Below are 144,179 nucleotides of genomic sequence, written 5' to 3' on the forward strand. Positions count from 1 at the left end.
GATTATCACCTTTGTTTGTTCCTCCTATTTATCTCATTTTTAGCCAAATTTTACCCTGCTAAGGATATAAACAAGAAAATTACTCTTGAAATAGCATTATTTAAGCTAAGTGATTATTAGTATCTTATCGGCATGGGAAGCCAATATGCAACAAGCTCGAGCCTTTGGCAGTCCATTTCACCTCAACTTAGTTTTAAATTACAACGTCCTTAACTTTTAGTGTTCGTAGGGGAGGCAAAACCAGAGCTCCATCTGGGTATGTACCCTGTGGTCAGCTCAAATTCATTCTTCTTCCTTGAGCGGTTTCCCAATGACCCAACCAAGTTATAAATATATCTGCTGTATGTGTCCTGTTCTGGGTATTTTTTTGAGGTTTCAGGGCTGTTCTCTCTATGCTGTTGGTTGAGCTGAAAACCATTACATGCTTTGTAATGCTTTTTTTTTTTTCCCAACTTAAAAATTGAGAAAGAGCAGATATCCAAAAACGCCAAGGCACTTACCTGAGCAAAAGAACACCAAGTCCATCGCAGATATGAACTCATGGAGCAACCAAAGGGAGACAGAGAGCAACTGGAGACTCCCATGAGAAGCAACAAAACCAGCACCGAGACAATCATCGCCATGCAAGCAGACGGCAGGGCAGGAGCAAGAGGAGCTCCAAGGCACGATCTAGCCCGTTTGCTTGTCCCATGCCAAGCCTGGGTATTGCGCAGACAAGAGAGTCAAGTGTTTCAATTGCATCAAGTTCCTAGGCAAAATAAAAAGTATTTACATTGCTTCCCATGCCCACACAGGTCAAGACATAATGGACTTAAATTGCAGCAAGAGAAGGGGAAGGGGAAAACCCTTCCTGCTGAGAGCAGTGAGACCGGGAATGAATCACCTGGGGATCTCTGAAATCTCAGTTTCTGCAGGTTTAGAGAATCAAAATAGCCAAACGCCTGTCAGGAGGGATTATAAACAGCTGAGGCTGCTGGGGACAGGGAATGGGTTAGGGGAACAGGGTGCTGGGGTTTTTTTAACCCTCAAATACTTCAAGTTTAATTTCCATAACTCTTTCAACAAAGCAGACCAGGATCTGATTTACTGAAATACAGTGGTGTTGAACAAATGCTATAGAATCAAAATCTTTTCATTTTGATAAAAGATCTTCTGGTCCTAAGAAATTCAATATGCTGAAAGTTTCACCAACACCAGCAGCTTCTTTCCAAGGTGTTTTAGCTCATTCTCGCTGCCCGCATTCCCAAACACGTGTTTAGATCTGTCCCTTGCTGCTGTGGCAGGCTTGGACTCTGCTGCTGGTTGCATTTCATTTTCTTGGTGCTTTCAAACATAGCAAAGGTTTTCTTCCTCTTACGACAAAGAAAGACTACACTTATTAAAAATCTTCTTGAAGATGCTGTTTTAGTTATTTTTCCCTCTTTTTCTCCTATAGAAACAGCAAATTCAAGGCTGTTACACAGTTTTATGAATGTTCATGGGATCAGGCTCGGTACTTACCTCCAGCTCAACAGCCGCGCGTAGCTGTGAAAGGCTGGGTGTTTAGTCTGAGTGTTTCTTCTCAAAAACCCCCCACGTGCGAGTTGGGGAACCCTTGGTACAGGCTCGGAGGTGATCAGGTTGTTGTAAATAGACCAGGGTCAGAAAAACCATGTTGGGTCGGGGAAGGGGAGGGAGCATCACCCCCGGCAGCCTCCCACCCCTGCGTCGGGGCAGTGCCCTGGGTACACGAGTCCCCCCCAGGTGATCCTGGCGAGGCAGGACTGAAGAGATGGATTTCACTTTTTAATGTGACAGGTATTGGGAAACAGGATTCCTGGAGAGCTGAAGATGAGCAAAATTTCTAACAAAATAATTCGAACAATCTGGTCACAATCCACCCAGAGTCCTATGCCCTTGAAACCACGCTAGAAAAAAATTCAATGGGTTACTCAAGTCAGGAATAATTAGATTTTCCTCTTGGTTACCCAGATAAAAGGAGGAGTGCCCTCATTTTAGAAGGTAAAAAGAGAGTCCTGAAAATTAACTCCTAACTCATGAAAATCAGTTTACTCTGATTTGTCCTTGCGGAGTTGTTCAGGTTTGGTAAACGTCATCTCCTGCTATGCTACCCCTGCCTAGCGTGATCGTGCAGAATAATGATCTCCCTTTCTGGACTTACCTGCACTGGCCAAAGTCTGAGCCTTTTAGGGTTTTTTTTAGTCTTCTCTTACATTAGCATCTCCTCTTCTCCTTGGTGTCCTCTAGTGATGGGGTCCGGCTGCCTCCGCATCACCTTGCACAGGTGAGCTCCACTCAAAACTATTTTCGATGAGGTCTTGCCAACGATGCAACGGCAGGCAGGCCTGCTTGTCTGGGTAAGGCACTCTGAAGCGCGCATCCCAGCATATGAAAATTTAGATATATTGCAGAAAAGAAATACCTAATTCTGGAAAAGTTGTATTTCCTGAGAAAAATAACCAACTCCGACCGTTTACTGGAGCCTAGCGCTTTTCAAAAGCAGCTTTTTTAAAAAAGCTTTTTTTTTTAAAAAGCTTTTTCAAAAGCAGCTTTCCTAAAGCAGCTCGGCGCCGCGTGTGCTCTGTAAGCGAGCTGTGCGGATGGGTGGTGCCTCCAGAGCTGCACCCAGCACCCAGGCAGTGCTCCGCAGTGGCACTGGGGTGTTATGTATGGCTCCATAGGTGGTCTCCCCTGGACTCACGTAGCTGTAACGTCCTGGCACCCGCTATATGCCACTCATGTATGATGGTCACAGGTTTGTGGCCGTCATTCTTGTGCGATTTCCGCATCAGCCGTGAGGTTATCCCCAGTGGACTGAAAGGGTGCAGAGGGCTCCCGCACCGCCCCGGTGGCACCACGCAGGCGTTCCCCGGGGAAACACAACCAAAGCAAGCATCAGGCCTCCTTGGTCTCCACGAGCTGCTGGATTTGGCATCAGGGATAGCCTCGTTTTTCAACGCCTGGAGGCCAGGCCAACCTCACCTCTAATCTCGACACAAACAGCCTTGCCCGACCGTCTGCAGGACAAATGGATGGACCTGGAGCCAAGCTTTTGGACCCATCAAAGGCACTTGCAACCTTCAAGGCCTTCCTGATTGTAGAGTAGTTATATTTTATTAAAGTAATATGATTATAAACAATAATAATTAGAATATTAAGGGCTATTATGTGCTATAGCACCTATATATAGCTCCTATATAGCACCTATATTCATCTTGGACTGTATTAAAAAGTTGTGATAGAAGGTTTTTCTTTGACATATTAGACATGAATGCTAATTCATTTACATTCACAATGCTCGTGCGTGTATTTTGACAATTCTTATACATGGTGAAAATGGTACATAAATAAAGGGGATGTAATGGTTCCCCTCAACCCTTTGGGAGTTTTCTGCATTAGACACAGGATACACAGAAGCTGTTTAATGTTCTGAGCCCTGGCTCTGAGCACAGGCGGTTCTCGGACCCTGCTTTCGGCAGAAGCGCGTCCCCGTGCGCACGGGGGTGTCTGGCTCGCGCCCCGGGACCGGCCGCGCTGCATCCGCCCTCCGTGCTCACGAGGCGGGTGACGAAGCAAACCCGGACGCGGAGCAGCATCTGCGCTACCACCTATAGCCAAAAGAATAACTGCGGCATCCCTAACGAGGTGCTCTGCGATCTACATTAAAATCTAAAACGGTTTTGATGTTTCTTATTGTTATCCAGGTTTCTCTTTCAGCTCAGCAAAACTCTTTCTATATAAGAATAGGAGAAGGTAACGGGGAGGACGGGCTCTGCCATCGTCTGAGGAGACTTCTGAGGAACAATGAAAAGCAGTCACTCCCAGCAAAGTAATTTTTCTTATGTATTAATAAAGAGAGGAGAATGGTTTAATTTGAGGTACCTGAAGTGAGATTAGGATTTGTTAAGGGCATGGAGAAATGAATGCACCATAAAAATATTATTTGGGATGAGATCACACGCTTCCACAAACTTGAAGTGCTTCTCTGAATGCATTTTACCTTGATGACTATCAGTATTTTGCACTATAATGTGCCTTAATATACACATTTCATTCTGTTGTATCATGGGGCTAGGTGCATTTATTTTAATATTCCTTCATTTTAAACATAAGAAAACAGAGCCAAACTTGGAGGCTTTCTAACAAATACGGATCACCACTGGCACTGATCACTTCTTGTGCTTCACAGAATTTCACAAGAAAATCAAACAGATTATCCATTCACTATCATACTTACATCGTGACGAGGATTTCTGACATTGTCAGGAAATGCTAAAATCAAGGAGAATCCCCAAAATACTAATACCCCATTTTATTCATATTTGAAATAAGGGATGGCAATATAGGCTCGAGATATGCACATACATTTAAAACAACACAAGGGGTACCAGCCACTGAAACAGAAGAGCTTTCAGTCATAAAAGCAAGATCTCATTGTTCTTCTGCACCTTACTTTAACAGGAAGATTTGCAAAACCTTCTGAAAACCCCTCTGAAGTCTGCCTTCACGTCTACTGAAAGACCTGCCCCTTTTTTCTGGGTCACTGCTGCCTGGTCCTACCGCACGTGCACGTGAACAGCATTTGTCCCTGCATAACTCATGCAGGGGTGGGAGCAAGCCAGGCTCTTCCAGTGATGTGAAAAGAATCGTTAAATAAAGTTGTGAGCGAGTGGCTACCACGAGTCTCACAAGCCATGTAAAATCCCATTGCATCCACGGGCTCGCACGCCAGCTCGCTGGCTCCCCGGGCATAACCCGCGCGTGCAGAGGGGAGGCAAACCCGGCAGCATCTGTTTCACCTGGCAGCTCCGAGACGGCAGCACGTTTCCTCGCTCGCACCAACAGCAACTTTGCGTCAGGTCTTGCTCTCACAGAAATAAATGACAATTTTTTTCACGTGGAAGTTTGAAACTCTACATACTTTCTCAAACACATCTTAGGTTAAGTACTCTTCTTTGAATTATTCCGAGTTCATTTTTCCAAAGCGTTAGAAAATACCCTTTATTTCCTCGATTATAAAAAATATCCAGCACACATCTAAAGAAAAATTACCATTAGTTGGGGAAAATGTCAAAATCACTCCTACCAAATAGAAATCTATACATCCAATGAGTACTAACTTAAAAATTAGGTCAGCTGAGAAAATGGTGATGAGCACGGACAGAGGAGAGTGTGCCTTTCCTTCAGCATAAAGGAAGGGATACACTGATATTCAGCGGAGCTGTGCTGGCTTTCCCTGGGCACGATATCCCACCTTCGTAGGCAGAGTGACTGTTTTGCTCTCAGTATGCTCGGAACCCCACCTGACATCAGCGGAACTTGCATACAAATCGCGAGCGGCTGGAGCTCTCTCTGGTTTTCTAGCTCTCCAGTAAAAACCACGAGACCTGCGCTATTTTACCCAATATTTCAAAAAGTTTAGAAACTTAAACCCCCCTGAAAATTGGCTTAAAATGTTTATTAATTAAAAAAGTTAAATATTTATTTATACAAATATGATGAGAAAAATCTCATGCAGACTTTTCACATACAGTAACATAACTGAATTCATACTGTGATGGTTTTACAAAAGAACGACGTTCTAGGAAGTCTGACGGAGAAGGGCTGCTGTCGCCTGGGTGCCTGAAAGCACCATTCACGGTAAGTGGAAAGCAATTTCTGAAACTTAGAGTTTTCCTATGGAACACACGCCAAGATTTTCACACTCTTCACTAAGATTAACAATTAATATCTTATTACGACTACTCAGAGAACTGGACAGAGACGTATGAACACCGGGTAATGAATTCCTGCATACCACCGTACCTCTAAACACTTTATGTTAATGCATAAAGTTGCCAAAAGATTGCTTTAGATAATTCCCCTAAATGATGAAAATATCTTGAGATTGTTATGGATGGCATCTGCTTCTGCTTAATTACAAATCTGCATTGGATTCATAATTTGTGTATATTACAAGTAATTTGCATAATTAAAACAATTAAGGGATTGACATATCATGGCAATTAGAAATGCATCAAACTCTGGATGTTGTACAAAAGAGAGCTTCAATATGAAACATTAATTTTTTGAGAACAAAATATCCTTCAGATTCCTGCAGAACAACCTTCACAAATTCAATATATGTTCAATAAACTCCGTTTAGAGAAAGTTTTTCTCAGGGATAGCCGCTTCCTCGTCAAGCTGTTGCAAGTTTAACCCCGACCACTTCAGCCTTCATTTGAATTTCTTACTGCAGTCACAGCATTGACTTGTGTATTTATTGCCAATTTCAGGAGTTTTTATCTCATCTTCCGTAGCCTTATCCTGTTTTCTTTGTCCCTCTTTTTAAGAATAAGTATGAACTGATTGAAAAAATGCTCTTGGTCCTTCTTCTTCTGAACAAGGCGAAACCGCTGATCTCTTCCGTATTTCTCCGCAAATTCTTTAAACGTTGTTCTGCAGAGAAGAGAGAGATTTTAAAGCTGCGACTTTGTCAATCCACACTCGGGCTCTGACCTGGATCTCACTTCACTTTTCACACAGACACTAACAACGGGTGTTCTGGGGAACGTCTGACAAGAACATGACGGTAACCCCCGGGACGAGGGAGGCAAGACATGCCAGAACTGCCCGGGCTTTGCACTCAGGGATCAGCTCGCAATAGCTAACTTCCATTTCTTTGTGTAGAAAAATGTGGGTGACAGCTGACAGGACAATTTTGAATCATTAACAGAGTATTTGCTGCAGCCCCGGTTACTGCAGCTTCCATCTATGCCTGCCGGTACTTATGGCCAATATGTCAATAATTAGCCTATATTAGAGCAGAAAAGCACACCCGTGGCTAACTGCAAACAAATGCACTTTGGCCGTCACTAGCACACGACACCCCCTGAACTACCACGCTACTTTGATCTTTTCTAAAAAGAGCAAAAAATTAACCGTAACTTTGAGCGATGGGCACAATGCAACTGAAATCCCAGGCAGCTCTGCCTGAGGACTTCATCGTCGGGTCCAGCATTTCCCAACGCAAACATGGCATTCGACGGCATATCACAGTCAAGCCGAGACTACTGCGGGGAGATGAGTTTCTTTGATGCTGTGGTCTCACAATCAGCTCAACAAAAACATTAACCGGTAAAATGTTCTCTGCCCTGCAGGCCAGCACCATTTTGCCCTTGCAGACTGAAAACATCACTGCTGGAACCAGCAATGGTTTAGCTGGTATATTAGCCCAGAATATTCTCGGTTTTGCTGTAAAAAACTTTGTAGAACTACTACTTCCATAGAGCCCAATGTGTTGTTTGTATCTGTGTGTCTCGGCAGGTAGTGCTGTACCACTACCTGCATATTTTAGTAGAGAAAACTGTAATTTCTTAGTTCCAACAATTTAACCAGACTTATAATACAGAAATCTCTTTATTTTCATATCATATACAAATGAGCAAGTGCTATCCTAAGCACTGCCTTCACCATCGTGCAGTTTTGGATCCATTACTGAAAAATCAATGTAGAAAAATAGATCATTGCATTGCATGCTTTATTTTAATTTAGTGATGTGGCATTAATACTAACTTTGTTAAATTATGTTTCTCTTCCATCAAAAACCAAACCTAAATACAGTTTTTTCACTAGTTACACCTGTACGCCTAATATAAATGAGATTTAACATTCAGGTACTGATTTTATATAGCTTATATATATGTGTGCGTGTGTGTTCTATGATTATACCATATGTATGTACATAAAACAAATGTGTTATGTAAAATATTACACATTCTTAATGACAGAGAGAGAGAGAGAAAGGAACAGAGAGAGAAACGGTACGTTCCCTTTCCCAGTGATATAACAAAATATTGTAAAATATTAGGGAAGAAATGTCAACACAGCATTGTAACCAGGGATGTACAAGCTTGCTATAAAGAGTACGTTCAGTGCTATGGTGTTCCGGGGCTGATAAGCACAGCCTAAATGAGAAAGCTTATCTTAACAAACCTTCATAAGGCAATGCCATACCTGGGTGATAACTTGGATTCTTCAAGGAGCTTTTTGAATTCCTCTTTGGCTAACAACAATTTATTCTTCTTTTCTTTGTACTCTTCTCTGATCCTGGTCTTGACAAACTGTTCAAATATCTTTCCAGGAAAGGGAAACAAGATACAGCATTTATTAACAAAGCGTTTATGGTATTTATGCTTGATCAAAGGGCTGTCAATCTCACAACCTACAGTTCTTATCTGCCCTCAGCGTGGGCTGACTCGCATGCAGCTGAATCTGCTTCATGCAGCACTGATCATGTTCTCACGTAGCTGGAAAAAGGTATAATTTGGACAGATAACATCTTCATTCAAACATCATTCCAACATTCAGCATTTCCTGACTTCAGTGTCTTGCTCGCATTTTCATGCCTATAGCATTATTTCTCTACATCTGCACAACGAACTGCATTTACGTAGTGTGGATCTCGCATCTTTCCCAACTTGCTGGAATTCCTGAAAATGTCTATAATGCTAAACATCAATATTCTGTAGGTTACCCCCAAAAATGCCTGAAGACCTTTCAGATCAGTTGTCATAAACACGAGCTTACGCATGATCCTCTGTACACATAAACCCGAAAGCATTAATGTGTTTGGAAGGGTGGGCAACCTTCCTCTAACAGTATTTGGCAGCTAAACATGCAGCAGGGTGCTCAGCATCAGGATTTTGGTGTCTTGAAAAGGAGATAAGGAGTTCACTTTGTCACTAAATTCTGCCAACTGCTCTAATCACATTTTTAATACCAAAAATCTGGCCCTGCTGGTTTCACGCTCTAAAAAGTGTGGCACACTAAGTTGTTGAATAAAAGGAGCTGCTCCTCAAAATGCTATTAGCTTTCCATATTCACCATCCTTTTCACCACAAATTACATGCATTAAATATGATTACTGCGGTTACTACCACAGTTGCTTTCTCATCAGCCATGAGGACGCACAGGTGCAGATCTACATGTCGTGAAAGCTAAAGTGACCAAATTACAACTGGTATTTAGCATGGCATGTGGAAAAGGGGAGAAATAGCACTGGAAAACTAAACATCAAAAAATGGCCTTGAAAGAAGTACTAGGAAAAATCTAGGAAATCTAAATATATTATACTGTATGCAATTGCATAAGTTGAGTGTAAGAGGAGACGGAAAAAATGGAACAAATAAAGTAGGTGACACTGTTATTGCTTGCCTTTCTGGTATCAGTGAAGCTATTATGAAGGTAATAAATCAAAATTAACAGATAGCTCATTATTTTAATACAGTTGCTCCTTTACCCTTCACTGTTCCTTGCTTAAACATAGCACCATCTTTCAACTGTTAATAACCCCTTGGAAAATATTGGTAAGTAAGCGGAGCAAACCGCAGATGTTCAATAACAGATCGTTACGTTCCTCGGGCGGTGTAAGGACACCCACCGACAGCAGAGCTTGCACTCCTGGAAGTCAAACCCACCTCAACACAAGTTCAAGTCAAGAGGAAGCTCCCTCAGATGCCTGCAGGCCAAAAACGCTTTCCCTGCCCTGTCCAACCTATCTGCCTGACCATGGAAAGAAGAAACCTGCAGTACAGCCAGCCACGCTCCGGCACTCAATTCATCCCTTCACTCACCGATTCTCTCCTTCATTCACTCCTTCACCCATTCATTCCTCACTTTCATTGTGAGCCGCTTTTCCCCTCTAACCCCCTCCAATATAAATTCATTTGCACAATTTAAGAAGTACTCAGACGCTCGCTATTCAGGTCACACAGTCAGTATCCGTGAAGGTAAACGTTTCCATAAACCTAAATAATGTCTTCTACGCATTTGAGTTGCACTTCAAGAAGTACTTTCATTAAATCAGGCATCTACTCTTGTCCGACTCTGACTTTCTTCTTAAACTCCTTCTTGGAGGAAAAGAGGGTCTAATTAAATGGAACTACTCATAAAGAACGTCTAGAAATCTTAACTTCAAGCTTAGTACCCAAAATATATCACACACCTGGCATGTGCTCCCAAGCTTACTGTTTTTTTAACCCTATTTTGCAGAAGAGCAACCGACCATCACCCTCTTCCACCTTAGCTCCCAGCCTGAATTACTCAGAGCCAACTGTCGCTCTCAGAGCCAACCTCTACGTGACTACGGGTTTCTACCTACAGGACTGCCAACTACGTGCTTTTCCTAACCCTTTCCTTGAGTATTAAGTATACCCCACAAGCGAGGTCCCCCTCAGCAGTGCTTCGAGCACGTTATATTATGTGTATTCATGATGTATTTTTATTATATCATCTCCAAGGCTGATAAAACAAAAGAAGTAATACATCTGGATTGACTCATCAAGGTCTAGGTTTTGTCCTTGCTGATTCCCTGAAATACATACAAGACTCCCTGCTTACTCTCTTGTCTAGCAGTATTTTCCATTCTAGCAGTTTCTCTTACCTTTTCCTTCCCATATTTCCTTATTATTTAACTTTTTTTCTTAGGAAAGAAAATATTGGAAAGGTAGTAAAAGAAGATGTATGTGCCCAGTCCCTCAGTAAATACCTACAGGAAGCTCTCTGGAGAATCACAAGGCAATACGGGCCTCAGTGCAACAGAATAGGAATAAGTACATTTTTCATCGTGTTTATTTAAAAAATGGACAATTCCATATTCAAAATTCTTCATTCTCCAGGATGACAAAAGACTGGTGAGGAACAGAAAGAACTACAGAATAGAAGCGTTCATCTTCTCTGCAACATCCTTGCATCTCTCCTAGATTTTTTAGAGTTATCTGCAGCCCTCGGGTCCTTTTAGATCCCTAGTGATAATTAATGCCCAAATAAACAAGGCAGCAGAAAGTCGACTTCCCTTTGCAGCCTGCCAGAAAATCTAAACCCATTCAAAGAGATACCAGCATAGCCACACTGCTCTTACCCATTTATGTCTAGCAAGTTTAGTTATTGCAAAAGATAGCAGTAAATACTGCCAAACTCCTAGAAAATAGTCTAAGTAATAAAAATGAAGTAGTCTCTCTACAATATTTAAATAATTCAGAGTGGAAACATCACCTTATGGCCATTTCCCCTTCTACAGCCCAGTTTCCCAGACTCAGTAGGAGTTGTTCCTACAACCCAAGAGACCGCGGCCCATCTCTATGTGCAAACTCACTTGTTACCACTTGCTTTTCAAAGGAGACAGCACTTTCTTATGAGCAGAGCCTAAATTACGAGTCTCACTGAAAAACTCAAAAAAGAAATTTTAATTTGATGCAATTCTTTTTATCCTACCAAGATAATTACTCTGCTATTACGGTTAATTTGGGAGGCGTTTGCTGCCCATCGGAAGCTACGCTGGAGGTAATGCTCACCTGTTTACGTTCTTCTGAATTTAGTAGAAGGTAGCGTGGATCAAATACTATTTTGTGTAACTCTTTTTCCCATGTAGAAAATGCTGAAACCTGTGAAGTACACAAACACAGTTGCATTAAGGAATTTTAATAAGGATGTGAAAGAAGAAAATGTTCCAAGGTGAAGCAAACGAGTAGTTCTGAAAGCTAATGAACCCTCTAAAGGATGCCTCAGAGCGGTTGGAAGTTGAATTTTAATCTGTTTCTGGCAATGCTCTGGTCGCCCCCACACCATTAGTATTGATTTGCTCTAGGACATGTCAGTGAGTATCTGGGAGATGCTCATTCCACATTTTTGACGGAAAGAATCTGTAGCAGAAAGGAAAATGCCATTTTATTATCCCCTTTGTACAACAGAAGCATCAATTTCCATTTAAGCAATTATCTCAGCTTTAACTCCCCTCCTCTCCAAAACTTGAATTATAACCCAAATGAGGCTGTCAGTGCATGCACACTCTGAAGAACTAATAGTGAACATCTTCAAAGCACCGTGTTTTTGCAGTCAACGTGCCGCTGCCCTCCGACAGCACGGCTGCCACATCTCCTCCTTCTCGAGGCTTCTCCCCTTTTCTGCTGAATCCAGCTCTCGGGAGTGGGACCCTGGACGTCCACCCAAGCCCCACGCATCGCTCACATTCCTGCAGCCACATGAAATGAGAATATCACGCTCCCACAGAGGTTCTTCCGTCTTCTCCGAAACCTCTTTACGGTGAGAGGGCTGTAAGGACCACCACGAATGGGAGCAGGTCCCTCACCTGCCCCGTCCCCTTTGCCCGGGGCTTTTACAAAACGACAGCCTGGGGCGCAGGACGGACACCCCCAGCCTGATTTCAGTACCTCGTACAGCATCACTGTTAATTAGTTTGTTACAGAATACTCTGGAGTAACATAAAATATGCTAATCACTCCACCTAATTACAAAGAAGAGTAAATTCACTAAAAAAATTAAGTATGTGAAGTATAATTAAAATAGAGTAATTAATGCTCAAACAGGAAAACTCAAACGGAAGGAAAGGAGGTTTAAATGGACTGGGTTTCCTTTCAGAGCGGTAGGCACTGGAAGCTCGGAAATGCCGAGGTCCAGGCTAACCTTCTGGATGCGCAGTGCTTCGGGGCTGCCTCCTCCAAACGTCCTCTTCTCGCAGCTTGCGGTTCGCCCTCCACGCCCACGCAGGTGGCCAAGTCCCGAGGTTTGGGGATTTTCCCCCTTCAGAAGGATCAGCAGCAGGAATCCTCCTTTTCAGGATGTCTTTTATACTCTCTCTTGGACATCAGCTTTGTTCCCAGCACAAAGGCCAGTTTGAACTCAAAGCTAGTTAAGCTTGGGCTAATTTATCATGTAATCACTCCTGTTCATGATTTTTGTTTAGTAATTACTACATTTCACACACTGCAGACGTACACCTAAAATAAATGTTGGCTACTAATATTTATAATTTAATTCTAGCTACACGTCATACTCATGACATGTCCAGGATACTCATTCTGTCCCTCTGCAAATGCATATAAAATATTAATATTCTGACTAATCTCCCAACGTGTATCGTATTGTGGCCTTCTTCCCTACTAGGGGACGTTCAGCCAGGGAACACATGCACTGGGATGGCGGGGAGGGCATCTCTTCCCAAAATAAATGATGACTTCTGTGGCCTAGTATCACCACAGACGACAAAGAGAAGAGAGGTCTGAGCTTGTCGTGGGTTTCCAGTTCTCAACTCCTGCTCTTAACCAGAGTGCAAAGTACAGGGGAAAAAACGCACAAAAATTCAGCGAACTGAGTTTGAGCAGTATGTTTAGAAGTGAAAGGACATCTATCTGAATAGCTGATTTTATTTTTAATTCCCTCAAGAAGCCCAGCAACGATGGTAGGGTGAGATTTCGGCTTTGACTGAAAGATTTATAAGAACAGAAAGGTGAAATGCCTGACAGTTTCAGCAGATGCATTTATCTTCATCGGCAAAGGATTCCCAGCTTTCCCAGACGTTGTTCTGGTGGGGAACGGCGTCCACCCCCGACACGCACAAACCGGCGCGAAGGCTGGAGCGGCAAAGGGCTGGGAGGAGGCACGGGGCCGGCAGCGGCGCGGACCCCCCGCGCCCTCTGGGCTGGGAGCCCCCCGCCCCATCGCCCGCTGCCGGCTCCGACACGCTCCCGGCGCCCCAAACCGACCGGCGACCGGTTAACGGATACTAAAAAGTGGGATTCAGTGGCTTGTCCTTCTAGAAAGGGGCTCTTTGGCTCTGTCTGAAAAACAGGCTGGGGGGAAAAAAAACCAAAAACCCCCTGTTTAGTTGGGGTTTTTAATTTATTCTTTAGGATAACGCTGAGGCTGCAAGAATTGTTTTGAGACGGGAAGGTGGGGGTTAGGACCCCCTGAACCCCCTTTTCTCTCCCCAGTATTAAGAAGGTAAAATCTTGAGAAAAAAATACCATTTGGAATCTTTTAAAAAAGCCTTGTTTCACTGACAGCAAAGAGAAGACTTTCCTAGAAACGCAGAGCGTAGAACGTGGGTATTTTGATGCCGTGGCTGTGAGGGAGCCAGGAAGAGGCTTGAATCTTCCCCGTCCCCTCAGCGTTCTGTGGAAACTTTTAAACTTCCAGGAGGCTATCAGAAATTACATTTTTACATAGGAAAACCTGCCACAGACTTAAGAACAGTGCCATTGTCTTGGAGCTACACTACAAATCACATGTACTTTTAAAATGTTACAATACATATTCTTCTGTTGATATAATTTAGGTAGGAAGATTCAGAACTACACTGAAGAACTCCACCTAGTTCAAGCTCTTTGGAATGCCATCAAGTTACTTCTTGAGAAATAACAAGATTACGAGAAAATGGCAGGAGAGGTTCATTAAATACTCAGTTCAAAATAACGCTAATGGCCTCGCTGCATTTCAAGCAACGCCAACCCGCTGATGCAAACCAGCAGCTTGTCTGGACGTTTAAAAAATGCTCAGGGCGAAAGCAAAGTAACCCATTATCTATACATTTTTAAATAATAGCAAAACCAAACAGTAAATTCCCTGAACTTCTCATTTTTATGAGCAAGTCTGACTCTTATACTGGAAACACTTGAGGAATCCTATTACAGAACATCCCTAATACTTTCAAATTTTGACTTGCTGCCCCCTGACTTAAAATATGCCAGCAGAAGTCTTCAACCAGTATTCATTTATGGCACTTCTGCATTATTTAAGCATAAATAACAAAATGTATTAATAAAGCAGGTCTGTTGTGGAGATAATTTACGGTTGAGTTTCTGAAGCTCTAATTATCTACCTTTAAAGTCTGCTGATTACTAGTCATAAATTTTATAGGCTTTACTGCCTAACAACAGACACCTTGGATTTTTTTTCTTTACAGAAATTACACGAACTTCTATAGAATACATATTTGCGGAGTGTTGGAAGGAGGTATAAAATCTGCAGACGCTGCTCCATTATACACCCATTTACATTTGCAGGCTTAGGGTCTAAACCTGGTACGCTTATTAATTCCATTCACGCTCAAAATCATCAGTTCTCTGGAAGAAGGGACACTGTGAGACGAACTTTTGTGGAGGTGATTTTATGTTTATAAATAACAGTATCCAAAATTCCTCATATTGACGTAATCTTTACGCAGCCAGTTCGAGGCGGCTTTGTAAGTGCTACCACAGAACACAAAAATCAGGCTGAAGCTCTTTACAAAATCAGCCACCGGCTGCTATTACACGATCTGCAATTCATATTTCCCCATTGGTCACGAGGCTCACAGCGCTGATGGGTTCCATCTGCAAATTGAATTTATGCTCCATCTAGCGACTCATAATCCCGATTAGGTCATGGTAAAACGGCCGCAATAGCTCCGAGCCCTCCCGTAACCTGTACCAGCTCCGCAGCCGCCGGGTCGGCGCTGGCCTGGGTGCGGGAGGGAACGATGCCCAGGGGCTCTCGCCCGCTGCCGCGGAGGGGCCACCTCTTCTTGTCCCCGCTCAGCCCCAAGCCCCGAGCATCCCACGCTCCTGCACCTCAGCCTCAGCTGGAGCCACCAGCTCTTCCCTAGGAAGTCCAAGGACAGGCAGGGAGGCCCAGGGAACAGGGCAGGTTTTCTTAACCCTCCTGAGACTCCAGTACCTCCTTTCCTAACAGACCGGGCAGATTTCGGATGGCCAGTAAGTGAACTTGGCTTCCCACTGCTGGGATGGTTGGAGTTTGCAGTGATGAAACCTCTCCCACGCCAAAAAAAAGCAAAGAGCTTGCCAGGAATGTTGCTGAGCCTGGTGCTGTCTTTCAGGTGACGCACACGACACGTCTTTTGTCCGTTGTTCATCATGTAATGAACGCTTTGGGTCCGTGCGGGACACCCGGGATGGCGTGTGGCTATGGTCCCCATCCCCTGCTGAGCCACCGGTCCGCGCTGGAGGAGCTGGATAACCGCCTCTGGTTATCTTTGGGTCTGTCTAAAGGAATTTATTTGGAACTGTACCTGCAAAGCGCTGTCAGTTCTGCACGGCCAGAAGAAAAGTCACAGTAAATGGTGACTACGTGGCTAATAGACAGAAAAAAACCCTCTCAATAATTCTTCCTTTGACTGCTAAGTCATAGTTATGAAATGATTCCCATAGCAGTCCTAGATGATGCCCTATTTTCATAAATGAGACACGTCAAAGAAAGCAAGCGCATTTCTTACCCCTCTCTCCAGAAGCATGTCTCGGAAATGAGTGATGCGCTCTTCGAGGGGAGGCGTGAGCTGAGACGCTGACGTTTCCTCATTCTTCTCCTCCGTTTCAGCCTTCCCCTGGTCAGCAGCTTGGGAATCTTCTGTTCTTTAACAAGGTAAGATAGAAAATAGTTCAGTAATTGTCAACTGGGGAGGGGATTTTTAACCCTCTCTAGAACACCCTCCGGGACGGCAGGACTTCTTCCCGGGCAGGAGCAGGCAGGGCGCGGACGCTGACAGCGAGAAGTGACCCAGCCCTGCGTTCGTCGTCAAACCGGGGGGCTCGAGGGCCCTGCCGAGGGCCCTCCGACAGCTCGTTAGGTGGAAGGATGGTCCGCCGGTGCGATCAGAGAGGGACTCAGCAGCGAAATACTACGCTACATTTTAAGCTACAGAAAAGTGACGGCTTTATATAAGATTTGTCAAGGAGTGGAGACTTTAAAGGAGTGACTGAAGAGACTCATCTCGTTTTATTTTTCTTTCCTGGTTTTGTGCCCCCACACTAGAAAGTCAACACTCATCTTTATTTTACGTTCCCGTGCACCCCGTACACCTTGGGAGCTCACTCCCAAGGCACGTAACCCGGCAATGCATCGCACGCAACGAAGCATCAGCGTGCAATGAAGCATCGCATCGGCAACGAAGCATCAGCGAAGAACCTGCCCTTCGTCAGGGCCAGAAGGTCTATATTTATCCCGACAGCCTTTGTCCAAGATTGCGTGTGATTAGAATAAATAGGTGTTTCTGAGAAAATCCTCACCAGGTATTGCCCCGGTCCCTCTGCCTACAAGACCCCTGGCTAAAGGCTCGTGCGTAGCACCGCTGTGCTCGTTTCACAAAGAGGGACAGCTTACGGCAAGCTGCAACCATACAGCGGCCGCAGCCCAAGAGTGATGCTCTCCTCGGCGCAATCCTACACAACCAGCGTCACCTGTTTCACACCAGATAAATATCTACACAATTTTATCAGAGTGAGAGACCATCAACCCCGCGCTCTCCCCGCGCTGGAAGCGAACACCGAGTTCCCCGCTGTTCGGAGGGCCGAAGCCTCTCCCCCGTGGGCCCTCGGCGTCTGCGGGGAGAGGGTGGTTAGATGGGACCCTCCCAGGCAGGAAGGCGTCGGCTCCAGGAGGGTGACGGGATTTGAGACGGGGATACGAAACCCCTGACTTCAGAGAAGTTGGCCAACTCCGACCCCGAAATCAGACTTCTGCTCTGGGCCCGTCCTGCTGTTTCTTGATGCTCTCAGCAATGAGGGAGTTCAGTACAAATTAAGGCTCTTTCTGGAAAGATCGGGAGTCTTAAAATGATCACAAGGTTCAAGTGAGGATAACGAAAGTAAGGCAATCTGATTTTTAGCCTCCTATTAGGCATGACTGCATTTTCTACTGATGCATTTTTCACCACTACAGAATAATACTTAGTCTGAAATTTCAACAGGAAAACACTTTTTTATTTCCAAGCAAATTAATTAGATCAGCATGTAATGTGAGCTCTAGCGTATTATCTTCCTTCTACAAATAATTACACTACACTTACATTTATCCTAAAATGATGCTGCATTACTAGTGATTTGAGAGATATCAAATTGGTGTTCTTCACAGAATGACGGTGACTTTTATATTGGAATAGCAAATTTTATTCTATGACATGATCCATGAAAGGCCCAATCCAATTTCTAGTACACACAAAGAGCTTTTTCAAGCCGAAACCGAGAGAAATACAGTATGCCACTCCACCAGCCGAGCACCAGCAGAGCCCCTCTTTCCTTCAGTCCTCCTTCCACAATTGAAAATGATGCCGCAAATCACACACTTTTTTCTCACGCCAAAAATGACAAGAGAGAATGCAATTTTCTTTAGCAAATGATACAATCGTCTGCACAACAAACTATGTGACTTCCTACTCAGATGGAGACATACGGGCAGCCGACCGGCACGATCCCGGACGCCTGCAAACCTCAGGATGGAGAGGGCGGTGAGACGTTTTGTGTAACCGTGGCACCCACTGAAAGGAGAAGAGGCAACGGGCACAAACTGAAACACAGGGAAATCCACCGACGCACAAGGAAAGGCGTTTGTACTGTGAGGACGGTCGGACGCTGGGGCAGGCTGCCCCGGGAGGCTGCGGGGCTCCATCCAGGGAGATGCTCAACCCCCGGACAGGTCCCTGAGGACCTGCTGGGAGCGGGGTGGGACAGAAACCCCCGAGCCCTCCTGCCATTCTGCGAAGAAAACCCAGAAAACCTAAGTTTCTCTGAAGATTGTTTTTCTTTTGTAGAGAGTACAGTCAGAGCATTGCCTGAGGAAGAATTTGACTTCAGTATTTTTAAGCGGTTTCATTATACCCTGACCAAATGTAAATAAAAGTGCAACAGCAGCTCGTGCAGCCCAGAGCTCCTACGCCTGCAGACGCAGGTTCTGGCTGGAAGCACTGGGCAGAGGTTGTGCAAAGGGCCACGGGAGGACGGAGGAGTCCTGCTGTCCCCTGCAGCCGGCCTTGGCCAGGCCCTCCGCTAGCTCCGTCACCAAAGGCAACAGCAGGAGAAGCGACGTAGCAGGTCTGCTCTTACCAATGTGAACTGGTGACCCGGTGTGAACCTCTGATGACCCTCTAGTTGAATTATAAAGAATTGTGCTGGAACTTTGATGCAATTAGATCTTATCATTAGCACAGCGCTTTCTGTATAGCAGGTGATTTACTGTATGCCAAAGGAGCGATATGATTTACTAAGTAACTTTACTTAGATTAAACAAAATAGAACAGGGAATACAGTATATTTAAAAACAAACCCTGAGAGCATGCCACACCACCTACTTTGGTTATACTTAACCAAGCAGAAATGTTGATATTGCAAAAATAAGAGGATAAGGGCTGTGCATGGGTAAACACGGGGTTCAATTTCCCGTTCTGCTACGATGGCAGGTGCGGGGCTGCGACGCCCAGCTACAGCCTTCCTCTTGCTTGTAGCCCTGCTCGGCGCGGGGAGGCAGCGGGCTGAGCCACCGTCCCCTGCCGGCAGCGCGGGGCTGGGCTCCGGGGGACTCCTGCCCCCACGCCCGCCCAGCCCCGTGGGACAGACGCCCAGAGCATCACGGCACGGCGGGATGACAGCGGGTGCTCCTATCTCCAACGGCGTTCCCTGTTACAGGCAGGAAAACATTCACTGTCTTCAGATGCAATTATTGACGTGGATATGACAGCAATATAAATAGTTTTTTGGTCCGTCCAGCACCAAAATGAAAATTTGTTTAGTTTCCTGTGAAGACAAATCTGTTTCCACCTCTGGATTCAGTCCGGAGGGAGCGGCACTTCGGCCATTGCCAAGTAAAACAAAGCAGAGGAAACAGCAAGTGAGATTTGGACCTGGTACGTGCAACTTGGAAGATGAAAAGCTGGTGATGCGCATCTTCTTATCCAAAACTCGGAACTTAACCAGCACTTTAGTAGACTCTACATCTTGAGAATTCCCCTTTTGCTGTTTATGGCACGGAGAAACTCGGCTGCTTTTCTTACACGGAATTACGGGCCCCAGTTTTTAAACCAGTTCTGCTTTTGGCTGACTAATTCAGACACAGGGAGATGTAGGCAACTGAGACCCACGGCACTTGGAAACAGTAACAGAACTCTGACGGCAGCAGGGATTTAACTGCTGTGCACTCAGCCATCGCTGGGTCTCTGCGCCAGGATGGGAGGATGCCCGCGGCAGGGGGTACCCAGCTGCGACGGCACCGCACAGTAATGTCTCAATCACATTAACGAAACCAATCGTAGGCTAGCAAAAGAGTTTACACATGATTTTCACCCTGAGGATAACTGAATTCTAGTTTGAAATGAAAATCCTACAATATTTCACTTTTTTGTATCACGAACTCTTAGCTATAGTCTAATATTAATACATTTAAACAAGCACTTAGACTGCATTTCTTTAGTAAAAGGTCAGTATTTTAAAGGTCCACCCACAAAGCTCCATATTCTGCCGTTGTTTCAGGGTACAAAGCAAAATGTCAGGAAATCTTCAAGTGTTACAAAAGAGAATTTAAAATTCAAAACGGCTGTAGAAATCATGTAGTAGTTTGGGGATGTATGTTCCGCTGACAGAAAAATAAACACTTTACGGCTTTTTGGTGACAGGTCAAACTTCTGGGGAATTGGGATCATCACAAGGAAGTGTGAGAAAATGCTATGCTGTCAAGCCAAATCCTACTTGTTTATTATGTGAATGTTGCCCTTGACTTTCAGAGGACTAATTGCCCAAATACAGCAAATAAGAATTGGCTCCTACTAATCTAAAGATTTATTTTTAAAGATAGAACTTACGATAGGGTTCTCAGAGCTTTAAATATCCTCTCAATTAGTATCTTGCCACAAATCTCAAGTATGGCAGAAGTTGTGTTATTTGTTATACCATACATAACTGTAGCATAACACAAAGACAAATGATGGCATAAACAGCAGTGATAGACACTCATTATCACGTGCCATCTAACTTTTGTGGCATAAAGTCACAGCTGAGAGTAGTTTTGCGTTGCCTATGACTCCAACGGCCTTTTCAAGACCCAGAAGATGCCTTCCCATCCCACGAATGCTCTTCTCCGTGCGAGATGCCTTTGCGGCGCCGGCGGGCACGGCAGCGCTGCTTTGCTGCCCGCGCCGCAGCAGACGTCGCTGGCAGTCGGAGGTGCTTGCCAGCGTGCTGCAGCATCTCTGACACGACTGCACTTTCAGCCAGACGGGCGCATGATTAATGCTTACGTATGTATATATACGTACCTATGTAGCTATAAATATATACCACAAGAAAGACGCTACAAGGCATTAAGGCAGGAGAGTCATGCAGCAACTCTGCGATGGGCTGAGATTGCCCAGCTTGAACTGTATTTACCTATTTGCTTTGGGGAAAAAATATGTATATGAAAATGTATTTCTGCAAGTAAATAAAAACAATAAAAGTCAAATTCTGCAAATTTATAAGAAGATGGTCCATATTTGGGTCTCATAATTTTGACAACGTCCTTTTGAGCGTAAAGAAAATAAGAGACTAAAAACCCCAAAGTTAGTCTTTCAAGTGAGTAAGTCATGGAAACCCAATGAAAATGAGACGATATTCCTTATTCACAAGCAGACAGCGAAAGAGGCACTGCCTGACCTTCCGACACACGGCACGGTAAGCCCAAGACTACTCTGATACGGTAATCTTTGAGTAAGTGCATTTTTCTGGAGTTGTACGAACAAGCTTCTGGAGTTTTAGAATTCCGTTTAGGTACAGTAACGGTAAGACGTTTTCACGTTTCTCGACCTCAACCTGCTGAAAGGAATCACCTTAACAGCACAGGTCATAACACTGGCCCGTTACTGTCAGACCCACTGACATCAATAAAAGTATTCTTAAATAGAATAATAATAACTAAATAAATAAAATAAAGAAAAAGCTTATATTTATAGTAAATACAAACTTTTATAAATACTAAATACTATGTAAATAGTAAAAGTACATATTTAGCATATATAAAGTATAAAAATACTCTTTTATACCAAGCATTAAATGCTTAAATAGTCCGAGTATTGAACTCGGAGTATCTGATTCTTCCTTCATAATAATACAAATCCACAGAAAGTCTTAACAAGGTCAAAAGAACCACCCCGTGTAGCAGGATAAGAATGGCAATATAAGAGAGAATAGAATTGTCTTCAATATATTCACTTGGAAAACACAGAAATTTGTTGTGCTTACTCGTCACAATGCCCTCGAAAATATAACACGCTATCTATGCAGATTTATTTTACAGATTTATTTTTTTAGTGGTCCGAACCAGTATCTTAACCATAGCCAGCCCGCATGAACAGCTAATGCTATACGCAGTTACTGGCCAAAGGTTAAATAGAACAAAATGTCTTTAAGGTACTTCTTAAACCAGAAGCGTTTACTTCATTTCCTTGCTGTTTCGGCAGAGGGTGAGGGAGTCGCTTACTGGGCACGTGGTTTTTTTGCCTGTTACTTCATGAGAATTTGAAACACACATGGTAATAAAGGCCAAATAAAAGCACAATAACACCAATACCTCTGGCTATTTCCGAGCCGGTAGCCTGGAAACCCTGACAGCAGTGAAAAAAAATCTGCTTCACATCAATGAAGATAAAGCTTGTATCCAATGTCTTTGACATAACTACTCATCCATACAGTCGTCTTTTAACCATTTCAAAGTACATAAGAGTTACTCAGACAAAAATTGATGCTGTTCATGGGAAACAGGTATTTTAGAGAATCATGGAGTTTGATGAAGACTGGATACCTTAGGAATGACTCTCATAATTTATTGGTGTAGTTATCCACACAGAAGCAAATAACTGCATTTCTCTTTGCACTTATATGCACCAGACGTTAGCTCCCCAACATTACATATAGGTAAGTAAACTTTAGAACTTACTTATTTCTCTTAGTTTTGATGCTAAGATCATCATTTTCATCCCCTGGACAAGAACTAACACATTTATCTGCTAAAAAGAAATAAATAGTTATTAGACTTGAACTAGATAAATGGGAATACAAATGCCTCAGATTAACCCTTCATTTCTTGTCTTTGCCCGCTGCTCAGGTATTTACTATTTTTCACTCTCCACAGTTTTTACAAATAACACATATTTCATCAGATCCTCAGAAACACCTTCATCCAAATGAAAGAGTTAGCAATAAACCCCACCACCGTCATTCTGCAAAACTGCTCATCGTTCACATTCTGAACAGAATTGTTCGTTGTTCATTTGTGACACGACTTTATTTAAATCTTGTTATTGTTTCACCTGATACTCCCTCCTCCCTTCCCTTAAAAATACCACTACAAAGACATTTCTGCAAATTTATTTCAGTCCTGGCAGCCTGAAGGATTCAATAGTGTCACCACGCACCAGAACGTCACCCCTGCTTTGGCCTGGACACTCGTCCTTGAAGGACTCCGTGGTTGCATTGCCAGTCATAGCAAACATGAAGCATAGGGAACAGGTCTTTACTTCTGGAATCTAAATTTTTTTTTTCTATGTACACAAACTGCAGTTTTCATCAGCAGTCCAATGGACAGACCCCCAGAAGTCACATCCATCCGGCGCTTGGTTTGTGTCGGGGACCCTTCAGTAGTTCACCATGAATTAGTTGAGAAATATAAAAACCGAACCGTATGCGGTCAGCTTGGGAACAGCAGACACACCAAACCTCACCTTTTGTGTATTAGACTGGTAATGAAGACGTCTTGCTATTCAGGAAACGATGAAAAAATAAATTAAAAATACACATAAAATTGAACTTAGGTTATGGAGATAAAAGGTTTGAGTAACTTGATATGGTGAGGACTGATGTCACTGAAATCAGATGAAACTCCAGGAGATCTGCTAGAAAATGACTGAACACAAATAGAGAGCAGTGGGTATTTTGAAATTTATAAACTAATTTCAAGTGCCTGTTACTTGTCCAGGTCCAACCTTCATATCATTGAAGCCAACAAAAATTTGGCCATTTATTTCAAGTTTCAATTTAAGAATGTTGTTCTCTAGCTCATTTTGTTTCCCTGTTTTAGGGAAATTACATGTTTATTAGTATGCTTTCAGTAATGTTACCTTTTATTTATTTGAAGTGCATGAACATGGCATACACGAAACCACTGCAAAAGGAACGATAAAAAACAAATGGCAGCTGCAACGTGACGGTGTGGGAAGACCAGGAGCAGAGACCACAAGAGGAGGAACCACACAGGAGGTGCGAATGGACGCTGTACTAACTACAACTTAAAACGCTAATAAGGAGAAATGAACGGCTTTCCAAAATAAGGAGAGTTTGATCTCAACATTCCTGACAATATACAAGCATTATGACTACATAAATGAATTTAATAATGCTTTACGTATACATAAATTCACTGGAACTATTACCTCTTCTTGCTAAATTCTTCTTTGGGATACTCAATCAAAAATACAAAGTAATAGGAAAAACAACCTGTAAGCTCAGAAGGTGGAACGTAATTCAACAGAGATATTATAAAGCTATTAAAAGGAGTCGAACAACCTGTGGAGGCAGCGGTGGTCTTCACTGTAATGAATTCTGAAGGTAATAATATGAAACGACAGAGGACTTGACGGTGCTGTCAGGTGAAGAGATGAAGAAGATGCCCCTCGGTTCAGTGCCGACCGGGCAAGCGCCGTCCTGTTCCTACCAACTTTCACCACCATTAAAGCAAAGAAAACGCCAGCCCTGCCCGCGGGCCACCTCACACGCCCCAGGCAGCCCCTCCAGCGCCGGCTGCAGGGCGTACGGTGTGGTACGCTCAGACGTGACGAACCCTGATGGGACGTGCTTTTAGTAAAGCAAGCAAGCGGTGAGCAGTCCGGCCCAGGCTGTGAGCCGTTCCAGGTCGACATTTCCACAGCACAAGAGAAAACTCGCTGGTGATGACCAACGATTACGTGAAGTTCTCCAGCTCCTTGAAGCTGAACTCACACCTGAAGTGACCTCACGACAAGATCTTTCATAGATTGCGGAAAAGGATATATCATTTCTAAGTTTTGCTGTGAAGAATATGTGAAGTGGGCGTTTACAAAACCGAATCTTCGTTACCGTACAGCTTTCAGATAAAAGAAAGGTGATACAGAACAGCCTGATTCCAGCGTCTACTTCCATCCGCCGGCTCCTGACGCAGCTCGGGCTCCCCCAGGGAGCGACGGCAGCCTCCCCGAGGGGGGACGCCGAATCCTTGCTGTGCCTGCGCGAGTGGCTGCTGTGGGTACACCCTCTTGGATAAACGGGACAAGATTAGAGTCAGCAGCAACGCTTAAAACTTCAGTGCAATGGAAAACTCAGCGAAACGTAACAAATGGTACCTCTACTCTCACTCAGGAACCTACGGAATCACATCGCACCGCTGGACCTCTGGTAAGATTATAAACTGACTTTGAAAGGGAAGAGAGGCAGCCGAGCACAAAATCTAATAATTGATTTAAAGCTTTGAGGAAGAATATTCCTTGACAGCAATCTTTCCATGAGATCATGAAGCGGAGCACTGCCCCAGTCCGATGGTCTATCAAGCTTAGTACTGATTAATTAAATCGTTCGGCTAATCCCAGCCATGTCATGAATTCTGGTCCATTTCCCAGAACAAAGAGGAAACGCCAGCATTTACCAGGTGAGATAAAGCGCTGTCAATCCATTGGCCACACGCACAAATCTGATTTGCAGTTTTGTAGAGAGACCTGGCACCCATGTATTGCACATAAGCCTGGGAGCGTCCCTATGCCGTTTCTAGGGACCGTGCTTCGTGTTTTTGTCTGAATGCTGAAGGGTCCAAAATATTTGTGGGAACACAGGAAACTAAATCAGAACTGATTTTGAATAGGGATCATAACAACTATGAATCAACATGCCATTTTCTGTAGTCAGAATGTCATTTTCTTTTAATTAGCTGAAAAAATAACGTCCTCAGCCTAAACTTTCAGATGAACCATTTGAGCAGGTGAAGATAAAAACAGAATCAAATAAAAACAGGAATAGATAAAAACAGGAATAGACAAAAACGTTCTTCTCCACTGCAATAAGACAGAAACATTTTAAGGAATCTTTGAGGGAAAATAGGGATATTATGGTCAGTCTGTGACCGTTTTGAGACAGAGGAGTAATGACAGTCAAGGACAAGAGGAGAGAGCCCTCACCAGAAGCGCTGCACTCTGCTGTCAGACAGCTCTGGCTTGGGAACGTGGAAGATCAAGGTACGAAAGTCCTGGAAACGCCGTCTCTGCCCGGCCCCGCGTCCGGTCGGCGGCGGGTCCCTCCGCCCGGGTGACGTCCCCGTTGGAGGGGCTGGGCCGGTGCTGGCCGGAGCTGCTGTGCTGCGGCTCGGGAGGTGCGGGAGGAGCTGCGCCTCCTGCCCGGTTCCTCGGGCTGGCCTGGCGGGAACCCATGAGTAAAGAGCCCTGACACCTTCATAAATCTCCCTCAGAACTAATACTTCGTGGGGGCGGAGTAATTGATAAATGAGTAATTTTTCATTTATGCCTACGTTATAAATGCACTTGATCTTTCAGCGGAGCGATGCGCAGATAACCTATAGCACCCCATGAATAACTATGCTTGCCAACTTTTTTTGTGCCTTTGATTTAAAAATTCTAATTAAAACTCAGCAGCAGCAACTAAGCTAAATAAATTTGGCAACCATTGTTGCAAACACGGAGCTCATTTGTGTTATTTATTTACTCGAGATTACAAGCTGAGAGAAATGGTAACAAATAATTCCTTTACCTCAGCAGCTAATATATACTAATTATAACCTGACTGTCTCAAATACTGAGCAACCGCAAGTCCCAATTATATCAAGGAAGATGAAGACTATTAGCAACAATGAAAACCATGGTCATAAAGAAACTGGTGCATGAATCAAATCTTGGTGGTACTTACAGATAATAAATAAAAAGGATGGAACACAGAGCAAAAACCAGATTTTTGAAGTGGCACATATCAACAAATACTTTAGGCTCTTCTCATTAATTAATTATAGATCGTGAACAATGACCCTCAGTTTTGTCTTTGGCCATCATTCCCCCTTGTCAGTAGTTAACTGATCTTTCAATATATCCTGCAATAAAAAACGTATGCTGTATTTTTCTCCTGAAGAATGAACTTCAGCAGATACATTTTGGAATTATTAGATGTACAGCTAAAGTTACTCAAGCCATATACAAAAATGATATATATACAAGCATCTGATGACTGAAATTTATATTGAAAAATGTAATGACAGATGTTGATAAAGACTACACTAATAGAAAACCACTCTCTGTAGCTTTTCTTCAGTAACCTTCTGCTAATACTGATAACACAAATCCTGATTATCGCTCACTTTTATCTACCTGCAGGCAGTGTTTCAAGTCCACGAATGCACACTCGCAGCCCCTGTTTTGCGGTGAATCGGGAGCTCTGCCCACGGATCAAAGCGTAGGTTACAGCCCCCTGAGCGCAAAAGGCAGGGCACTCCCCGAGACTGGCAGTGCCACCTTATTTTCAGTTATAAAAGACTACACTTTCAAAGGATGACAAAAGTCTCATTTCCCCCCCCCTCACCTTTTTCTAGACCTCACCACTAAAGAGCAGGCATCGGCTGAAGGAGCCTCTCCAGTGACACTGATGTAAAGCAGAATATTCAAGAATTACAAGCAGCTAATGAAGGCAAGCAGCATTTCAAACGACTGCCGTGCACCGAGATGTCCTCCCAGTAATGGCAGGTCGTACTGACACAGCTCCCACGTGAAAGCCAATGTAAAGCATCAGGAAATAAAAGGAGCACTGACACGGCACGGTAACAGGGAGTCCACAAAAACTGGTGAAACATAATCTTTGGAGGGAAATGTGGCGGAACAAACCACGGAGCCACTACTGCACCGGCAGGCACAGGCTGGCACGCTGGGCTGCTCCTGGGCTGGTCACCAGCACGGACAGAACCTGGACCGAACAACTAAGGTACGGGGCGCAGACCAAAAAGATGGCATGGCAAGGAGCATGGGATGGGAAAGTCAGGCTGGGAAAACTGCCTCCGCAAACTGGCCGTCCTGGGGAGGACCAGACTGCAAACACCTCGGATCACTGACAAGCCAAGGGGTGTCTTTTCAACTCTATCTTGAACCACTGAGCTTGTATTACTGCAGATCAGCAGTTACTCTTTAGCCACAACCGTCCCCTTCAGGAATCCACGGTGTTTAGAAGGTGACTGGCAGAGCCACGTTTAGATGGAAGCACCCACGTTTCCACCAAACCTTTTAGAGCTCATTAGAGATTTACTACTGGGAATTTTTCTCCCCTCTACAGCTTGGTCAGATAATCGTTACCTATGGAGTGTCTGCTTTTGCGTAACAGCTGAATAATGCATCGGTAATGCCTTCCTAATGTACATCTTGGAAATAAGTGTAATAAAACATAAAGACAGCGTCTTCCGAGATGTACTTTATACATCAAAGATTCATCCAATGTCAGAAGCCACCTGTTTCTTCATTGCCAATAACAAGAACGCTCTATCCCCCAGTTCAGCATTTCAGTGAAAATAAGGATTTTGCAATAAACATCAATTTTAACACAATACTTTATACGAAATCTCAGAAGGAAAACCCTTCTAATTACGGTTATCAAACTTTCACTGAACATATTTAGCAACCAAGTTTCATTCAACATTTGAGTTTAAATAGAGGCAAATAATCACAGGGCTTTAGTTACTTGCTGCAGCTTCCAGCTTGCGCTTGTGAGGAGGATCCTCGATGATCCGGTTTATGTCGCCGCGGTGCTTCAGGTCCACTGGCTTCTCCCAGACCGACAGCTGCATTGTAGGGTTGAAGAAGAAGACCCGGTCATCTCCAGTCCAGACTACACACCTATTCCAAGTGATAAACTATGCTTAGATAATGTCAAATACACCCACAAACAAGAAATTAACCCGCAGCTGGCTCATTGCATCTCCGTTTGCAGTGCCTGGGTGAGACTCCTCTCCGACTGACAGCCTGCCCCTGGCCCTGCCAGCCCATCAGTCGCCTCGGGTACAGAAACTCTCTCCATATCAATCAAATGTCACAGAAATGGTCTAAACACCCCAAAAAAGCAGTAGGTGAAATATTTCGTCACAGAGGGAAAAAGAACCAGGTGAGGAGGAACGCCATGGTGCTCACAGCAAGAGAAGCCGTAGGAAAATACATTTCATGCTCTAAAGCCGTGGCGGGCAGCAGTAGAAGCCTTGGCAGCGGGGCTGGGTGGCCATGGCCTCGATGCCCACGGGCCGGGGCTGTGCCTGCTGCTGGCAGGCGGAGGCAGGAGCCTTATCTGGCTGCACTGGTGGGAGGGGGTGTAACCACTGCATCCCCCGGCATCCCCCCGGCATCCCCTGGCATCCCCCTGGCATCGCCATGGCATCCCCCGGCATCCCCTGGCATCCCCCTGGCATCCCCATGGGATCCCCCTGGCATCCCCATGGCATCCCCATGGCATCCCCCTGGCATCTCCCGGGCATCCCCCAGCATCCCCCTGGCATCCCCATGACATCCCCCCAGCATCCCCATGGCATCCCCCTGGCATCGCCATGGCATCCCCGGCATCCCCTTGGCATCCCCCGGGCATCCCCATGGGATCCCCCTGGCATCCCCTTGGCATGCCCCCGGCATTCCCCCAGCATCCCCATGGCATCCCCATGGCATCCCCCGGCATCCCCCGGCATCCCCTTGGCATCCCCGGGCATCCCCATGGGATCCCCCGGCATCCCCCGGCTCCCCCGTTACTGCGCTGCACAGGTACCACCAGCCACTGCAGAAGCCTGCCACAGAGGTTCAGGTTGATTTTGATGGGCTCTGTATCAAATTTAAAAAACGCGACCAAGTCGCTGCTGTACAAACTACAGTTTCTTGGCTTGGTCAGTTAAAATAAGCATGACAGCGGTTCAACTTTTTGTCCTGACATTCATTTTAAATCGGCTAAAATAATATGAAAATAGGTATCGCACCATCCTTCATAGACATTCAAAAACCTCAAGTTGTACTTCCCTAAATCTATATGTAAATAAACAAACACAATATCAATCTCAAGCCCACGCTTTCTGAATCATAATGAAAACTAACAAACATCATGAACAGCCTCTGACTTCCTCACACACTGATAATGGGAAAATGTTGGTCTCTGAAGCATAAATACCTGGAAGGAACAATTCTTACCATTAGAAGCTCTGCTGCTTAACTGTTATTAAAAGCAGGGAACAAAACTGGTTTAAAAAAAAAAGTCTGGTCTGGGTAAAAGACTGCAAATATGAAGAATGCTCCATCACTGCAGAGTACGGAGTAAGACAATCCACCGCACGTGTACCACGGGGAAGACATCACCACTGGTCTTGCCCAAAGGTGTAATGAGAAATACATAACCTCTGTACGGAGCCGTGGAGGGAGCGGCAGGGCGCAGGGTGCTGGGAGCGGGTCGGTGTAAGCGTGTTACTGAGCCCGAACACCACAGTGATGATGTTCGGCGGAGTTAAATGTTCTCCCGACGAACAGGAGCACAAAATTGGTTGTACCAACCCAGCCGCTGACCTCAGTCACGCTTACACCCCTGGAAGTTTTGGCAGCCTGAATTCAGTGGCACGGACATGACAAATATTTTAATAATTTTCTGTTTATTGCACAAATGTTTTGGATCACAAAACAGCCTCACAAGACAGATGCTCTAATCCTCTGTTAGGCAAGGATCAGGTACAGTTGTGACTTCTTACTTTGTACCTTGGAGCTACGGGAACCTCCGTTCTCCCAGACACTGACCCGCCAGCCCCAGCCTCTTCTGCGGAACACACCAAGAGGGACTTCTACAGGGAGGCTGCCAAACCGAGACTCCCATAAATACCACAGTTATCCCAGAAGGGAAAAAAATCCTGGCACTTAAGTGAAGCGGACAGACTTAGCTGATTCATACAAACGGGTTATTGTTATCCGTTCATTAAATATTCGAATTACGGTCAGGACACAGGCCCAATCCTGCGCAGGAGTAAACGCCTGCTTTGAAATGCCCCTTGCTGGCATTTCCTTCATTGGCAAGTAAGCACACCGCATAATTTGAACCGCTCGGGGAATTAGCTGCAAACGATGGTAAACGTGAAACCACTATCTTGTTTGGCATCTGCCACGCTACCACATGCACAGGGGACTGTCGAAGCCGTTATTTGACAGGGTTTATAGCCAGTGGGTTCGGAAGCGTGGGTTCGTCTCTGCTGGGACGCTGCGGTGCTCTCTGCTCCTCTGGCCACGCACACAGGTGTCGATGGTGCTCATTAATCTCCGAGCACCGCCAGGTCCCGCGTGCCATCACCCCATGTTAGAGACTCCGGGGTCCCTCGTGACACCTCTTCACCTTTCCATGACTAATATAATTTGACATTTAATTTAAAATTAATGTCCCTTTCCCCTTGTAACATGTCACCTGTTCCTCTTTGGTATAGTAACGGTTTCAATTATCCACAGGGGACGCATGGTATTTTGTTTCACTCACAGAGGATAAACTGGAAACGCAGATATTGTTACGTTCATGTTTCCCTTCAGAAAATTGTAATTTAAGTATGAGTAAGGGCACAAGATGACGATATTAGTATTTTATTTTATTTCATAAGGTAGGTAAGCTTTGGTAACATTCCTGAAAATTTTTCTGCCATTAAAAATAATGGTCTAGCTACTTCTAACTGGTGCTTGGCGATGTCACATCAACCATGGGTCCTGCAGAAGCAGGGAGCCAACCTGCAGGTGGGCAGCACTTGACATAAATTCAGGATTTGTTGAATTTGTGCTGCATATCTAGTTTCAACCTATCAGAAACATTTGTAAGTTGTGGTTGAAGCACCCTACGGGCATGCTCCTTGTTCCATCATGAGCCATGAGGCAGACGAGACCTTCAGACCTCAGAACATGGGACAACTGCCAGCACGAGGACTACGCCCCATCCCTCTGGTCCAAAGGACCCGATCTGGATGCCTTTTCTCGCGCTCGGAGAACCCACTGGGTCACTAAACAGTCCTCTGGAAAGCCAGAAATGTAAGGTTTCTCCTTAGAGATTAAAATATCACGAGTCTGGATCTGAGAGCGGGGCACTTCAGTGGAGGTGCCGGCTGCCCATCCACCGCTCAGCAGACGCTGCTGGAGAAGAGGGGATGCTGCGAGGTCCCTCTGCGGGTACCACTGGCCACGGCTCCGTTCTGTAGGAACGGATGAACCCATAGCCTGCCTATGACACTGCTGGCCTCAAACGGTTCCTCTGCACTACACCATGAAGTAGCAATTGTCAAGAAGAGAAATGACTGATGTAAATCACATATTTAGGACGTTAAGATTAAGTGGGACATTGGACTGTGCTTACCGGTTTGCAAAATGGCACAATATAATAGTAACAAATAATGGCTGATAGCTACGTGAGTGCCTTAGCCAAAGATGCCACAGATGTCAGCCACTGAGTATAACCTGATTATTTCATCCAGCATAAGAACGCATATGGGTAAAGGAGGTAAAAAACCCTTCTAGTCAACCATTCAGGGCAGAAAGTGAAGACAGTTTTTATCTATTTCAAAATGACACATGAGCTTTCGTTACCCAACATGTAGTTACCTGAATGGGAACAGGGTCAGGAAACCTGGGTCAGGAGACACAACCTGTTTTCACTGATACAACCTGAAATCAACACTAATCTTGCAAGACAGTAAGAGTCATCCACTGCCAATGATATTACTGGGAGAGAAAGAGGATCTGGCCCTAAAACACAAGAACGTTTCTCACGGATCTTCTGTTTCCCCTTTGATCCACCCAAGCACCATCCCAGCTGGATCCGCGACACGTGTGAGAAGCGGTGCGGCAGAGCCCAAGGAGCACGGCCGAACACAGCCCTGCTCACAGCAGGCAACGCAAAACCACACGCGCCCACAAAACCACCCAGAGAAACCATCGCCTGCCTTCTGCCAGACCTGGCCCCGGCTGAGCCGGAGCTCCGCAGCACGCTGCCCTTCCCTCGCACATCCCAGGCAGCTGGCTCACACCGGGTTTGTGGCTGCCTCCCGCGTTTTCCTTAAGTACATGATTAATGGGGAAAAGCTCCCGCGGAAGCTGGAACAGGAACCCAGTATCGCTACTTAACACCCAGGGTAGCGTATTTTCCCCACGTACCAGACCGCTAATGCATGTTTGGCAAGGGAAACGGCACTGATGAATGACTTCTAGCAGGTCTGATTGCATTTGCTTACCATGGTGATCCCGGCACTGGAGTGGATGCCACGGGCTTGTTGCCGTTTGATGTGCTGTCATCCTCATTTACTAGTTTAAAAGAATGATCCTTGAAAGACAGATAGAGATTAGTCAACAAATAAAGCCGATGCAGAAGACTGTTATTGTTACACAAATCACCTCCTTTAACTTGAAGTGGATCACCCTTATTGCCATTATTCCACGAGCAGCTTTATGAACAACCAGCTACCTTGAGAATAGCCCAGATAAACGGGAAATAATAAAAACGTCGCCCCCGCTTACAGCAATACAAACGAAAAACCAGCAGATATGCTTTTGTCCGGGCCAATAGCTCACTTGGGACAGCAGGTATAGCTCTGTGTGCTGCAATAACGAGGAGAGCCGCCTCGTCAGAAACGAAGCGCGGGGAGCGACGCCCGTCCTGAGGAGGGGCAGGGGCAGGCGGGAGGATGCTCCCACCGCGGCGTGGCCCCGGCTCTGCGCACCGGGCAGCACCGCAGGCAGGGCAAGGGTGGGGAGGCGGCTGGGGAAGGGCTGCAGGTGGCACACGTGGCAAGAAGGCACCGGTACCAGCTCCGGCGCGCGGCCGCAGGGAACCACTCGCGTGGGTGCAGCGGGAGCAGCTGCGCCAGCCCGGGCAGCGCACGCTGCTCTGCGGAGCTCGGCACCCTCGCTGCCATCGCTGGCTGCTCGCCTCTGAGCAGTTTTTCTGGGACTTCCCAGAGACATAACAACGCTGGCAAAAGCGACTCTCCCTGGCGTCAGCCTGCAGCAGCCCCCCGAGATGGAGGGGACCCAGCACTCCCGTCCCCATGGAAGCGTAAGGCTGGCCGTACGGACGGAGCAACAGACAGTGCGGCAGGGCTGTACGGTACAGCTGACAAGTACGGGCAGCGTTTTACCGGCTGACGAACAGCTATTTATTGTAGTGGCTTACGGAAATGAGCTGCGAGGGGGAGGTGTGGGAGGGAGGCAGTGATCTAGCTCAGTGCAGTATCAAAACACAAGAAGCACTTAATTAAAAAATAATAAAGCATACGTCCAGAGGTCTTCACCTTGAAAGTATTTTACAACTTAAAGCACTAAGGAGTGTGCCCGAGTACCAGCGCAGCTGGAAGTGTGGGGAGCCCCTGCAGCACCTGGTAGGCAGGTAAGGTTTGCTTGCACAGAGCCCAGAGACGGCAGCGTGACAGGAATGTGCCAAATGAAAATAAAGCGAACAGCAGCTCAGGCCACGGGTCCTCCTCCGGCAGGACAGAGCTCCTGCTGCAAAAAGCACGCGTGCATGGAGCAGAAGTGCGGGGGAACAGCCCACGCCTGCTCCAAGGCGGCTTCAAGCATCTTCCGCACTGCTGCTTCCTGAGCCTGAGATGCTCTTCCACACCCCCATACTCGGGTAAAGGTTTCCCTCTTTTAGCTTTAGCCATTTGCATGAAGTCTGCATGAGCTGTGCAGAAAGCAAATATTTCCATTTATTTCATAGAAGCAGGGAGTATGATTTAGGTTCTTTTCCTTTATATAATAATCTAGGCTTTTTTATAAAAAGCTAATGAAGTTACACATGTATAGTATTACCTGTCTCTAAGTTGCACATGATATTTGCTATCCCTTTACATTCACCTGTCCGTTTTATTTAAGGACCTTGCAATTATCTCTAAAGGAAGGCTACAGAAGTGCTCGGCACGGTTAAGTGAGTAACACCAAAAAGGTGGAGGCCATGAAAAAATTCTTCCTCGCACCCGGGCTCGACGTTGCGATAAGCAGCACGGCATGCAGCGAGGGGGTCCTGCTCCGAGCAGGGGCTGCCCCAGCTCCCCTGCCAGCGCAGTGAGCCGGGGAAAGTCACAGACACTCTGCTGCTGCACTTCAGCTTCTCAGAACACGAATTTGGTCCCGGGCTGTGTCACACCTCCACGTTTGCACCCACACACCCCCCTCTGCCCCCCCGCCATCGACTCGCTTCTCCTCCAGCACGGGGAGAAAACCAGCCGCGAGCATCCCTCCTCTGACACCCTGACACTAGGGTGGCAGAGCCCTGTAAAGCACCGAGATTAATTAAAGACAGCTCTGTAAAATCAACTGCAGGAAACAATCCCGTATCACCAGCACAGCTCCAGTCACAGGACAGCCCGTTATACCAACTCTGATTCGTGCAGTTCCACAGTTTAAAGAGGTCTTTAAAAGAAGAAACGCCATCGCAGACCTTATCACCATCGCTCTCCACAGGGGTACTCTTCCTCTCCGTATGTAAAATCAAGGTCGGTGGGCAGGAGGATCTACTCGATTCTTTGCCATTATCTGTGAGGGGAAAGGATTTCTTTTTAATGTGCAATAAATACATTCCCAACAAGCCAAAACTGGCGAAGAAAAACCAAACCGCTCCCCATGGCCCCGAGTCTCCTCTCCTCACCTCCTCCTCCTCGCTCAGTCCTTTATGTAAACGCACATGTGTGCGCCGAGGACCACATCGCCTTTCTAAATACCATGCTGTGTTGTAGTGGGACACACTCATATACTTTAGAGTGAGGCTTTTATGGCACTGAGCTTTGTGTCCTGCTTTCCCTGAACCCACAGCTTGTGTCCGTGGGACACGAGCCCCCGGCCCCACGGGGCTCGGGGCCGGCCAGCCCCTCTCCTCCCAGCCAGGAATACCGGTGGGCTGGGGGTGAACTCTGCGGGAACCGCCGAGGAGTGTTTAATTGCATTTCCACTGGAAGCAGCTGTAAGAACACGTTCCTCTCCTCTCCAAACAGCTGTCTCCATCCTGAAATGCTGAACGCTAGGAAGTGTTTCTACTGGCTACAAAACGCGTACGTCTCGGTAACAGAGAGGCCATAAGGGACAGTAAGGACAGGCAAAAATGGCAGCAAGTACGAGACACAGGCCTAAGAATGAGTAAAAAGTAGTTTTCACAGTAAGAAATATTAAGAAAGACTTTTTAAAAAAATTTAGAATGTTTTTCATTGTCTTGCCCTTCCACTGCTTTTAAAGCGCTTATTTGGGGGTTTGAGCAAAGGTATTGTCTAGTGACCTGGCCCACCCCGCCTGCAGCAGGGACGACAAGGTATGTTAACATATTATTATTATTATGACAACTTACTCTTTTGTAAGTTAAGCAGTCCCTGGGAAAGCGTGCGCAGCCCCCTCCCACTCCTTCTTCCCAGCCACAGCCATCGCCTTTGCTCAGGCGAACGGAGCAGCGCCAGCAATGGCTCGGCGGGGAGCGTGTACGGCCGGTGCCGCGCAGCCGCCCAGGCGACGTGACCTGCTGTGCTCCTCCTAGAATGAACGTCTACAAACCCTGATCACGGCCCCGCGCCACGGCACTTGGATTTCTACCTTAAAGCCTGCAAAATTTAAGGCAGAGTTAAACAACAAAAAATGATGATGTTTCAACTCATTCACGGTAAAAACTCCATGAGCAACATATAACCGCAATCAAGCATTCCCGTGCATGCGTGCCTGAGGAGCTCCAGCGCAGCGGCCGCGTTGCCAAGGAAGGCTCAAACCGCTCGGGAATGGGGACCGCAACGATCCCCCCCTGCCAGCGCGCCCGTGTGCACGGCTCCGCGCCCACAGCCCCCTGCCCCGGCTTTGCCGGAGACACCCACCCTGCACCAGCCACCGCGCATGGCCGTCGCGGGCTCCTCGGAGAGCTCCAGCGCAAGGACACACGACGGCAAACAGAGGGTAACATTACCGGTACTAAGAGCGCTCTAACGAGGACAAGCCACGACGTACCTCACCCCTTATCCACCTCAAGAGTTACGAAGCACCTTCTGTCTGCTGAACAGACTAAAACTGTGGCATAGTAGCTTCAAGAAACTATTTGCAAGCACTGCTTTTCTATGGCAGATTCACGTGTCAAAATAGCATTCAATTAATTTTAAAATTACTCAGGCTACAGAATAGGCATACATGTAACAGGAACTACACTGAGGAAAAGGCTGGAGTCTCAGCCATTTGACTCTGCTTCACCGTGGAATATATCACAATAATAAAATTTTAAATATATGTCATTTTTCTCAGAAGATGACTTATTCAATCTTTATGGGTAGTGAAAAAGAAGATTTACAAACCATATCAATTAATTTCCATATTAAAGGAGCTAGGAGTAGGGAACAGCTAATACATATCAAAAGGGTCTCTAAATTTATCTTTCTCCACAAGCCACGTTAACAGGGAATGACAGCATCAGCGGGCACGTTCGTCTTCGAATGCAATAAAGTCACACCCGGCTTCAGCCTGCCTGCGAGCGCCCGCCTCTGCCTCCTCCTGCTGGGCTTCTGGGAGGGTGAAGGAAATGCCGGCAGAGTGCTCAGGAAGGCCAGGGACGTCGGAGGGACAACGCGGGGACGCTGCTGGGACCAGCCCCGCGAGCAGCAGTGCCCCACGCGAGCGCCTGGAGGGGCAGGAGGCGGCTGCCGGTGCCGGCAAACGGTGGCAGCAGCCGCGATCATCCCTGCGTGAGGAAAGCAAACACAGCGAAGGCCCACCCGAGCACCGGGGATGCTTCCCGCAGTCACCGCTCTCTGAGATCCGGAGGCACAATTAGAGCACCTCGCTTAAATTTAACTCTGCTAATATATTCTCCGTCTCTAAAACATGTCAGAAGAAAGACAACGTGCAGTTTCTTAACTGTTTCACAGAGTTATTTCATTAGCTTGCTCTGCGTTCTCCCATCGCTCCAACTCTCCCACTGCTTTCCCCCTGGGATATCCTTGGTGGCTTGTTCCCCGCTCCCGTGGCATGCCACAAGCCAGCCCTCAGGCGCTGCCCTGCGTGGCACGGCAGGCGCAATGTGTCCTGTACAGCCTCCCTCCTTTCTGACAAGGTTTTTAGACCAAAACATTAGCGTGCCTTCTGGAAATATGTTTGTAGAGGATGAATGGAACCTTGAGACATCCCCCTCTGCAGCAAACTTTCCTTTGCAAGCCATTGATTTTGCAGCAATTTAAAGGCAGCCAGAACACCCCAGGTTTGGGGCGGCTTTTGCAGGCGCGCGGCTGGCTCTGGCCACGTTCTGCAGGCACAAAACTGGCTCTGGCCACGTTCTGCAGAAACACACAGCTGGCGCTGGCCATGTTCTGCAGGCGCACAGCTGGCTCTGGCCACATTCTGCACAAACACACATCTGGCGCTGGCCGCGTTCTGCAGGTGCACAGCTGGCGCTGGGCTCGGGGCACCACGTCCGACCACGTGCTGGGAGCCTTTGAGGGCAACGCTGCCGAGCGGCGCGGTATGCCGTACGTCTCGGCATTTCCAGCTCTCGACTCTTCTGCTCTTGCCATGAAATAGTCCCTGAAGCAACGGCTCTGGAAGGCCAATTAGCTGCTGGTGAAACAGCCACAAACAAATTGCTGTTCGGATTCTGTCACTCGAACACGGAGCAGCTGGACATGGAGCAACATGCTTGGGAAACGATGCTTAACAGACCTGGGATTTATTTTTCCTTTTAATAGGGAAATCCCATCAACCCCTCTTCCAGCTCTGCTTCTTCCTCTTTCTAACTCTCTCTCTAATCCCAGAAAAAAAGCTTTTTGTTATTATTAGAATTTTGATTCTTTTATAGTCTTCATTATCACGTTGGTTTAAGAAGTAGCCGAGATCTTTCATTCGTATGCACACACGCATGAGGAACAAGAAAGCACATTTACCTAGCTGATGTCAACTTTTAATTAATCATTACAAGCATTAATACAAATACATAAATGTCAACTGGCAGACTTAAACAAGCTGTTGCACAAGTAAAATTTGGCAGAGGAGTTTCCCACAGCTGATGCTGAAGAAATGGAATAGGAGAGCGAGCCTAAACCACACTCGCACAGCTCCGGGAGCTCCGGCTGGATGCGAAGGAGGGTACGACATACGGCGTAATGGCTTTTGTCACGGCTGCTCTTACCCTGCTCTTTAACGACTGGAGATTGGCTTGAAGTATGGGGCACGGGCGCAGCGGTGCAGACCGAGCCGGGAGGCTCTCGTGCACGGGCAGCCATTCTCACTCCTGTTTGAACCTTGCACGTCTTCGGTGCGGGGACACTGCGCTGCCAACGCCCGAGGCAACCTCTCTTTTTTTCCTCCTTTGACGAGCTCCCTCACAGCATCCGCCCAGGAAAGCTGAAGCCCCAGGGAGGGACGTGGGTGCTCTAGCTTTTGCTCGCAATACAGCATCACCGGCGCAGCACACGTAGGTGAACTTCTGCAGCACGCAGCTCATTAGGCATTCACACGTGAAACATACTTCCACAAAACTTTGGACAGTCAGCGCATATAAAATAAGATGGAAATAAAAAAATTAAAATAAAACAACAGAAGGAAGTCCTGAACGTCACTGTGCGCGTCAGGAGTCATTTATTTTTCTACCTGTAGTTGAACGTTGTGACCGTTTTCCCTAAGTACAATGTCAAGAGAAAATAATCGAAGCTTGCGTTTCCCGCCCGCGCTCGGGAGGCCGGCTGGGCGGGCAGGGAGCGCTCCCCGGCGCAGGGGACCCCGGCTCCCGAAACGCCAGGCAGCGGAGCTGCAAGGGGAGGGCTGCGGGGAGCCCGCGCCGCTGACCCGCTCTGCTCTCCCCGGAGGACAGCAAGCAGACCACTGTTGGGACTTCTCAGATCACTAAAGATTTCTCCTCCTCTGCACGGGCTGAAGAGGACAGCCAGCCAGACTCGTTTACCCTCTACTGGCGGCTGGTGCACGTCTTTGCTCAGGTTTACTCTTTTCTCATTAATCAACCTTCCACCCCCCCCCCCCCCCCCATCTTTAACTTAAGTGCGTAAAATAAACTGCAGTCTGACAATTAAGCCACCACGACATATTTACAACATAATCACGCAGCTTTTTTTGCCCCTAAACTTAGCAGCGTAATTACCAACGATGTGTTCCCGCACTTGCTCTAACACTGCCGAAGGATGCGCTGGAGACGGGAGGATAAAGATATCTGATTAACGAGACTTCTCCGAGGCTCCACGGCAGGTAGAGAGACATGAATAATTCACAGTATGAAAAGTAAAGGTGAACTAGCAAACCTGTCTTGGGTATATCACAGAGGATGTAGGTGTATGATCACAAACATCTTATTAAAAGCAGAATTAGAGAGGGAGAGGAAGAGGAAAGATTGATTCACTCCAGAAGCAGCTATGGAGAAGAGATTAAAAAAAATTGTTTTGCAAAGGTATTTAGAGGCCAAACCTCCATTAATCCCAAAAGAAGTTTAAAATTTTGATTGTAAAGGTTTCAGAGAACTGGATTTACTTCAAGTGCACCCATCTAAACACTCAGCTTTTATTAGCCCACCACTATCTCTGTAGATCAGTTCTGTCTCTCCTCACAACCTTATTGCTTTTGTTTTTTGAGATTAGCCTAAAAACCGTATCTGACTGACTCACAATTCCTCCTCTGGTGCTCCTGGCTCGAGCCAAGTGTGAGATTTCAGTGCTGGGTCCATGCCCCGCTCCCGCAGGTGGGGATCCCACCTTCAGATCCCACCTGAAGACAGATCTGTCCAGGAGACAGATCCTGCTCCTGCTCCTGCCTGCACGCTGTATTTCTGCCTTTAATTCGTGTCTATTTTCTGCTTTGACCAGTTTCTCTGTGCCCTGCCAAACGCTCTGTCTCCCCTCTTAGAACAAGTCTCCTTGAGCAGTGCTTTTTTTCTTCTGGCAATCTCTCCCCACTCACCCCTTTATTTTTCTGGAGATTTGTAATAGAAACAGTAGAATAACAAGGACAAATTCTCTGTCTAGTGTACCATACCGTGGGCTATATGCCTGGTGCAGGGTTCAAGGACAAACTCGTTTCATTGTTGGACTTTTCAGGCACACAGCCAACACTGCCCAATAGATGCTGTCTGCCACTGCCCTGAAAATAGTTTCTTTGTTAAAGAAGGAAAAGGTGAAAAACCCCTACTGGCATATTCCCTCAGATGCGGTGCAGGGTGGGCAGCGTACCATCCCCACCTCCCAGCCTGGCTCCCTGCATTCATTTCCATACAGCTGCACAGGCAGGAGCATCCCTACCAGCATCCCTACCAGCATCTTTACCAGCATCCCTATCAGCAGCGCTACCGGAATCGCTACCGGCATCCCTACTGGCATATCCCTACTGGCATCCCTACCGGCATATCCCTACCGGCATCCCTGCCGGCATTGCTACTGGCATCCCTACCAGCATTGCTACTGGCAACCCTATCAGCATCCCTACCGGCATCCCTACTGGCATCCCTACCGGCATCCCTACCGGCATATCCCTACCAGCATGTCCCTACCAGCATATCCCTACCAGCATATCCCTACCGGCATGTCCCTACCGGCATGTCCCTACCAGCATATCCCTACCGGCATCCCTACCGGCATATCCCTACCGGCATATCCCTACCAGCATGTCCCTACCAGCATGTCCCTACCAGCATATCCCTACCAGCATATCCCTACCGGCATGTCCCTACCAGCATATCCCTACCGGCATGTCCCTACCAGCATATCCCTACCGGCATCCCTACCGGCATATCCCTACCAGCATGTCCCTACCAGCATATCCCTACCAGCATATCCCTACCAGCATCCCTGCCAGCATTGCTACTGGCATCCCTACCAGCATCCCTACCGGCATATCCCTACCGGCATCCCTACCAGCATTGCTACTGGCAACCCTACCAGCATTGCTACTGGCAACCCTATCAGCATCCCTACCGGCATCCCTACCGGCATCCCTACCACCATTGCTGCCCACAGAGCAGCATCAGCTCCCACAACAGCAGGCACAGCACGGGTCCCCGTTCGTTCACCTCCTCCCTGCCCGAGCACCGGGCAGCTGCCGCACGCTCATCGGCAGGGTATTCCCAGCTGGTTCTGCCTTTCCCCCTTGTTTCAGCCTCTGTACGTTTCTCAGTCTCTCTCTCCAGCTGGTTCTGCACCTCTGCAAGCTGGCCCAGCCTAAGCCGGGCTCTGAGTCAAAGACCTTTGCTGATTCTTGCCGACTTTCCCTCCTCTGCTCTTTACATGTGATTCTTTTTAACTATCAAGTCCAAGATCTCGGCCCTGATCTTCAAGGCACTTAATGGTCTGAGCTCTGTGTGTCTATGAAGTGATGCAGAGCTCTGTGAGGGTGGCGGTTACAGCTCCACCTCTCTGGTACCTACTGTAACGCAAAAAGTCCATTTGTAGTTGAGACTGGACTTTTCCAGCTTCCAATACAAAAATAAATACTTACTAGAAGCCAGGACCATTGCAAAATTTACTCCTCCTGCTCCAGAAATACAGAAAATGTTATTAATTTTGTCTTCAGAGAAAGACAGGTTTTGTGTTGTCACGAGCAAAATCCAACTGTGCCAAGCCTCGCTGAACACCCCATTTTCTCTTTGGAAACAAAGTCAAAGGCAGGCTTATCTGTACTGCAAAACGAAAGCATGCCTGTAATGCCATATAAAGTCTGCATGTTGGCTTAACACTGCCACAATACTGGCAGCAAAACAAGGTGGAACAGACCTCTGTGCGTACGTTAAAGCACTCTACATACTAGACATAAGACTCATGGCTTAAGGTGCTGGTATTCCAGTCACCTGTCCTAGTCCTCTCTTAGAAACAACTGCCCCTGTGTTTCAGTGCTCCCGGGCTGGAGACACTCAACAAATACATTTTTCAAGGTCCAGAGCTTTTAAATTAAAACAAAAAAAAACAAAAACCAAAACCAAACTTGGAGGACGGTATCTTCTTACAACATGTCTCCACCCTAACTGTCCACCTGGCCAACGCTGGTGACCCCAAGCAGGCTGGCGTGCCTCAGCTTGCCACCCAGGCACGAGAAGGTGCCAGCACCAGGTCCTGCTCTGCAGCGGCCAGGAGGCAGCTCAGCGCCGGGGCCTGGTCACCCACGGGACTTGGTCAGCTTCCCAGCGTCTCCTAACAGCTTCCTAAAGTGCACGCTTGCTTTTCCGTAGCACTTTGAGGCCGATGTGTGAAAACACCTTTATTACTGTCATTTTCTCTTAATTCTGATTCCTACTTTGATTGTTTTTCCACTGGAGATAACGGCAGTTTGCAGCAACCTATAGAGAAAAGTATGATCTCCTCAAAAACATTGAAGAAAAATCCATACTATACTTGAGTGAAATTACCCTTTTTCTCTTAAATGTAGTTGGCAGCAAATCAAAGATGACAAACAGAGGAAGATGAAGGTGTTTTGTATTTTCAAGAGAAAGCTGGAAACAAAAATATAATGTTCAACTTGTTTACAATACTTGTATGTGTATAAAAATGTCATGATTACTCTTCCAAAGTGATGGCCTCCCAACAGTATAGCCACTTGATTTAGGCAACCTATCGACCAAATGTCACGCTGGCCTCGCCATCAGAAGTCCCCTAGTCATCAAAAGGCTTTATACAGTTAAATCCTCATTCAGCATGATGGATAAAACCAGGAGTGTTTGTGTCTTCAGGTCTGCCAATAAGAAGATCATGAAATATATTTGATATGAAATATATTAGAAACCACGACTTGGGTTTTCAACAAGCACCAAGCTGCAGATCAGCATGACCCTTGCACGAATCTTCATCTTTCTGTCCCTGCATTCTTTGAACAGTCGTTTTAGTATTTCCTCCGTCTCGCTCGCTTCTGACAAGAAAGCAAGTCAATACAATTCTCGGTGACTTTAAGGAGGAGTATCCAGGTCTTCAAGCACAATAACTGTATAGATGATAAAAGAAGTAGGTGTTTACCAAAAGCAAACCAGACAAGAAACTTGTCTGGTTTGAAAATTGAAGCATGTCCGAAGAGACGTGTACGAACTTCCCTTCAGTTTTAAGGTGTCTGTGTCATAAAATTTTCAGCAATTTCCAGACAGAGCTGGAATACTCAGCCACAGAAATTCAATCAGAGGATGTTATCCAGGCCAGGCAGAGCAGCAGGCAGACCTGCTTCAAAGGGAGCCTCCAGCTCCACTTACAGATTTGCCTAGCGTAGCTGACCACAAAGTATTTTATGAAACTTTTATCTTAGCTGTGGGTAGAGCCGGTGAGCCTGAGGTACTCACGAAGGAAATGGCTTAGCTGGGCAAGTGAGAATTTCTGTAGCAACAACGTGGACATGAGCAAACACAGCGCAAGTACCTTCATTCCTAGTACGCACCCCTTCAACACCTCCACAACCGTACCAGTCCCTAGGTGGGAAGGATCAGAGAATCACGCCTGAACCGATACCTAGTAATTCCTGACAAATGGCATTTTTTTCCACGGAACGCGGCTGGGAAGGTGCGTTCAGGACCCCGTGGTGCGGCGCGGCCAGTGAGGGCTGGCTGGCACCCCCTCCCCATGGCAGTGTGCACCCCGGTCAGGCAGAGGAACGACCCGTCCAGCCCCACCGCAGCATCTCACCTCCATTAACAGAGCTCCTGACTTCACAACGACAGGACTGCACAAGGAATTTCACGTCATTAGGAAAGAGGTCCACAAGTCCTATCGAAATCTGGTCGCTTTTTGGTCGTGATTTGCGACGCTTATATGTGAATCTAAATAAAGCCACGAGACTTCCTCCAGCCTTTGGGAACAGCATTGCCCCTCCTCTCACGACAACACACAGACATTTACATGACAGTGAATAAACCAGTTTTATCACACAGTACAGCATAAAGCATCCTCGGAGGCTTCAGCCAACGAGGCTTCATGGAGCAACTATCCAAAAGATAACCACATTATCACTGTAATGCCTGTGAATACCACTGGCATGGGAAATGAAAAGCCCAAGGACGTTTCAGAAACCTGCCTTTTGTATCATCAAATGCAAAGCTACTGCCAATTGCCAGACCGCGTAAACAGGGTTTGAAACACTCTGAATACGCTCGTAATTAGCTAAAGCAAATGTCATAAAATTTGAGCCGATTTTTTAAGGGTCCCCCATTTCTATGCAGTATGGAAAGCATGGCTTGGTTGGAAGTACGCAAATAAATACACAACATATGCTTCAGTAATACAGTCAGTATATAGAACATAAACAGACCTGTTAATGCCTGATCCACCAAATTGGTTGCCATGATCGTCACCGCCGGTGCAGACACAGCAGTTACCCGGGTGACTTGCGTCGGCATCAAAGGACCCACATGAGCGTCCAATCTGGAGGCAGAACCTGCATTCAAACCATAAGGAAACCTTTTTTTTTTTTTTTCCCAGTAAACAAAAATGCCTTTAAAAAACTCACCTTTTTTCAGCCTTATTTCACAGAATGCTCTTTTAACCTCCTGCTGAACATTTCTCTCTATACCCGTTTGCATGGTTAAGACACTCGGTTTTGTGTCGAGTTGAATTACTGGTCTAGTCTGGCCATGACGTCCGTTGATTCTCAGCAAACAAGCATCGGTGGAAATTTTAAATTAATATAAGATGTGGCCCTCAAAATAAGAATTCACAAGGCTATATTAATGCTTTCAGAAGAGATTACAGCAAGATCAGTTTTCTTATTTAAGACTAAATAACACACCTCCAGTTTCTACTGTTACTCATCACAAATTCTTTGTGTCCCGCTCCATCGATGGGAAATTATTTTGCTGGTAATTTAAAACAGCAGGTTTATCCAAGGGAATCCCGGTCTGCTCAGACAATTCACAAGACGGAAAATCACTAAATTGCTCATATATGTTAGTCATGATAAATAAGTAATCCAGATCTGCCGGTAAAACTATGCTAATTAACCCAGGCTACTTAATCCTCGAGAACCCGTGGCTATTGCTGAATTTGAGGTCAAACCTTGAGCATTAGTTTCCCATTAACTGTGCGCGAAGCCATTTTTCAGAAACCGAAAGAGCCCTGCCGCACCACCTCACTTCAGAGGTAAATGCAGGTCCCCATCAGCAGTCTCCCCCGCCCGGTCACGAGCCCCGGCACAGCCGAGCCGGCAGCGGGGACGCGGCCCCGGCTCAAGGCAGGCCTGGGAACAACGCCTGCTTTCCCGGGCACGTGCCAAGCGGCAGCATTCACCCCCCTTCCGTTTCGCCAACGACTCTTGCACTGTCAAACGCTCCTCATCCCAACTTCTCTGCATTTCGCAGTGTGACGGTGTGCTTCCCCTGCCCCCGACCTTTATCTCCTGTAACCCTGCTTAGGTGATAACCACCGGCGGTGATGCATCTGGTCACGATGGCTGCATCAGCTCAAAGTGAATTCAGGAGACAGATAACAACACAATAGCCTAGGGCTATTGTGCAATGCGCCCACCGAAGAAATTAAAACCTGTGGTCGGCATGCAAATATGACTATGGGTCAATCATCTTATCCCCATAAATAGTGAGCAGCCCAAGAGCCCTTTGAGCTCTCCTGCACGGCAGCGGGCTGCACGCCAGGATCTCCCCTTGAGCAGGGACGCCTCTCAAGGTTACTCCTCGAGGCTGAGAGATTCCTTGCCGCAACAGATCCTCGGTAAGTGGCTAACAGCATGCTAAACTTTGAAATCTTAGCTAAGTGATATAAAGGATTGATTGCGCGTATATAATCCTTTAGATATAAACCGTTGACCAAGTCTGGGACTAGGACTGGATCTAGCCGCACCTAGACTCCTCTCTGAGAAGGAGTTTAGAAAGCAAGGGGATCCTTTCCGAACCTCATGACTCAACGGGAGGGTCTCCCTGACAGTTTTGTCTGACCCTGTCCTCTATGCAGTAAATAATCAAGTGTGCCTCGCCATCGAATCTTGTTAAAACACTGTCGCATTGAACTTTGTTAACTCCCTATTCTGTATCAATAACCTATATTTTTACTTCTCTCTTACGAGTGAAGTGCACGCTCACTCCATCCGTGACACGCAGTCATACGGATCATTTCTGGAACCTTCACTCTGTTAGAAAAACTCGCTCGCACGCTGCAAACCTCTTCGTTGGTTGTTGTTTCTCAGTTTCCCGGCGCCGAAGCAGATTATTAAAAGTAACTCTCACCAACGTGGGGACACCGGTTGCTTTTCTGAATGCAACTATAACAACATTTTATCATTAAAAAGGTCGCTTTTTCTTCCTGAAAAGTAGAGCCTTGGGCATCGCCTGGGCTAGCGGTAACAGGAGAGGGAGTCTCCTCTTTGCTGGGAGATGGGGCAGCACAGCCGTCCCAGCCGGGCAGGGCTACCCTGCCCTCCCGCAGCCAGAGCTGCACCAGGCCCCCGGGCTACCGGCGCGTGGAAAGGCGCGACGCATTCAAAACGGGGGTCATTTTAGCAGCAATAATAACGATGGTGCTAATTGCGCTAATGAAGCATGCATTTTGCTGTTAGGCAGACGTATATTCTATTGAGTATCATCTGAATTACCTGTGTGAGTAAAAACATGCATCAGGAAATTCACGGTGATTTTTCCTCTTCTCTCCTCCACCCCCTTGTCTCCCACCCCAGCGACCAGGAAACAGCAGCAGAAGCCAGAAACTCTCCAAGAAAAGATAAGTCTGAGTATTTTGCAGTAGATTGTCAAAATGAAGAAGAAAGTAGCAACTGGGACTACAGAAAGCCTAAAGGAAACCCAGTTTACACCATTCAGAGACTGCCCGGCAGCACGGCCGTGGACCTGCCCTCTGCCTCTGACTTCACCCCGAATCCCTGAGCCCGGAGGTTCTGTGACACGCAAAGGTCTCTGGTGACAACTGAAGACAACGGGGCCATTTGACAGGGTCTCCTGGTGCTCCGAGCAACATTAAACATCTGCTCTCGCCCAGCGGGAAGCAAGAAGCCCACACTTACTTACCGAAACAGGGAAAGCCCATGTCTTCTGCCCGGACCTGGTGCCATTCTCTACGGAAATACAACCCCAGCGACTGCGGGGCTGTTTTCTTCCCTAGCCAGCGTGTTTTCAAAGCTGCCATTTTAATGCACTGTCTCATATCATCAGTTACATGTTCCTGAAGCAGACTGGAATTCAGGCTATCACCGGGCTTTGTGGGATTCACCCTTGTAACAGGTGAAGAAGAATTTAAAACATAGTACATAATTTTAATCACATTCCAATTTTTTTAATAATCTTTTACAACAACAGAAATGGATATAAAATAATAAATTTTATGAAAGAAAGAACATTTTCTAAAATTAGAAAGTCATATTCCTATAAAGGGTTAACATGGCTAAAGAACCACCCAGGGAAAAGTAAAGCTTTGCCAAAAAGTGATCTTAGGAAAAAGTAGGAAGTTCATGAAGCTGTAGGAGTTGGGGCCAGAACACCAAGTTCATTGAATGTTCAATAATGCATTTGCATGATACCAACTTGCTATTAGCCAGGGTATCTTACCAGGGGATCTATTAATTTTAAATGCAAATGAAACACCTCGGAAAACCACTACCCCCATCCAGCAAGGAAAAAATAAATGAGTTTCCAAATGTGGAACAACCGGGAGGACAACTGCAATTTTTCCATATGAACAAGTGGCAGAGGAAGATTAGTCCAAGGTGGGGGGCTGCCCCATTAGCCTCCTCTTCACCTCCTCCCCTCAGGGACCTCCAAACGCTGACGACTCGGAGCACGGCGTAAGCACAGCATCACCTCTCTTCGGGAGCTGGCAGCGTCATGCAGAGCAACCCCTGAACTCCGGGCTTCGCGGACGCAGGATCAGGCCTCGAGACAACTAAAAGTCACCTTAGAGGAGTATTTTGCAAACAAACACCGTGCGCACCATACACCCAGGAACATTTTCCCGTGCACATATATACGCATGCACAGCAAGAACCACCACCCCGCCGCTATTGCACATCAGTATATCACATCCCTACGTTTTTATTTTGGTGCCCTCCTCGTAAGAGGCTTGAAAATCATAAGAACGCAAGAAGCACATTTAATATTTTTACGGGCTTCCTCCCACCCTTCAGCCTTCACCTGCACCTGCAGTACAGCCCTCCTGGGACAAGGATTAATTAGCAAGCCACCGGCATGCCAGCCAGCCAGTGGAAGGGGAAGAAAAGAGGGAACGAGAGGACCGTGCCAACGCTATTTTTACCTCCCAGGCCCAGCAGAGGTTCGGACGGGACAGACAACAGAGAAGACTGCATGTCTCAAGGCACATGGGAAAATACATACACAAAGCACGGCTTTTCTTAAGCAATAACTCAGGAGTACATGTCCACGCGTGGTGCCCCGGCTGAGCTGGTGAGAGCCCTCCACGGACTTGCAGCGGTCTAGAACAAAGCGAAACGGGTACCAAGAGATGCTCCTAGGTTGTTAACAGCAACGGAGCGGGGGGAGAGGGGAGACAGCAGCAAGACCTGTGCGACCCACTAACTGTCCCGACAAAGCAGCTCCGTGCCGCTCTCCTGGCGGTCTCCTCCCCGGGACAGCAGCACGGGCTGCCTGGGGGCCACGGGGAAGATTTATTGCAAGCAGCTGCAGGAAGAACACCAGAAAAGGAAACATTTTATTATTTCTCTCTTTCTTTTTCGCCATTAAGTCAGGATAAGAGAAATCCCTGCAAGACACGATCAGTAGCATGATAAAGAAATTATCCTGCAAGGTACGGTGATAAATGCAATCCATACTTGCTTTGAGAAATGATAAACAAAGCATTTAGGGAAGAGGAAGAGGTCAGCATGATGTTTGTTGTGCTACCTACAGCACAATAATGTAACTGGAGGCACTTGTAACTTGGCCATCTCTAACAAGACAGTGAACCATTTTCCAGCTCGAGACGATGTTTGGACCTGAGGCAACAACGGTTTCTTTCTTCTGCTCCTGTCAAAGCCCCTGGTAAAACTATTAACTTCGATGAACTCTCTGGATATAAAGAAATGCTGAGGAACCATCAATTCCAACACTGAGGTCTAAGGTGCCTCTAATTATACGGCGCAATCCATGCAACAGCAGCCTCGCAACAGCCCCCCAGTTTTACGGAGATGCCCAGCAGGACCCACGCCTGGATGGACTGAAATCCTGGTTTCCATATCCTCGGAGACCATTCCTTAAGCTAGGATTTCCATCTGTAACTTCCATGTACGTTACTACACGATTAATTCCGTGAGTAATATTTTATAGAGCAAGAGTTGTTTGCTTTTCTTTGGCTTTTCAAATTAATTTTAATGACAACAAAAAGGACACTTCCATCCTATCGCTTCCAGAGTCATCAGAGACAGATTAAAATGGTATTTCATCATCTGGTCTCTTCTGATTCTGGTGAGCTCTGTGCACATGAACGCTTCGCTGTCTACAACAGCATACTCGGAAAAGGCGATGCAGCTATTCTGAATTTATCCAGAATTACCATCTTTAAAGAGAACAACAAATCAAAAAATACCGGAGATGAGCATGGCCAGGAATCTCTGGCTTGTCCTTTTCCACTTTTAAATTTGCAAAGGGGGAAAGGTTCACGCCTGCAGATGCGAACCTGTGCCCCCGCATGGGCTTAGCCCAGGTCCCCTCCTGCTGCTGAAGACTTCCCGGGGGGACAGGCTTCTCTCAGGCAGCCCCCCACTTTCTGGACAAGCTCTCTGAGAAACGCTGAGCTGATCCAAAGCTGCCCACGAGCACGGCCAGGCACCACGACTCACACCACCGCCATTTACCGCGTTACCGCGCAGGGGAGAAAAACACGCCCGGCTCCAAAAACGCCACCAGTCCCAGCCCACCGCTGCTTCCCGTGCCCGCGGGAGCCTGCCGCGCCGGGGAGCACGCACGGGCTACACGTGCAGGCACCTGAAGGTTCACCCCAAATTCTGAGGTTTACAGGGACACCAGTAGACGTAAGCATCCATTAAGGTATGCACAGGAATTTCAGTACACAAGCAATTCTCTACACCGAAAATTGGTAAAATTTTCATAACGTGCTTAATTATCTCCCCATAGTTAGACATCTACCACTTGAGACGAGCTCTGCTCGTTCTGTTACCACAGCGTACGCTGCATGTTGAGACGTGACTTTCCCTCATATGATTTCAACTGCTTCTTTATGTTGATTTATGATCACATCCAGGAACAATAAAATTATCAGTGCATCTTTTGAGGTGATGGAAGCAATTAGCTCACAGCTTCCATCCATATCGGAGTCAAGCATATACATATATATACGCATATATATACATTATTTCATACATGCAGATCGAGTTGAGCTGCTTAGTTTAATTATATCTGACGCTCACCAAATAAGCTTGAATGATTTAAGGCAATCATAACCTTTAAGGAACAAATATTTATGCTTTCTAGTTCTTCGTGCTCATAAAAAGCAGTCTTTGCAATAGATGGATTTGGAATACAAATAAACTCTGTGGACTGAGTTTAATGTCATAACGCAATATAAGCTTTCAGTATGAACTGAACATAACCTGGGCTGGAATAAGACCTAAACATGAACTGTAAAGAACCTAACACCCATCCACCCACCCACCCTCCGTGCATTTCATGATTAAGTTAAGGCAAATTTTACTACAAAACAATTACTGGGGGGGGAGGGATAAAAGTGATCTTTTCTACGAAGTTTCTGATTATTGTTAGAGCCAAGGAGCCCTGACTAGCAACTTGTGCGTTTTGAGAACATCTGTCCATTTTAAAGATTATTTCAGTGCAGATGCATTTTACTGTCGCTTACAAACACAAGCAACCTACGTCTCAATTTCGCTGCAGCGAGGACATTACAAGGACAAAGGAGGACAACAGCAGGTGAGTGGAAGGTTCAGAAATCCGAAGATCCTCTGCAAGCGATACACCGCCCTGATTTGCATCCCTGATGAGCAGACGCTGATTCGCATCCCTGATGGTGGAACCCCGAGCAGAGAGCTGGGGTGCCCGAGGCTCCGCTGCGGGGCTGGGGCTCCCCTGGCCCTGTGCACGGGGGCTGAGGGCTCCAGTGCCCGCCTCCGCCTTGCCGGTCCCACGGCCGCGCTGCCAAGGCTCAGGAGCGGCCGTGCGCCGTGTGTCACCGGGAGCGGAGAAGGACCGCGCCGGGCACGGCTCCGGCACCGAGTCGGTCCCCCCTCGTGCTCCGCAAACCCTCCCGCAGCAAAAACCTTCCCAGGGAGCGGAGGGCAGGGCCCGAGAACAGCTCCGAGCCAGGGCTCCAGGGCTCAGCTCCCCGCCCGCCGCCGCTCGGGGCAAGACCGGCTTCAACCCCCGGGAACGTTTTCTCCTCTCTGCTCCCGGGCAAGGGCGGCTCAGGGAGGCCAAGTCCCATAGCTGCTCTGGCCGAACTGGGAATGGTTACAGCCGCTCTAGCCGAACTGGAAATGGTTACAGCCGCACTGGCCGAATGGGAATGGTTACAGCTGCACTGGCTGAACTGGGAATGGTTACAGCTGCACTGGCCGAACTGGGAATGGTTATAATGGACAACCCCATCACCCAGCATGTCTGACCTGGCATTTTTACACCGTTGCTTAAGCACCTGAAGAAGAGAATGGGAAAAACCCCATCACATAACTGACCGACTGTACCTCACCTCCGGCAGAAACCACCATCCCCAGGCATGCACCAGGAGTCAAATTAAATTAGACAGTAGATTTTTCCCAGAACAGACAACTAACTTTTCCACCTTTGTTATTTCTACCAAACAGTACTGAAAGGCCATTTCTTTTATTACCCCGTACCACACAGACGGATCACTCTTGCTAGCTCCCTCCTCTACTTGCTCGTGGCCAAAACAGACCTCAGGAGAGGGAGCAGATACATTACTGATGCTCGTAACCCGGTTGAAAGGGATAGGACAGATTTTCAGGGCAAAAATGTTCTTTACAAATGTTTACTCTGTGCCTCGGCAGACCCACCGGCTCTCATTACTCCATTACGCAGCGCACGGATGTTAACGACCCGCGTTACCGGGAGTCACGCTGCCCATGGCAAAATAACGGGACTGGTCCTGGACCGCTCCGCAGCTGGCTACGGCAGCGCGGGTTTCCTGCTCCTGCTGTGAAGTTGTAATTCTTACCTTTTCCAATTAAACCATAGCACTTCCAACATTATCTTAAAGCTAAGTTAGCAGCTCAGCAAGGTTTTAAGCCTAATTTTCCTCACTGTGATTCAAGAAGCCTTTAACAGCCCTGCACCCAAAAGAACAGGGGCCACATAATTTACTTAAGCGTATTCAAATTGAAAATACCCGTAGCATGGGCCTAATCTTAGCCCCGGTGAAGTCAGCACAAGTCTCTCTGTTGAGCTTCATGGGCACTGAATCCCACTCCCGAAACCAAAGCTTTTCTTCCTGCAACACATTTGTCTCTGGCAAAGCTACTCTTTTTGCCATGGGACAAAAGACCTTTATGCATTATTGAACAGCATAGTTTGTCATTCATATTTATTTTAGCTAAATATATCTCAGAACTTATTTTTATTAATGACTTTATAAGACTGCCTCACGAACGGCATCAACCATAACAGCACAACGTGCCCGGGTGACGGCAGCAGCACCGGGCACACGGCACGCAGAGCCAACAACGAGGCTCTCAGCCTACGTGGGAAGCAATCAGGAAAACGTTTGTAAGAATTTCTCAAATTCAACTACAAGATCGAAATACTTGTTTGGTGAGAAACCCACAATGAAACAGGAAACTGTGATTCCTGCAGAGAAGGGCTGGTGGGCCATCGCCACGCTGCGGGCAGGGCGGCACTGCCCACCCGCTGCGGCTCTCTGCGTGCCCAGGTTGCTTGCGGAGGTCTCCGGCTGCTCCGAAACAACCAGCTCCCCTGAGCTGGGCTTTACGGACCGAGCTGCAGCGCAGGGGATGCTCTGCCAGCTGCGGTGCCGTGCACCGAAGACGGTTACTCCCGTGCTCGCCTACGTGGAAGCTGCGTGGCCACAGCGAAGCGGCAGCTCGGCTGCAGAGCTCCCCCTGACCCGCCATCGGGTACGGCCACGGCAAGGCTGCACCTTCAGAGCAAACGAGCAGGGAAATACTGGATGCAAGGGTTGGACCGGGGCCGGGGGCTCCCCGCGTGGAAACAACCACGTCTGTTCACCTGCCCAGCCAAGCACAACCGCTGGTGCTCCCAGCCGGTTCAGCCGAACCGCAGCCACGGCCGCCTGTGCTCCGCAGGGACCCCAGCCACCGCGCCCAGTGCCGAACAGGACGCTCCAGCGCCCAGCAATGGCCCAGCCTGCGCCGCCAGCCCGTTCGGCAGGAAAGAAAAGGCTGAGGTTCTCATCTCAAAAACTGAATGTTTTTCATATACCTAAAAACATCCCTATTCCATTCATCTTTTTCATCTTTTCTCACCTTTTATGACGCACTTCATATTTGCCTGTAGTTACATATTTGTTTCAATGATATGAAAAACACATTTAACTGAAGCACTCTTTCTGTACTATTGAGATTAGATGGTTAAAGAGGAATATAAACCAGAGGCATTTTTGAGAATATGAATCCTGTTTCACCTGAAATAATCCAGCCAGCAATAGTTTTTTAAAAACTCACAAACTCAGACTTTGCCTATCCGTCTACTGGTTTGCACACCTTATCAGTTACAAGAAATAACATATAGAAGTGAGCACGATCTTTCCCATGCCCTTGGTGCCATCACCCACAGGTTCAGCCCCAGCGAAGGGTGCCCAGGACAAGCAAGCCAGGCCACCATCACCACACTCATGCGTGCAAAGACAGGGGATACTTTCATTAACACTATATACAAAAACGGTTGGGGTTATAATTGATCAAGATACCTCCTGAGCATTAGGAATTACAAGTCATCTAATTGATTTCAACACCAAGTAACTTCCATTCCAGCAGAGCAATCCCAGCAGGTTCCCACAGACCAGGACCCTCCCGCCCGATCTCTATTGGGCCTGTTTCTCTTAGCTGGCACACCTCTAGAAGATTGTTTCCCAGCAAAAAAACCTACAAAAAAAGAATTATTCTTCCTGTTATTTGTTGTTAACAATCATCTGCCTGCACTTGCTTGTCAAATTCTGACCTACCATTAAGAGAAAAGAAAGAAAATAAAGGATATTTATTTTGACGAGGGTGAAATGACAGCGAACACGTCCTCAATAAATCACACCGAATAAGAGAAATACAAGCTAATTATTCAAAGCGGGAAGGAGTTGCCTGGGAGCTGTGTAAATCTGCTCCCACAGCCCCCTCCCAAGCAGAACTGAAGTGCTCCGGAGGGCAGTCGCCACTGCAGGGATCCACGTCCACCGATCCCATCTACTCCAAGCGCAGAGAGAAAGCACTGCACCGAAACGGCACCTTTGGACTGTCACAGCAGCGGGGAGAGAAAACGCCTCTCCAGCACGGTACCCCGCCGCCCACCGCTGCGTAGGAAGAAAAACGGGGAGACGGAGGTGAGACGCTGATGACAAGCGATGCCGTCCCGTCAGGGTGCACTGCCGGTACCCGCTCCCCGCCCACGGGACCTGCTCCGGCGGCTGTGCAGCAGCGACCCACGCAGGGAGCACACAGCGGGCGAAGCACCCGAACCGCTTTGCTGGTTCTCCCCAGGTTTGCGGCCGTGGCCTCTGTGGGGGCAGCTGGGAGCCCCTGCCCCGGGGCTGGAGCCACCGGTGCCTCGCAGGGACCCGACGCCTTCGCTGGCAGCGCAGCATGCCATCACCCACGCCTGGGAAACGAAGTAACTGCCGCCCAGCCAGCAGTCCAAGCACGGCATGAGCCTGCCAGAGCTGCTCTTCAAATGACTTCTAACCATGACTGTAACTTTCTGAAACAGTGAAGCGTTTTTCTTCAAAACACCACTTTCAGCATATTTCAAGTCCGTAGCGAATGCTTTACAGCCAGCCCTCCTATCCTCCTGCATTCTGCTCATTTCAGAAGACCCCTCCGCCCCATTTTTAACGCCACACAACGCCCACACTGGGCGAATTAGGCTCTTTTCTTGCCTGCGGGAGCCCAGCCCCGCTCTGCCCCCTGCTCCCACCCAGGCGGGCACGGCAGCTTTGCCTCCGCCGCCTGCGCTCGTCCTCGCCCTGCCAGCCTCGGCAGCCGGACAAACCCAGCCTGCTCAAACGCAGCCGCTTTCCATGGGCAATCTTCAATCATGCCATAGCCGAACGGAGGACCTGCAAGAGCCATTTTGTACTTGAAATAGAAATCTCTGCGAGAGCTTCAGCCACAAACCCAAATGGGCTCAGGTAAGGAGGTGCCACAGGCTGGGACTTGGCTCCGGCCCCGGTGTCACTGACGCACCTGAATACACCCAGCCCGGGGATGCTGCGGCAGCTCCGGGAACCTCCCGGGCCATCGGTACCGCTCCCTCGGCCCCGTTACCAACCCAGCAGCCGAACCTCAGAAGCGAGGAAAGTCGGGGCGCAGGGTTTGCTAGGGAGCGGCACCGGGCTGGAGCGGAAGGCGAGCGAGCGGTCCTGCCCCGGGAGATCTCGCAGCAGGAAACCACAGCAAAGCAGGGATGTGCAATGCTGCTTCGTCTTATCACAAACCGGCTTTCAAACACAAAAGCTTCATTGCCTGGGTGCATTTCAAATTAATTCTATGATATTTTAATAAAATCAAGGCGCACCATTAATGTATTTGTTATTGAAAAAGCATCTTTAAATCAGGTAAGTTATTCTTCTGCTGGAGGCTACCATCCAACTGGCACCCATCATGAAGTTGACTGACTTAAAGATAAAACACGAGAAACCGCTGTGCCTTTGCTGCTGAGGGATGGAGGTTACACGGAGGTGTTACTCGTGACCGAAAACCTCTCCTCAGAGCCCACTGGAGTCAACGGAAAGACACCAAGAGCCTTGGAAAGAGACATATTTGGACAGAATATCTATTGGACAGAAATATTGGACAGAATCTCTATTGGACAGAAATATTTAATGCTTATTCACACCTTAAATAGCTCAGAAGCAAGACAACAAAAGGAAAACACGTTAGCACCTTTGTATATACTTAAAGAGTGCAGACGCTCCAGCGTAGGGCAGCGCCTACCGGTTGCGGTCCTGCAGGCAGCGTCCGTGCCAGCAGCCCAGGGGCACACAGCGTGGTTACACGACACGGGCCGTGCACGGCACCAGCACCCGGGAGTCCTCCTCCCGAGCTAGCCACCGGCCTGCCACGGTTATCCTGTGCGCTCCGCCGGGCCCGGGAGGTCAGCGCTTTCCACTCCCAAGAAATCTCCGGGGTCTCCGCTCCTGCTGTTGCCCAGCTTAATCTCTGGTCTCAGGCATGGGAAGATGGGAATTTTGCATCCTTGCCTATAATATTTTAATCTATTCTAGCACCTTGTTTTGTTCCTGGAACACCGGCGTTGTAATTCCTCTGCTTTGTCAGAACTTTTATTCTTGTTTGTTCGTATGCATATTCATCGCATTCTGCTGTGTACAGACAGGATCACCTTTGGTTTCTAAAGACAGGGAAAATTTTCAGTGGTGTAAAGCCCAAGAATGCGACGTTCAAATGTGTGCCCATGACCAAAGAGTAGAAAACCTATTAACAGTATAATTTTGTTGACTTTCAAGTCACTGATGCAACACTGAAAATCCCACACTCAATAAGAAGCCCAGCAGGTACTCCAAGATATGCTGATTTCTAAGTCAAATGTGAGCTGCAATGATTCTTTTTTACAGCCAAATTGAAATGTAATGAGAATGTATTAACAAAGAGTATTAAATATTCAGCGGTCTGGCTCTGCTCGGGAAAGGCTTTACCTTAACACTTCCAGAGGGACCCGCAGAGCAATGCTGATGTAAGGCAGGCTTTGGGCTTTGCCCTTTTCATACTATTGAGAGGAATTCCACTTCTACATGGAAAAAAATCAAAGTCCAACCAACCAACCCACCCCAGAAAAGCCTAAAGCAGGAGACAACCTATAAATAAGAAATAAAATGCTAATATTGAATCTAAACACTCAACAGAGCTTTCCTCACGGCAGCAGATCGAGCTGCTGTTTCCTCTTGTGGTGAGTACCCACAGAAAGCAACAGTTTGGGGAGCAGAGCACAGTACTCACAAACTTGCCATCAGTTCCTTCTGTGCTATTGATAATAAACCTGAATGCGTACAAACTCATGGAGCGGGTGAACGTAGTGCTGTAAAACTTCAGAGACGAGAGGAGAAATTCTGGCACTGAGCACATCCAACCCTCCCTCCGCTTCCAAGGGTCAGAATTATACTCAAAATTTAGCCTGGGTTCTGTGGATTTTTCAGACTAACATCTAGGCACAGCAAAGGATAGAGTTGCTATTAAGAATCTAATGGGATATAACATCAAATTAAGAGAAAATATAACAAAACAAAGAAACAACCCTTGCACACACCTGAGACATGGCCACAAGCGCACCGGGTGTGCTGCACGTGGATAGCTCCTGCTGACCACACAGAGACCCTGCTGTGAAAGGCGGTCTTAATTCACAAACGTGAAAAAAATGTGCTGCGGTACTGTATCCATGAGCCCGTTAAGTGTACGGTGGACACACTGCATCGGAGCAAAGGTCCCTCCCCACCAGCACCCTGCTCCCAGGCACAGCTAATGGCAAATGCTGCGGGAAGAGGGCAGGAACGGAGCAAGGATGTAGTGACAGACAGGGAAAAAGTGCAAGAAAAAAACACGGAGATAGCATAATATTTCAATAGGATACTCTTCCAACCCTACAAATACCCATGGCTCAAAGAATTAAATAAACCTTCATGGGCTTTTTTGGTCCACAAATATCTCTAGGAACTCTTTTGCACCCACCCAGATAAAACCACACAGAGGCTTTTGCATTGACAAAACTCTTTAGGAAGGAGTTCCAAATATTCTGTCTTGTTTGTTTAACATCTGATAACCGTGTCTTTGTGCGAGGCTGAGACTTGCTTGCACTCCCCACATCTCCCATGACCTTACAGATCTCTATCACGTCCTCTCCCGCCCTGCCCTTCGTCCCTGTTCCAGCCGAAGGGCCCAAGGTTGTTTATCTGTTCTTCTGGCACTGCCCTGAACACTGTGCAGCCAAAGGGTCACCGACAAACAGGAATCAACGTCATATCTACAGAGAGATATATATAGATATATATGATCTGGCTCATTCAAAAATAATCAAACTATTGTAAGACCGCCAAATTACAAAACTGGTTTAAAGAAAAGCATTAAACTGTGAAGAAATCTCACCCAAATTCCTGGAAACTGCTGGAAGGAGCAGAAAACTGAAGAGCAGATGAGTGAAGCCATGCAGCGATCAATTCTTCAGCAGCAAACGAGCAGGTCTGCGTTGCAGGGCAGGCACGTGCCAGCCTCACCCCGCACCTGGAAGCTGCTGCTCTCCCACGTAGACACAGCCACCGCGACACGGCCACCGCGACAGGCAAGAGGGAAAGGTGTCTGTGCCCGGTGCAGCGCCTACATCACCTTGTCGCTACGGTGGCCAACCAACTTTACAAAGCGCTCCTCGCTGTCTGAGGCACTGAGCTTGGGGCATGGAGTCTGAGAGGATGTGACACCGGGCACTACACAGCCCCTGTCTGATTTGAGAAATGCAGTAACACTCCGCTGCTGCCGTGGGTAGCTCGGTAGTTCGGGGCTCACTACGGGGAATGAAAATCCGATGCGCGGTGCTGCAGGGAAACCACAGCTTGCTTATAAAAACCATTGACAACATTTCACATTTAACTCATTTCTGTTGTCTCTCTGATGCCTCCTGCGGGATTCGGACTTGAATTGAGAGAAACAAACAGGGGTAGAGTTCAAAAATCTTGAAGATAATAACCTAAAGAACTGTGTAACTAGGATTGAGCAGGTCAGGCAAGAAGCATCGGAAGGAACCCGCTACCCGATATAAACCAAACCCAGCAGAGAAATGCAGTCTTCCTGCTGGCGAGGAAGGTCACAGGCAGAAGAGCCCACTGCAGGATGGTTCGGTAATAAGGAAAGAGAATAAATCCCTATCTGGCCCAATTCCTCCATTACTGAGATATTACTTTGGAGGAATTTGCCTGTTCCCAGCCCCACGGGCGCTCACCAGATGAGTGACACGGCCACCAGCCATGCCAGGACAAGGTGATGTGGACTCTTGCCATCCTCCTTTCCCCATGAGGACCCCGCTTTGTTCAGCTTGGTCCGGGCAAACTGCTGTCAGCCACAGGGAGGATTGGTTTGTAAAAATTCCTGAAACATAAACACGCAGTTTACTACTGAAAAGAGGAGGGCAATGAAATTAATAATTTCAATCGCTGTGTCTAATAGCCAGTAACAGAGTCAGACACAGGAACACACCAATTTATTTTTATTATTGCTGTTATCATTTTATGACCCCAGAAGTTAGTGAAGATCAGGGCCCAGGGACTTGCTTCCTTCAGAAGCAACATCCATCATGATTAGATAATTTGGGGCAATACTGCTTATTTGCAAAGGACAAGAGAAGTCTCTGAAGGAATTGAACAGTAACAAAAAAAAAAATAAAAAAATCAATTTTTACAAACCATGCAGACTCCTCCAGCTACAGTCAGCCCCTCAGCTCCGCTTCTACCTTCTCCTCAAGGTCACATCACGTTTTTCCTCAAGGCCATTCTCAGCTGGCTAAAGCCGAGGCAGCCTAGAAGCCACCTTTGCTGAATTCTCTTTCCTTACTCTTTCTTTGAAAGACCCAGATACGTTCGTTAAAAATATTCAGCACTTTCTGAATCTGATTATCTTCTTCCCCCTGCTTCAGATTGCAAAACATATTTTGAGCAGAGGCTACCCTCACCGGTCCGTGAAGGTGCTGCCGGGTGAATCCTTGCAAGAAACATCTGCAGCACAGCTGGCACAGACACTGCCCAGCTGCTACAAGGTTTAGCAAAGCCTGCCCTGTCCTTCCTCCCACCCCAGACTGAAACCAGCAAAAAGCCAGAGTCCGGCAGAGCCAGCCTAGCCTGTCTCCCCTCCTTTCCTCACCTCCAGCGCTGGGTTACCGGAGAAAATCTCCAGCACGCCGCAACGCGTTGTGATGCTCCGTAGGAAGGCGCAGTGACCACAGCCCCCTCAGAAAACCAAAAGCTGGGGGGTGGGAATGGCAATCGCTGTTTATAATTTTCCCTGGCACCTACCATGAAAGCAGTTACACAGGGTAATGATGATTTATGGGGCATACCTGCGCACCACTGCTGAGCGCTGCCTCACCTGCAACGTGCTGATGGCCCCTCGACTTCTTGGTTGGAAACCGCAGAGAAACTAAAGCAAATTTAACAGTGAGATGCAAACGGGATTTGTTTGCTTGTTTATTGAGAAGGACAGGCCACGTACGAACAGCATTCACACCAGGACTTTGAAAGCACGTTTTCCACAGACCCCATGTAAGCCACAGCCAGACTTGCTGGGTGAAATGGTGCGGGGTTTGCCCTCGTTTTTCCCTTCCTCCTCGTGCGATACAAGTGTAAGGGGGCCGATCAGCAAGCAGGTTTTGCTTGTTCCAGTGAACGTAACTGAACGTGAAGCCAAAGCCAAGCCAAGCGTCTACTGGTTCACAACTAACCCAGAAAGGGAGGGCTGCTGGTGAGGAGAAACACCTGGAAAGCCGGTTAGCAAGGACCTTTCTGAGCATGGACCATAAAACTGCCTCGTACGGCCTGTTTTGCAGCAGCAAATGTATATGGATCTGTCATTAAAAGGGATAGTTTCACAGAATCACAGAATCGTATAGGTTGGAAAAGACCCTTAAGATCATCGAGTCCAACCGTAAACCTAACACTGCCAAGCCCACCACTACACCATGTCCCTAAGCACCTCATCCAAACAGCTTTCAAATACCTCCAGGGATGGCGACTCCACCACTCGCCTGGGCAGCCTGTGCCAGTGCTGGACAACCCTTTCAGTGAAGTAATATTTCCTAATATCCAGTCTAAACCTCTCCTGGCGCAACTTGAGGCCATTTCCTCTCGTCCTATGGCTTGTTACCTGGAAGAAGAGACCGACCCCACCTCTCTCCAGCCTCCTTTCAGGCAGTTGTAGAGAGCGATGAGGTCTCCCCTCAGCCTCCTTTTCTCCAGGCTGAACACCCCCAGGTCCCTCAGCCGCTCCCCATCAGCCTTGTGCTCCAGACCCTTCCCCAGCTCCGTTGCCCTTCTCTGGACACGCTCCAGCCCCTCCACGTCTCTCTTGGAGTGAGGGGCCCAACACTGAACACAGCATTCGAGGTGCGGCCTCACCAGTGCCCAGTACAGGGGACGATCATTGCCCCAGTCCTGCTGGCCACACTATTTTTGATACAAGCCAGGATGCCATTGGCTTTTTTGGCCACCTGGGCACACTGCTGGCTCATATTCAGGCAGCTGTCAACCAACACCCCCAGGTCCTTCTCTGCTGGGCAGCTTTCCAGCCACTCTTCCCCAAGCCTGCAGCATTGCATGGGGTTGCTGTGGCCCAAGTGCAGGACCCAGCACTGAGCCTTGTTGAACCTCATACAGTTGGCCTCGGCCCATTGATCCAGCCTGTCCAGGTCCCTCTGTAGACCCTTCCTCCCCTCAGCAGATCAACACTCCCGCACAGTTTCCATGGCACCCTTTGGAGGAGACAAGCCGTACTGCGAGTACGTGCTGAAGGCACCCCGTGGGAGAGCCGCTCAGGTCCCAGCAGGTGGCATCTCACCCCCTGCAAGGGGATCGGGATAACACCAGCCATTCTTGCGATCCTTTACACGGACGCCTAAGCAAGTCTTTACGTAAAATAGCCCCCCGAAGCACCAGCAGGCCTGGCAAGCGACAGGCTCGTCCATCGGCAGGGCAGGACGGGGAAGTGGGGCATCCCCAGGGTGCCCACTCCCAGCGCCAGCCGTGCCCCAGCTGATGCGCAGCCCCGGCCGAGGCCGGCGAGCTGCACAGCCCACGGACCGCTTGTGGAGGCAGGGAGAAAAAAGGAGAAGGCCTTTATAAGCCAAGTCTTTTATAGTTTCCTATCCAAATAGAAACAACACTTTAAATTTTGGCAGCATCGTTGCTTTTGGCAGAATTACCCTGATTGCTTTGCAGTTCTTTGTCCAGGTTTCCTGTGGTTTTATATTTGTTTGAGTTTTCCTATTTTTAATTTTTTTATTTTTTATTTTTTAAAAAGGAGATTGCTATTGAAAATTTTGCTACTGTACTGGAAAGTAGCAAAAATAATATATTCAATGATCTGTGATGGAAAATGGAAGAATGGCAATGAGATGGAAGGGTGAAGGGTGATGCCAAAACGAATGTACGTTTCTAGGAAGGAAGAGCTCTCAGCAGGTTACGGTACCGCCTGGCACAGACACAAGGGACTCGAGGGCATGACAGCAAACTAGAAAAAGCATTAGCTGCCTTACGAATTTTGACACAGAAATTTTTTATTTTTTTTAGTTAAAAATGGATAGTGTAAAAGCTTAGTCACCTCATTGCTATTCCATCAGATTAATAAATTGCCCTATAAGGAGATCAGAAAATTAGTATAGGACTTTCACTCTTCGGCTAAATGAAAAATAGTAGCACGACACACATGACTACAGACAGACAGATAGATAGATACACACGCGCATGCACGCATATATAACTCTACAGCAGAAAGACAATACGGAGAACTAACACCCCTCTGTTCTGAAGGACACACACGTTTTTCCACCTTTACACCAGAATTCAGTTACGATGGTATCAAGAATAATCATTTAATTAATATGAAATAAACAAAGTCCAACTTCTTAATTACAATTGTTTGACTCGGAATGGCTTTCGAAGGTAGATGTGGCAGACGGCTCTTCCCCGGCAGCACCCCCGGCAGCCTGCACTCGCTGCACCCCTCGCACGCTCCCTCCGACCGGGGGAGGTGACCCCACGGCACGGCGCTACCCAAGGTGCCTCCCCGGCTGTCCGGCTCCGGTGCCTTGCACAGCCCTCCTCCGGCCCACCTACAGCACACGTAGCCATTTTATAGACAAGTATATATAGCTTTGAACGGAAACCCAGACCGAAGATACCTTTTAAAAAGCAGGCACAGAAATGCGACAGCCACGCTGCCAACAGCATCAGCCCAAAGCCCTTCATCCCTCGCTCGTCACTAAACTTTTGGAAGGTCAGTAATGAGCTGGTTAGCGATGAGCTTTCATCCCCCTGGAGCTGTCCCAGCACGGCTCCAGGCTCCTTAACCTGGCTCCTACAGAAGCAAAGATTTTTCATCTCACCTTCTTTTTTAGGCAATATTTGCCCAAGCATACCTGTGTTCCTCCGCAAATACATTTGAAATGGCTAGCAGCTCTTGTACAAATCTGAAAAGAAAGGTCAGTCTCTCAAGGACTGAATGGGTGCCTCCCTACTCATGAGCAGCAGGGCAGGGAGGAGGAGAGAGACGCTGCAAGTGCTCGGACTGAAAGGCAGCGACGGCAAAACCTCACCTTTTCCTAAGTGCCCGAGCATCCCCGAGAAAGGAAAGTGCTCTGAATGCCAAAAAAAATTCAACTGAAGTTTGCACTTACTTAAATACCAGGAGGCATAAATCCGTAGGAAACTAGCCCTCATTAGGTCAGAGAATTACTTAAGGAGGTAATTGCCCATCTCCTTGCGCACTTACTGGCCAACAGACACGGCTGTCTCGGCAATCAAGCGCAAGCGATCTCCGACTGCCACGGAATGGGCTTGCTTTCGGAAAGCCATGTTCTATCCTCCTTTACCACCGAGGAATTACGGGCTGTTTGGGTTTAGCTGCGAGGACTCTGCCCGGATGTCATTCCCGGGGGTCTGCTGCAGCGAGCGATGCTCCCCCATGCCGGGCCCTGCCGCAGCCCGGGGGGGCCGAGCCCCCGGCTCCACGAGCAGCCCAGGAGGGGCCGCGGCAGCATCCGCCCCGCCCGCTGGGGCACGGCGCGCAGGCAGCCGCGGGCTCCCGGCACAGCAGGGCCCGCCTTGGGAAAACATTTACGTTTCATTGCAACGATCCTCTGCTACATTTGCGAATGCCAGGCCGGCGAGTGAATTCTGCATAAAAAACAGATTATTGGGTGTGAGAGACTGAAAGGGTTAATGTCTCAAACATTGTGAGAGACTGAAGGAGTTAAGGTCTCAAACATTGTGGCGAGGCGAGGCACTATTTGCATGGCGGCAGGGTGGTGAGCACGGGGTGGGGGAGAGCGGGAGCGGGACATGCGGGACGTGGAGAGCGCGTCGGAGCCCGCGCGGTTCCGGGTTCTGCCGGACCTGACCACGTATGGCCAGAGATCACACAGAGTTGATCTGAGGAAGGGGCTTGTGACTGCCCGAGAGACTCCTCGTGACCACCCCCCTCCTCCAGCGCCTTCGCAGAAGATGGAGAACTTTCTAGAACAAGAACCATGTAAGTCCTGAAGGGGCGTGCCTGGAGGCGGGGATTAGCTTATAAAAGACACGTCCCCACCAGGGAAGCACGCACGCCCACCACTGGAGGATTGCCACGTCTGTCATCGTCCTCGCGGGATCCAAGGGTGGTGATGCTTTTTCTTTCTCTTTCCTCCTCTCTTCTCCTTTCCTTTTCTCCCTTCTCTCTTCCTCCACTCTTCCAATAGATGCAAGTTGGGGACAAATTGTGACGGGTTGCCCGGAAAATAGCTCCATTGCCAAACCGCCTCTGTTCGTTCGTTGAGCTCGCCAGTTCGTTAAGTTTGTCCGTTTGTGGAATTCACCAGTTAATAAAGTCGCTGGCCAGCCTGTTCCTCTGAGTCATTGTCGTGACTCTACCGACCACGCGGCTCTGCCGAGCAGAGATCGGCTTTTGTCGGTACACAAACCCTCGGGGAATCGAAAAGATTCACCCCTCTCGCAATCCACCGAGTGGGACGAGACATTGGGAAATATTTCCCTCTACGTTATTAGTAGTCTTGCACGGAACGAGACAATTTCAGGGATCACGTAGACGGCGGCCGTGCCCCTGCGCAGCGGAGAAGCACTCGCAGAGGGCGGGGAGAGCAGCAGCACAGGCAGCGTGGCCCGGCTCCTTCTGCTTAATGCTCACATGGGGAATGTTCGCGGTCATCTGCGTAGGAAACGGCCGTGATACCTGAAAAAGGTCCTTGAGAAGATAGATTCAGCTCTCAAAGTACAGTTAAAGTAGAAAAAAATAAGTATCTGTTTTGAAGAAGAATATCCTTACTTAGGATGAGTGCAAATGTGTGTATTGACTATGGTGGCTCACAAGACAAACAATATTTCTTTTTGTTTAGTTCTAACAACTCAGTCTTCTGACTGTAGCATTTCAACTCAGGAATCTGCCCAAGTCCTCCACCGCTTTCCAACGACCAGACAGCAACTCTGATGCGCACTATGATTCCTCCCTGCATCCCACAAGAAAGTTCAGGAATATTTTTCATATTTGGATTTTCAAGGGATTTTCAAGTGGTTTGGGGGTCTTTGATTGGCAAGTCCCAGAAGTCACCCAATGGAGACCTAGCCATCTGTGCAGTAGATCCATCGACAGGATGGTGACCTTTCAGGGTCTCTGAGTAAGTCTCCAGGCTTCCTAAGATCAGAAAACAACCTCATACCAGTTACTCTCTCAGCGATGAAGTACTTCAGCACAATAAAAAAGCAGCCCAGCCTTGTCTTACCTTGGCAAACAGAACTGACAGATCCGTGGCATCACTGTGGTTAAAATTCAGACCGACTCTCCAACTCTTACGTCCTCCTACACGCTAATTTAGATTTCCTTGAAAAGCTTAATTTCTCATGGGATTTTGAGACAGGACTACCATTTCAGATTTCATCTCACTTGGGGAGAAGCTTCTCATGATACGATCTCCCTTAGACATAAATCTACTACGTGGACTAAGGTTTAAGGACCTGTAGCATTTTCGGACACACCTAGAAAAGAAGCGAAGTCTTCGCTCTTCCCTTTCCTCTAGCTCTTTCTTTTGGGAAAGGGATATTTTTTAAAAAATGGGAAAACGTTGGCTCATAATATGGCTCAACACAAGTTTCTGTGCTTTTATCAGCCATGACCCAACCCTCGTGTATAAATCTCTCACAAATCTTACTGGATTCAATGTTTATATGCAAAATAAAACCTAAGATACAACCCCACCCCAAACTCATTCCCATTTTACACAGTTTTATGCAGCTCTCCCTGATGTCCTCATGAGCGAGCACCCAGGGAACACCTAGAAGATCCAACACCAGCGTCCCCAGAGCATGGCATGGACCCGGATCTGGGTTCGGTGGCCATCCCCCACTCCCCACGCAACTCCTCAGCACAGTGGGAACTCTCACTGAATCACTTGGACCTCAGCTTTGGCATGCTCTTAACAGGTTTCTGTCCGTTTCCCGTATTTGGAAATATTGGAAATATTTGGGGTTTTTTGAATGGATCGATGAATTGGCAGTGCCTATGGAAATGTGCTGGCTTCCTCGCTAACGCGCAGCAGCCGCTCTCCTCAGACTGCAGTTGTTGCTTCTTAAATATCTGCTTGAAGAAATGAATCAGCAACAGAAAACAAATGAAACGGGGCACCTTCTAAGCTGCCAAAAAGGATTAAAAAAAAAAAAAAGGGATCCTTCTTGAGCCAAACCAATCCACAGTAATGCAAACTTACTGGAGTGTTACACCTCTGATTTTCTGCCAGCTACACAAACAATAGCTGTTCTGGGCTAGAAACATTTTTTATCATGAAATTTTAAAGGAACCAGAACATTGCACCAGATCCAGATCAGCTGGGAGATACAGGCAACAGCTACAGTTTCCTTCTGCAAAAATGCATTTTAAAAATATGCAAAACATGTGCCTAAAATTAGGCATGATATTATAGTTCATTAAAGAGAAATTAGGGATCCTAAGAAAACAAATTTGTTTGGCACCTTTTTCTTCTTGCCAGCTTCCTTTGTTTTCAGTGATTCTCGAGTCTGGCTATGCACAGAAACCAGAACATGGGCTAGTCACAACTGCAAAGAGAAATTAAAACAAAGCATGTTTCACCCGATATCAAAACTGAAATGACGTATGAGATCGCTGTTGATGAACATCCTCCCGAAAGCAGGGAGGCTGAGAAGTGCTGAAAAACTCCCTTTGCCCTGTTTAAAGGGCACAGCCCGGGGCTCTCACCCATGCCATCTTCCCAGGTCACCGTTTCAGCGCGTAAGGTGTCCTCTCTCTGGACATCTCCTACAGGGAGTGCCAGACTGCTCTCCAGAAGTGCACGGGTGCAGTAACCCTGCGCCGGTAACAGTGCCATCAGTGCACAACCCAGCCAGCTCGGATTTACAGACAGATTTGGGAACCTGAATATTTAATTGCCACTAACTCCATAACTCTAAGGCCAAAAGTGGAAGCAACACTGGTTTTCTGGTTGGTTGGTTGGTTTTTTGGGTTTTTTTTGCTCCCTCCCCAACAGAATCACAGAATCACAGAATCGTATAGGTTGGAAAAGACCTTTAAGATCATCAAGTCCAACCGTAAACCTAACACTGCCCAGCCCACCACTACACCATGTCCCTGAGCACCTCATCCAAACGGCTTTTAAATACCTCCAGGGATGGGGACTCCACCACTGCCCTGGGCAGCCTGTGCCAGTGCTGGACAACCCTTTTGGTGAAGTAAAATTTCCTAATATCCAGTCTAAACCTCCCCTGGCGCAACCTGAGGCCATTTCCTCTTGTCCTATCACTTGTGACCTGGGAGAAGAGACCGACCCCACCTCGCTACACCCTCCTGTCAGGCAGCTGTAGAGTGCGATGAGGTCTGCCCTGAGCAGAAGCCAAAGGGAGAAATGAAATGCAAACCCACCTTCACCGTAAAGGCAGGACTATACGCTCAGCAGTGCTCCATGCATCAGAAATTAACAGAATCAAAACTGAATTTTTTGGGGTGCGGAATTGTACATTGTGCTTGTACAACTGGCATTGCCCGCAAATACAAATAGCTAGGGTTGAGTAACGGTGCGTGCTATTACGGCTAAATCATGAGACAGAGTGTTATGAGTCTCCGGGAGGCAGAAAGCACAGCCCCCGACCGCTCCGCAGCCTCAGCTCTCCTCTCCGCCCGTGCCGGACGCACCGCAGCGACTCGCCGCCGCTGCCACCTCCACCGTCCGCACCCTCCTTCCCCCAGCCTGCTCTGCTCCACGGCTCCAAAATCCCATCCCGAACGCAACCTTTTTCGCCACCCTCATGTAAAGCTGCAAAAAAGAAACCGCCCCTTTATATCGGGCGTCTGACCCAGGCGCTGGTGTTACGGGGAATAAAACCCGCCGCGAGCAGGGCTGGCAGGATCAGACCTCGTGTCCGAGAGGGGCCGTTCATCCGCAGCCGGCTGCGTCCCACAGGTCAGGGTTAATGCTCGCTAGTAACTTAGGAAGCAACCCACTGCTTCCACTGTTGCAGTTGTTTGAAGGAAAATCCTGGCAGCATTTCAATATTTTCTAGCTATATTTTTATTGTCCAGGAAGCACTGGGTTACATCTAATCTGAATCAGTGTTTGTTTTCTTCAAGAAAGAAATACACAAAATTTAACAGAGAAACAATATCATGAGGTGCTAAGAGAACCTCATAAAATTTTAAAAAATACATTTGTGAGTTTATGGGGTTTGTATTTTTACGTGCAATGATCCCTCATTCCCTTAAAGATAAAATCAAAAATAAATTATCATGTCAAATAAGTGGCAAGCTGTGTGTCACTATTAGTTTCAGATAATTAAGTGAGATATACTTTGGAGCAGAGCCAAATCCTGCTAATATGGCAATTACTTCTATGGAGCCCAGTCAAGATCATATAGCGTGCTCCTCCTGCATCTTCATTACTGTCATGTTCAAAACTTGGGTCTTAAACTATCTAAAGAGCTTTCGGAAAAACAAAACCACTGCTTTCACATCGCTGCTTAGTAACGGCAGGCTCAGCGTCATCCTTCTCAAGCCGGAATTTGCACGGCATTTCTGGATGACTGGCTCGAGTGCGAGACGCCAGCATGGACCAACCCACCCCAGGCCGCAGAGGCGGACGGACCAACGGCCCTTCCCGCGCCGGAGGCTCCCAAAGTCTTCAGCCTCGGGATGCTCTTAAGCCTCATGCACTGAGGCACAGGTGGGTTTGGTACCATTTATTCCTCCCACACCTCCTCTTTTTAAAATGTTTGCTAGTTCTGCAGAAGCCACTGGGGTTCAGGAGACCAGGAGAAGTTCAAGAATCTCAGTCTGGGTTCCCGTTTTCAACATCCTGGCATTGCATTTCTTCCCGTACTCCAACAGCAGATTCTCCACGGCCAGCTTTGTACAAACCGTTATTCCACAAATAGCTGCTGGAACCGTGTTTTGAGTGGCAGAAAGCTCAAGGTTTGTCTCTGAAGATGTATCTTGGCTCCGGCGCGTGCTACGGAAACGAGCGCTGGGTCCCTGCTCACCCAGCGCGGGCGGCTGGAGACGTGCCGTGCTGGGGAACGTCTCCCCCAGCCCCACCGCGGTACAAAGCCGTGCCCACGTGTCCTTAACTCCGTCCGACATCCCTCGTCCTTCACAAAGGAAGGACGGAGACGACTGTCTTCATATCCATGAAGAGACTAGAAAAATGGTCAGGCTGCCCTACATGATTGCAAATTACGATACTGCTCTGCAATGTATAATTTGCATTCACTATGATTTTAACAGGACAATTGATTTTTAAGGACGAAGAGAAAATATGATTTAATCTCATTTCATGCAGGCGGATATTTACAAGATACAAATCATAAAGACAACATGGCTACAAATATTAGATTTCAATCTGTGCTAGACTGGCATGGTTTTAAATTACTTTGCTTCTACTAAAGCTTACACCAGAAAATTTTTCCTTCAAAATGATCTGTATTGATATCAAGTATATATTGCAGACACACACACCAAAACAGTAATTTGAGAGAAGGAGAGCAAAATCAGCCACTTTACTTTTGCGATGAAACATATTTAGCAAATTGTTGGTGTTCTCCAGCTTGGATTCCCCACCGCCCTGAGCCCTACAGGATGACCATACAGACAGACCCCGACAGCATTTAAGGTAAGCGGGCGCTCATCCGACGCCTACACAGGCACCTTCCGTAATGTGCTGCCATGACTTTCCTTAAAAAAAAGGAAAAAAAATTCTTTCGACGTAAACCCTATGAAAACATTATCGACGGAGTCTCCAGGAAATGGAACCCCAAACTAAGCGGGACATAAACAGCTGCTGAACCAGAGATAAAATTTGCCGCTTTTAATGAAAAGAAACCGGGCACGCAGGTCCACGACTGCAAAGTCAGAGGGAGGGGGGTGCGAGGCAGAGACGCTGTCGGGAGCCGGGAGCAGAGGGCCGCCCGCTGCCCGGCCCGGGGAGCCTCGCCCAAGGGGCCCGGGGAGCCTCGCCCAAGGGGCCCGGGGAGCAGCACGGCCGGGCAGCTCCCCCGGCTTCTGCCGGCACGGGGGCCGTGAGCCAGGAGGGCTTTGCTGAGCCCTCGGTCGGCATTCAGGCCTCGGCTTTGAAACAACCCTTTCCCTGGGCTCCATTCGCGGCCGCACCGGCTCCGTGGGCAGCTCCTTGGCTTCTCCTCAACAGACGCCGAGCGCTCTCAGCATCACCACAAGCTGTACTGAATTGTACCCAGAGCGTTAAAAAAAGTCTCCGGCTCCAAGGAGGCCAGTGCAGGGAACAATTAGCAGTGCAAATACACCTGACGTTGACTTTGAAACCCTGAAGAAGAGCAGGGACTACGTGTGCTCGAGAAGGTGCATCGGTTCATGACCCACGCGAGACCCACACACTCACCGCCAACTCCAAACTCCTAACCAGGGCTCACCGCCACATCTTCACCCTCGTCCTTCACACCTAACCAATGCCGCAGCGGCAACCACAAACCCAAGCGATGCTAATTCAGTCAAACGCCTGAATTCCCACAGAAATCCCAGAGCAGTAATCGGACATCTCAAGGCAGAATCTGGCTTTTCAGGAAAGCTGAATCAGGAAGTTTTCTGAACTTTCCAGCTACCCATTTATGTCAATTTATGCAACTAAAATGAATTTGCCAGAAAGCCCCGGGGGTATAGAAGGTTCAAAACTTCCACAGGCACCTAGCCAGCCCACCAAGCAGCAGAGCTGGATGCCCAGGGCACCCTTGCCTCCAGCCAGGTTTTAATTTCCATTACATTGCCCCAATAGAAAACAGAAGCTGGGTAAAGACCAATATCAAAGAGAAAACTGAGACATATTTTGTTTCTTCTTCTCAAAAAATTATTTTGGCAAACAGAAGCCATGATCTGAGGAAAGACACCGAGTCCTCTTCGGCAGGACATGTTTGGGTGGCAGAAGTGACCAGATGGACAGAGATGGTGGCACAGCAGCCCGGCAGAAAAGCTGCTCTAGGAAACAAGGTAAGGATGTAACCTCGTGAGACGTAGGACTGCTGAAAATCAAAAGCTGGCTATGCCATGCTCTTGGGAAAACGCAAGCGCTTGCGCTAACTAGATAGGTGGAGAAAACTGTCTAGCAGTGAAGATGGCAAACCATGGGCAGAAGGCATCAGGAACGTCTGTGGGAGTGCCATGGGCAGCTGGCCCTGCCCAGTCCGTTAAAATAATTACAGAGCCCTGAACACTTCTGCAAAACTCTGAAGGTAAATTTGGACAAATTTGGGTCAAAAGAGGAACCTACAGCTCATTCTGTTTTGTAGGCTGGAAGAAAGGTGGGTTTCAGCCCTTTCCCTGACAGCTCCCCGTGATGTTGCTCCTCAAAGGTTTTCCTCACGTGAAATGGCTTCCTTCTGTCCTCTGCCACCGCCTGCTGCACTCTGGTCCTGTCCCACCACCTCCCGTGCCTCTCGTGCATGTCTCCCTGCAGGTACGCCACTAACAGCAGTCCTCCTCCCTAGTTACATCCAACACAGCAAGGCCTACGGTCTTGCTCAAAATGTTCCTTTTTGCCTTTACCCGAGCTCCAACATCCTCACTCCGTATTCGTTCCTTACTAGGAAAACGCTGTGGCTTTGCCCTTGCTCTCCACCGAAGGTGGGAAATGCTGAAGTCGTGACAAACCTCCACCAGCAAACGCAAACTCCCTGCTGGCACGGAGCCCACCGCAGCCCAGCCCCGCACCCGCCGCAGCACAAGCAGTAGCTGCACCTTTTGTTTCTGCAGGATCATTTTAAGCTTTCATTTCAGTATGCGTTGACATAACCGCTTTAGGAACAAGTAAATGATGAAGTAAATTGCTCGTTGGAGTGGGAGCTGAAGATGTGCGCAGAGAAAGTCAGCAAGTATTTCTGTACATCTGCAGAGTAAGTACTAAGTGTCAATGAGCATCTTCTGCCAATGAGCCGAGCTGGGGCAAGATTTTGCTATCCACTGTCTCTTTTTTTAACAACCTGTTTTTTTGCAATTTCCAACAGGTGAGCAGAGAAACAAGTAAAGTCAAAGTGGCTTCAAAACCAAAGGGAAGTCAAAACTAGTCAAAACCCCTTAAAAGCTAAAGCTGCAGTGCCACGATTAGCCTCTTTTAAAAATTGTGTCCTGTATTACTGATGCTTGTAAATACCATCGGTTTAAAAACAACCACAGAAACTCTCCCTGACCGGAGGGAGGGGGAAAGCGTTGACGCCAGAACCAGCCGCCCTCTCCACCGCCGCCGCGGCTCAGCCGGGGAGGGAGGATGCGACCGGGGGGAGCAGCCCCGGGAAATACCGGGCGGGAAATACCCCCCAAAAGAAAAACCTCGTCCAAATCTCCCCGCTCCCCTCTCCGCTACGGTTTTGCCATTCCACAGGCGTTAATTGCAGGCAGTTACAACTCAGATTGCTTTTTGAAAGTCTTGTTGCCACATTTGGGAGAGCTGAAGCTTCTCGATTTCAAAGATTTCTCAGAGGAATTATTTTTAGATGGGTTTTTAGCGTCCTCATTTCTTACCTTTTGGGGAGAAACGGTTCTTCAAGCCCATACCCCCACCCGAGACGTTCCTTGCCTCCACCCCTCCCCGGTACTGCCTTTACCCATCTGGGATCTCAAGCCCCTTCCTGCACGACACCAGCTATCTATCTCCTCTCGCTGGCGTTTAATTGAAGAAAAGCCCAAATGTAACGGAGAGAGTTAATTTTTGGCCGCCAAAAGTTAACACAAACCATTTCCCAGCTTTTAATGAGATTTCTCATCACAATAGCCGTAAAAGCAAGAATCATAATAATGGTATTAAAAATGACATATTTAATAACAGAAATAACAAGACCATTAAACACCAGTTTAAGCCCCACAGTTAGAAAAGCAAATGATGCAAATCCCCAGAGTCCCGGCCGGTGTCCCCGTGTAGGTGCTCCGCTCTCTGGACTTCTGTTCACCCAATGCTCGAGGCACTCTGCTCGGGGTCAGACTCCACATCTTTAGATTAAAAATACAAATCCTGTCCGGAAGTTTTTTCTCACCCGTTTTATTTTTAAAGACAAATAGTACAACCCAGAAGATACCCAGGTTCTGAGCCATCAAACACTGACTCCCTACCTGAAGTCATAGAGGTGGAATTCCCCATCTCTAGTATTTCTGGTTTCCCTGCAGTTTTACAGGTCGGGCGGCCGCAGCGGGGAACCGAGAGACGCCCCTAAGATCTCAACCCCAGCAAAGATCGTGATATATTTAGTAACAGAGATCTTCAGCACCATTTACAGCGAGCTACCTAACAGCTGCATATATCCAGTGTGAAATTAGATTCCCTGCTTTTGCTCTCATTAATTAACTCCCAGAATCCATCTCAGTAATCACAGACCGTACGACAGCCAGGGCTGGAGCTCCAGCTCTCCCCCTTCCCGGGGGGTTGTGGTTGTTGTTCCTCCTCCTCCTCTTCCTCCTCCTCCTCCTCCCGAGAGGAGGCTGTCCTTACCGCCAAACCCCTTCAAGCCCACCGACCACTGCCCGGGGCTGCCCTGGCGCCGACTTAGACGTTTTTCCATATTAAACCAAAGGCGTATTCCTTCTTTCGAAACCAAGAGCATTAGAAGCAAGTGTACTTTTCCACCTAATTCTCCCTACTTCAGTAAGAGAGGGAGGCAATTCCATAGACAAGAGAAAAGAGAAAGAAAAGAGAAAGAAAAGAGAAAGAAAAGAGAAAGAAAAGAGAAAGAAAAGAGAAAGAAAAGAGAAAGAAAAGAGAAAGAAAAGAGAAAGAAAAGAGAAAGAAAAGAGAAAGAAAAGAGAAAGAAAAGAGAAAGAAAAGAGAAAGAAAAGAGAAAGAAAAGAGAAAGAAAAGAGAAAGAAAAAAAAGAAAGAAAAAAAAGAAAAAAGAAAAAAAAAGAAAGAAAAAAGAAAAAAAAAAGAAAAAAAAAAAGAAAGAAAAAGAAAAAAAGAAAAAAAGAAAGGCCAAGTATCAGACTAGAGAAATCTCACTTATTTTATGCCAGTAACCTGAGTGGACTTCTCTTCCAAAAAGCACCCCTTAAGTCTTCAAATTTCAGCGCCACCATTTGCAGACCAGACTGAGCCTCTGCAATTCTGACAGTCAGGAGGAGGCAGCCCAGCGAAATGCCTCCCGTGAGCCTCCTCATGAAAATTAACGTGAAAACACCACTGCTCACAGACAAACTATTGAAAAGGAGAACAAATATTTGTCGCCATTCTAGTCAACAAAGAAAATTAGCCCCAAGTTTTCACTCTCTGCCTTGCACCGTGCGGTTCCTGCTCCCAGCACCAGCCGCAGCCACCAGCCGCGAACAGCCGGGAAAGGTGCCGGTGCCGGTGCCAGAGCGAGCTGCCCAGTGCCGGCCCCAGCAGCACCTCCATCGCCCGGCCCAGCCGTGTGCATTTACCGAGGCATGCATATCCACACGCTATCAACACAATGACGCGCAGTACAGAAAAAGAACCACCTTCACTCACTTTTTCTCCTTTTTTTCCCTGCACCGATGTTGTTTAAGCTGAACCGTGAGACCCTTCCCTATACTGGCTACCCAGGGAAAGCCGGAGTGGCCCGGGGACTGCTTGTCCTCTAGCTTGTGTTGTGGGAAGGGCGACAGGATAGCAACAGACACCAAAAAATATACCGGAAACCACAAACGAGCAATTCCGTAAGGCACGCTTCTCAGGATTATTCTGAATTATGACCGGTTTCTGTGAGTTACTGGATTGCTTTGGCATCGTGGGAAATGGCACTACTTCAGCGGCACAGCTGGAAGGCACCGTGTCCTGCGGTCCCCGGGATAAACTCCTGCCATGTACCATCCCAGAGACCGCATCTCACATCTGCTGTTCTCCTTACATTAATACCTTCCTGGTTTAATATTCTGATTTTCAAAATACTACATGGAGAAAAAAGTTATCGAGGTGGTATTATGAGCTAAAAAGAAAGCTTGCCAGAAGTGTCCCAAAAAATGAGGCCCCTAAGGGCTGGATCCCATTAGCAGATGGCAACGATGGCGATGTCTGAGGCAGCAGGATTCAGCATGAAAACAAAAAATACTGAAAACTTTCCTCACCAACCTGGGCTGTGAGGCAGGAGAGGGAAAAGACAGAAGGGAGGGGGAAAATAGTAAAAAGGGAAATGCTCTACCTACCAAGGACAAAACCCCCTCCGCAGCACAGAGCCCACCCTGTGCCTTGTCGGACCCGAGATGCCACCAGAAACCGGGAGGAAGAGTCTGGGCAGCTCAGCACCTACGACCTGCAGATGGGGGCCAAGCGGGATTACACAAACTTCACTGCCTCGCCGGGTGGTAGGACTGATATTCAGTTTCATTTCCATGAATAGCACGAGCTCACCACCGTGTAATAATTAAATTAATTCCTGTAACACACCTTGGGAACGCACGGCCAGTACTGTATGCTTGCAGAGGAAACGTACGCAACAGTACCGAGTCCTCCTACAGCGAAGAACAGCGAAAGGAGTTATCTTTATCCTTTCCAAAGCGACTACAGCCTCCTAAACCCAAGCAGCCCGGTGAATATGACGCTCTGGAAGGCAAACAATATGCTAATGCAGAAAAAGAATTCAAACACTACCGTTCCCCCAGCAAAATCATCTTTGCCTACAGTAAATAGAGGGCACCTGCCAGGCGTAACAAAAGCCGGAGTTGGATTTGTGCAATACTGCACAGAAAGACAGACTGCGCGTTTGTTAAAAGCAAATGAAATCCGGATGCTTAGTTTGTGTGATTTACAAAGCCCATGGAATTAAATCCTGTAGATTTACCATCAAAATAAGCAATGTGTGAAGTGAAACCAAGCTCTTCTGCTCACTTAAAAAAAAAAAAAAAGAATTGTTTACCCTTTTATTTTAAAAGACTGTTTCTCTTCTGTGCTTCATTTTCACAGCTAGTAAAACCAACGCTGTTCGACAACAGACGACACCACGTAGCCCGTCACTGCTGAAGCGACTTACTGAACGTACCAGCGAGCGTCGGCAGCCGGCAGCGCCGGGGGCTGCGGGGCTCTGGGGCCACGGGCCAGCTCCAGCCCGAGCTCTACGGCCGTTGCCCCGTCACCTCCGCAGCCAGGAGCCCCGCAAGCCCCGCCGCTCCCCGGGACGCCCTGCCTGCTGCTCGCAGCCCGCCTTCCCGGGAGGGCTCTTCCAGGGAGAGCGGGCGATGGATCCGGGGAATCGCCCCGCGCTTGCCCAGCTGATGGATCCCCGATCTCCGCTGCGCGATGCCGGAGGAACTGATGGGGACGGCTGGGACGCAAAGCCCCGATGCCGCGCTGCGGAGGGGAATCGCTCGCCGTCGCCGTCCCTCCTGCCGGAAAGCCTCTCCTCGCGGGCTGGGCCGGAGAGGACGGCAGCCCGTCTTCTGCACCGGGCGCCCGCACGAGGAGCGCCTCTGAAAAGGCAGCACGCTAAGCTCTTCTTTATTCTGCCATCGCATCTTACAGATCAGAACTAAACCAGCACGTTCTCACCATCTGAATTATTTATTTATATTTAAAATAATGTAATTATTAATATTGGTATTAAAGAACCAATAATTTAAGTTTTTCTGGATTCTCATTTTAAAGATTACTTCCTCTTCATTCCCTTTTATAAAGGGCACGATCGCGGCATTACTATTTTACTCCTCAGTAAAACACAAATGAGATGTAACCGATGGCTCAGAGGAGCAGCATTTGAGCTGCCGTGTTTTTCTAGCGGTGGTTCCTATGTGTTTCTAGGGACACACGTCTAAAACTCCACCGAGATCGCTTTAGGCACCATTACTGCGTAATGCAGTCCCCTCAAACTGAAATAAAGGTTAATATTAGATTTTCGGCAAGTTTCTCAGTGCAGTAGCACCTAACCTGGGTGACCTCCCCGCGCAGCCTCCCGAACGCAGGAACGTGACAGCCGGTAGTGGATGATAGGCTCCTTCTGAATTATTCACGCGATCCATCATATAAAATTGGAAAATAAGGACGTAGGTCCCCAAACCCAAGAGCTGTGATTTATGCCGAGTGCAGCTCGGCGCATTCACAGGTAAGCGAGTCCCCGAGGCGGCGGTTCCCAAGCAGGGGGTGCACGGCCATGCACCAGCAAACGCGGAGGAGGCTGTGGCGTGCCCGTCCTGCGCCCGTCCCGCGCCCACGGGAGCCACGGGGCTGGGAGGCACCTGCCCGCACCAGGGACGGGAAGGGGACGATGACGAGCGCCCCGCACCTTTCATCTCCCATAACGCTTCTCGCTGCTCCTTAATATGGTCCCATTTGCAAAACTTTTATGATTTATTTCCAGCTTTATGAAAACTAACTCCAGCATAAAATTTCAATCTCTTCGTTTAATAGGATGTAATTCTGAGAGAATACACTAAATTATGCAGTATCAAACCTTCGGAACTTCCACTTTCTCTCCGTCGTATCAGAGTAATTATTTCTGCATGAACTAATCCTTTGTACTTCGGAGTAAAATCTTCAAATACTTATTTCTAGGAGGATTTGAGTTATAAATTAGGTTTGGAATTTTGAAACCAGTAAAGTAGAAACCAGAAATGCGATTCTCTCCTTTTTTCAATTCTTGCACAATTTTTATGATGGCATCTGAGCCAAGATTTAAAAAAAAAAAAAAATAACTGGTTCTTGAAATCACAGTGGGAAGTTGACACATACAGGGCTGGCAGGAGGGGTTTTCTTTCCCGGAACCGCGGGGGTCTGGTCAGACTTTTCTCTGCAGCTTTATCCATTCTCCAAAACAAACCCAAGACAGATGGACTCTCTGCTTTGGGCTAGTTGCTGCCAGCTCCTCAAGCCAAACAGCACAGCTCCTTCGGTAAACCTTTAGCCAAAGAGTTCTCACTCCTGTATCTTACTCCAGATTTTGTGATGCGACGTCATCTGCCTTCACCTTAGATAGAATCACAGAATGGTTTGGGTAGGAAGGGACCTGACAGATCATCTAGTTCCAACCCCCTGCCATGGGCAGGGACACCTTCCACCAGACCAGGTTGCTCAGAGCCCCATCCAGCCTGGCCTTGAGCACTTCAGGGATGGGGCATCCACAGCTTCTCTGGGCAGCCTGCGCCAGTGCCTCGCCACCCTCACAGTGCAGAATTTCTTCCTTATACCTAACCTAAATCTCCCCTCTTCCAGTTTAAAGCCATTACCCCTTGTCCTATCACTACATGCCCTTGTAAAGAGTCCCTCTCCAGCTTGCTTGGAGGCCCCTTCAGGTACTGGCAGGCTGCTAGAAGGTCTCCCTGCAGCCTTCTCTTCTCCAGGCTGAACAACCCCAGCTCTCCCAGCCTGTCTTCATAGGAGAGGTGCTCCAGCCCTCGGATCATCTTCATGGCCCTCCTCTGGACTCGCTCCAACAGCTCTGTGTCCTTCTTACGTTGGGGGCCCCAGAGCTGGACGCAGTACTGCAGGTGGGGTCTCATGAGAGCAGAGTAGAGGGGGAGAATCCCCTCCCTCGACTGCTGGTCAGGTTCTTTTGATGTAGCCCAGGGTACGGTTGGCTTTCTGGGCTGCAAGCGCACATCGCCTGGTCATGTTGAGCTTCTCATCAACCAACACCCTCAAGTCCTTCTCCATCGGGCTGCTCTCAATCCATTCTCTGCCCAGCCTGTGTTTGTGCTTGGGATTGCCCTGACCCCTGTGCAGGACCACCACTGCCCCGCACAGGACCACCCATCACTGCTGCAGGGCTGGTGTCCAGAGGAGCGGCAGGCAGAGCCTCCTCCATGCTGGCGCTGGGGTTTGCAGTTCAGGGAAAGTCTTTTACCCAGAGCCCCCGTTTGCCTCCTGCACGGGGTGAGGGTCAGCGCGGTGCCAGCACCAGCCCTTCCCAGGGGCTGCCCCACCTCCTGCCTCGCTCGCAGAAACACCACCATCACGCTTTGCGTGTGGTAAACAGAACTAAATTTGCAATAAAATCAATGAAATTCTATTTAGCTACTCTAGGGAAGCAACTATGGCATACTTAAAATTGTAGAATTTAATTAATTTTCCTTATTTATATTCTGGCCAACGAACTAAGATTCATTTTACCTCATTAAATTTATTTACACTTATATAGTGGGGCCTGATTGAGAAACACATGAAGTCAACCAGAAAACATCCACTGACTCCTAACCGTAAGTGGTTAAAAATACCATGAAAATTGCTATAAACTTGTTTCCCCATCAACTGAGACGTTGAATGGGCATAGCTGTTACTGGATAAATAATAATAATAATAATACAAACCCTCCCATCCTTTGTGTCCTCCCTCGGGGCGTGCCAGCCACCCGCACGTCCCTGGGGCTGGAGGGCCAAAGCCACCAGCAGAAGGGCCGGCAGGTCCTTGCCAGGGAACCACCCTGAGCTCTCAGCCTTGCTGACCTCCCCAGCTGCTCGTGGGCAGCAGCACAGAACAGCTGTGGTTCTCTGAAATTTATATTTACATTTAGGTTTCTTTAGAATAAACTTTCAAACAGGTATTTCTGTATTATTTTTCATTTGCAAGATTAAATGTAATGGCATTCTTAAATTATCTGAAGGACGCTTTTGTGGCACAGAGTTTACTCAGTTCACAACTGCATTACACAAACAGCTTAGGAGAAAATTAACACGCTATTAGCCTTTCAAGAACCTGTTCTATTTCAGGGAATGCTGTGAAATTATTTCCTCATCTAACACATCATTCTGACCATTTTCTACCAGAAGGTACAAGATTCTGTGGATCCAAATTCTACAAGAAGAGATCAATCCATCGAGACCACAGAATTTCTTCCTCCATCAGGCGTTGGTTTTGCACTAACTTTACACAACATACAGAGCTGATTCAGTACCGCAAATTCAGGTCAAACACTGAGAACGTGTTGGTTGAAACCCACACTACGGCTTCATTTTACAATAACAAAATAAGCCCCCCCAAAAATAAATCTGATAAATAAAGTTGGCTGAACATATTATGAAAAATAATTTAAAAAGAAAAGCATGCATTTCTCTTCTCACTAATACATTTCTCACTAATAACATACTTAAAGTTTTCTCTAGTGCAAGAGAAATGCACACAAAGTAACGTCACTCCTGTTGCATCTTTCCATCTTTATATGGACCTTAGCAAACATCGCTCCTTTGTACTGCTGTCGAAATCCCCACAATATTTCTGGTGGGTACCAATAAGCAGCTCAGAAGAGATGGCTTTGCGTCACCGTACCTTGAATTATTTTGCATTGCAGCAACATTACATTGTAAATGTATTAAGCCTTGGCAATGCGTGCAAAGTTCCTAATGGTTTAATTGCATAAATAAATTTAAGGAAACAACAACAGCAGCCACCAAAACAATGTGTTCCTTCAGCTCTGATTTAAAACTCACGATCGCAAACAGTAATTCTTGTCCGTTCGTCTTCTCCTGGAGGGGGGCAATCTAGCGACTCTCTTCTTGAAACCATTACGTTATCCTTACAAGACCTATTTCTTCATTTCAGTCAATTTGGTTTTTTCTTCTAAGCCTTCTGCTCCACTTACAATATATCAAGTCTTAGCTAAGACTTGGCTTTAAGCTACAGAAATCTCAACTACATTTGAGTCTGCAACAGAAAAACATGAAGCAGGAGAATCCCTTATTGAAAAGTCTTCCGGGGGGAGTGGCATCTCTTGTAGCTAATGAGGAGGAGCTGAACTGATTTGAAACGAAATGTTTGAGCGAGGGTGTGAAACACACACCCCGACAGGAAACTGCCCCCAGCCTCGGATCGTGCTTTGGGAACACGGGTGGGCAGGTTAGCATCTCAGGAGCCGTATGGAAAAGGAGACCTTTCCCCTATGGACCCCCAGCAGTCCCGTTTGCCACAGGTGGAGGAATTGAACCCGTAAAGCAGCGAGCAAGACCTGCAGAGATCCCACCAGTCCTGCCCCCACTACAACCCCTCATCTTGGGCGTGAGATCAAGAGAGAGTTAGGGCATCCACATCGCGCCAAGGCAGGACTTCAAAACTCCTGAGGCAGAGATTAAAATGTGATGAGGCTGGCCAAATAATCACGAAGCACGAGAGAGGAAGAAAAGTGAGATATAGCGTGCTTTTAGCTGACTCTTGCCACGTGCCACGGCAAGCGGGGCTGGCAGCACTGTGGCCCACCACAGCCCCGGAGACCTGTCCTGCTGGGGAAAGAGCAAAACGTGACCAATTCAGACAGAGTTCCTCAAAGAGCCTTTGCTTTCTGCAGGGAGAATTGCTAACTGCTGTATTAGCATTAATCTTCCAAGTATCAGCAGCAATAACTGCCTAGGTCTGCACCACTTGCTTGTCTCTTGAATGGGGAAAACCACCCCGCAGGTATTTTAACAGTGTAAATGCTATTACTAACACATGAAATCTGATTTAAACTCTCTCTACAGCAGTGCACTGGCATTTTTTGAAGAAAAAACACTACTACTTGTTTTAACAAGCAGTTAAGCATATAGTAAATGAAGTCTGACTTTCATGACATTTACCAAGCAAACAGTTGGGCATGAAGGAAAGGATTTGGGTTGTTTGTCTTTAACTACTACGTGAAATATTTAATTAAGCTTTTGCTATTGTCAATATCTTGATATTACATTCAAGACACTGAACCAGTCTCTTCTGGTTCACACTAAAAAAAATTGCTGTTTACCCAAGAACATGGCATAAATGAAGCAGGACTAATTTGTAACTGATACCAGCTTGGCCGTAGGATTCTTGCAAGAGATAAGATGAAATACCACAGCAGTACATTCCCTCTGCAAGTGTATTTTTATCCCACTAGAAGATCTTCCCTTCTACTTCTAGTTAGTCATGTCAATGATATTCCAGGAAAAGGAGGACTAGAGATGTCTTTTCCTATAGATACATAAGGCGGCTCAGACAGACATCATCTTAATGCCTTGGAGACCACCATCTATTTGTGTAGACCAACTGCATCACAACCCATAAAGCCAGTTTAGTCCATCCACATATTTACATCAATAAATGCTCCAGGACTGACTTCATTGTTCAGTGGGGATGGTATAAAAAATCTGCAATATCGAAAAGTTCTGCCTGATCTCACTCTGCCTCTCCTTCTCATGCAATATGTTTGCCTTGGTAACCCAAAGAAATGGCTGAATTTTCACACAAACAATAAGAACCATCTTAGGAATGATCATCCCGTTTCTCAGAGTCTTAATCGGGCAGCTGAGCACTTGCAGTTTCCAGCAGAGATTTACAACAGAAGGAGAAAATTGATACTCATTTAAATGGGATCTCTGGCATTACTTTAGCTCAGAAACCCTCTGTACATGCATGCCTTCCCTTGCACGTGCCAACACAGACATGAAACAGAAAAGTAATTTAATGCTGAATATTATCTTGAGTAAGAAGTTATCACTTTAATAACTATAAACATTCATTTGCTTGCTTCGTTACACAGCATTAAAGCTGGGCAGATCATTTACAACAAGCTTGTTAGAACTGCTCAGCATTCAAAGTCAAGCCTGTTTTACTGCGAGACACATAGGACACCTAGGAAGGGGAAAGAAAAGCTTCCCGAGTAGATGAACATCCCATTTCTGGTTGGCATATTTGGAATTGCTCATTTGATTTTCCAAAATCATTATTTCTTGCTCACCTGACATCTAGGAATTCCGGTACACATAATGGCTAGGCTATCTTAAAGAACAAATGCACAAGGAAGATTACCACCGAGTGAATCGTCTTAATGATGGGAACAAGTACCTGGGGAAACAGAGCCCTGCGGAGCACACCCGCACCGACGGGGCGGGGAGGAACGACCCCAATGCCCAGAACTGCACAAGCTTTCCAAGTATTTACTCACTGGATTACATTTTTTAATTACTCTTGTTGAGAAAAGAAAGAAAAGCATTTCTCGTTTCCGCAGAGGTTGGACAAATTTCCTCAGCCCTGCAGCTTGCTGGCCCACCCCAACCCCATCAGCCGGGCGCGGGGAGGAGATGAGCAGAACAAACCTCCAGGTAACTAACTGGAAGGTGCTAGAGGTGTCTAACCTTACTCCTTAATTTCTTAAATTCCATTCCCCAGAAAAAAAAAAATATTTCTTACAGCCAAATTTAATCTCGCCTCCCTCATTCAGTCTCGCCTACAACAGCAGTAAGAAACTGGGGCGGGAAGATGCTAGGCTGAGCTTAAGGGTTTCACAGCAGTAACTCTGCTGTCATGCTACCTCTCCCCCGACGTGTGTTGAACCCTTACTAAGTGCTGTGACCACTTTGAAATAGCCATCGCTTCTGTTTGCTGTGGAAGAGAAGCTGTTTCTTCCAAAAAACACCGTAAAAACAAGTGAGTAATTGTTGTTATGAAAATGCTGGTTTACATCAGCAGAATTTGCTAATGAAGCAAGCTGACAGACACATGAAGGAGCATGTAGAAAAATGCTGGCATTAAGAACTGGTTCTAACATATACTGTTGCTTGGCCGTTAAGGTACTGATAGGAAAAATACTTAGTCACTTCCCAGCTGTTCTGTGGCAGGCTAAAACATTAAATTTAAACCATTAAATAATTCTGAAAGCAAGGGAACAGGTGGCAAATGGTTTATATGGCAGATGGTGCCTTTTTTAATATTTGTACTCACTGCTAATTTACAGAGTCCATAACCACAGACTCATATCTTACCTTTTTCACTCGAATAATTAAGAAATCATATGTGAGGGTAAGAAAATAAATACCCCAAGTCTTAATACAGTAGCCATAAAAGCGGTATTAGAGACTACCCATGCCTCAATTACTCCACATAACTGTTTACATTCCCAAAGTTTATTGCATTTTGGCTTTTTTTAAGAGAGAGTCCTCTTCAAAGACTTGGCTTGATAGTGCTGGAAAATTAACTTTTCTCTTTACCAGCAGAGCAAATAAGCATGAAGATGCAGCCCAGATCACTGAGTACCTGCATCTCCACAAGCTCCTATTTAGTCTTTATGTTAGATCTGGCACAAAAACTAAGTTAGCAGCAAGGCTGACATTAAATATTTAAGGGAACATTGTGCCTGGTACATGTATGAGCAGAACCACCAGTAGATGGAAAAAGAAGAAAGGAAAAAAAGGAACGAATAACCCACAATGGAGCTCCAATGGCATTGCTGGAATCTTCGACATTTTAACTCCACGTGGAAACAGCTGACCCCCTGCTCGGCAGACAGCACAGCAATACTGTGCTCAGACCCTTCTCACTGCACGGTGTTTCTGAACGGCTCCATCCCCAGGTACTCGTGTTTTAGTCCAGTGACTGTTCCCACGCACGATGCCCAAGACAAGGCTGTCCCCAGCACGGACCACTGGAACACCACCGATTTTGAGGGAGAACTGAACAGCAAGTTCAGGCTGGGGAGGGACGGAGGCGATGCTCCACACGTGACCACGCTCCACACGTGACCACGCTCCAGACCCACCCCTGCATCACCGGCAACCTCCAGGCTCCGCTCCCCTTCCTACTGCTGTTGCTTATGAGCTTTTACACCCTCTCTTAATCCCAACTGATGGAGACCAGAGGTATTCAAAGAAACGTGAATTTTTTCAAAGAAGCATTGCTTGTAACACACCTGCTGCTTGCAAACAATTTAACTAAATCACGAGGTTCTTTAGAAAAAGGATGAGCAAAAGGATCGTTTCACAGAAGAGCTAGAAAAGGTCCAACACCTTTTGGGATGCAAAACTTTCATAGAGCAAAAGTTGCATCCCGAAGGCCCCAGTGCCACGTATCAATGCCAGATTCACCCAGCTGGCTTCCCTCTGATTAAGGATGATTTTTTTTTTTTCCCCAGGGATAAGGGTATTTGCTAGTATTGAAAATTTGTTTTTTTTTTTCCACCAGACACGAAGGATTGAGGCCCATTAAAGAGAGTGTTCCCATGGCTACATTAGGTACACAAGGATGTTGCAGTGCACAGCTCAGGAATGACTCAGCTGCCAACTTCTTCACATTCCTTTAGCCAACAGGATTGATACCGTATCGCCACCTTGGCTGAGGCTTGTCTCAAGTCACCAGAGATAAAATGTCAATAAAATAACTACACCTTATCCTCCAGAAGCTGCCAGATGATAATTGCAGCGTAAAGCGTTCCAGGTTACACGCTTCCACCTTGAACATCCCTCTCTCCAAGAGCGAAGGCTGGCTGACCACGACATAGACCTCCCTCAAAACCGAGCGCCGGAGGCCCAACGGTGCTTAGAAGAAAGTGAAAGTGGGGAATTAATTTTATCGTCGCAGGAGCCCCTAATAATTACAGCTTTAACCACTTCCTTCTGGAAGTCCAGTCATAATATTCAGGGTAGTCGCCATTACAAGATGGCTAAATCAGCATTTTCTCTGGCATTGCCCTATATACTGCATGGAAGACACCGCATAGATCTTATTTCTCACCGGCTTAAAACTAGAAAAACTGCTCTAGCCACGTTCTCCGAGGGGCTGCCGCCACCGCTCCGCGTTTTAGCGTGGTAGAAGCAGAGCTCACCGTAAGGGAACGATCCTGGACACCGTGTTAAACCCAGTGAAACCTCAATAAGAGACAGCAAGCACACCAAAGACCCCGTCAGCGAGGGCAAATTGAAATGTTTAACTTTGTTTAAAAAACGTCAGGGAAAAAAGGGACTTTTGTAAACAAAAATGGCATCAATGCAGCATGCTCAGAGTTTCTTGGAAAATGCTGAAATGACTTGAGACAGAACCCGACATTCTGGTGGACAGAAAACAGAATAATGTAGCTGGCAATTGTACAAATACCTCACAACTCCATTACAAGACTGATTGCCATGGGACTTGTCTTGAATGGTTTGAGATCAGCACTTTTGAGAGGGGAATGGCTGAAGAGGAGAAAATCTGGAAATCAAGTCTAAAGGGGCATCACTTGTCACCTGCAAAAATTTCAAGTATCACATTCCTACACAAACTAAGCAAGCTGCTCTCCGCAACAAAATGCTCTGATTTTACCCAGGTATTTCCACACCATTTGCCTTTTTTTTTTTTTAAATCAAATGAGAAATGACTAACCAAACCAGTCTAGAAAAGCAGAGAGCAGAAGGAGAACGCTTTCTTCCAGCTGTTGAAACAGAAGCCCAGACCCCCGAGACCTCCCCTGACGCGTCCCTGGGGCACAGCTAGAGGAGCCAGCACCATTGGCTGCCATAGTTCAGACTTTTGACTTCACATTCTATTTTAATTTTTACTTTTTTTTATTTCAGCTCTTTCTGTAATACCCTGGACCCTCACCCTTCCCAGGCACCGTTAGCCTTCCACATCACATTTGGTCTGCATGACGCTAAGCGTCACCCTTCTGCAACCCCACATACAAGGATTTCCAGCTGTTTCAGTCTTACCAGACACCTACTCCCCGATTGTAGGTGTGACCCTACGGCCACTCAAGTCGTCAGCAAAGCCCCCGTGGATTCCACCGAGCTGGAGCCAGGACAGCAGGCGCTCGGTGGCCTTTCACACCCCAGGCCACGAGGAACCCGACCACCGGCGTGGCTCTTGAAGGGTAGGGAGGAATAGTGGGCCTTTCGGATGGCTAAGAAAAACAGATTTGCTCTAATATTACCAAATAATTAAAAAAAACCAACAACAAACTCCAATATACATGTTCTCCGTGCACATTCCTCAAAGTAAAGATTTTTTGGAGTGCAGGTAGGGCTGGGAAGGAGACACAACCCCTGCTCCCTTCCTGCTCACAGCACCGCTCCGACTCCTCACTTCCCAAAAGTTACTTGAGCAGCGACTTAACTCTTACACAAACTCCACGACGCGTTTACGAATGCAAATCAGGGCAATGGCAGAAACCATCTTTTACAGATCAGAAGCGACTGTTGTCGATCATATCAGCAGTAAACGAACCCAAACACAAAATGAGAATGACACCGGTATTCAATTTCAGCCCCCGTAGCACCAAGACAAGGTTTTGTACTATCAATTTATTCAAATGACCACATCATACTGATGACCACATCATACTGAAATTCGATTGGGTTTCTGATTTTAATGGATATTAACAGTTTAAATGTCAAGTCCAGAAGCATTAAGAGCAGAACATTCATGTCCTATACTAGGAGGGGCTGTGGCTACAGCGGGCTCTCGGGCCAAAGGAGATGTCCACGGCCAGAAAACAGAACCATTGCCAGCCTCCGCCCCCGGATCGGTCCACGTTGGGAGCGCCTGGTCCAGGCAGGGATGCTCTGCTCCCAGCTGGCCTCAGCCCCAGCGCAGAGGCACCAAGTCCTCGACCTAAAACCAGGGGGAAACACGAACACTTGGGTATGAACTTCTGAGGGTGAGAAAAAGTTGTCTCTCGCTGGCTGTTTTAGTTTTGATTGTTCACTGGTGGTCAGAGCCTTGCCTGTATTTTCATTTTGCATCATGTTGTAACGTGCAGCCATAGCTCCCCAGATCACCACAGCCCACTCCAGGTAGAGACAAATCATTTCCTCAGCCTCATACATAGGGTACTTTACGTTTCTTCTTTTCCATAAATTTATTTCATCGTTAAAAGTTTCTAAGATCAGCATGCTGCCAAACTAATACGCAACAGCAAAGACGATTACGGAAGTTTCTCCCATCGCGGAGCCAAAGGACCAGAGCATCCCGCCCTCGTCTGCTGATCCCCAGGGCCAAAGACCCAGCAGGATCCTTCACAGCATCCCGCACAGGGAAAGGCTACAAAAGGTTTGGAATTCCCCAAACACCCTGTACTCCATCATAGCTCTACTTCTGATTTTCTTTTACAAAATGTAAAATAAATTGTGTTAAAATGAACTTGTAAAAATTACCACCGCATTCTGCATACTTGGAGTTCTCCTTAATCTGCGGGACTTGGCAATTTGCTTCAAGGAAGCCCCAAGAAATTCCCTCTGCGAGGCTGGAATAACGCCGGAGCCTGGATCCTCGCCCGGCCAGCGCCCGCTACCATCCCTCCCCAACAGCCCGCCTTGTTTCCCTAACTTGCTGTTTCTTCCTAACTCACTAAGTTTACTAATTAGGCTGGCAGAAAGGAACACAGGCAAACTGCAAGGCTGCAAAACTAATCATATTAGAAGGCCTCCCTAAAAGTAAATATTCAATTATAAGATTATTGATTGAACAAACCGCGGTGATTAGAAACACAGTACTGCACAAGATAGTATTATAATACCGCTCTCCAGTATAATCAATTAACAGCGTATAACTAAGCACACAATGCTCAGCCTTATAGGCACCAAAATACACATAGATTTACGTTGGAAATAATTTAATCTTTTGTTCCTTAAATACATTCCTATTACGCGAACATTGCCTCCATCAACTTTAGACAAGGAGAACACGGACAGTTCATTAATTACCATGTTACTTTATATATCACACAGGGATCAAGGAAAACGCAGCTGCCCCCAGGGCCCACAGATTATGCTCTCTCAAGATGTATTTCTCTTTGAAAACAATAAATCATCTTCAATAAACACCAACGCACGGATGTTCCTAACCGAGAGGCCGGCAGGGTTATAAAGCATGCTCCGCACTTGGGATTAGCTGTACATTAGATTACGCTTTCTTGATGCTTTCCCAGCCATCAACGCGGCCGGCGAGAGAGGTTTGGTTTGACAGCAGAGCGCTGCCGGTGCCCAGCTGACCCTTCTTCCTCCGAGTTCAGCTGAATCCGGCTCCGGCACCTCGCCCGCCGAGTTTCGGCAGAGGAGACCCGGGCAGCCCCTCCGCAGCGCGGAGCACGCGCTGGGTTTCAAGCTCCCGCGCGCGCTGCCCCCGCTCTTCCCTCACGCCCGTCCGGAGCCCGGCTCCTTCGTCGGGGCTTACAGAAGCCCTCGCCCCGTCCTCGCCAGGCGGCTACGGCTGCACCTCCCCGGCGCGGGCGCAGGACGCCGGCCCGGCGGCATCGGGTCCCTGCCCCGAGGGCACGCGACCGCTGGTTCCCGCCCAGCCCCGCGCCAGCCGGGGAAGCCGTTCATCGAGCCGGCGTTGACACGGATGATCTAAACCCAGCACCTTCGAGTCCTCTTCTCCGCCAGCACAATGAAAAGGAATTTCATAAACATGTTTTATGTAAGCCTTTGCAAAGGCACTAGCCTTCCCTCCAGAGATGGTGATTAATAGAGAAAAACGGTTAGCTGAATCGCAGGTTTATTGTACACGGACCGGGCATTTTCAAGCTTTCTTTTCTAAAAAGCTACTATATATTCTGTAGGAGAAAACACCCAGAAGCGTGTGGTTTACTGTGAATGATTGATAATAGGATGATTGCTCAGGCACTCAAAGCGTGATATTTGATAGCCTATCATACACTCATTCGAAAGGAAAGCAACAATTATCATGGCCTGACATGTTTATCATTGCCGAGCCGAGCCAGTTATCGAAGTGGTAGAGCTTCCCGGCATTATAATATCCGATCATGTCTAACACTTCACGCAGAGCTCACCTCCGCAGCTGTAAATCAAAAGTCCTGCGCCGGCTCCTTCCCAGATCGCCCGAGCAGCTCAATTCAGGGAAGAGCACATCTGGCATGTAATTCTGGCTTGCACCACAGATAAAGAATGATTTTCTTCCCCCTTGGATTCTCCTCTAAGATGCTCGCTTACAAACAGGCAAAGTGGTTTCGGCAGGTCAAATAAAGCTCCGTGGGAAGCACCACCAGCTCCCTGCCCCGTAGAGGCGATTAACTCTGCTTTCTGTTCTTATTTCAGTACCGTCCTTTCTCGACGAAGTCCGGAAGACTTGCACCTTTATTCCTAGGGGTCAGTTTGCTCTTCAGACTCCCTAAACACGGCAACACTGCCCAGCAGGCGTTTATCTGGGTGATTCTAATGACTGCTCGACAGGAACAATAATTACTGAGATACATTTCTCATAAAAATATTTCATCTGAACACCAAAAATCATAACTGCATACCTTCTGCGAAATTCAATCTCACTGTGTCTTGCTGTGTTACATTTCAAGTACCAAAAAGATGAAAAATGCACCCTAATTTAAATTTTTAACCTAATTGCTATATAACATTTCTAAAATATAGCCTTAAGCATTCAAAGGAGAGTTTCAAAAATTACCCTAAAGACTTTATAAATCAGACTTCCACAGCGAGGCAGGGATGCCATAGTACTTCCCCAGCTGCCATATTCAGGAAGCTGTTACACAAAGCCATGCTAAGGAAGCAGCATTTTCTCCAGCAAGCAACCACATCGAAACCTATCAGAAGAAAATACAAAGCCACGGCTACATTCTTCCAGCGTATTTTATAATTACAAACACCCAAACAATCTACTTAAGTCTTAATCAAATATTACCCTATGTCGAGCAGGTACCTTTCAGCTGCCACCACTGCAGCCTGAGGATCTGCTGCAAAGACGCGGTGCCACGACGGCCACGGTTTCTCCCAGAAGTCACTAAGGTGACAGAGGATGCAGCTCGGTTCATTACCGCCTGCAAATGTCTCCGCGTACACCAACAGTGCAAACGTAGATGGAGTTCTGAACTCACTTTTAACACACAGTTTCAGAGAACACGTCTGAGCAGCACCAGAAAAAGTAACTTGAATCCTGGATTACAGTAATGCCACCTATATGACCTGAGTATTTAATTTACCGAAGCACACCAACGGCAAGACTCATGCTCAGAAGCCTCTCTCTGTTGCAAAGCAAACAAAAAAAGCTGCTCGTTAGTGCCACCAGCAGTGACCTTACCTGGGAAAGGCGAAGCCAAGACTGGAATTTTGATAGGGGAGAAGGTCAGCACGTGGCAGGGCTGGACACTCGGCGCCGAAGGTCCCTGGGGGGCTTCAGGCTCCACCGACACCATCGCGGTGGTGGCCGCGGCGGCCAACGCCAGGGTCTGATTGCCGCCGACCGGTTTAAGGCTATTCTGGCAACCACCTGTGGAAGAGCGAGATACGACAGATTTTGTTTTTCATTGGGAACCAGTGGGTTTCCCTAAGAGGATATGTTTACAGCATTCTGAATTTCAGCGCAAGGTGGAACAAAAGTCTGCGACAGTTCCCACCCAGCCTCCACCGTTCGCATGTCCCCCTTAGCGAGACACTAGATTTTGAATATATTATACAATACATTTTCTAAGGACTCTCGAAGCCCCTTTCCTAATCGTTATCCTTAAAGTCCTCGCTTGTGGTTGGTGCATTTTTAGATATGAAAGCCCCATATATGTGAACATACCATTATAACCTAGAGGGACAAGACAGTAGTGAGTCCTCTATAAACTATGCAGAGCTATTTAATTTAAATTAAAAAACCTCAATAAAAATGTCAAATATTTGAACACATTGGTCGGCATTTTCTTCAGCTCCTACAGCTTCATAATGCTGCATGACCACCCTTCTTCTGACTTCTCCTAAACAGAAGTTGCCCGATTTCAAATCTGAATGTTTCTGTTACTTGCTCTATTAACCACCCAGATAACTAACTTAGTTATCTGCCTGTCTGTTCTCCTGGCACGTGCATGCAGATACCTGAGGTTTACAAGTCTTAGGTACTAGTATCCTTCATCTTGAAAACACGCCACGCAGGAAACTTCCAATGGTTTGACAGGGGAGCTCAGAAGAAGTCCACCAAATCTAGGCTCAAACGCGCTTTCGGCTTCCTAACATTTACCTTTAAATCTAACAACCTTGGGGGCAAGACCTTCCGAGCTCAATCTTGGCTAAATATGTTAAATAAACAAGAAAATGAGTAGTAAAAATCTTAAGGAGAAAACCTAATTTGACAAACACCAGCTGTTACTCCCTCTACACTGAGCAATGTATTCAAAAATTAAGCGATCATTAGCTTATTATGTCATTTAGCAAATGTTTTCAGTTCATGTGGAAATCCTTCAGGCAGTAAGAGCCAACTGTAGCTCTACAAAAAAACCACTATTTGATCAGACTCCTCACTTCAGGCATTCCCCGAGTTTGCAGGATTTCTTCTTCTACGTGCCTATCTGCAAGGAAAACAGGGACTCGGCCCATGACCGTGGGAAGTGTCGGGGTGGGCGATGCAGCCCCCACGCAACACCGCTGCTCCGGGTAAGGCACCCGCAGCTGAGCAAGCCCGGTGAGGATCATACTCCCGGGCAGGTAACCGTCCCCTGCACAGCTCCGTAGCCCAGACGCCTCATCCAAGCTTTTCCATCCTGCTCTAGCTTCAGACACCTAAAAGATTTTGACTTTCAGACACCAAATGCTGTTTTGCTCTCAGCTGGCGTTGGGGAAAGAGTCGGTCAGTGGTTTTTGGAAAGGAACCTGCTTTGGTTGCAGCTAATTGGGGCTCCTGAGGCTGTCTATTATACTAACTTTTGGCAGCTTTGCTCCTAACTCTTTATAAACAATTATTTGCCAACAAAATAAGCTCTGCATTAGCAAAACAGAAGTCAAATGTTATCAGTAAGCATCACAAAACCCCCTTCTATTATTTCTACTGTATTTGTCAATGTCAAGAAGGATTTACTTAAAACACCTGCATATGCACTAGTTAACAGGCACACAGACAAAAAACCCACAAATATTAAAAGTTTTGATCATACAACCACAGATAGATGAAAAACAAATCATTCTGCCAGAGTCACAATGGAAATTGGAAAAAAAAAAAAAGATCAATGTCCAACTAATCCAACTGTTTAATACAAGTTTATTGTTTATTCACCTGAGGACTAGCACAGACCATTAGGTTAGGTTCAACAACTGGCCTCCAAAGGCCTGCACTCATTCCTAATTCAAACTGTCTGCAGTTGGGAAAAAAAATCCACAAAACATCTCCTGTAACTCGTATGAAAACCAGCGTCATCTAGAAAAATGACTTTTCTACTGCCTTCCTACAAGGGTACATGAGCAGAAAGGTTGTTTACTTCTCATTTGATTCTTTTATTTTGGAGAAGAAGATGCAATTTCCCCAAAGAGCCCAGAGAAGCAGCCAGATAACGTAAGCCTTCGTTGCTTGGATAGCCAGCCTTCGCCAGCACAGATGAGTAACGCTCCTGAAGCAGGGCTTCCTTATTAAAGTTTCATCAATTCCCTTATTAAAGTTTCATCAGTCAGTTGAAAGAGAAGTTTTGGTGATTTCCCCGCCTTTGATGAAGTTCTCTCTCCCTCTCTCCTGCTAAATAATTCCATGAAGAAAGGACTACCCCTATGATTGTTAATACTCGAGAGGAGAGCGCGGACAGGGTGTCATCGAGCCCACCCTCTTGCTTTGCACTCAACTGAACAATCACCTCAGCAATTTATCAACCTCTAATTAGCATGTGATTTGCCAAAGCCAGTGGAAGCTGGCCCAGGACACGGGCTGTTGAGAGCCAGGGACTTTCATCTGCACTCAGGGTAGCTGCAGAGAAGTTCTTCCCAGAAACAAACCAGATTCTGCTGTAAGTATTTCCAAAAACTTCTTGAAAGGGTTTTTTAGAATCATCATGAATCACCCCACATTTACATGAATTTCAAGAGTGAAATGCCTTGAAAATAGAGGTAAAATACTATCATCGATATACCCTTGAGGGAAAAAAACCTGCAATTTTTTTCCTAGCAATGGTGGATTCCCCAAACCTGGTTTTGCCAAGTCACGCTACATCCCGGCTAGTAAGGTAATACTTGGCTGCTGAAGTAACAAACCCCATTTCGGCATCCTTTCCCAGCCTTCCAGCTCTGCTCTTCTCAAGCAAGCAGACTGGGGGGAAACATCCGAGATGGGCAGCACATTTTGATGTGAAGCAAGTGAAGAGCGGAGAGCAGCTGAAGAAGCAATGAAGAGACGATTCAGAGGTAATTCACCCATGGTGGTGAAATGCAGTGAAGGCACTGGAACCGGCCGGCAGACCCATCACGCAGGATGAAGCATGATCTCCGAGTATCTCCTGCTAACACCCATGTGGAAAAGGGTCTGCGTGCACAGGTGCAGAAGAGAAGCTGTTTCTGTTGTGCCTTCTCTTCTAGCACAGCACCATCTACAAAAGTTTGTGAAGTGTCCCCAATTTCCTGTTCTCGGCGAGAAGACCCATTTCCACGTGGCAGACCTGTACCTGCCGGCTGCATCACCACGTGCCAGGTACCGCTCCGGGTGTAGGAGAAACCAGCCGGGGCCACGCTGCCGTGTCTGGCCAGCACGCGGCTTGATAGAGCAGCACAACCTCCACGGCCCAAAGCCAGCATTTCCTTCCCGGGATTTTCAGGACACCGAGAGCAGGCTGTGAGCCTTCCCCGCACAGGTACGCAAACCCGACAGACAGACGGACAGACGTGGTGGTCCTACGGCACACGCTAAATCAGACAACACAATGCGCTGCCCTCAGGCAGCCTCCATCCCTGCCGGGGAGGAAGGAGACCCTCAGCGATACAAAGGCCGACCCAGCTGAGCCCCACCAGCCGCACGGCGTCCAGCACAGAGCGAGCTCAACGTCCTTTCCAAAACCCACCGAACTCCTCCGCTTCCCCGCCCTGCGCCGGTGCCCTCTCTAAGCTCACACGCGGTCTCGGCAACCAGACAGAGCACACCACAACCGCCCGTGGCTCCTGACGTTGCCTAACACACCAACAACTGCAACCGCGAGATTTACCTCCTTGAAGAAAAAACACCCAGAAGAACAGAAACTACTTTATTTAACAAGACAAAAGCAAATACTAACACTTGTGAGATACAAAGATCTGCTCTCACTCAAAAAGGGTAATTCAAGACCTTCCCTTTCAGATAAAGAAGTTATCGGTATTGTGAAAACTTACTGTACAGACAATGTAATGAGTTTTAAATTGCACTTGATTATTATAGGCTTTCAGTCTTTGTCTTCAGTTTTGCTTCCAGGAAAACACCTTTACCAAAGGGTTATGAATGTCTTTCCCAAAAGACCCACATTAAAAAAAATGAGAGAGGAAAAAATTTAAAGCAGGTTAAAGACCTTTTGAACTTTTCATCTGTCTTGGAGAAAAAAGTATTAACACACACGAGTATAACATTCCTTTTTTTAACAATCCAATGAATTGCTGGGTTTTGCTTATCCTTTCAGCCCGTGAGCTACTGCCAGCACCCAAGGGCCCTGTAAGAGCTCTTCTGCATCAGGAGGTCCTCCTTCGGGTGAGGACTGAAGGACCCCAACCCAGACACCGACCTGGCTGCCTCTTCTTTTTTGCCCGGAATAGCCCAAAGACACAATTATAACACAAATGGATTTCCACTGCAGTGCTCCAGTCTGTCCCTACCCAGGTTAACGCACACCCAGCGTATGGGAGCACACAGCACTCGATTGCTACCAAAGCCTCCCCACCACCAACCCGCCCGCTTCAGTCCTGCTTCCCTGCTGAGCTGCGGCAGCTCGGCCTGGGAAAGGGACACCAGAACTCAGCGCCACTGGAAAAACACGCCAAGCACTGAGCAGCTTCCTAAGGGACCTGACATGTTTTCCATCTATATTTAAAATAAAAAATATTTTGAAGGCTTTCAATTTAAATGGGTATGCTACGGAAGTCAAATGCTATGGAAGTCATATAAAGTTAAACACCAATTCCATTAAATAGACGTTAAACACTTTGACCCCAGAGTTAATACAAGTTAGTAATGCTGAGGTCCTAAACCTCACCCACAGAAGGATGTATACCATGCTCACTTCTTTTTAAAGCAGTATGCAAGCTCCTTATTTTCAGTCATAAACCAACCGATCCCTACACCCTGATGCCTGTACCCCTCTTCCTTTCGGGTTCCCCCCGCCCGCCCTGGCCTCTGGCACCCCCGCTGCTGCCCAGCCCCTCTGTTACCGAGTGTGCTGCATCCAAGCACTGCACAGTCCCAGCTGCTGTTACTAAAAAAAAAAAATTTAGAAGTCCATCATTTGTGACTACAAAGCCATTTCAGAAACATTCGCTGAATCTCAGCTACGCTGCCCACATCGGCTCCAGCCTGGAAGCGGGGTTTGCAGGACAACCCAGCCATGGCCAGCCGACCCCCCGGTCCAGCCCGCTGGCACGGGAGCGATGCCCGTGCAGGGCTGCAGCGCAGCGCACAGCCCCAAGTCAAGACATTTTGGCCAGGGGTACACTTGTCCCGGAGCGAATTCCCTGAGCAGCTATTGCTGCCGGACGGGGCGAGAGGAGGGAGAGATAGTGAAGAGCAGTCGTGGCAGCTCCATCCCACCCGCATCCCCCGTACGCACCAGCTCGGGGAGACCGAGATCAGAACCCAGCCTGGTGAGGACGCCGTCCCGGCACCACAGCCGGTTTAGCTCTAAGGCAACAGCCGACATAAAACACTTAACGCTGCTTCCAAAGATGTATGAAAAAATACTCCAAAAGAAAGAAAAAGAATTGAAATGGGAATTATTGTTTATTATCCCTTACTCCTTTTCCCTTTGTCTGTAGGGTCTGTAAACTACAGTCTTTCAGATATCAGTTCTTTATTAGACTGTTAGCAGAATTAAAACTGACAACTGTCTTCTGATGGAGAGGGGGGAAAAGAAGAAGGTAGTTGAAATAGGCTAAAAAGACTCGTTGCTGGATCCTCCCTCCTTGAAGACAAACCACTAAAGGGGGAACACGGTAACAAGGGCTGCGCAGAGAGCGGCGGTTTCTGCCCCGACCCTCCCAGCCGCGCCGCTGCCGCAGGCCCCGCACCGCGGCCGGCAGCCTCGCAGAGGGAGCCCGGCTCTCTCCGCCTTGGCCTCACCAACCGTGGTGGAGCCGGAGAAGCCGTCTTGGCCAGCTGATCTATTAAAACACAAGTTTAAAAAAAAAAATACAACAGGGCAAAACGTGCCCATTGGCAGAAGAAAATGAGCCTTTTCTGCTTTTTTTCCCTGTTCCTCCCGGCCGGAGGGGCAGGGACCCCGGCAGAGCTGAGCCCACAGCCGGCGAGAGAAGCCCCCGCGACCGGCCGCCCTGGGCCCGGGTACAGCAGGACGTCGAGAGAAACACATTTTCTCAAAAGTACTTCAGCCATCAGTTACAAATCCAGTATTTCTGAAAACCCAACATGCTGGACCATTTGTAGAGCTGATAAAAATGATCACTTATATGTAAAAAGTGATAGCTAGGATTAAAAGGCTACTGATTATAAAAATGTTAAGTTTGAAGACATGAGGTTTTTAATAATTAGATATTTATACTACATATAGATACATGTAAATATACAGGCTTCAGTACCTCCAAGGAGATGCTGGTTTGATGCGGATTTTCCTCTCTCGGGGCTGAGAAGAGGGGGCTGCCACCGGCTCCCTCCGAGCAGACGAGCAGGGGCTCAGACCCATAAGGCTCCCTGAACTTAAAGGTTGAATTCTCAACTTTCTCAATAAATTGTCCCTTATGCTGGTAGAAGATCGAATGAAAGATGCCAACTGAAGAGAGGTTTAAAAAAAAAAAAACAAACCACACAAAACCCAAAAACCAAACCACACAGCAAAAAGTAAAACCACAAAACACAAAAAAGGGGCAAGTCCAAGTTTAGTGAGTCAGAGGTAAACTTCATACCTGTAGCCATTTTGTGAATATTTGGATTTATTTAATTTTTTGTTAGATAATTCCCCATAAATGGATAGCAACTGGGAAGATCAGTTACTTTTATTATTGTTTTATTCATCAACAGAATTAGAAGGCTGTTTAGGACACGCCCTTGGGATCCAGCACTAGCTATTCTCCCTGCTTGCTCCACTCGGCTCTCTACCATTTAAAAGATACTTCCTGCTACTATAAAGTCAATAGGACCAATACGCCTCAGCAGACGAGATGTCACTCCAGCTGGGTACTTTCCCTAGAATAAAAGTATCTCTAAAAGGAGGAGGAAATGGAAAGCGTTATTTAAGCCAAGCCCAGCCCTACAGAGCACCACGCCGTGCGAGTCTAACGCAGGCACCACGGGTGCCAGGCACTGGGGAAGGCTCGCGCGGCCAGGGTCAGCACGGCACCCCAAGGCAGGACAAAAACATCCCTTTCTCCCTCAGCAAAGGGCATCCTTGAAATGATGGGCTTGAGCTTTGGAGATGGAGACACGGCTGCTTCCTGGTTAATCCCCTCCCGTCATTTCTAACGCAACCCAAACTTCACTGAACAGCCGTCTATAAACGCCCCAGCCCGCCCGCTCCCCAGGGCGAGCCCCCTCCCGCGCGGCGCGGCTGCACCGCCCTTGGGTGCTCTCCCTCCGGTGCCCCAGAGCCGCCCGGAATCCACTCCCGTCCCCGCCTGCGTGCAATGCCCACGCCGAGGCGGTGCCCCCTGCCCGAGGCGGTGCCCCCCACCAAGGCGACGATGCCCCCCGCCGCATCAGGGCTTGGCGCCAGTCACGATTTTAACGGGAGCTTCCGATGGCTCTTGCAAGGAACTTTGTATCAAGCGCAAATACCTGGCAGACCTACAGCACACACATTTGCAGCACCAGCGTCGATACTCGCAGAAGGAGGACGGCTGAGAACCTGCTGGCCCCGCTACCTCAGCTGCACGTGGTCTGAAGTGTCAGCTGCTGAGCAACTGAAGCAGCACTTATCAATCAATAAAATGAAGCAATGGATTGACTTAAATAGCATATTTATCCCAATGCAAAGGAAAACATATTGATATCCCTACCTTCTGGAGCCCAAAGGGAGGAAAAAAAGCTTATTGTCTTTTCCGTTTGTAAACTCCAGCTATTGCACGAGCCTGCCAGCAACAGCACCGCTAACAGCTCACTTTTTTGCTCATATGCAATAAATAAAAATACCTGGCTCCTCGCAAACAAGAACAGCCCCTGCAAATCACTGAAAGATGTGGATTTCTTTATAATGAGGTCTTGGGGCCAGGTAGGACAACATTATGAAAGGGTCAGAACTACAAGCCTTTCCCATAAACACATTACATGTAGTTTTAGTTCTATAATTTAAGTGAAAAAAAAAATCTTATCTGGACTAAAGTTTGCTCTTGATTTGGGTAGATAACAGAAAAAGCACCAAAAAAGCACAAACTTAATAAGCAAAACGAAAACTTTGTAAAGGCTGTGATTAAAGTCAAGCGTTCCCAGAGACTTAATAAAGTGTTACGTCTCTGCAGCGCCTGAACGCTCCACAAATAAAGAGGGTTTTCATGGCATTTCAGGGATATTCAGGTTCCTGCAGTGCTATTCTTGATTTACAAACAGGGAGCCCTAGCACATGCACATTAAATGTAAGAGAATCCCATTTGAGAGGCCCAAAACCTGACTATTTATGTATACACTTATACACTTACACTACTTTTATATATATATATATATGCTTCAAATATAAGGCTCGTATTTAGGAAATACAGAAGGTCAGCGGTCCTGTGTCATATTTCAAAACTGTTAAACATAACAAAACGGAACCCAAATTTAACAGAAAGCAACCACATTTCTTCATAGATTTGTAATGCCTGAAAATTAAACTGAAATTACCTAGAAAACTGTATCTGCACATGTGTCTATGCACATAAACTCTAATACTGATACTTGCTATGAAAAATATTGGATCAGTTCTGGAAAGGTTAGTGGGATTAAAAGAAAGAAAAGGACACTAACAGGAAGGAGCAAAATTTGAATCTACATAGGATCGGTAATGCTAAAGCAATTTGGTGAAAGAATATACACGAGCTCTTCATTCGGCATTCGGGCATTTCTGATTTCAACACCAATGGGTGAAAAAGCAAAAAGATTGCCATTGAGCAAAGCAGCACTGTGGAAATGTAGAGGCAGCAACGAAGCTTTGACTTAGCAGAAAATATTTTCTATTGAAAAATCATTCCAAAACAAAAAAACAAAAAAGAAAATATCTGATTTAAGAAGATTATTTTCCTCGAAGGAAACCAACGCTGAAAAACACTGAAAGTCTTCATTCCAGGCTAGACTGCCTCTGTTACAAATGAAATAAATACTCTGAGCATCTTGTTAAAGAAGAAAGCCATTAACAGGCTTTCACCTCTCCAGCGTCTCCCCCCAGCCCTCCCGGCTCCGACAAGGCTCCCTGAAGGAGACCGCCGAGAAGGCAGCGTGTTTGCCAGAACGCATTCTCCTGCCTACACCTCAGCAGCTATTACTGAAGCCACCCAGGGCACCCGGGCCAGTACAACGCTCACGATCAGTAAGAAAATGCCACTTATGTTGAAATGTGCATTAAAAATAGATATATATCTATCCATTTGAGGACTGTCAAACGTTTTAAAATGGAAACAGATGTTCAAGTGTTAGATTTTCCTTTGCTCTGAGGAGAAGTGCAGACGGCAGCATCCAGGCTCCACTTACCCAACAGCCTAGCTGAAGCTCCTCAACTACAAACACTCTTGTCAAGGTTATGCAAGCCTCCAAACCGCTGCTGAGCAACTGCCCACGACTTTAACCCCTCGAAACTCTCGAGGGTATTTCTTCAATAAGCCGTTGGCAAGATTTACAGAAGCAACCTTCGTTTCTATGCGCTTGCGGCACTGGCTGTGGCCAGGACTTGGTTCAGGTGTGGACGGGAAGTCCTTATCGCAGGCTGAGGGTCTCCCTACAGAACTCCCCAGTCGGGATGCGGACGGTCTGCTCAAAGCACGATACCCTGAAACGAGCTGCAGAGTATTATGGTCTTCAGTAAGGAGCCCAGTAATGACCATTGTATTACTGGTCCTACTGGAGCGCCCACATGCCGTTAGGTTTAGCATCGCACCGGCGTTTCCTGGAGAGCCAGCCAGCTTTCAGTCCCTGCAAACGCTGGAGCCGGTGGGATACGGGACCGTGCACGCAATTACAGGAGACACTGACTCGCTAACCTTGCATTTCACGGTCACCCTTCAGCAAGCAGAAGGCAAACACGGATTTCAAGGGGTATAAGCTGAAAGCCACCATCTCGACATAACAAAATCACTGCATTTATCACCACCTCGGTCGGGACGCTTCCCTGGCCCCCCTCGCCGCCCAGCCGTGGCCGCAGCGGCAGCCTGCTGCGGGCTCTGCTCGGGCGGGCTCTGCTCGGCGCTCTCCCACCGGCGGCTCGTGGAGCACCTCCGCGGAACTCGGCTTCTTGAAGAGACGACAACGCACCTCCATCTGTATCTCCTGGTCCCTCCCTCCCAGGAGGCGGGCTGAAAGGCTTGTTCTCCAAGGTCTCCGGGGAAAACCTTCTCGAGCACACCCATAAGAACACACCCTTTGCAAGGACCCACGGTCGGCCCCGCTCTTGAGAGCCAGGAACGCCAAACTGCAGGAACGTACCTCGAAGCACTTAAAACCGCTTTAACAGCAGCAGTGATAGTAAAAGCATGGAACATCACGTACCAAAGGGCTACAGCTTTCACCTAACGGGTGCCATCACGGGGTCCTGCAGGCGCTCCCTCGCCCCACGTCCAGCGGCCGCCGACCCCACGGGGCTGTGCGGAAGGCACAGACGCCACACGGGCACACCCGACTCGGGACCAAACCAGCCACGGCTTCATCCGCACGGCAGAGCACAATGCAGGAGACAAAAATATTAATCCTTTCTCTGCAAAAATATCTAGATGCTGCCTTCCTCACAACAAACGCAGTATCCAGTAGACATAAAACAAGCTATCATTCCTAGGTGGGAAAATAAAATGTCACTATTCTCTTTAGATACACAAAATGGTAAGTACATAAATTCATGTTTCGCAATATGCGCAAGAATAATAGCTGTTTCCTTTTCTTACAGAAAATAACACCTTCCAGTAGCTAGTAGCTGGAGCTCGCAGCTGTTAAATTATGTGCATTACCATTCACCAAACTCCAATACCTCATTCCTTTATCTTTGTAACATTGCTGAAACATTGAGAAAACAATTATATCATTACCGATAACTGTGGAAGGCAAACCTGCCGTTAAGACAGGCTTTCAAAATGAATACAGCCGCATAGCCTGCAAAAAGCTTATTAACTTCTCAGTTTAAACCACTTAACTAAGCAATTTGCTCTCAGTATTTTTATTACTCTTCATATTAAGTGTAAAGATTATATAGGAAATACTTCAAGTGCTACCATAACACTTCCCAGAAGCAGCTTCTGATTACGGCTGGAGGGCACCGATATTGCCATCCTGCAGTAATGCCACCACCGCGCATGCCTCTGCGCAAGCCCTGGAGTTCCCACGTGGCCGGGGACGCGATGGGGTTAGCACTGAGCGCATCAATCAGAAATAAGATTTAAAGAGGGATGGGAAGATTCAGAAAGATGGCTGGGGGTCATCGTGCTCCTCCCTGCACCTCTCCCACCCCAAGGGGAGCTCAGGGGGGTTCTGAAGAGGTGGCAGCCAACGCTGAGCACGCTGCGGGGAAGAGCTGGATCCGCCTGGAGATCTCCTCTGAAAACAGGCTTGAGCGTGCATATGTCGGCCAGGGGGAAGAAAATCCTCTTTCCTCTGTGCTACTTACAGACCACAAACGTGGCATTGGGCTGGGAATGCCCCTCTTCTGCCAGGCGCGCTTCCCTAACCCGCTGCCAGGTACGCTCTTTCTTCATGTCTGAAATATCGTACGCGATAAAATGCGTTTGTTTAAAATACTGAAATATTTTAAACACACACAAACAAACGACAGGCTGTCGCTCCCCTGCACAGAACACCTCCCTCACCATCGCGCCTGTCCTTAAAAACACGCTTCGAACGGTGCCTCCTGTCTGGGAACACGCTCGACTATTCCCCACGGCATCCCGGGAGGAATGCATCAATACAACGGGGCTTCGCCCGCGGCAGCCTCGTTTCTGAGCGCTGCCGAGCAGCGCTCCAGTTGAGCATCGGGCATCTCTGGCAGGAGGAGAAGGCAGCTTACTGCAACGGATTGCTAAAACATCAAAATATGGAACCGATTCGAGTGGTTCAACATGTTTCGACACAGAACAATATTCACTGCTAATTAATCCGTCTGGCAAATGAACCCAAACAGTGAGGATCTCTTCCAGCACGCTCCCACTGAATCTCTGCATTACTGGAAAAATACAAGAGAACTTCCCGTGTGCTATACAGCTGCAAAATACGAAGTACTTTACAGGGGAAAGACCAAGGTAAGAGGGGCTCTGCTGTCAACCGAACGGACGTTACCTTCCATCTAAGAAGGAAAGAAACAATTGACAGCAAGCCATTAAGAACATCCTAATTCTGAATTTAAGAATATATGTTAGGGGTTTGAACATCAGTAGCATTTTACTTAACCTTTTCTCTGAAACAACTGCTATTTTAACTTACTACTGCAGCACCAAAACAGAGAGATTCAGCTTTACTGCAATGTATTTTCTGTTCCTTTCCCAAGCATAAAGCTTAGCTCTTCTGTTAACAGCTGTGACGCACCTGAGTTATGCAGATTAATACAATTTATTTCACAAATATCGTTGTGCATAACTGAGCCTTAATGAGATGATGGATCAATTGCTCTTCTCTACTGATAGCTGTCTACACAGACCACACCAAATTCTTAAAATTAGCAGCCAATAGGAGAATTATACACGACCGTATAACGGTCAAGAATATGCTCTTTCAAACAAGAACCGTGTCGGCAATTTCTTGTTTGAAAATAAACCCAGTATGTTGGGAGTGGCTGGCCCCTTCATTCCAGAAGCCGACAACCAGTTATGGAATACTCTGTTACAGTCTTCTATAATTACACACAGCCTTTTCTTTCTTTAAAAGTAATTTAGAGGATGAAACGCACTTTGCCATCACAGTTCAGATCAAGCAAGGGATTTTCAGCTGAATGGAATGAAACCCTTACTTTAGAGAATGGCTTACGCATCTCTGGGAAATGTATTTAAAAAAAAAAAAAGAAAAAAGTACTTAATTATTCATGTCCCACTGACCTGGTATCAGCTGAGGTGCCAACACCACCGTGGGAAGAGGCCTGGAGGCAGCAGCTGGCCTGGCTATAGCCATAGCTACTTGATTTGTCATTAACAGAGGTTTCTCATTTCCCTGGAAGAGTCTTGATTCCTCAGGATGTATCCACGCTGAATCCAGAGCAAATGCATTATTCAAGTATATCTGTCCAACATAAATAAATAATGTTAAGGTTTGAGACACAAAAGTCAGAAATAAAAGTGAGAATAAAGTATCTTTAACTCAATATTACAATACAGATAGCATCTCAATTCAGGGACAAACTTGCAAAAATAGATTGATTTCTGCTCCATCTATGTTGCAGGCCGAGCTCAGCTGGCCATCTAAAACTTAACGGGCTTTTAACACGACCAATCAGCTGACGCAGCGTCACGACGGGAAGAGAATAGCTGCAGGCAGTTGTGTCCCAGACACAGTCACCCCGGAGCAAGCCCATCTGCAATTCAGAGGCTTCAGCCGTCTTCTGCGCAGGAGAGATGGGGGCGAGGGAGGGAAGCGGGATAAAGTCACAACGCCTGGTTTTAATTATTCAGCTAGGTCAACGTACAGATGTAGGTAACGAGGGTGCAGGACCGCGAGCGACATCCTGGCACTGGGGACGTGGCGGCGCTCGCGGTGACGCCACCGCTGCCAGCCCGTACGGCGGGGCGGCATCCCTTTTGGGGGAAAACAGTGGAAGTACCAAGAAGAAAGGGAAAACGGAAAACTCTCATAATCACGTCTAGAGTAAAATTAGAACATTCCGCTCGATGTAATAAAGGTAAATACTAAAGATATTTTAGTCTTTTTATAACTTCAGAAAAGTGAAGATGTCTAACTGCTGAAGCAGCCTCCTCCACTAACCGTCCCTTACAACATTGCAATTCACAAAACCCATAACATTTTTCAGCTCGTATACTTTCTATACTCTAGCCTTAAAAACACTTCAACATACCAAGATCAGACTTACTTTGCAGTTCGGAAGCCTTTTATCCATCCAGTTTTTCCCAGCATGAGGCGGAACAGTAGATGTGTACACAGGCGGAAAAACAGGAACAAATTCCACGCTCGAAGAAGGTGAAAATCCTATGACTGGGGAATGAGCTCCAAATATCCACTTAGGGGAAAAAAACAGGAAGGAAAGTTAATAAAAGGATCTCACCCTGAGCAAGGCGACGCTTTTCATGATTTCCTAGTTATATACAAGGTGGGTACAGAAAATTTCGAGCATGTCTCTCCAGTCCAACAACCATTTGCGGTTTTTTAGGCATTACACGCTGCGTGACACACGGCACTAACGGTATAAACCGCTCTAGAAAGCCGCAGCTCAGTAGCCTGGCAGTGCAGCAGTGCTCGGCTGCTAGTCGCCAGAGAAGCTTGGTTTCTCTCCGCTCAAACAGAATCCCACGTACAAAACAAAAACATCACTAGAAAGTGTTTTTAAAATTCGCCCCGAGGCGAACGAGAACCAAAGGAAATGTCAGAAACGTATATTCTCTTAACTTAAATTCGTTTGGCAAATGGGTTCCCACAGTAAAACCACCTCTGCAGTTTATTTAAGTGGGCTCACCCCGGGGAATAATTGATGTTCCTCCTTCATTAGACCCAGCACTACCTATTTTCTCCCTCCCACTCACTCTGCTCCCAAACCACCAGAGACGCTCGTGCTCGAAAAGGCTGGAAATCTTCACATGAAATCGAGCGGATACTACAGCGCTCGCATCTCTGCTTTATTTTTACTTCTACCCAGTAAAAAATATAAAGACAAGGCAAAACTACGAGTCGGGCTTCCAAAATCTCCGCTGTCACAGGGCAAACACCCCGGCCGAACCGCTTTATTATTTCAAGCAGCCTCCCGACAGCAACGACGAATTGAGATATTCATCGGGGAAAGCACCGACGAGACAGATTGCCTCAACCGACATGGCTCAAAACTTTAGTCTTTATGAATATTCAAAAAAACAAAACACTCGGCGCTCCCTCTGACCGGCCCTCCTCCTTCCCGGCCTCCATGTGCAGACAGCGCGTCCTGCAACAGCCGATACCGGATGATGGAGACGAGCGCGGCTGGCGCGGCTGGCGAGGCCGGCAGCCCCCCCCCACCCCCCCCGGCCCTTCTCTTCCCGGGGAAGACGCCGCCGGTTCCCGAGCCCGCTGCCGGCGCCGCGCTCCGCCGCACCTCACCCGCCGGCCGCCCGGCACCGCAGCGGGCAGCGGAGCCGCGCACCGCCGCCCCCCCGGCTCCGCGCTCGGGCGGCGGGCGGAGCCCCCCGGGGCAGAGCGAGCCCCCCCGGGGCAGAGCCAGCCCCCCCGGGGCAGAGCCCGCGGCACCGCCCGCGCCCCCCGGGGCGCCCGTCCCGCCGCTGTCCCCCGCTCCCACGGCCGGGCGGCGGCCGGAGGCTCCGTCCCCGGGGCTGGCGAGGGGCTCCGGACAGCGGCGACGGGAAACTTGTGCCCCCGCGGCGCGCCCCGCCCGCTCCCAGCCGCCCTTACCTGCCCGTGGAGGAGCGCGGCGGCGTGCTGGTCGGCGGCGGCGAGCAGCGGCAGGAGCGGCTCGCAGGGGACGCGCCAGCCCGGGCCGGCCCGCAGCAGGGCGGCGGGGGGGCGGCGCGGGCGGCGGCGGCGGCAGCAGCAGCGGCGGCGGGGGCGGGGGGGGAGCCCCGGCGGCGCCGCCGCCGACCCTGACGAGCCCCGCGGCGGCCGGGACCACCCAGGCCCAGGGGGGCGGCGGGGGCTCGGCGGCGGGGGACCAGAGCAGGGGCGGCGGCCGCTTGGCTGCGGGAGCCGGCAGCATCCTGCATGGCACGGGGCGCGGCGGAGCCGGGCCGCCCCACGCTCCGCACCGGCGCCGCCGCCGAGTGAAACTCCACTTCGCGGCGGGGCGCGCCGGCAGGCTCCGCCCGCGCGGGGAGGGGAGCGAGGGGGGCGGGAGCGAGGGAGGGCGGGGGCCGCGCTGGGGCCGCCCCGGGGGGCAGCCGGTAACGGGCCCGGCCGGGCCGCGGGGCCGGCCCCCTCCCCCGCCCCCCCGCCGGAGCGGTGCCGCCGCCGCCGCCGCCGCCGCCGCCGCGCTCCTCGGGGCGGGAGAAGAAGGCTTTTCGGCACCGTATGGCCTTGAGGGTTTTCACCAGCGCCGGCCGGCGCAGCGCTCCCTCCGCTGCGGGGAAACACCTCTCCTGCCTTCGGGCGAACGCCGGCTCCCCGCGGGACGCGGAGGTGGGCGTCGAGCAGGCGGCGGCGTGGCCAGCGCTGCCGGGCTGGGCACCGCGCCTCGGCCGCCTCCCGCCTTCGCCGGGCCGCGCCTGCGGCCCGAAGGGCGAAGGCTTCTCCCGGGGCGTCGGCAGCAGGCCCCAGCCTCCCACGGACACCTTGAACGAGGCCCTTCTCCCGTCTTCAACAGAAGTAAAATCCGCGTGGCACGCGTTTGCTCGCGAGCCGAGGGAAGCGAAGCCGGTACCGTTGCTGCCGCCGGGGAAGGCCGCCCGGGAAGCAGGCGCCCAGCGTGGCGCTGACCTCCGTGGGCGCTGCTGCCGCGACGCGGGGAAGAGTCCCGCCGGCCGGGACCCACCGCCGCACGCCGGCCGCTTCTGCCAGGCCGCCGAAGAAGCCGTTGGTAGCTCCTCAGTAAAAATGAAGCCTTTGACGCTGGGTCCCGGGTAAGCGCTAGCGGTTAGGAGCGTGTCGGCCTACTTCGTGTAGCGATTTGAGGAAAAACAGCACCGACCTCTGCGAGCGCCTGAGAGCAGCTCCCTTCTCTGGCCCGGTTCAGGCACCCCGGCATGAGCAACTTGTTTGCTTGCAACATGTGGGCTCGTTTCTCCTCCCGTCTCCTCCCTGCTTCCCATGGCTCCGAGGAGAGAGGAGCTGAGCAAGCCTCTTCTAGCTGCTGACGGCATCACAGCTTCCAGGCTCTCCAGCGAAAAATTAAAGGAACAAATAACAGTAAAATGGGCTGGGCCTGAGTTCACAGAACATACGAACGCTTCAACTGTGCGGTTTAAAATCTTTGCTTACATTTCCCGGCCAAACCACCAGCGCTGCTCCGGCTCTCCATTGCAGCAGCAGGGCAAGTGCTGCGCGGTGAGAAAAGGCAAATATCCGGCTGCACCGGCCCCGAGTTTGTAAATCACCGCAGTCCCGGAGCGTGGGAGCGCAGTGGAAAGCTTCCTGCGTCGGGATCCCGCAGCTGGACACAGGCACACCAGGGGCTGCTTAAAACTGCACGGAAGTCAAAGGTCTCAGAAATTAATTTTCCTCCTCAGCCTCTCTAATTTTATTTGGTCTGCAGGGGAACTGGATCTCCGGTGGCAGTGAATAAGCTGTGTAAAGGTAATTCCCAATAAGTTTTGAAATGAAATTATGATGATCTGTGGATAAACACGGGAAATACACTGCTTACAGTTACCCTCGGAGAGATACTGGGAAATACAGGCTTGAGTAATCTACAAAGTGACAGAAATCAGATAAAGAGAAGATCACTGCTAAATGTTTTAGTGCTTGGCTATTTCTAAAACTCAAAAATCACTTCCTGGTAATTGTAAGTGGACAGAGAAACAGAAACACAAAGACAACAACAACAAAAAGAGGAAAACGCTTGTTTCCTATGAAGTGCAGTGGTCCTATTTTAAATGCGATAGTTCATCTACAATATACTGAAAATAACAGCAAAATAGAACATGTTATTAGCGGCTGAAGATTTCTTCTTGGGAGGAAAACGGGTGAAAGAGAATTCGAAGAAGTTCCGCAACCTCTTTAGCGTCTGGACGATGCTCTTAGTCATACGGTTCAGTGTTAGGCAGTCCTGCGAGGAGCAGGGAGTTGGACTCGATGATCCTTCTGGGTCCCTTCCAACCTGAGATATTCTGTGAATATTAGGTGGGACAGTCTGTATATGTAATGTGGCTTCAGAAAGTCCCAGCTGACTCGGGTCAGCGGGGCTCAGAGGAGCATTTCTCCTCTGACAGACAGACACGTTGTCGCCTGGCCGAAGGATGCGCACGCAAGCATCAGCTGCTTTTTGCTTAGGCTTCCTTTTCCTACACTTTGAAAAAATAGTAACAAAATTATTGTTGCCTTCCTCCCTGGAGCTGGGGAAGGGTTTGGGTGTTTCCCAGGCTGTTTGTGCGGCAGGTTGATGACAAGCCCATACGCAAGAGGCTCGTCGTGGTCCAAGCTCCGTGCTCCTACGCTGCAGCCCGGCAGGGGAGGGGTGACAGCAGGAGCGAGGGGTGACGGGCAGGAGCGAGGGGTGATGGCAGGGACGAGGGGTGACTGCAGGAGCGAGGGGTGATGGCAGGGACGAGGGGTGACTGCAGGAGCGAGGAGTGATGGCAGGGACAAGGGGTGACGGCAGGAGCGAGGGGTGACGGCAGGCGCGAGGGGGTGATGACAGGGACAAGAGGTGACGGCAGGAGCGAGGGGTGATGGCAGGAGCGAGGGGCTGCATCACCCACCAGAAACAGGCGACGTACGCTGCCGGGGCTGTGCTTTTCCCGGCCAGCCCAGAGAGTGGCAGTGATGCCAAGTCCAGCGTCAGCGCGGAGACGAAGCCAAGCCTGCAGCCAGCGTTCCGGCAGCGATTGCCATTACTGGGAAGAAGCCCCCAGCTGCGGTGCCTGGAGGCAGAGCACAGACTCCGCTCCCCCCCGCAGAGCTCTGGGTGATGGCCAGGCACTCGCTGGCTCTGAAGCCCCGCTTTACAAAGTGAAAGGGTTCAGAGAACGTTTTCACGTTCTGGACTTGCTTCCCATGCTCGCACGCGTGGGATCTGCATCGTGTTCATCTTCAGAGCATGGGGTGGCCTCCCCTCAAGACTGGAGCGGCATCCCTAATGCTGTTTACCACCAGCTGCTGCTTCACTCTCCAAACCACACGCAGTAGCTTGCTTCGTCCCGGTCGGGGGCTGCCCTGAACTCACGTCTTCCTCCTGCCCAACCCTTGCAGTGATTTCCGTGACGGAAGCGCCGGAGGGATCTCCTTGTGTTCGAGTGAGAAGTAACACGGGTCTGGGTAGTTCCCCAGTTCCTCGTGGAGCTTCCGTGGCAATGGTATTCTTCCTCTGCTGACGGCTTGTTACACTTTCCTGTGAACCAAGGGGGCATTTACGGTCACATTAAAACCTGATGTGCTTGAAATGGTGTATATCACTGAGAGGATGGTACGGTGACCCACGTGTCATTTCAGCAACAGTCCCTTCCAGTCACCCCAGCTACGGATTAACTGACTCAAGGAGTCTCTCCTCAGTGCTGGGTGAAATTCCTGACAGCGATGCCGGTGGGCTGGAGATGCCGGTGGGCTGCTGGGGCTAAAGAATGGAAAGAATTGGGGGGAGCAGAGATGTGGTAATAACCCATAGATATGCACAAGGGCTGCTGACAAGAAGAAGGGTTCAATCGGTTTTTCATGCTCCTGGTGGATAGAACACGAAGCAGCAGTCCTAAATGGTAGCAAGAAAAATCTAGTTTAGGCCTTGGAAGAGCTTTCTAAGGGTGAGGAAGGGACACAGAAGGGCTGGGGTCTCCTCCAGCGCAGGTCGGGGAATGGGCGCGGGAGCGACCCAGGCACGGCTCCCTGCCACGAGGCCAGCGCAGCACATCCCCTACGGTCTCGGGGCGATAACCGAGCTGGAAAAAACTCACATGTCAGCAAAGGGGGTTTATTTTTCACCTTTCATGACAAAAGGGAGAGTTAATAGAAAGGCCATGGTGAAAGAAAAGAGAATTCTTTGGGGCATAACTTTTTTCAGTTATTCCAGCTTCAACTTGGAAGGGCTTTGGGGAAAAGAAAGTCACCCGAGACAGTTAATCAGTCTCGCATCTGGTGCGCACGTTAGCCCTCAAATGCCACAAAGTGTACTATAGGTAGCCAAAAAGCCAATTTAGCACTGGAATAAAAGGTTTAGACCCACCATCTTCATTTTTAAGTCTGAAAAATGGGTCTAAACAATCAAGAAGTGATCCCTTTCGTTAATATCTAAATTACAGACTCTTCTTACTGAGGACATTATTAACCACTTGTCTTCATGCCGAGGTTGTCTTGTGAGACAATATCAGGTGGTGACCAGACTGCGTTACAGGATAGGTGATGTAACTCTCCATTGGAGCACGGTAGCCGTCCATAGGGATAAATTTAATTTGGTACGACACACATGAACAGAGGAGTATCCTGTACCATGATCCAGCAGGCATTATGTAGAACCCCCTATATACAGATACATTTGTAGCCATGTATATTTGAACGTGCTGAAGTTGCCTGTAGATGATAGCACTGACCAGAATCTCGGCAGAATTAGTTGCTTCAGCAAATTCCTAATAAATAAATTCCTCCCTGCTTCCCTGTGCTATCTGAGCTTGGAGTCCCAGGGAATGAGGTTTGCAGCTATCTTTGCCAGCCTCTGCCTCTCGGGTTAAAGTGCTCCTTTCGTAGCGAGCGGAGGGGCTGGAGCGAGCAGGGGGAATCTCCTCTGCCATCTTTGGCCATCTTGTGCCGTGTGAGAAAGCAAGCGTGAACACAAGCAGGTTTTTCTTTTGAGGTACTAACCCACCGGATTCACTCCTTCACAGCGGTGCGGCAATCAGGAACCCCATCTGAGGAGCTCTTATTTCTTCCCAAGCAGAGCTGTCAGAATATCCGGCCAAACAAATGACCTGGCTAGGTGATTATTCTGTTGCGTTTTCTCATAACAACATAGACTAATAGCCTGTCCCTTGGGTTAATCCTTATCTGCTGCATTAGTCATTTGTTTCCAACAGCGGCAAATAGCAGATATTTCAGAAATGTATCAAATAAACCCACTATGCACCTAATTGTGCGATACCGCACTACGAAGGGAAATGAGCTTGAGTCCAGCTAGCGATCAGCTTATGGTCTGTAGCATGAGGATTGATTGTTCCTACGTCTTTTATTCTAGCTAGCAGAATCACAGATGCTATTTTTATTCTCCTGTGCAGCTCATCTGAAGCTTTGACAAATCCCCCTTTTTGGAAATGGTGGCTACCAAGCAGTAGTCCCTCTAAACCTGGATAGAGGGATTAAGCCCCGATGCCTAAACCAGTCAGGTCGTTGTGTGATTTAGCTGCCAATGCCTGTGCCGAGGAGGAGCTACGCAGTACGTGCGAGTGGTAGATGGTGGAACGGATTCCACCGCTCCTCAGGGCACAAGTCAATCCTCCCCTGACCAGAGTCTCCAAGGCAAAGACATCAAACAAAAAATCCTGAAGTAAAATGACCTTTTGTTTTTTCCGGTAATGTGAAATAACCAATCTCTGATCTGATTTTTGCTACATTCCATTGATTTCCATGAGCCCCATTTCAACCCCATTAAGATAAATCACAGAAATAGGACTCAAATGCATAGTAGCTTCCGTGCAATGAAAACCACTGCAGGAAAACATGCATGATTCATAACTTCAGCCTTCCTAGGAGCCCTTTGCCCGTCTCTGGGGATGATGAGAATTGCCTTGAGACACCGGGCTCCCCGGGAGGCCTCCCCAGCTCCCTGGCAGGAGGTGACCCATGGCAAACGGTCGGGCCGTCAGACCGGCACTGCTGAGGAGGACACAGAGACCCTGAACTGCAAGAGGAGACAGACGAGGAGAATCAAAAAGTCAAAGAGCAGAGAAGAGTGGTTAAACAAGGGGAGACACTTCAGGAAACTACAAACAGATCGTCTAAACGAAGGGATCTCCCCGCTTGACGAGCCCCACAGTAAGAGGTTATAGATACTGAAATGAGCCGGTGTGAGGATGAGTGGCAGAGGAGCAAACAGCAGGACTTGGCCATGGCCTGGAGACCTGGCAGAGCAGCTGAGGCTTTGCAGATGGTCCTGTCACCCCGGGGACTGTCCTGCAGGTCAGCACAGCCCTCCGCCAGCCTGGGAGCACGGCTGCTTTGCAGCTTACAAAAAGGTGAGTGCCAAAAATCATCTGTGGGTGGGGAAGCGGGTGGAGAAGCATTCCTCCACCCCCAGCCTGCCCCAGCAGACATCAACACCTTCTGCTGGTGTGAATGAACCGAGTCCTCGTAATGCTGCTGGTGACTTCTGGAGCTGCTCTGCCATTGACACTTTTCCAGTTCCGAGTTAGCCATTTGTTCCTTTTTCACTCTGTCTTCAAACTTGCCAGCCTTCAGGTTTCTTGGTGGTCCCACCAGGAGATGATGGCTAACCTTCACCTTGCTGGATGCTAGATTAAGCCAATGGCACTCTGAGCAGCTGTCAGAGAAGGACGTGATTGCACAAAGATGATTGATTGGCAAGTTAAGCTGTAAAATACGAATTTCTTTTCCAATTTCTTATACAATATTCTTAAGGTTTTTTTATACAAAGGTGGAGTTATTGATACCAAAATTTCAAACTCTGGTTATTTAGGAAGGGAAAACAAATGAGAGACCGGTGCCCTTCAGTTGCATGGTCAACTGAAAGCAGGAGCACGGAGGGGACAGGCAAACATCTCCTGCCAGGACTGCTGACACAGCTAAACCCATTCACTAAAATCTTAAATTTATTCTAATCGTGTTGGATGCAGAAGTCAAACATGCCTTTTTTTTCTTTAAAAACAGAACAATTAATGCATAGTCCAGAGTAAAGCTCCGCAGGGTTTTGCATATAGGAACATCAATTCAGGCAGCTAAGAAAAGAAACAGAAAGGCGTTCAAACCAAGAGAAATATAAAAATTGGCATATTTTTATGCTCACGCAAGAGGCTAAGTTGCTGGAAACATTTCCCTTTTGAATTGAAGAGTAAAGAGCACAGTCATTTGAGGCAAGATTTGCTTTTTAACTAGTCTCGTGGTTTAACCCCAGCCAGCAACTCACCCCACCCAGCCGCTCGCTCACTCCCCCGGGTGGGATGGGGGAGAGAATCGGAAGGGTAAGAGTGAGAACACTCGTGGGTTGAGATAAAAACAGTTTCATAGGGAAAGCAAAAGCCGCTCACGCAAGCAAAGCAAAGCAAGGAATTCCTTCACCCCTTCCCATGGGCAGGCAGGTGTTCAGCCATCTCCAGGAAAGCAGGGCTCCGTCACGCGCAATGGGGACTTGGGAAGACAAACGCCATCGCTCCGAACGTCCCCCCCTTCCTCCTTCTTCCCCAGCTTTATACACTGAGCATGACGCCGTATGGTCTGGGATAGCCCTTGGGTCATTGGGGTCAGCTGTCCTGGCTGTGCCCCCTCCCAGCTTCTTGTGCCCCCCAGCCACTCACTGGTGGGATGGGGTGAGGAGCAGAACAGGCCTTGACTACATGTAAGCACTGCTCAGCAGTGACAAAAACATCCCTGGGTTACCAGCACTGTTTCCAGCACAAATCCAAAGCACAGCCCCATACCAGCTACTGTGAAGAAAATGAACTCAAGCCCAGCCAAAAGCAGCACACTAGTCAGATGGAATACGTCTCTGGTCTAATTTTAACCTTCTTTGGTAGCCATTCCCAGTTCCACCCCACAGTGGCAGAGGGATAAAAATCCCCTAGGATAAAGACATCTACCTCTGGTCACCCTTTGTCCCAGAGCACTCAACTCACTTGGACCTGGGCCTTCCTTTAAAATCTCCAAAAAGTTTCCAGGCTAGTTTGGGACCAAGCAATCCATAGATGCATCCACCCATCTCCCCTCCACATCCAGACAGATCAGGTGAGGATGGCTAAAACCCGTAAGAGAGGAATCCTCGATACGCACCTGGAATTGCGTAATGCAGCCAGGGCAGCGATGCCGCCCTCGGGCGCCACGAGTCAGTCTGTGAAATTTAGAAGTGCAGTAGCTGCTTTCGGCAAAGCATTACATGAAGGGAAGGGAGCTTCTCCTTGATGGCCGGGGATGGATATGAGGGAGGAGCTCCCTCCCAGCCATGTATGGTCACCCCCGCCAAGTACAAGCATTGCCGAGGCAAGTGTGCTGACCCGGCGCTGGTCCACATGTTCCAGAAGGGGCCTAGGGGCTTTCCATAGGAGATACTCCTGGTAGGCATTGCTGACCACAACCAGAAAGAGACACATTTCCTTATTTCCTCCTGTCTTTCAGAGCCTACAGATTGTCTGGAAAGAACCTGTGGATCTCAGAGGAGACGTATTGCAGAAAGGTAGACTTCTCAGAATCAGATTTGCACCTTCTTAGTCCTCCAAAATACTGAGGCACATGCTTAGTGTTGAGGGTTTGAAGAGAAGATGTTGGATTGCAGCTGATACACCCCAGAAGAGAATCAGTAGGGGTGTTTTATTTTTAACTTTTCAAAAGAGGGATGCTTTCCTGATTTACATTCTTCAGCCATCACTGAAAGCCTGGAGATCTGGTCCTCTGCATCACCGTGTCTCACATGCATTTCAGGTAGGTAGGAAGAAATTTTGAGCATTCCAGGTTCTCAGTGAAGTCAGATCAATGAATTCACTCACAATAACTTGCTTAGAAATTAACTGTTTCATGAATTTCAGCAAAGTATGTATGTGATAAGCTCAAAACATCTAGCTAGTCAAAAAGCTGTGGATTCCAAAACAACAAACAACAGATGGTGCCATCTCACATCTACCTACTACTCCAAAGAGATACTTGATGGGTAGTCAGATGAACTGCCTTGTAGAAAGACTAACAGTAGGGTTTATAGTATAAAGATTCAAATTTTTTGGTGGCCAATAGTAGATAGTTTATCAATAAAAGCTAAAGGAGCAGTAATCAAATCTGCACACCCCGTAGCACTAGCAGGGTGGGCAGAAGATACCACAGTCCAGCAAAAGTCTGCCACGTACTCGGCAACTTGTTTATTTGCTCTCAAAAGCGAGTTGCATTTCATCCTGGGGGGATAAAAAATGGTCCTCTTCTTGCTGCTGTAGACCACTCAGCATTTTAACACTGTGGTTTGCATGGAAGTTGGAAGAAGAGGAGTCTTCGTATCAGTTCTTACAGTCCTAAGCAAACATTTGTTACCGCTTAATCTCCAGTTTAGAAGAGATCAGTTTTGCAGAAAAGACACGGGAACAACACTGCATTAACTGATAAGACATCAGGCAGCAGAACAGCCCCAGAGTTTATCTGAGAGTCGCAGGGCCCTTCCTGAAGCCTGCTTTATTGAAGCTCAGTGGTGAACCTTAGAAATAATAGGAACGATAGGAACAGCTCTGAAGTGCGAGCAACATTGAGAACAACAAGAAGCGTGGTCAGCTTTGCAGTGGGCTGGAAACAGTCATCTCATCGTGTCTCGTAGAAAGTCTTCAAAACTGCCCACAGGACACAATTTTCTGTCTCGGAGCTGCCGTTTCCAGCACGCACAGCGACTGCTGGTCCTCAGAGGATGGTCATGTCATCCACCAGGCAAGGAGGAGGCTGCTGGCTGCAGGCGTGATGCCCCACAGCAACGTGCTGGATGCAGAGTGGGAGTGTTTGAAAGGTGCTGCACCCACCCACCACACTACTGTTGCACACAACGTGCACCAGATCAGTTGGGGAAGAGACAGTAATGTTTCATGCCAAGGACAGACTTTTCCTGAGGCACCTAATTATCATCAGCCCACACGCTATTTTCACAAATTGCTTAGAAGGGCTTATTGCAGCGTTATGAGACAGTTGGTTACACTGAACTCAGGTTATTTAAAATACATGAGGGGAGGGAGGGTGAGTCGTGGGCACTTTGGTCTCCGCAGAAGGTGGAAAATCATTACTACCGCTACTTTTTACACGTTATTCCAAGGTACAAATACATGTTTTTAGCTTCTTAATTAGGTGTTTTACCTCCCCATGTGAACACGGTTATGTCAAAGCTTGTTGCAAGTTTAAAACTTCACTTTATCAGCTGAGCAGTTTCATTTTTATGAGCTTTATCCTCTTTGTAGTAACTTTAATACACTTTCCTTACCTAATTATTTCTCTTCCCAGATTATTGCTCTTAAAAAACATCACTATTATTCTGGATTCAGTGGCGGAGACAGCATACCGGATCACATACTTCTCTCCAAAACCATTTTGGGAACCAAATGTGGAAATATCAGTGTCAAGTTACAAAAAAAATGTACCAAGAACTAATTATTCCATCTGGAAACCTTCAGCTTTAATTTCCCCAACATTAAATCCCCCAGTATCGTTCGTCAGTCACTCAGCTGTAATGGGTTCTGCTCCGCTCCCAGAAGAGCATTTCGCAGCGCTTCCAGGACAGAGCTCTCCTGGTCCCTCCTTATCGCACCTACTTTTGCTCACTGCCTAACTACCCATTTCAGGGATGATTTTATTTTGCAGTTGGCTGTTGGCTTAGGCCATTTATTCCACCCCCAGCCCCTTCTCCTGCGATTCGGGATGGTGACTGGCAAGCCTACGAGCAGGGCTGGGGGCTGCATTTCACCTCCCCCCGTGCCGTGAGCTTTCCCTGCCGTCGCCGATGGGCTGGCGAGCAAGGCAGGGATCGCCTCGCAGCGGCACGGCCACCTTCCTCGGAAAACGGCTTAGGGCTGGATGAAAGATGGCTGGTTTTCACACATACTAAAGTGCTCAGCTATTCACTTGGGAATTAGAACACAAAACCATTCTAAAAACAAATACTGGCGTTAAAATCCCTGCCTCCGAGCTGGGTGCGTGCTGCCGTCCCCTGAGCAGGCGGTGCTGCTGTGCACGGGAGCACTGGAGCCCGAGAGGAGAAGCGGGGTCTGTGGTCTGCCAGAAACCTCCGGCGCCTGGAAGTCCTCTGGCCAAGAACAAAACCCAGTCCGAGCTTCTCCCAGTCCGAGCTGGTAAGCGCTACGCTCCCAGCTATTACATGGCAAGCAGATGCCAGGACACAGTGAGCAGATACCGGTTATAGCTCACAGTTTGGTTTTGGGGGTCGGACTTGGTCCTGCTGCCTTGGGTAGCCACCGTCTCAGCAGAGCGGCTGTGCCCCATCCCCTGAAGGGATCAGAGCATCCCCCCGTACTTGGGGCGTGCAGCTCAGAGCAACAACACAACGTACAGCAGCCCGCAGGTTCCCCGCCTCCGGTGAGGAGCCCCAGGGGAGCGGGAGGAGGGAGAGGTGCTGGGGAGGGTCCGACAGCTCCCGGATCCAGTTCCCAGCCCTGGTGCGGAACGGGCGAGGCGGGCAATGGTGCATGCCGCTGCAGACGGGTGCACCGAGAGCGAAGGACAGGTCCCGCTTCCAGCCGCGTCCCTCGCCCCAACAGGGCGGGCGCCGCGGGCTCCTCGCACCAGTCCTGGGTCCGTCCCTGCAGGGCTCGCATCTCATCCACAGACACAGCGCAGGGCTCGGTCCACCGGCCGCAGGGCTCAGGAGCCGCAATGCCTCCCTGCTTTCTACGGGGAGCCCAAGCTCCCAGGCTGCGTCTGCCGGCTCAGGGAGCAGTCACCGTGTTAGGATACGGTCCAGCACAAAACAAGCGACCATTGATAAAGCCGAGCAGCGATGGAGGCAGAGGAGCAGCTCATTAGGACGCACCAGCAGCTTCTTACATTTTCAGGGGAGAGAGAATTATTGATCACCCCATTTCACACAGGTTGTAAATAACATCGACTGAGCTGTGGCTTTCAGCCTTTAAAATTACTGCAGAAAACACTATAAAAGGTTATTTTCTTATTTCGTAAGAAGTTGTTGCTCGGAAGGAACTTATGCTAAAAACTGCACAAATTGTTAAATCATCTTGTAAAACAGCCAAACAAGAATTTCCAGCTCGAAGATGCCGCTGATGTTCCCACCAGCTTGCAGAGAGCTGCGTGCAGGTGGGCACGACTTTACGGCCCCCGAGGTAGGGAAAGAAATTGCTCAATGCAGTCCAAAGGGAAAGACTGAGAAAGGTTATGGAAAGTGATGGAATAATTTTGTTGTTTCTTTTTGACTATTTTTTTAATAGGCAAATCAGAAAAAAATTCATTTTGTGTACACTTTTGCTTGCAGTTTCCAGCGGTGTATTATCCCACCGCATGGCATTGACTTGAGTAGCAAATACAAAAAATAGTTCCGGTCACGCAAGATCAGCCTGTAGAAGATCATCCCCTACCCCAGCGTCGCCGTATTTCTCTGGGCCCTGGGCAGGCAGCCTCCCCGCCCCTCTCCTTCCCTGCCTCGGAGAGTTGCTCAGGCTGGTTTTAACTTTGGTTTTCAGGTCTGTTTTTCCTCCTCCAGGATGGTGAGGGCGATTCCACTGATTTCAAAGTCTTAAAATACTTTTTTGGGTTGTTTTGTTGTTGTTGTTTTTCAGCTAGCCTTTGGAGTTCATCTTCCCTCTTTATTTCCCTGACACTTTGGTCAATAAAAAAAATAAAAATAAAATAAATAAAAAAGGACGCCAAAAAACCAAAACAAAAAAAGCCCTTCAAGGACTGATTTTACCTCTGCCCACAGTAGGTAAATGCATGCTCTCTTCTCTCTAGAGATCTCTCTAAGCTGTGCGTTTCTGTCTTTGGGCTGAGCATTACCAGCATCATAACTTATTTATGTTTTGCTCAGCCGAAGAGGACAACACCTCCAGTGTTAAAAGGAAATACCGGAGGGCAGAGGCAAGCATTATTTTGTCTCTTGCCTCCTTCCCATCACTACGGCCGGAGACTCCCTCTGATCCCCTCTTTCTTCTCTCCGTGCAGCGCTCTGGGGAGGGAGGGCTCCACGCAGAGCTCACGCTCCCCAGCCGGGGCGGATGCGCTTGCTGTTTTAAGGCGATATTCCCAACCGACACTTCTTCGCAATATGTCATTCATGTCACAAGCCCGATTTGTATTTTGTTTGCTGCTTGAAGAAATCATTTTGTTGAATAATAATCTTCCTTGTGCGAGAACTTCTGTTTTCAAAATGGTCCGTGGAGCGGCTCCTCTCTTAATGAGTTTTCCTACGGGCTACGAGCTGACATCAAGAACCTTCTTCACTTGGCTTCTTTTGCAGAAGGATTCATTGCAGATGCCAAAGTCAGCTGTCAGGTGCAGAAAGAAGCAAAACCGCTCCGGAGACGTAGTTGCAAGATGAACTGAACGCGAGCACGTTTCTGAGATCGCCCACAGAGCCATCTCCTAGGCAAGAACCAGCTCCAGGACTGGCAGATCTCATGACATGACATTTCAACACAGCTTCTGCGCTCGCTCGGTGAGCTCACGGTGGCTGAAATTCAGCCATGTGAAAGCACAAAGCTCACGTACCGCTTAACCTGACCTTGCAAGCCTAAAGAGGACCAAGTGACAGGGTGCTTTGGGCCAGTGACGGTCACCAGAGGGACTGGAATCCTTATCGTACACCTTGGAGCCCCATAAATACCTGCTGTATTTATTGTAATAGCCAGTGGTCACTCCCACAATAGCCGAATGCTTGATTTCTCTTACTCCCTGTTGATTTTTCCTTATCTGTCTTAACGTGTTAAGGAAAAAAGGACCCATTACACTGCTCTAAAAATAACACTGTAGGTTCTCATCTCAAAACCATACACCAACAATGATTTTTCACTAGTTACGGTTACAAGTGGATATTTTTTTCTTTGTTTATTAATACAATTAGGCAAGGTATTTGGCTGTTTCATCTTTCATAAAATAATCTACATGTTTTTCCCCTCTGATAGACCTGATCAGAGTTCTTAAAAAAAAAAACCCCAAAACAGGCTTTGCTGTAACATCCTTCCTCCTTCCCTTGGAGCACATCTACTTTTGTTTCTAAAGTCTTGGTAGCAATATCACAGAGTCTATTATTTTGCTTCCGAACACTTACTTCTGCTGTGCCATTTATACTTTGTAAATTATAAATATGCATCTAGCTTACCTAAAAAAATTTGTTGGCCCAAAGTATTTCTAGCTAATCATTATCATTAAACTAATCATTACTGCATTCAAATCAGTTCCTTTCATTCAAGTAATAATGCTCTTTGTTATTTCACCCATCCATAATGACATTTTCCTAACTTTATTTTTGTAAGATTAGCTCTTAGAAAACATTCAAGTACGTTTTAAAGAAATACATACGAAAAAGTCATTGAGACAGAAGCCCAAATTATTACTTTCTTCTCCTATAGGAAAAGGAATGGTTATTTTTAATGTACAAATGGAGATGATCTTCAATTTTCATAGGAAAATGGGACGATGGAAAGAGATAGGGACGGAGAGGAGAATTTTTAGGCAGCTTTAAAAAAATCAGTTAACACAGGTCTCTGGTAGGAATACACATCTGCCATCTTGATACTGCTCATTAAAAAAAATAGAATTGAATCACTATTACTACTCAGTAGAGACTTGTGATTGACCTTGTAAAACAGTTTAATTCTCCAGACACCTTGAGGATTGCGAATTTAAGATGAGTAAAAATTGTTACATTACAAACCAAAAAGAGAACCCCGTGCCTGGCGCGGCCGCGGCGCGGTCCCTGCTCCCCGGCTGCAATCCTGATTTTTTGTGCTGGCGTCAGCAGGGGTGAGAGAGAGGGGGTTTCCTCCTTTTCAGCAGGGAAAAGGCTTCCTCTGAGTATGTCCATACGTAGAAGAAAGCCAGGAATGAGGGAGAAAAACTCTACACGTTATCATGGCAGACTTGTTAGGCCTTTCTTCTCCAAAAGGAGAACTAGAGCTGGGGAAAACTGCTTCGGGCTGGGGCTGTAAGGGAGACTAATAATGACTGAAATCCTCTCTTATTAGAAAATTCCTCTGCTCTGTTGAATTTAAAAATAGCCTAAGGAACTGCTGGTAGGGCTATTCTACGAGGGAGGGGAAAAAAAAACCCTAAATTTCTTTTTAGGGTATTTTTGAGCAGACAAAAATTGAAAGAAAAAGTACTTTAATGAAAGCAAAGCTCAACTGACAAGCAAGCTCCTAAAGGGAACAAGTAATCAGTTCAAGAGGGTCCTGCTGGTAGATAGCAATTACGTCTTCCACAGCATTTCTTCCTGGTAATTGAGTTCTGTGTCTCTTCTTGTAATCCCTGGTAGAAATGGGGGGGAAGGTCCCTGAGCTCATCACAGTCTTCCGTGTGTTTGGGGTTTGGTTGTTGGGGGTTTTTTAAGTCCTTCCCAAGTTCTTCATGGGGTCTTTCAGAGAAAACTATATATTAAAAACTATAAATATACTAACGGCCCTGTTAGACCATGCTGGGGTAGGGGTGGACTTGGTGCAAGGAGCCAAACTGGATTCCCCAGTAACTTTCTAAAGAAAAAAAGCCCCAGTACAAATATTTCTAAGCAATATGACCAACCTTTTTAATAATACAGTTAGCAGACCAGTTTAATGCCATTCCTAAAGAGTTATTTATCCACTTCGATAACGACATGATTAACTTTGTGGCCTGCCCTCTCCTAAGCTCTCCCGTTAAAAATCCTTCCGTATTTATGGTAGCGAGCCAGCAGAACGCCAGCTTTCTCATCAGGCGGGGAAAGTGGAATGTTGCCAGTGGAGCTGCCACTTGCCATAGGTGAAAGTTTTCTCTGAGCGAAACGAAGGAGCTCTTTCACCAACAAATTAAAAATAAATAAATAAAAGTACTGCCTCCCCACCCAGCCGGTAACTCAGCATCATCCCTCAAGCTGCGCCAAACGTGGGCCAGCACCGCCCGCGAGCCGGAGTCCTCCCTGCCGAGGGCTTGACCAGAGGTTTGCCGCCGAGCACTGGCCCCGCTGCCCAGGTCGACGTGCACGACCTTGGCTTTCGGAAGCCTCGCTGAGGTCCCCAGCGACGAGAGAAGCGGTGGCACCCGTCTCCGTCCAGGAGGGATGCAGCACAGGCACGTCTGTCCTGCATCACCAAGCGATGCAACTTTTACATCTAACCAGCTCCTGCGTGTCCGAGCAGCCTGAACTGAGTAGTAGATACTTAATATCGCAGCACTTCAACAAACACTGTAGTTACCCGTATCTTTTAAAAATGTCTCAAAATGTCAGTGCTATTTTTACGCTCCTCTGCAATCCCTCTGAATTTTGCTATTATTCTCTTACGTCGCTTTCTTATTTTGGTTTGTCTGTCAATTATTTTTCCTTTGGTATGAGCAGAAAAGATGTCCCTGTCTGCGATCCCCCCGGCGATACTGCTTTCAGACTCTCCTCTTATCTTGAATTTCAGCAGCCCCGTCCAGACCACAGCCCAGCTCACACCGCACCCCCGAGGCCTTATTTTATTTTCACCTTCCCTTACGCCACATTACAGACCTTAGAAAAGATAGAAAGTCTTGTATGTATCAGTTTGGACAAAGAAATGATCAAAGTCTTTTAACTGGCTCTTTTTCATTCTCTAGGAGTTCTACAGACACCCAAACCTTTAACCACAACTGGGTTTGGTTCCTCGAATCTCCTCTGAGTTTTTAACACTCGGGGCAGTTTCTTTACCTCCCCAGTCCATAGTAAAGCTCAGACCCTCCCGGGCGGGACCAGGAGATCAGCTGGCAATGCTGGGAGCGCACAGGGTTTTGTGTAAGAGCTGAGCGTGGTTGTGCAGAAACGGGAGAGAAAACCCCCAACACACCAAACAACGAGAAAAAATCCCCACTGATCCTGTGGCAGGGAAATGTAACATTTCACGCAGCTCGGCTTAAAACCGGTAACATTAATGCATTATCAGACTCTCCAGTTTGTTCAGTTTCTGTAGCAAAAACTGCCAGAAGCACAGAACATTTCATGCTTTCATCTTCCAGAAAGAATTTGACAGTACTAGAAGGTTTGATTGCTCTGATTACATTATTATTGTTTGTGGAATACCAATAACAGCAGGCTTAAAAAAAAAATTCTCTCTTCACTACTTGCTTTGTAGCAGCAAGACGTGCTGGGAGGGGCCATCGCGGGGAGACGCGGCATTTCTCATGGCTCCCCAAAGCAGGTGCTGGCAAGCGCGGGCCCACGGGACGGAGGCGAGCAGGAGGATTTCCCGCGAGCTCCCCTGAGCCACCGGAGCCCCGCTGCCAGCCCTGGCGGGCACCGACACGGGACCAGAGCCCGGCCCGGCCGCAGAGCGAGGGCCGACGATCCCACGATCCCACCATGGATCGTCCCGCCGCGTCGGCGTTGTGCTTTACACCAGTTGACTCTGCTCCTCCAAACTTGCCTCCGCGCACTTCACACGCCGAGCAAATCTGCCGAGTTTGGGGTTTTTTCATCTACTAGGAAGCCTTCCAAGCCATTAATTTTAAAAAAATTGGCTGTTTCCTACAGAAAAAGTGATGTGCCTGATTAATCTCTAGATCCCTCATATCAGGGCTTTGTCATTAGGCAGCTTTCTTTCGTATGCACCACTTACTCCGGTAATCAGATAAAATTGTCAAGCCGTGGCGTGGAGGTTGAGCACTGTTCTCCGGCTGCGGAGCTGATGGCCAAACGAAGGGTGCCGATGAGCGCAACAGCGCTTGGAGCGTTAGCAGCAATATTTATGTAGCCCCGTGAATGCGCCGTTCCTTCTGGGGGCTCTGCATACAGGGCTGGGAAATCATCATGGCCTCCTCTCTTTTTAGTAGTGAGGCTTTTATCTACGTTTCTCAAATGGCAAACTAGGCTACTACCAAGCCCGGGCCTCGAGATCTGTCAGAGAGAGTTCAAAGGGAAGGAGGGAGTTTGTGACTTGATCTGGCGTGACACAAGGAAGGAAATGAGAGAGCACGTGTCCTCCTTCTGTGAGAACAGGCAAACTTCTCCAGGAGCTTGATGTTCCTCCTAATTACAAGTCAACTACCGCCTTTGAATAAATATCCATCCTCCCTCTCTTCCCAAACTCTCTACCCATCATCTGTGTTGTAACTTTGTTAGTACTAGCGTCTGTATTGCCCTGCCGGCTTTGGGTGAGGATTTCAGCTCTCAACTCACAGACATAATCTGAAATAAAGTAGATCTTCTGACGCACTTAGAGATTTTAGAGAAACTTAGAGAAACGCACAAGTTTTCAGTTTACCCTTAAAACTGCTACAGCCCTACAGACTGACCCAGAGTGCCTGAGCCCCACTTAAAGCTTCTCTACAAGCACTGAGGGGCAATTCACCGAGACAAATGCGTGCCCCTCTGGCCAGGGCTGCACGGCAAGATAACCTACAGCTACCCGAGAGCACCCGGCACGCCCGAACACAGACCAGCATCGCCCGCGCATCCCGCTGTGCCAGAGCCCCGGCATGTATTCTCCCCTCGCCTCTGCGGGAGCAGAGCCTCACGAGACCCCACAGCCAACCAGCCCGAGGGGACATTCGCTTTCCTAGAACTGTCTTAGTTCCTGTGGCAAATGTTCATGCTTCCCAAACATAAAAGAAAATAGAACAGAGTACTTTAAAAGGGGCAGGACATATCTGGTTTGTATAACTGTGACCCAACCGTCTGTCTTTGGACAGGGCTTACGAGTGGTGATTTGGTGTTGGGTCTCTAGAAAAACAGTTCTGTATACTAGTACCAACATAGTACACACGTAAAAACAAGTGTATCGGTTTTTTGCTACCAAATGAGTAGTAAGAAAACCATCTATTCTTTAATTTGGGTATGAGCCTAATTAAGTTAGTTTTAGAGCATGATCTTTAGATGAATGAATGCTTCTTTGGGACTGGAACTCATTATTTTGCTCCCTGCCAAATGGGTCTGGGGCTGCTCCATCTCCTTTTCTTGGTCAAGTACATGCAAGTTTGCGCTTGCCCCGGCTTCCACGCCAGGCACGGCAGGTCTCGGGTTTGCCTCTGGTGTCGCCGGTCCAGTCACGCACACAGAAACTGGCCTTGGAGGATTTTCTGCCTGGTGACCGATGCACATCTGGATGCCTCAGATCTGAGGGACTGACCAGAAGCGCTCGCCCCCAGCAGACCACCCTCCCCGTACAAGTCCATATCCCTGCCAGCGGAAGTCAGACAGGAGCAGGGTATTTGCCAGAACGACCCAGGCTGCGGACGAGAAGGGCGAGCTCCCCCTGCCCCCCCGCACCCCCGAGTAGCGCTGGGGAGGAGCGGGGTGCGCCCACACCCCACGGCTGCAGGCTCTGCAGTGGGGCTGCGGCACCGGGAGGGGTTTAGGAACAATACAAAGGAAAAGGCAACATTTTAAAATAGGCAAGTTTCAAGTCCTCATAGTCACACAATTCACGGGCTCAACGGGGTCAGCAGTTAATCTCTGGAAAGCAAACCCCTGGTTTCAGAGACGACCCTGCTCCAGAAGAAGCTTTCCAAACACGGATCACTACGTTTGCACAGGTCTGTAACGGGTCTTTTCAAGCTGACAAATTGTTTAGAAGTGAAGTTATTAGCAGTAGGTTACTATACGTGGTTTCTCTTTTAGAGCTCGTCTCACTGCTGTAAGCAGGAAAAAAATACTACACCATACCAGAATGATAACAGCAATTAAAAAAAATGTTACTCTCGTTTCTAAGTAGTCACTCTAAACAGCATAGGCTCACGTTGGGATCTTCCCAGAAAGAATTGCCAAATCATCAGATCCAATCAAACTGCTAGTCATAACAGATGACAAGCCTGTCTTGGAAGCTGCTGCCGGGGCTGAGCTGGAGCTGGCTGCTAATCCCAGGGAAGCAGCGCAAGCCTCCAGCGAGAGCCCAGCTCCGCGCGGGCAGCGAGGCCCCGCTCACGCCCTGCTCCTCCAGACACACGCGTGTGCACGGTGCCCGGCGGGGAGCACCCCTCCGCAGGGAAACGTTCTGAATTAGTGTGACAGTTCAACCTTACGGCTCCGCTGCTGAAGCCTCTTACATTGGTAGAAGAAGCGTTGGCTCTTCACATTAAACCGGTTCTAATACTAATACAACTCTGTTTCAAACCGAAGTGAATTCTCCATAAGAGAGGTGAGTTGTCTATTAGTCTCAAGCAGCACGTACACTTGGGACTGCTGCATCGAAGCACTGTGAAAAATTCAATTTTATATAGTTTGTGACTAATAGTGATCCAGTATCCATTGTAAATCCTCACGTATCTTAGAAATGCACATCTGGTGGTGGAACACAAGAAATAGTTTGAATTGGATAACTTTCGAAGCAACTTTCGAGGGAAGTGGAAGCCGCCCCTCCCCTGAGCCTTCCGCTCCCGTGCAGGAGGACCCTCCGCCACGTCTCTTTTCGCGTCTCTTCTCTCAGCTCATCTCTTTTCACCCCGCCGTCAAGACACCCCACGGCACTAACGCGTGACAACGTGGGATGAAAGCGGAGCCTGCGCAGGACAGGCCGCTCTGCTCGCCAGCGAGGGGAAACACCGACGTGTTTCCTGGCCTGCGCCGCGATTGCAAATGACAAACTTCTGCAAAAGTTTAAGACCAGTTTAGTAAACATTTCCTTTTCCCTACTGATACGTGATATTCAACGGAAATCAGAAATGCCCGTTCTAGCCCGTCCCGCACACTGACGAACAGATTTTGCTCGTGCAATGAGTCTGGAGCCAGATGAGCAAGGCGTAGGATCAGTCTCATTATTTCCTTCCTCGTAGCATTCATTTTCCTCCTTAATCCAAACACAGCTTTCTGCAGTTATTAAAGTTGTTTTAATCCAATAAAACATAAGCAGTATGGATCAAAGAATATCCCAGAGGCACAATACGCAGAAAGCTGCTCACGTAAAGTTCAGCAACATAAAACGCAAAGCCTATTTACTGCATACATAGACAACCCAAAGGTAGGAGAGGTCTGCAAGACGTGTCTGTCGCTTTATTCTCTGTGCCATAACGCCGTCTATCCAATTAAAGTGCGTTTGGCTAATCACCAGTTAACATATTTCAATTAATTTAATTAACATGTAATAATGTTACATCATACAAAGATAATACTGTAGCTTGTTTGCAGATTAAATTCTAAATTACCACAGAACATGTCCGTTCCTAAATGCAACGCAAGCTACTTTTCTCCCTAGCACCTTTTAAGACCAGGCACAGACATAAGTTCTGCAAATCTGAATTCATTAAGTGAATGTATGGGTTTCACGAAATCCATAGGTGTCAATTCATCCAAGACTGTTTATATGCTTCTTGAATTATAAAGGGCAGATGCCAGCAACCAGAATTTGCCGTGAGAATACTCCTCATGCCCAGTTACGGTGCTGGTCAGCTTGTCCCTGCCTGGCTCGTACCACTTGGATGATCAGACCCGATTCAAGTCTGGTGGTTCACCAGCTATCATAAAGGGCAACCAAATCGACAGCAGTTGGCTGGCATTTCTGACAGCACTCTTGGTATTTCAGCTCTCGTTCAGACCCAAAGAGTTTATCTGGAGCCCATCACCTGGCCCCAGCCCCCCAGTTCTCGAAGGAAACTGGGAACCACTCCCCAGGTCTCAGCAAGATGCCTCCAGCAGCAAGGCAGCCTAGCCTGAGGGACTTCCCACTGCCAGACCTTCGCTTGCATTTCACACCAGCCTCTTTAAAATTCTGCTTTGGTCTACTAGAAAGCATAAAAAAAGAAATAAAGATCACTTTCAAAACAGCAATCTTGATAAAAGGGTAAGTAATAGCCCATAGTGCTTTGAAAGATGTTTGCTTGTCAACATTGTTTTCTGTGTGAGCATGATCATAAGAAATTGGCTATGGCACAAGTCGGGTCCGGTGGAAAGAGTCAGGGAAAATCAAGTCATAAAATGCAGCGATGGGAGGAGGGAAAAGTAACGGAGAGAGCACGGCAGCAGGAGGAGGTTGGGATAATGTTGTTTTCTGCGATTCCACTGGAGTTTGCCCCCTTTTCTTTATTTTTTACTCCGGGCGTCTCTGCCCAGGTCGCAGCAAGGCTACCTCTGACCCAAACCACTTTCCAGGTAGCCAGCAGAGACAAGCTCTTTGTTCCCTCCCCCCCCCCAACTGCCATCGGACCGTGACTCTTCGTATGCTGCTACAGACACCAACACCCATGTTTTCTGTTGGGAGAGCTTTAATCAGTCAAAGCACCTCCAGGTATCTGCTGAGCTTCCCTACTCAGAAACTGTTCTCCGCCATTCATTGGTCATGTGCAAGGCTTTGCACTCCCCGTAGCAAAAGCAAAAGTTACACTTAAAGCCTTTTCTAACTCATTAATAGTTCATTTGGTCCACTGAGGAGACTCTCTGGCAAGTCTCTAGAGCAAACACTGCGTTGGTAGGTCGTCAGCCCAGCAGAGATTAAGATGATCGCCTGCAACGGCACCAGTCGGCTCCGAAGTCTTGTGCTCCTGGGCAGAGTTTCTCCTCTATCTCATCAGAAATTTTGGGCACCACCAGATGCCCCACGTGAGCAGCTCCTGCAGAGGACTGGAGAGCGTGCCTTTCCTTCATTGGCATGCAGTTGTGTTCTTGAAGGATGAAACCGGTAGAAGTGTCAGAGTGTGAAGTGAAGTATCTCACTGAAAACAGTGAATCATGGTTGAATACTATCTTTATGAATAAAAAGGAAAGTATACGTTATCTATCCTGAATAGATCCCATGCTTTCTAAATTTAAGAAGTTAATTTTAAAGAAAAATTCCAACTCAGACAAATGAAATTACTTCCCTTTGAATTTCCCTTCTGATCTATGTATCATAATATTTCTGCTAAAGGTTGCCTAATCAGAGGTTACATTGCACCAACTGGAAAGTAATCCCCATAAAAATCATGTCAGAATTTTTCTTAGAATTCCAGTTAATGAAAGGAGAAATAAAATACCAGCATTATTTCCAGCCTTTGAAAGTTTCTTTTCTGAAGAGTTATTTAAGTGCTAATTAATCAAATCAGTGATATTTTTCTAGGGTCAGTGATTCATTACTGCTGCACTAGTTGAAACTGAAGTAGTCTGAAATATGAAACTAAATAGATCATATTTCTTCCATAGATGGTCAAGCTGCATTTGCAGGAAGGATGGACATTAATGTGAATCAAATACATTCTGAATCACTTTTTTTTCCCTCTCCTTTTGATAGCAGTACAGAATTAGTGAGATGACATTGCCAGAAAACTTTCCGTCGCCATCCCGCCAGCGCTTGACTGGTGCAGATGGGCATCAGCAGGTTCACCCTTCCCTCTTGTAACCAACCCAAGAGCCCGAACGGGCTGAAGGCCATCACATCCCCAGCAAGGTTAATATACGAGTTTAGCTGAATTCTTCGTGCAGGACCAAAATCTGGTTTTGACTGCAAGGATGTGGAAGGCATTTCTGGATTCGAGGCTGGCAACAGAAGTCAGCTTTCTGCAGATAGAAAACGGAGTGGATGTAACCTCACACCAGGTACCTCCCTCCACCTTGGCACCCCTCCCATCCGGGCTTTCTAAAATGTTTATCTAGAAAGGAATGCTACGACAATAATGTCACAAGGAAATGCAAAGAAAGTAATGTTAAGAAAAAGCAGAGAGAGCAGACTGATGAAAGATCATCAAGAAGGGTAAGAAATGGAAAGAAGGATGAGTAAAACCAGGGGGAGAAAAGGATGGATACTTAAAAATTAGTGAGAAGAGTCAGGTGAAGGAAAGAAAATAATGAAAAGAAAAAGAGAACAAAGCTCAGTTAAAAGAAAAGTTTAAAACCATCTCGCAAATGAATGTTTCTTACATGATGAAACCAAGGTTAGCCAGAACGCGATTTTTACCAAATGCTTCAGCTGAACATTGAAAGTCAGCTAAATTTCTGCACAGAAGAGGTGAAAGCAAAGGTAGCCCTGGAAAAGCTCAGAATCCCCCAGCTGAACTTGGGGTGGGAGAAAAGCCAGCAGACACGATGGTAGCAACACGTTATGTGAACTGTTACATATATGGAATAACGTTATAGGTAGATAACTCCTACGTATTATCCTGAAACCTGGTACTGATCAACTGCACACGCGTATGCCAAACACCAACCAATTTAATTTATCATCATATTCCTACGGAAACACACTCAGACATTAACCTAATGCAACTGAACATTTGAAGAATTTGTCTTCATCAACAAAATAAAATATGCAGGTCTTTCAGATCCTCAGTTGGAAGAAAACGTTTATGTAATCTCAGTGCCAATCTCAATGCCACAGAACACAATTTAGGAATTGACATCATGAGTTATTACAGGCTATTAGATTTTTTTTGTTTCTTTAACTAATGTCTGTCTTCAAAATAAAAGTTACGTGCAGAAACTTCTACCCGCAATTGCACAAACATAGTCTAAAGATTGTCACGAAAGAACAAAGGTGGCTGCTTTTTTGGGGCAGCAAGTGCTGCTCACCATCTCCAGTTTTAACAATCTTTGTGACATTTAAGGTTTGCCAGAGACTACACAACATCGCAGGTAGCGTTACAGGTAACAAACATTGTTCTAACCAGTAATTTGTTGGAGATTATAGGGAAGAATTATTATTACTTGATGTTGCTTTCAGTGTATATGGTCAAAGCTACAGACAAAATACTCATAATGCTTTGGGTATTTCTCCACTGCAGGACAGAATTAAGTGCTGGATTTTTCTTCTGACACTGAAAGGTCCAAAATCAATGCATTTATTGGTAGTAACGCTCCTGTTAGCCCCCTTTCTCCACAGAAAGTTGAATACCTTTGGCTAACTGTGCCCCATCTCCCATCTCATTCACGTGCTGCTTCGCACGATCAGCTTTTGAAAAGTGTCAGCCTAAAATAATCACATGGCTGCCAGAGCACAGAGCTTGTGGGTAGAAGAAACATTCCAATTGTTCAGTCCTTTGAGTCATCAAATAAAAAGAAACCCCAAGTGTTTACATGCCATTTTTTGAGGAAATATTATGTCCCAAAGTATAGGAGATGATTTATTTGCCCACCAAATGGAGCAGGAGCTGTGACTCAAGAGTGAGATAAAGACTGAGGTTCCTCTGACAAGTTGAATAAATCTACATTAAGAGAGATGTTTGCAGAGCTCTGGGTTTGGCTTAAGCCTAGTGCTTCTAGGCTTCGTATTTCTACCTCCCCATTTCAGCTAAGCCTGCAGGGATAACGGCGGACATTGACAGAGCGACGTTCCCTCTGCTGAAGCCAGACGATGCCCTGCTGCTGGCGTCTGCTGCACGGTGCGGGACGGGACCCGTACCCGCACCGTGCACAGGTACCACGCCTCGCGAGGACTAGCCGAGAGCTTACCCAGACAACAGCACAGCTCTGGGTACCACCTGGGCAACCACACCTGAAAGGGGTTTCTTTTTTTTTCATTTTATATAAAAATATGAAAGTGAGGATTATGGACCAGATGCTGCGCTTCTTGTTCAGGAAACCCCCTAATGGACCTTAGCAGGTCCAAGCTACTGCAGAGCTTAGTAATCTGTCCTGGGTGATGCTATACAGGCAGCTTCCAATGGAGATATTAATTAAGGGTTGGGTTTTGTTTTTTTCCAGTGAGAGTTGAGGAATGTAACACAGCTTGTGTATGGACGAGGTGTTTTCTGTTCTTAAGAAATAAACCTTTAAAATCTGTACAAGAAACCAGATTAGCCAAGTGAAAACAGGAAGGGTTTTTTTCCAGAAGGAAACACTTGAAAGGACACTTAGTGGAGGAAAAAAAAATATTGGCAATGCTAAAGGCCCTCTGAAACCCTCTCTGTGGTAGCCAGATTTGATGAGATTGTTAAAATTAAAAACATAATGTATATATCCCCACTGCTGTTGTAATGTTGATTCAAACGCATGGAATTGTTCCTTCTGATTTTATTTCTCCCAGAGACTGTTTCGAGGAGGTTTACCTCCAGGCACCTAGCTGGAAGTATTCCCCACAGCCTCCCATCCAGATAGCATTAATATTTTGCTCCAAAGTCATATATCTCCACAAGGCTTTGCTATGCTCATGACTAGTAATTAAAAGATTCCGAAAACCTTCAGGACTACACCCACACACATGAGAACCACATGGCAACCTGCTGCTGCTGAGCCCCTGATAATAGCCTAATTAATTTTCTATAAAAGAACAAAGTTGAATAATCACCTCTACAAACCTGCTCCACTTTCATTCCTTCCCGACCTTCCCAGCCGCACGCACTTGGCCACGCTTGGGGAGGATGGATGTACACTCCCGGGAAAAGCAGCCAGAGCTTTGCTGGAAGAGTTTGTTTTGTATAGATTTTATTGGAGTTGCAACCTTTTATTAAATATCTCCCAAGCAGAGGACGTCTCCAGTAAAGTGTGGCTGGTTTACCTGCAAGTACAGGCTGGTGTGGGTCTTCCCCTTGTAGGTCCTCGTGCAAGTTAAATGAGCGTCTGAAGCTACAGAGGCAGCATGGAGGAAATAAGCTGCCAACTCCTGCAGAGAACAGAGCTATTAATCACGGAATTGAAAAAGGAGAAGGCAACACCTTTGGGCTGCAATTGCCCAAATTCGCACCCGCTGGGGATGCAGAGAAGAGCCATCAAGCACATCACCACCTGCATGGTGGGAGCCGTCTGTCCTCAGCATCTCAAGATGAAGAACCACTACAAGTCTTTAGAACAGGATGATACCAGTGAGATCCTGCGTTATTTTATGGAGAATTGGCTTGAAGAGTAACTTTCATCCAAGATAGAAACAGGACTATTGGATACGGTCAGGTGTGTGACACGAGGAAGCACCCCAGAGCACAAACGCACGCAGTTATGGCCAGCCCACAGCAGCACCCTTCTCGCTGCCGCACGGCACCCAGGGGCTCCTGGGCAGCGGGCAGGAGTCGGCAAGAGCCAGGAGGTGGGCTAGGAAGAGAGAAGGAAAAAGGTCACGTCCAAATTAGCCCAAAGCGGAAAAAGAGAAACAAATTGAAATGTTAGAATAATTTATAAAAACCATTTTGTTTAATTTACAAATGGCTCTTATCTACTTTGCAATCTTTGTAGCAATGGCAGAGAAAGGATAAGAGCGTCAGATGAGAATTATAGGATAATGTTATTCATAAGCAAGCCTTATCTGTCTCTGTACAGCTTGCATATTTTTATAAATAGCTAAATTCTTTAACCATTTGAAGTTTGGAAGTGCGAGATTCGGGTCTCACCTCATTTCTCAGAGGAAATGGATTTATGTCTGCTGTACAGCTGACTTCTAATTAGAGGTTTTCAGCTTGGTGATTTTGATGAACCCTCCACAATACTGAATCACCACTCGTGTGAATACCAGAGTCCAGCCACTGACACGGTGGAAGTCACAGGGAGCATTTTAAAAAGGAAGAGGTAACTTGCTGACAAAGCACCATTTCTGATCTGTGTTCACTCAAGGAAAACACTCTCCCATCACTGGATTAGATGATGCAAACAAAAACCAGGGCATTTTCTTCCCTATTCACTTCTCCACATGTAGATTACCTTCTTCAACAAAATAAATGGGTGAATTTCAGCAATTACGAAGATATTCCTATAATCAGGCATAACAGCTTTAAAAGCTTTAAATACAAAGAATCTAGTTTTTTAATATGCTTTAAATTGCAGATTAAAGTAGGCCACTGTCGTTATGACTTTATTGTCTACTTTAAAATTTTGCATGGTTTAAACTAGTAATTTATTTTTTTACTGAGAGCTTCCAAAAAGTCAAGCTGAGAGTGGTTTCTAGGGAATAAATCATCTGCCTGCTATAAACATTTTCTTTAAAATTGCTTTTTCTACCGTTTACTAGACCTTTTATTTTGAAGGAAGCAGTTTAAGGAATTTTTCACTGCAGTTTTAGTGGTTAATAATTAAGCTCACATGGTTTGACTATTTTTGTGATTTCTAAATGCAAATCTTCATATTGCCTGTCTGATGCTCACCTACAGAAATGAGTAACACGCTTTTCAAAATAAGAGAACAATGGGAAAACAACATGTTAAGATAATATTGATTTGTTTAAAATCAGACAATTACTTTGCAAACAGCAGTGGACTGATTTCCTCCTTTGCTTTGGATTCTCACCAGGGCAGAGACGGGGAGTGCCCGAGGAGCCTACGGGATGGGAGCCACATCAGGGCGTCTTCAGAGACCTTCAGCAGTTCACAGCGCTCGAGGTGAAGGATGCAAATGCCCCATCCGAGAAGGGCTCTTGGGAGATGGGGCCATTACTCTGGGAGGAACCCTGTGCTCTTTTCCTTCCAGCCTCTCCCTCAATCCCTTGGGTTTCTGGGAATTCCCATTCACACCCAGTTGTAAGTGTGAGCCAGCGAAGCCAACGCTTGCTCAAGTACCCTTGTGTGCTGAGATTTATATACTAGTGGCTGTGGAAAAAAAAAATAAATTATTTCTTCTTGAGGATACCTCTTGGCACGCTGCTGGTTGGCTGCCTTCACACGATATTTGCCACTACAATACTCAAATGAAGCTTCCTGAAGGCAGAGACCTCACAGAAATCAGTGGCTAACTAATATATGGTTAAGTAACCGTGCAGATCCTGTGAGTTTGGGGCCCTCCTCCCCACCCCCCGCCACTTTTTTTGGGTCCTGAGGCTTTGCAGAAATAACAGTTAACAGCACCCAACAAGACAAGAGCAGGAATGCAGGTCTGAGAGAAAGGGGCACTGCAATAAGTTCATAACCTGAGGACACAGCTGGGAAAGCTTTCATTTATTTTATTTTTTTACTTATCTAAGCTGAATTTGGTTAAGCTTTGCAAACTTTTTGTTATTAAAAAATCAAGTAACAGAACTTAGTACCCTGAGCTAAGCAGCACACTCGTGCAGAAAGGTGCCCAATTATTCTCATTGAGAAAAGAGTTTTTAAACAAAATAGGGAATATCATCCTTATTTTATAATATGGGGAGCTGAGGCAGGCTGAAAGTCTTGCCCTGGGTGAGGTAGGTAGTTGAAGATCCAAAATCTTAACTCAGGCATCCTTAGCCCTCATTTTTTCAAGCTACTTCGTCATCGCCTGCCTTCTGTTCTTCACTGGATGGTAGCATTTCAGTCTTTCATGCTTAGCAATGGGCCATAACCATTGTAATCCAACATAAATCCATCTAACATTTCAATTGAGACAATAAAAAGATAGATAAGGAACAAAAGTTAAAGATTCTTTGTAACACGTTCATAAATGAAGGACTGAAAGTGTGTGACAAAAGTCTCTGAAACAACATCCAATAATTGGCAATATTTACAAGAGATACATCACTAATGGTTCATTTAACTTTGCAACATCTTAAATTCACTCATTTGGCGAAACTGGAATTATTCATAAGACAGTTTATTACGACTAGATTAATATTCATTGGACAGTTGGCAGAAGATGTATGCTTAAAGTCTCTGAATAGTTTTGCAAAAGAAAAAAGCCATCATTTTGTGAATTTTGGACAGAGAACTGATTGCAATCAGTATTATCCAGAAGTTCATTAGGCACTGAAATACTCTGTGTAGAAAGGCATAATTTAAGTTAATCACTACCTGGTTGTCAGGAGAGAACAGCTTGCAGGGTTCAATGTTTTTATAGTCTTGGATTGCACATTACATCTCTGAAACGCAAGGATTTAGAAATGCATTCATACCGCTAATAAGATATGGGTTATTAGAAGTAATATTTTTGGTTTACATAAGCTTTGATATAGCCCATTCCTGAAGAATTTGAGAAATAGCAGTTTCCAAACTTAGAGCAACACAGCTTAGATCTACAATCTCCCAGGCTCTCAGAAACACCTCTCCTCACCTTCCTTTGGTGATGACTAGAATGTATATGTGATTTACTAACGAAGTATCGGTTTCAACAGGATTTCAACAAGTTCAGTCGGGGACTCTGCTTTGTTTCTCCATTCACTTAAGTCATTGGCAAGGCAATACAGCAAACACCACCAGGAGGCTTCCACCACTGGGATGCCCAGGTCTGCCAAAGGGCTGGTGCTCCGAGGACCACTACAGACACTGGTAAAGTGTTTAGTTAAATAACTCGCACCAAGATACCCCAACAAAAATTAGCAGAAAAGATGTATGCATTTAAAAATAGGCAAGACCGCACCGGGGTGCCCTTACGCAAGACACGAACAAGGAAGAAACACAGAAATATGTGATTTGTCTCCTGTGTGTTTATAAATGTGAAGTGGAGGGCCGGAGAGCTGACCTCCGGCAGCCGACACGCTTCCCCATGCACCTGGACCCCAGCCCGCAGAGAGCGCACGCCGCCGGCACACTAAGGCTCCCTCCCAACACCTGCGCAAGTCCCTGGATTATTTTTCTTACGTAAAGCAGCAGACTAGCAGTTTTTAAGAATACATCTCAGCATTAATCCATCAATACATATTATTTGTCTACTACTATATATAAATAATGCATACTACTGAGTAATATTTCTACCTATGCATGGCTCCAATTATCATGGTAATCACATGGAAAATGAAAAAGTAATGGTCTCCTTACTTGCCCCCATCACTTGACAGGAGCATCTCTTTTGTACCTGTGTTAGCCATCAGGACAGGGATTGCAGGAAGAGCAGATATAAAACTGTCAAATACAAGAAGAAACTGCAGCAATGCTCTCGTCGTGAGACAGCAGGGAATAAGGAAAACATGTCTTGGATCAATAAAAAAGCATTTGCGCTTCTAGAACTTGTCTAATTCAGAAGTCTCCAAAATTACAAATGTTGCCTCATGCATGCCAGTGACTACTGCTATCTCTTGTTATTAATGGGTTCTTTTCTCAAGTCTTCCACTTATTCATGCACTTTTTTCAGCTCGACAGCATCATGACACTCCTAAATGAGCATTTTCTTTTATTTGGTTTTGCCCCATGATGAAGACAGAACATTACCTAGCAAATAAAGCAAGTGCACAGCACGTACACCTTCGTTACAACCTGTAAAAGCAGATTTCACCATGAAATCCACTGTTCCTCTATGATTTTCAATAAAGCTCACCTTCAGGTCTCTTCTCAGTAATGCATTTAATGCAGTGTTTCACAGTTGGCTGCATAAATCAGTGTGTAAAATTACCTGATAACATGTAATTAATGATGACAGCTGCAAATGAATGCATCTTGCATCATCACATAAAGCTTCACTCTGGAAAAAATCAAATTTGATTGTGGCTTCATTGGAAAAAAAAAAATGTTTTTTAATACACCAGTCATGGCTGCACTTCATCAGTAACACACCCTTAGCAAGACAAGGGGTCTGCTCACGAGGAAGAGTCGTGAAGTTTCCAAAATGGCATACTTAACAGTATGTGTCTAGTTCCGGCATTTAGACATCTTAAGTAAGCCTGTAATTCAATATTAATCTGCTGTTGCCTTTCTTCCCCCCAGGCTCAGACAGGGATCCAGACGGCCACTGACAGCCTCACCCAGGCCAAGGTCTCTCCCCGGGTGAGCAGGGGAAGGACCATTTGCTCCCATAGCAAAGGATTTGTCAGAAAATCTAACACACAAATCAGGCAGCCTTACTCCCCTCGTCCAAGTCCTTCCTTTGGAGGCTACGTGATGGGGTGAGCCAGGGCCTTCAGTCGTCCATCCTACTGCAACATCCAGATGCTCACAGGAGCGCTCGGACGACGTGCACCGTCTCCTGTGTCCTTGCTGTATGACCACAGAGACCCAGTCTAACTTTTCACTGTATTTTGCTTTTTTTACTTCCGCCCCGCGCTGCCGGGGCCGAGCTGTCCCTGAGCAGGGCAGAAACGCCCCTGCTGCAGGAGAGCCCTGGGCAGCGCCAGCCTTCTTGCAATAAAGCCCCCGCCAGCTGCCTACTGAAGCACCATCGTTGTGTTGCTTCTCAACGCGAGATCATTTTCACAGGCCAACGGTAAGGCCAGGAAACACCACGGCTCAGGCTGGCATTCCCACATTTCTCCTTCCAGCCTTGGTCTTCCCCACGCACGCAACGGGGTGACCTCCAGCAGGGCCACGGGTCTGCTCCCTCCGCAGCGGGCTGCCACTCCAGAAGAAAACTGCAGTAAGGGTATTTCACCATGCCCGTTTTCTTTGTTTGCTCTAAAAGTTATGCACATCGGGGGCAGTGCTTCACCTTGAGTAGTGGAAAGATGATTCTCGGGCATTTTGCATTTCTTTTTTTCTTTAAGCTTGAACACGCACCCTGAGAAAGGACGCTCCCTCGCCTCTCCCCCTCTTCTAAAAATAGAGGGGTTTGGAGAGTTAGGAGAAGGGTACAATGCAACAGAAAGCAAGATCAAAATAAAATGAAAAACTCATTGCACAGTCAAATTAGTATCTAATTTCTTACAATTCTAACAACATAGAAGAAGTTTAATACGTGAGCTTTGAGGTTTTTTCCCCACCACCGTCACTTGTGACCCACATAGTCTAACCACATGCATAATGTTATTCCATGGGAATCCTTGAAACCAGCTAACTTTATATATGTACATGCAAAATCAACACACATTTGAATTTCCTAATGAGAACAGAGCTTTTGTAATAAGGCTATTTTTGGTCTAGGTATTTATAACTATCCCATACTAAATTGAAAAGAAGTAGCAGTTTATAAATTAATCCAGTATTTGCATAAAAAGTGTGGCTAGAGCTAATGTTAATGAGTTCATAATATCATTGTACCTAAAACCTGTTTCCCTAGCTAAGGAAAAGCAAACAGCAGTTACTCAGCGGTCAAAATTCACACCCCTCCCCCCCCCAAATTTGAGGAATGGTTATCTTCACCGTTTGCACTTAAATCGTGCTTGCATACTGATGCCGCTATCAGCGCAGCAGAGACTCCCTCCCAGTGCTTTGGTTTCTCATCAAGCGGAGATGCAGAAGCACTCGTGAGCAGAGGCCACCGTTAAGGCACTCTTTAGCAGCTGGGAAGGGTTGCAGATGAGATGTTACGTGTTCAGAAGGTGAACTTAATGCCATACTCAGATGAAGTGCTGACATGATTCATCACACCCTGCTGTCGGGATAGGCAAGGGCACGGTACCTGGCACTGCAAAGCAGAACACCCCGGAGCAGCCCGGACAGGGAGGATACGGAGTCCTTGCCCAGCACAGAGCACTACGGTGTTAGATTATCTGCCAGTGGATAAATTACATTTCAGACATCCCCTTAGCCATAATTTGTGCAAGATCATTTCAGAGAGGAATGACAGACACAGGCAAACCACACATATCATTAAAAAAAAATAAAAGGACTTTTCTTTGCCAGTCATGCAGAAGGTCTGATACCACCCTAATACCACACTTCAAACAGGCTATTTTTAGTCACATCACTATTTCAGCCTGCACATGAAACGGTGGCAAGGAGCAGGGAGGCTGCAGGAGGTGGCAGACTGGCAGGACGATGAGAACCCCCGTGGCCCAAGCAGCAATGACACGGTCAGCAAGAGCCCAGCCAGCCGCTGCGTGCTGCCGGGCACTACGGAGCCCACCCGCGCCCTCGGAGCCACTCACCGGGACCGCAGAGCAGACCTTCCGCCCGCCACCATGCAGGCAGCCCCCTGCCCTCCCCAGCCCTCTTATCCCCTCTTGCTGCAGCTTTCTGTCCTCAGGGGTGGGATTTCCACCAGGTGTGGGCAGTGAAGGCCCTTACCTCCTGCTTTTCCAGGGGTGGTAACAGGGGGAGATCTTCCCCTGCCTTCTTGAGCTTGAGGCTGCTTTAGCCCCCAGACCTTTAAAAGTCTCTGCTGTCTTGCGTCAGGCAAACGGCTGTTGACAGCAGAGCTGCAAAAGCGCTGCCGCGGTCTCCTCCTGCTCCGAGCTGCTGACCCCCATCGTGGCGGGACCATCAGCAGCACTCGCCAGCAAACACGCCGGCGTTTGCTCTGCACGTCTCGCGTTCTTCCCCTCCCGGGGTGAAGCTGGTGGAAAAGGGTGTTTTTCTAGCACGTTGAAAGCTGTTTGGGAGAGACACTGAGATTGTACACATGCCCTTAATATTTCCCACTTAAGGAGCAACATCATTTTCTGCACTCCCAGGCTGTGCTGGCAACATGATGAGAATGAAAGGTGCCAATTTGCTGGGGAACACCAACATTTGTCTTTAGAAAGCAGAGAAAGACAAGGGGAAAAATCAGATTTTTGCACTTGACGGCTGCAGCACTGGGCCGTACAGGAGCGGTGGGGCCGGGCACCAAAGTCGTTAGCCTAAATTCAAGAAAGCTGAATTTACCTGTCTGGGTAATTCAAACTACCCCAAAACTGCCATAATCCTGTTGCGTTGGGGGTAGGTGAGAAAATAAAGTGAAAGAACCAGAAAAGCCGCAGCCGAAGGGCTTTCAGAGGAAACCTTCAAAATACCTGTGTTCCCGTTTCTTGTGTACGAGCACCCTTTGCCTCATGGAAGTCACACGTGCGGCTCGTGCATGGCTTTGAAGCAGAGCTAACACTACATGTTCTCTCCCATTATGATATGTTTTTAATATTTGCCATTTCATCTATTTTGATTTTGATTTTATCTGTTTGTTTTAAAGCTGCAGTGAGAATTGGATTTCTCTCCCCTCAGCCCCAATCAGCTCTGAGTTGTTTGCTTTCCCATTTCTTATCTCCCATCTTCCTCTTTTCCCGCCCTTACAATCTCGCTAACTTTAAATCTATAAAACTCCCTGAAATTGCCCTGCATAAAAATTGGCTTAGGATCCTGCAGGAGTGCAGTGAGCTTAACTACCTATCCGTTATTAACTTTAATAGATGACATGGCTCAATCCCTTTGGCTTTCTGCTTTGTCTTAATTATCCGGAGACACTGTTAGCACCAAGAAGCAGAGCTCAGCGTTGAGGTTTATTGTGCTAAACGCTGCACGTGAACATGTTTCCACCCCGAGGGGGGGTGCTGGCATCCTTCATCCCCGGCGGCGGGGGGCGGCGGGGAGCCGGGGCTGTCCTCCACCTCCTCTCCTCTCCGTCCCAGGAGTGGATGCACCGGCCGGGACCGGAGGTGCACGGGTGAAGCCCGGCCTCGCACCGGCACAGAAACCCCTCGCTGCTCCGTGGGTGCAGCAGTTGGCAAAGACCTGGTCGGTCTGTCTGTCTGTCTGTCGGGGGAACCTGGGCTTTCCGTTCAACTCAAAAAGAGGTGGCTCAGGTATAAAGCCAACAGGAGCAGTAGGTAATCAGGTCATACTTTTCTACCAGGGAAATTCTCATGCCCTGGGGCATAATTTGGTCTGCGCTGTGGCTGGAAATATCCATCCTTTTGCTGCTAAACCCCCTGCATTTGGCTAGCTATGTGTACAAATATGAAAGCTTTATGCTGACAGCTGGATCAGAATGCAGTAAAGTCATCTGGAAAAAAACCTAAAATCCTGCAGATGTGAACTTCCCCAGAGTGTTTTTCTCTTGGTATTTCAGTGCTGGGGAGAGCCGGCTGGAAATGGCAGGGGCACGTTCCTTCTGACGAGAGCAGAGAACCAGCATCCGGGGAGAGGGAGGGTCCAAGCCAAAACAGCGTCTAACACCGTTTGTTTGCTAACACGCGAGGACTGATTTCCCTCTGTCCTTCCGCCGCCTGTGGGTTCAGCGTGCGAGGAAGCTGCCCGGGCTCAACACCCTGCTGGGACGGGGTCATTCAGGAAAGCCCAGGCAGCCAGCCCGGGTGGAGTGCTGCTGGAGACGGCTCTTCCCATGGCAGGGCATTGCTCTGTAATTCGGGCACGGTAACATGCAGCAAAAATGAGAAACGAGAACATTATTTGGATGTGACCTGTTTGGGTGTCACTGCAGTTGGCCCGTGGCAGTGAAAGGTGGAGAAGGGTTTTGCTTATGGAAATTGTTCTGCCTTACTGACAGCTCAGCTCCTGGAGCAGGGAAAGGATCTTAATTGCTTGAGCTCAGGAACTGACAGAGCAAAAACCCCCAAACCCAACCCATTTTCTGTTCAGAACATATTTTTTAAGTGGCAAAGTAATTGCTCCTTTAATTTGTATTTCTTTTATACAGTCTGACAGCTGTCGGCATCCAGGAGGGTGTGAAACGCCGCAGGGACCCGAGTGTAAGTCTGGCTTGTAGCAACACTGGTCATCGTGGCTTTAGGGCACAGCATGACACAAGTCTGTGATTGTATGTGCTGGATTTGGTCCTTTTTACAACTTTAATTTAAAAGGTTACTTGGATGTTTGCTTGTTCTTGTGATTTTAACAAACTACACATTTCTGTAAAACTGCTGTAAGAACAGCTTTAAGTATCCCAGTAGCGGGCTGATACGCTCCTGATTGCCTGAGCTCAAAGCAGGCCTTCTACACGACGGAGTGAGGACACTCAAGACGTTTAAGACGTTTACCCTGTCGCAGTGTTAACCCCTGGAGACGCCCCGCTCCCCCCGAGCCTGTGCCAGCGCTCCGAACCTCCCGAGCGCTCCCCGTGCTCTCGTCTCCTCCCTTCCTAATTCCCGTCGCCTGCATACAGGGATTTTCTCCTTCGCCCTGGGCTGCTGCTCGAATTTCCCATGCTTTAAAGCCTAACAAAGACAGGGTTTAACAGCAACAAAAAAAGCAAGAGAGTGAACGAGAGCCTGCTAGAGCTGAAAGCGTTCAGAGAGAGGAGGCGACCAAAAGCAACATTTTGAATGAGGTGTTTGCAGAAACCAGCCTCTCTGGTCAGATGTTTTACAAATGAGGCTGGTGTCACCTAGAAGAAGGGTTTCCTTTTGAAAAAGATGAAGTTAGGTGAGAAGAAAGCAAGTTTGGGAGGGCTGGCTGGGAAACTAATGAGGTTTCCCAGGGAAACAGAGATTACCTCTGTGATTGCCGCCCATGTGGATGTGCTTATTGCACGTGAAAGCTGAACCCTGAAATGTGCCACTCCGGTGGCAATCACGCTCCTGCCTTCAACTCCATCTTCCGCCCACGTGAAACGCACGGGAAAAGATGCAGAAGATGGGGAAACACGAAGTCTGAGATGCTGCAGGAGCCCATCAACACCGCTGCAGGGGGCGAG

General features: G+C 47.6%; 1 protein-coding gene and 1 long non-coding RNA gene across 2 annotated transcripts; one reads left to right on the plus strand and one right to left on the minus strand.

Moving 5' to 3' along the window:
* Positions 1–5,525: 5,525 nt before the first annotated feature.
* Positions 5,526–107,552, minus strand: TCERG1L (transcription elongation regulator 1 like). The gene is given in 14 exon segments (XM_072871334.1): positions 5,526–6,438; positions 7,996–8,114; positions 11,334–11,423; positions 16,049–16,184; positions 22,507–22,576; positions 28,317–28,471; positions 32,845–32,933; positions 35,049–35,143; positions 44,834–44,959; positions 91,628–91,816; positions 104,659–104,839; positions 105,645–105,791; positions 107,168–107,279; positions 107,281–107,552. Coding segments are annotated over 14 exon segments (1,854 nt in total). The 5' UTR covers positions 107,469–107,552; the 3' UTR covers positions 5,526–6,281.
* A 5,422-nt stretch (positions 107,553–112,974) lies between these two features.
* On the plus strand, positions 112,975–118,269 carry LOC140655923 (uncharacterized). Its single transcript, XR_012043909.1, has 3 exons — positions 112,975–113,577; positions 115,688–115,990; positions 117,530–118,269. It is a non-coding gene; the product is annotated as an uncharacterized lncRNA (long non-coding RNA).
* The last annotated feature ends 25,910 nt before the right edge of the window (positions 118,270–144,179 follow it).

The sequence above is a fragment of the Ciconia boyciana genome, chromosome 8 (genome assembly GCF_034638445.1).
Source record: "Ciconia boyciana chromosome 8, ASM3463844v1, whole genome shotgun sequence".
Taxonomy (NCBI): Eukaryota; Metazoa; Chordata; class Aves; order Ciconiiformes; family Ciconiidae; genus Ciconia; species Ciconia boyciana.